The 102,335-nt window shown below is 46.9% G+C and overlaps 6 protein-coding genes, 1 non-coding gene and 1 pseudogene across 10 annotated transcripts; 5 read left to right on the top strand and 3 right to left on the bottom strand.

Annotated features, from left to right (window-relative positions):
• Positions 1-3,029: 3,029 nt before the first annotated feature.
• Positions 3,030-6,865, top strand: GCHFR (GTP cyclohydrolase I feedback regulator). Its single transcript, XM_058738167.1, has 3 exons — positions 3,030-3,218; positions 5,142-5,236; positions 6,359-6,865. The coding sequence occupies exons 1-3, from the start codon at positions 3,183-3,185 to the stop codon at positions 6,480-6,482; spliced, it is 255 nt and encodes an 84-aa protein (XP_058594150.1). The 5' UTR covers positions 3,030-3,182; the 3' UTR covers positions 6,483-6,865.
• Positions 6,866-7,054: 189 nt separating this feature from the next.
• DNAJC17 (DnaJ heat shock protein family (Hsp40) member C17) lies at positions 7,055-49,800 on the bottom strand. 3 transcript variants are annotated; one of them, XR_009264214.1, is made up of 11 exons: positions 49,567-49,799; positions 18,187-18,256; positions 17,829-17,887; positions 17,505-17,592; positions 15,541-15,626; positions 15,218-15,314; positions 14,579-14,622; positions 14,046-14,123; positions 13,446-13,526; positions 12,823-12,955; positions 7,055-7,252 (listed from the first exon to the last, which is right to left on the bottom strand). XR_009264214.1 is itself a non-coding variant. In XM_058738162.1 (11 exons), the coding sequence occupies exons 1-11, from the start codon at positions 49,642-49,644 to the stop codon at positions 7,130-7,132; spliced, it is 915 nt and encodes a 304-aa protein (XP_058594145.1). In that variant the 5' UTR covers positions 49,645-49,790; the 3' UTR covers positions 7,055-7,129. The 3 variants fall into 3 exon arrangements, 2 of the variants coding, with proteins under 2 accessions (XP_058594145.1, XP_058594146.1); XM_058738162.1 differs by having other exon boundaries at positions 12,823-12,933; positions 49,567-49,790; XM_058738163.1 differs by lacking the exon at positions 12,823-12,955 and having other exon boundaries at positions 49,567-49,800.
• Positions 7,247-11,873, top strand: C7H15orf62 (chromosome 7 C15orf62 homolog). The gene has a single exon (XM_058738164.1). It carries the CDS (start codon positions 9,698-9,700, stop codon positions 10,223-10,225), a length of 528 nt encoding a protein of 175 aa, XP_058594147.1. The 5' UTR covers positions 7,247-9,697; the 3' UTR covers positions 10,226-11,873.
• Positions 20,283-20,426, top strand: LOC131518299 (U4 spliceosomal RNA). The gene has a single exon (XR_009264999.1). It is a non-coding gene; the product is annotated as a U4 spliceosomal RNA (small nuclear RNA).
• A 122-nt stretch (positions 49,801-49,922) lies between the features above and the next one.
• Positions 49,923-56,481, top strand: ZFYVE19 (zinc finger FYVE-type containing 19). Its single transcript, XM_058738161.1, has 11 exons — positions 49,923-50,079; positions 51,350-51,471; positions 51,638-51,691; positions 52,077-52,195; positions 52,295-52,440; positions 52,770-52,878; positions 54,611-54,820; positions 55,263-55,342; positions 55,664-55,762; positions 55,871-56,001; positions 56,086-56,481. The coding sequence occupies exons 1-11, from the start codon at positions 50,026-50,028 to the stop codon at positions 56,153-56,155; spliced, it is 1,194 nt and encodes a 397-aa protein (XP_058594144.1). The 5' UTR covers positions 49,923-50,025; the 3' UTR covers positions 56,156-56,481.
• A 914-nt stretch (positions 56,482-57,395) lies between these two features.
• Positions 57,396-84,703, bottom strand: PPP1R14D (protein phosphatase 1 regulatory inhibitor subunit 14D). Of its 2 annotated transcripts, XM_058738166.1 has the most exons (6): positions 84,349-84,703; positions 81,367-81,498; positions 69,070-69,348; positions 58,145-58,228; positions 57,922-57,954; positions 57,396-57,719 (listed from the first exon to the last, which is right to left on the bottom strand). In XM_058738166.1, the coding sequence occupies exons 3-6, from the start codon at positions 69,322-69,324 to the stop codon at positions 57,654-57,656; spliced, it is 438 nt and encodes a 145-aa protein (XP_058594149.1). In that variant the 5' UTR covers positions 69,325-69,348; positions 81,367-81,498; positions 84,349-84,703; the 3' UTR covers positions 57,396-57,653. The 2 variants fall into 2 exon arrangements, with proteins under 2 accessions (XP_058594149.1, XP_058594148.1); XM_058738165.1 differs by lacking the exons at positions 81,367-81,498; positions 84,349-84,703 and having other exon boundaries at positions 69,070-69,467.
• LOC131516736 (heterogeneous nuclear ribonucleoprotein A3-like) lies at positions 71,354-72,767 on the bottom strand (annotated as a pseudogene).
• On the top strand, positions 84,032-98,152 carry SPINT1 (serine peptidase inhibitor, Kunitz type 1). Its single transcript, XM_058740556.1, has 13 exons — positions 84,032-84,163; positions 84,551-84,656; positions 84,703-85,149; positions 85,363-85,902; positions 94,237-94,364; positions 94,593-94,731; positions 94,828-94,998; positions 95,182-95,208; positions 95,532-95,657; positions 95,774-95,824; positions 96,509-96,679; positions 96,868-96,915; positions 97,278-98,152. Exons 1-13 carry the CDS (start codon positions 84,032-84,034, stop codon positions 97,499-97,501), a joined length of 2,310 nt encoding a protein of 769 aa, XP_058596539.1. The 3' UTR covers positions 97,502-98,152.
• The last annotated feature ends 4,183 nt before the right edge of the window (positions 98,153-102,335 follow it).

Genomic DNA, 102,335 nt, shown 5'->3' with positions numbered 1-102,335 from the left:
CTGGCTGAAGTCGGACGCTTAACCGACTGCGCCACCCAGGCGCCCCAAAAATTTAATATTTTAAATTAAATATTTAATGACTATAAAAGAATAGGTATAACACACACGTAAAACAATAAATATTGAGGACATATATAACCCTTAGCACCCGGGTCCTAGTGTGAGAAAGAGAACATCACTTCTGCCTTATAAGACTCCTACATGGCTCTCCCCACCCGATTCCTTTCACTTCTCTCAGAGGTAAACACTGCTCTGAATATTATATTTATCATTCCCTTATCTTTGCAATTTAATCACATATTTTTATTTTTATTATTTTAAAAAAAATTTTTTTTCTTAATTTTTTTTCAACGTTTTTTATTTTTATTTTTGGGACAGAGAGAGACAGAGCATGAACGGGGAGGGGCAGAGAGAGAGGGAGACACAGCATCGGAAACAGGCTCCGAGCCATCAGCCCAGAGCCTGACGCGGGGCTCGAACTCACAGACCGCGAGATCGTGACCTGGCTGAAGTCGGACGCTTAACCGACTGCGCCACCCAGGCGCCCCTAAAAAAAAATTTTTTTTAACGTTTACTTATTTTTGAGACAGAGAGAGACAGAGCATGAACGGGGGAGGGTCAGAGAGAGAGGGAGACACAGAATCTGAAACAGGCTCCAGGCTCTGAGCCACCAGCACAGAGCCCACGCGGGGCTGGAACTCACGGACCATGAGATCATGACCTGAGCCGAAGTCGGACGCTCAACCGACTGAGCCACCCAGGCGCCCCCACATATTTTTAACAGAAGCATAATTTAACCATATATGTTTTTCATCCCCAAACAATATATTGTTTAGTTTTGCAAGTTTAGACCTTTAAGTAGAATTAGCATATGTTTTCCCATGATTTACTTTTTCACTTAGCATTTTTCATTGCTATGCAGTCTCCATTGTATTAATCAACCAGATACTCTACTCTTGATGGACATAAAAACTGTTGCCATTTTTTTGCTAGTTACAAACAGTGCTGTTATAAATATTCTTGCACATGTATCTGACGAGTAAGTTTTCATGAGGTTTATCCAGAAACGGTTTGGCTGGGTCATACAAATGCACAACTTCAGCTTTGCTAGATGATGCCAAATTGTTTTCCAGGGTGATTGTATCAGTCATAACGCTTTGCCATTCCAACAGTAGTGTTTCTGTTAGACCTTTTCGCCAATACTCAGTGTTTACAGATTTATTTATTTAGCAAATCATTAAAGTAGTATCTTATTGGGGCATCTGGGTGGCTCAGTTGGTTGGGCAAAAGCCTGGAGGCTGCTTGGGATTCTGTATCTCCCTCTCTGCCCCTCCCGCACTCGTGCTCTTTCAAAAAATAAATAAACATTAAAAAAAAATAAAGTTATCTTATTGTGGTTTAAAATGTAGCTTGAAGGGCACCTGGGTGGCTCACTCAGTTAAGCATCTGACTCTTTTTTTTTTTTTTATGTTTTATTTATTTTTGAGAGAGAGAAGGTGAGAGACAGAGAGCAAGAACAGGGAAGAGGCAGAAAGAAAGGGAGACAGAGAATCTGACGTGGGCTCCGTGCTGACAGCAGAAAGCCTCAACGGGCTCTTACCCACCAACCATAAGATCATGACCTGAGCCGAATTCAGTTGAGCGTCTGACTCTTGATCTCAGCTCAAGTCTTGCTCTCAGGGTTGTGAGTTCAAGCTCTGAGCGGGGTGTGAAGCTTCCTTTAAAAAGAAAATAAATAAATAAAATGTAGCTGGGATTTCTAATGACATTGAACAACAGGTTATCGGTTTATTAACCACTTCCATTCCTTCTTTTGAAAAGTGCCTATTCAAGTCATTTGCCCAAGTTTTTTTCTACTGATTTATCCTTGATTTGCAGGAGTTCTTTATATATCCTGAGTATTAATCCTTTGTCAGTTTAACAAATCCTTTGTCAGGCATGAGTATCTTATCTCTCCAGCTAAGTTGTTAGTCTTGGAGGTATAGAATAGTGGGTAGAGAGTACGGAATAATAAATTAGACCAGTAAGTATCCTGTAAGATTACAACTGCCTATTTCCCTTACAGCGAGCTTCACGTCTATCAAAGTGCTTGGAGGCACAGAGCACGCCCTCTAAGTGCCCTTTATAGAGGTGAAGATTGTTCAAAGGCCAGGAAAGGTCACAGGCTGTGTCTGTTTGCTTTGTTTTTTAGAGAACCAATCACAAGACAGATAAAGAATCATGAGTTTTCATATTTTGAAACATCTAGATGAGGTCGTGGACACACCGAGGTGCACTTGCTGCTCCCTCATTGGTGGCTTGGTGCCAAGGATGTACTTTGTTTTGCCCCAGGTGTTGCCTTGTGATTTTCTGCGCGTGCGCTACATCTTTCCAGCTTCGCGGGAAGCTCTCCAAAGCATGGGCCAGATTCCGTCGGTTTAAATCCCTCCGGGACTGGCACACAGCCAAGCGCTCAGTTCCTTTACACATTTACCAATGGGGCCACAGAAACGCAAGATTCCGCTGCTGTACTAGGAATTACAGTCAGGGAGGCGGAAATGCGCAGTACACACGAGTATTTTAGCTGCTGCCACAAGCCTCCCACCGCTTTCTCCTGGGCGCGGACGGAGAACGTGTACTGGGGACAGAAAGTGGGGATCCGCTAAAGCCTTTAGAGGTGTGCCTGGGTGGGGTGGGCTGGAGCTTGGGAGGCTTCAACAGGATAGCCAACTGCTCCCGGCTCCGCTTCACAGGGACGGGGGTTGGGGACCAGCAGGACTTTGGAACCTACTACTGGAGGTGTTGCAAGAAAGAGGGCGCACAGTCTACACGCACGCTTGGCACCACGGCTCGCTGCAGCCAGCCGAGCCCCGCGGGTCACCCCCTACTCCAGGCCGCGGGTGCGGGAGCGTCCTCCGCAACCCGCACCCCTACGTCTGCCTGGACCACCCGCAGAAGCAGCTTGGCCCTAAGTGCAGGAGGCGGGCCCCGAATCGCCCCGAGCCGGGGCGCGTCACGAGCGCCCGCTCCTGATTGGCCGGCCGCGGCTGTCACGGGCCGGGCGCACTGGGATTGGTGTCGCCCGAGGCCAGAGCTGGAGTAACTGGACTCCGGGCGGCCGGTCGCAGTCCCGGAGCCTGAGGGGCTGGCGTCGGCGCCGAGCCCAAAGCCCTGGGTGGGAGCCTGGCAGGGACGCGCGCACCATGCCCTACCTGCTCATCAGCACCCAGATCCGCATGGTGAGTACCCGCCGCCCGGCGAGTTGGACAGAGTTGGGGCCGGGCCCGGGCCGAGGGGGCTGCGACTGCACCTTGGCGCCTCCCTCTGAGGCAGCGCCTGCCAGTGACTGGATCCGGAAGCCGCCCGGGACACGCCCCCTCGGGCGGAGGAGCCAAGGCTGCGGAACCGAGTCAACCCAGAGCGCCGGACTCGGGGAGTCCTGGCGGGCCCGGTGCTTCCAGGGCCGCGAAGGGGGCGGGGTGCGTGCATCTCCGCGGCGGAGGGAACTCCGGGGGCTTGCGACTCCTGTCCTACCTGTCCTCCCGAGGAAGCCAGGAACCCCTGGTCTCATGGTGCAGCAACCACGGCCCTACACAGAGCCGCTCCGCAGGGGTTGGAGGTGGGGGTGGTGGGAGTGCAAATACGTGGGGGAAAGAGGTTTGAAAAAGAAAAGGACGTGCTGAGGCGCTAAAACACCTCTGTCAAGTGCCTGGCCCTAAGGCACTTCCAGAAAGAGCTATCCCTGAGCCCTTAGGAAAGACAGAAGGAGACAGGCCCTGTGGTTAGAGGTGGGAAGACCATTCCGGAGTCAGAGTGATGCCCCTTTTTCTGGGTGCAATTTCGTCGTCCAAGGCAGAGTTGGTGCCTCCAGGAATCCCTTTTTAACTTCAGAATAGTTTGACTGGGCACCTCCGCCTCTTCCCACTCCCCAGTGCCTTGGTGATCCATCAGCGGGTGCACAACTCTCTGGAGGTGAAGACAACAGGAGAGAGCTCACCGTGTGACAGGAGGGGTCTTGACCGTGTCCTAGGGCAGTGGCTTGAGAATCAGTTACTTGTGCAGTTGTTAAAATGTGGACTCCTGGGCCCCTCCCCAGAACTCCCCAAATACTAAGCCTGGGGCTTAGGAATTCGGTGCTCTTCAGGTGATTTTTTTTTTTTTTTAATAGAACAGCTTTACTGATGTATAGCATACATATACCACAGAACTCACGAATTTAAAGTGTACAATTCAATGTTTTTTTAAAGCATCCTCAAGAGTTGTGCAGCCATCACCATAATCAATTTTAGAACATTTCCATCACCTTCAAAAATCCTGTATCTATACCATGCATGTTAGCCGTCATTCCTCATTTTCCCCCAAATCCCCCAGCCCTAGATAACCATTGGTTACCATTTCTTTTTTTTTAATTTTTTTTTCAACGTTTTTTATTTATTTTTGGGACAGAGAGAGACAGAGCATGAACGGGGGAGGGGCAGAGAGAGAGGGAGACACAGAATCGGAAACAGGTTCCAGGCTCCGAGCCATCAGCCCAGAGCCTGACGCGGGGCTCGAACTCACGGACCGCGAGATCGTGACCTGGCTGAAGTCGGAGGCTTAACCGACTGCGCCACCCAGGCGCCCCCATTGGTTACCATTTCTATGGCAATATGTCGTCTTTTGTGTCTGGTTTCTGAAAACTTACATGTTTTCAAGGTTCTTCCATATTGTAGCATGTATTTGTTTTTATTCTTTTTTTTTTTTTTCCAAATAAGATCCAGTGCATGTGTAGCTGTATCATTTTATTTATGCATTCATCCGTGAACAAACATTTAGATTGTTTCCACTTTTTAGTTTTTGTAAATAATGCTACGAACATTCCTGTACAAGTTGTATGGACATGTTTTCATTTCTGTTTTCCAGGTGCTTCTGATACACACAGACACGGGTAGTGATGCTTGGCAGGAAGTTGCCAGCAGTTGGGCAATGACCAGCTCAGCTTGGAGGGACTGGGGAGGCCTCACATGGCCTGGCCTGATCACTGAGGGCCAGTGAGTTTCCTCACCACACTCTCCAGCCTTGAACTGAAACTGGCTCAGGGCCAGCAGGCAGGGGAGGAAGGAGAGAGACCTTCCACCTCTCCCAGGCCGCCAGCCAAGCAGCCACTGTGGCTTACCTTGCAGGAGGTGGGCCCTACCATGGTGGGCGATGAGCACTCAGATCCAGAGCTGATGAGGTATCTGGGGGCCTCAAAGAGAAGCGTCTTGGGAAACAACTTGTAAGTAGTGGCATTCTTCAGGATCTCCCTGCCAGCCCCTAGACCTGTCCGTTTCCTTTAACAAAACGAAGCCCAGGGACGATGCCACCGCCCAGCCTGAGGCCGTGCCTGCATCCTGGGGTTCTGTCTTCTATAGGGTCGGTCCCGTCTGCGGCTTTACCGCAGCCCCCAGGCTTGCTCTGAAAGCATTCTCACTGGGCCTCCCTTCACAAGGGAGCCCCAGGGCCCAGTCCAGCTGGGTGTAGGACTCCATAAGTGGACTGTTCTTTACTCTGCCCTCTCATCTTGGAGCTAGACCCCATCAAGGCAAAGATAGGCACAGAAAAGTTTCTCTCTTGAAAAGCTGGCTGAGTTAAGAAAGCTGAACTCTAGAAACAGGCAGCAGGCAGCCTGGGTCCTACTTTCAGCTCAGCTGCTGCCTTGGAGCTCGTGAGAAGGGTTGGCAGAATGAGCCTCAGTTCCAAGAGGGGAAAGGGGAGGCAGGCTGGACCCGGGCCCTTGGGTCAGGGTTGGAGGGCTAAAGCCAGCCCCATTCCTTTACCATGAGCCATTTGTCTCGAGATGCCCAGCTTGGGGCTTGAGCCCTTTATCGGATTGACAACCCTGAAAGAAGGGACAGCAAGCATTCTCCGTGCTAGAGAGCAGCACCCAGAGCCACTATTAGGGGCCAACCTGTTGCTCCAAGACTGCAGGACAGACAGGGCAACAAGAGGGGCAGAGCCCTGGGGGAGGATCCTGGAGAAAACAGGCCATTCCTCCAGAATAGTGCAGTGGCCCAGGGCACATGGGGCTGTCATCAGACTAACATGGGTTCTAGGATCTCAATAACATTTGGAAAGCTCCTTAGCCCTCCAAGTTTTATATTTATAATTATAAAATGGGAATAATAATGGTACCTTCCTTAGGGTATCGGGAAGAAGAAAGAAGATATGCAAGCCAAGTGCTTAGCTGGGGAGGGGGTGGGGAATGTGCACTTAGCCTGGCACCTGGAAGGCACCCAGCAAATGTCAGTCACTACTAGGATTCCTGACAAGGCCTAGTCATCAGCGGATACTAGTTTTACTTGGGGAACCTGTGCTGTATATCCCCTCATGCTGTCCCCTCTTCCCCTTCTCTTCACAGTTGTGAGTACTTTGTTAATGACCCTCCTCGCATAGTCCTGGACAAACTGGAACGCAAGGGCTTCCGTGTGCTGAGCATGACAGGCGTGGGCCAGACGCTGGTGTGGTGCCTGCACAAGGAGTGACCCTCTCACACTGAGGAGCAGACGGCACACCCCTCTTTTGAGCGGTTGCCATGGGCCCCGATCCTGAGTCCCCGTTCACTCACTGCCCGGCCCCTCTCTTCCCAAATTGTCATTTTCCTTAGCCCAGCACCACTGGGCAATGAATGGCCTTTTCTGAAACTTGCCTCAGCCAGTGGGAGAGGGCAGGGCCCCCACCCTGGTGCTCCCAGCAGCCCCTCCAGCTTCTGGGCCTGAGAGCCCTGGAGGAGGCCATGTTCTGTGGGAGCCACGAGAGCCAGGTTGTCCCCAGCCAGAAACTGGGAGCCCATGAGGAGCATGGCCCCAGGACTGGGCGGGAGGGTCCTGTGTAGCTAGTCCAAGCCAATAAAGGACTGTGATGAGTGGTTGCTCCTCTGTGCTGCTGGCCCACTGACTCTGTGTGGAGCACCTCCCTGGGGGTCTGCCCATTCCTGGGAGGGGAGCCAGGCCTGGGTGGAACCCTCTCAGCAGAGCCCAGAAACCAGGGCCATGCTTGGGCAAGCCAGCACCCTACGTCCACACAGGCAATAGAGGTAGACTCTTGGAAAAACAAAAAACAAAAAACCCCAAACTTTATTGGTGCCGTGGAAGACGAGGGCTTTGGAGGGGAGTGGGCTGGAGGCAGGAGGCTATGTGGGCTGCCGCACCTCGTCCTCCTGCTCCATCTGGGCGATCAGCTGTTGCCGCTCAGCGGCCTGGCGCATGCGCATCATGACGAGGCTCTCATAGTCCCTCTCAGACAGCACTGAGCCCTGGCGGACAGAGGGGGACAGGAGATGGTCAGGGCAGCAGGGCACAGCCACACAGAATCTAGACTTGGAGGACTGGGTCTACACAGAGCTAAGGTCTTGAGGCAAGGAGTGAAGATGCCTGGGACTTCTCGGCTGGCTCCCCTCTAAGCCATCTCAAGCAGCTCTCAACCCCCCTCCCCGCAGGCCTTCCATCAACAGTCAGCCCTGCTTCAGCTTCTTGGGCTGAATCACTTCTTCATGCCCCAGCCAGGCCCTGTCTCCCTCCATTTCCTCTCTGGCCATCATGTGACACTCCTTTCCTCTACCCGTGGCTCCTGCTTCTCACAGGTTTGCAGTGAAGGGGTTGTCCCGAGGTGCAGAAATCCACTCCGCTTTGCCAGGTGGAGGCGACAGCACCGCCCCTTCCCAGCTGCCCACCTCCCTGTGGTCTGGCTCCTGTGGGACATGAGAGAAGGGAGCCCTACCCTGGACCCAGCCTCTGTCAGCCCGCCCTAGAAGGAGAGAGAAACAAGCATGAAGCCGTTTGCCTCTTAGAAATACACACCAGGGCTGCTGGAGGGCAGGGCCCGCGCCTTTTTCTTTTATGATCTTGCCAGCACAGTGCGGGGGATAAAAGAGTGCTATATATCAATAATCAAAAGAATAATAAACAAGCAATCCCATGGGCCAAGACTGTGGGGTGGGGAGGCAGCTCTACAGGAGACTTGATCCACCAAGCCCACACCCTGATAAGGTCTGCAGTGGCAATTAAGTCACTTCTTCCGCCAGTACAGCTGGAGTGGTGTGAAGCGGGAAGCCCACCCCAGTTGGCCAGGAAGTGAGCCGGGCTGGGAGGTTGCAAGGCAGAGCACACTGCTTAGCCCTGTTCTTTGGTACACCACTCGAGTTTGCACTCATGGAATTATCCAGGGGGAAAGTTCAGTGGTCAGTGACCTGGGGGATAAGAAGGGAGTGGCTGGGGTTAAGATGCCAGGCCTTGGCCAAGTGGTATGAAGTAAAGGGTGTACAGAACCAGGAAGTGTTACTCAGCCCTGATCCCCCTGCTTCTTGGAATAGTGCCAGCCTTGCTGCTTCCAGCCACAGCAGCTTCCAGGAGAGTTGTCCTCCCAGCCAGGCCCACCCACCTAAGGCTGGCCCAGGGTACTGCTGACAATTCAGGGCAGCCCTATGTGGCCTTTCCACAGAGGAGGGACCGCGAATAAGGCCCAAGAGGCCTGAGGGGAAGGCCTGGAGCATGGTGGGAGAGGAGGCCGCAGGACCCTGGCCCTCAACTGCTCTCTCTGGCCCTGAGGCTACTGGAGGAAATCGAGGAAGATGAGGAACCACCAGACTGGGCGTTAGGCCCAGGAGAGGGCAGTTCTCCCTCCCCAAGGTAATGCTGCACTGCTGAGAAAACTTAAGAGTCACCCTGGCATGCCCTGAGCCCAGCCCTGGGAGGAGCCAGCCCTTTATAGACATGGGGCTGCTTCCCGTTAACACACCCTCTGCCCCACCCCCACCCCCCCATACCTACAGGCTTGGCTAATGAGGGCCTGTCACCAGGCCGCAGGACTGAGTCACCCACACCAGTGACAGGTCTCTCTTCCTTCCCCAACAACTGTTCCACATGCCTGCCTTTCAATTAACTCCCACCCTCCCTGAGCTCCTCCCTCCCAGACACACGAAGGGGCAGCTGGGGAGCAGGCCCACCAGCTAGGGCCCAGGGCACTGGGGCTGTGGGGCAAAAGGAGGCAACGTGGTGACACACAAAGCAGGGCTGCCCCCCAAAAGTCCCCAGGGGAATCCTAAGCTTCCCTGTGCCTTGGGGTGTTGGCCACGGCTGGCCCAATCCCTGCATGCGGATGCCGCAATTACCTAAGAGAATGAAACCCAGCTTCCCACCTGACTGAGTCACCTGAAAACAATAACACGTTCCCCACTGCCACACACCGGCACAAACAGCCAAGCTACTAATCGGAGCCCGGGAGCCGCCGTGGAGAGGCCGGGCCCTGTGCTGCTCTAGAGCCAGGCACAGGGGCCAGGGAGGGAAGGTGAACTCAGGACCACCAGGAGCCAGGCGCTGGGGAAGCAGCACAGGCCACTCTCGCACCACAGAGATCCATCTCTGACACCACAGGCGCTGCCCTCACTCCGGCTCCAGTAAGTGCTGCTTCTTCCTCTTGGGTTTTTTTTTTTTTTTTTTTTTCCATTACCCTATCAAGTAACCAGGCCACTCCTGTCCCTCTGGGAAACTCCTGTCACCGGGAACTCCCGCTTCTCTGCTCTCCTGGACAAAAGTGCCCTCTTCCCAGGACCCCTTCCCACCATCCAAGATGCTTCTAGACCACTAGGGCTGTCTCCCTGATTCTTGCCATTCACTGCTCCAGTGGGGACCTAATGCTCCCTGGCAACTCTTGAACTGGGCTGCTGAGGTACGGAGCTTGTCTGCTGGCTCCCCTGGGTGCCATGGAGACCTGGCGGAAAGGCTCCTTCCGCAATGCCTCCTTCTTCAAGCGGCTGAGCCTGGGGCGGCCGAGACGACTCCAGCGACAGGGTAGCGTGCTCAGCCAGGCCAGCACGGCTGGCGGGGATCACGAGGAGTACAGCAACCGAGAGGTCATCCGGGAGCTTCGAGGGAGGCCAGACGGACGGCGCCTGCCTCTGTGGGGGGACGAGCAGCCCCGGGCCACCCTGCTGGCCCCACCCAAGCCTCCTCGCCTGTACCGAGAGAGCTCCAGCTGCCCCAACATCCTGGAGCCCCCACCTGCCTACACTGCTGCCTACACGGCTACCCTACCCTCGGCGCTCTCCCTGGCGGGCACCCTCCACCACTACTCTGAAGAGGACCTTTTGGACACTCCCCCCTTCCAGAAGACACCTGCCCCAGACCTGAGTGATCCCTTCTTCTCCTTCAAAGTGGACCTGGGGATTTCACTTCTTGAGGAAGTTCTACAGATGCTGAGGGAGCAATTTCCCAATGAACTTAGCTTCTGAATGGAGTGCATGGAAGGCAGAGGTGGGGTAACTGGAAGAGCTGGAAGCCTGGAGGCCCAGGGAAGGAGGATACAGTTGCAGATTAAGAAAAAGGTAGGGACAGAAATCCAGGATCCTGCCTTCCTTCCAGGTCCTGAACAGTCTTCCAGGTTATCCTGGAGCAGAGGGACAGAGGGACAGAGGCAAGCCGGAGGAAATGTCTTGAGGGGGTACTTGCTGGCAGGAGCCCTGAAGGCAGCTGGCTAAGCTGGGGAAGGGAGGCCATGCCTGTAACCACGGGGACAAGGCAGAGGCCAGCAGAGGGGGAGGGGAGCACCAGGGGTGAGTCAGGGAGTGGAGGACTCACACTGAGCAGATCAGATGGGTGCCCTGCAGCAGCTCCTCTGAAGCCACTGTTTATAGAGAGACGTTACAGGGCAGGTCTAGGCAAAAGTGGTCTGACCCAGGCCAAAGAGGAAAGTGGGGAGACCTGAGGGAAGAGCCACTAAGGACATGTGGTTGTTCAGATTGAAATGAAGTAAAATTAAAAATTTAGGGGCGCCTGGGTGGCTCGGTCAGTTAAGCATCCGACTTCGGCTCGGGTCATGATCTCACGGTCCGTGAGTTCGAGCCCCACATCGGGCTCTGTGCTGACCACTCAGAGCCTGGAGCCTGTTTCCGATTCTGTGTCTCCCTCTCTCTCTGCCCCTCCCCTGTTCATGCTCTGTCTCTCTCTGTCTCAAAAATAAATAAATGTTAAAATTAAAAAAAAAAAAAATTAGTTCCCTGGTTACACTGGCCACATTTCAAATATCCAGCAGCCACATGTGATTAACGGCTACCACATTGGACAGCGCCAGTTGCATGTAAACATCACTGGAGGAAGTCCTGTTGGACAGCACTGGCAGAGACCAGGGCCCGGAGCCACCAGTGCCATGGTGGGGGTCGGGGGGAAACATCTGGGGGAGGGAAGGGCTGGCAGAGTAGGAAGAGTGAGGCATATAGAGGTGCAGAGTAGACTCAGGAAAAAGGCCACACAAATAATTTCCAGAAAAGAGACACAAGAGACACACTGCCAACAGAGCTGCCCAGAGCATGCCCTGGTGCCCGAAGAAGGTGTCTGTAGGGAATGCCAGCCAAAGGCACAGACACGGCTTGCAAACGGGTGCTCGGAGAGTTCCCAGAATTACTAGTGATGGGAGCCCTTGGGAAATGTAGCAGAAAGAGTGGCAGATTTCCCTCCTTCTTGCCCTGGGAGCACCAGACTGGATCAGAGGATGGACACGAAACTCGTAGCTGTTACCATAAAGAGGCTCAGCTGGTCTCCAGAACTGTCCATAGGATTGGGGAGCTCTGCCTTGCCCAAACCCCCCGATGATGGGGACTGCTGTGCAGGGCTGAGCCCCATCGGTCAAAGCCATAGGCTCTGCTACTGCCCTGCCCTGTGGCCTGGCCAGAAGACTTGAAACCAGAGCTCAAATTGGCTGGGCCATGTCGTTTTGACACTCCAGGCCTTATCATGCGTGGCAGAGGGGGAGAGGAAGCTTCAACGCACACTGCTTCCATACCCAAACCTGTGGCCCCTCTCTCCCCTCCTGTGTGTGGATGCGCTGAGCTGAAAGGCTCCCCTCCGGACGCAAGATATATGAATAAAGTTCTTTACAACATGGCCTATGGAGTGTCATCTGGGGCTGTGAAATGCTGGGACTTAACAGTGGGGAATGAGGTCTCTACAGAAGGGTTCCGCGTTGGGCTCACACCAGTTCATCTTCCTCCTCTGCCCAGGATCTGGGACGCACTCCTAGGGAGCTTCCCATCCTCACAGCCAGGTGAGGAGCACATAGGAGAGCAGAGGTGGCATGACTGAGGCAATAAGAGCAAAGCCCTTGCGAATCCCTGGGGGCCCCAACCCCCAGAGTGGCCGTGCACACAGCAGCCTGCAGCTCCTGCATAGACCCAAAGGCCATTTCAGAGATGGGAGAGCTCTGGGCCTGAGAGTTTTCTGTCCCATCAAACTGGGGCGGTGTAAACAGGGCCGGTGTCCGGGTGTCCTCGTGCTGAACAAAAGCGCTCATGGAGCTGTGAGGACGACTAAGCCAGACCCCAGGTGCACATCAGCTGAAATCTGCACTTCACCATGAGGCACGCCCCCAGGGCCAGCAGGGTAGCCAGTGTTATTTCTAAGGAGATACTGCCTCTTGACGGTAGGCAGGCGCCTGTGTGCGGCAGCCACAGACACACCTGGAGACCTGGAGCTGGGGAGGAAGCAGCTGCTCACCTTGCCTGCCCCTTCCTTCCCTTCAGTAGCTGGTAATCTAAGCGCCAAATGCTTCACGCCACAACCAAGCAACCCATGGGCCAGGAAAGCCCCTCTGGGCGATGGTGAGAGCCCTGGCAGGAGACCGGGACGTGGAGAGAATCTAAGAATTCTGTGTGGGGCGGGGCCCTGGCACTCAGAGACAGAAAAGAGTCAGAACAGAACCACAGTCCTGCTTAGGTTGGCAAACCTGCCAATCTCACTGCGCTCCTCGGGAGGAAAGGGCCCTGAGATGAACTCACACGGGAAAAGGTCCCTCAGACCCTGAGCAGACCCAGCTAGGGGAGGTTTGGTTCCTTACCTGTGACAGTCCTGGGTGGCTGGGGCCCCGTGTGCCCTGGGGCCGTCCCTCCAACCAGGAAATCTTCAGGGGGTTATCGATCAGGCCCACTTCGTTTTGGACAGCCAGCTCCTGTCAGACAGAGCACCTGGTCCTGGTACCATGGCTCTAATCAGCCATAGAGTGGCTCTCTCTACACCCACACAAAGAACCCACACCAGCACTCTCATCCTCCAGGCAAAACCAAGCAACCTTCACACAATGATGTGCTGAGGTTTTGACCCTCCTCATGGGTGAGTCAGGGGTATGAGCCTTCTAACCGGGGAGTGGGGAAGAGGCAAAGCCTGCCAGGAGGCGTGCCCGCTTCCACAGGAGGACAGAAGGTAGAGGGTGTGGAGCCAGGCAGCAGGAAATGAAGTCGGTGTATGCTCCCCTTCATCCCCAGAGCATTCTCCTGTCTTACCTTCACTCCCTGTGCCTCTACTCCCAGGAATAGGGGGGCCTCTGGGGAGTCTTGGCTCTGAGCTGGCCCAGAGGTCCCTTGGGAGTATGGACATCTAAGCTCAGAGGGCCCACAGTACCGGGTCCATACTCTGGAATGGCGGGGCCGCCAGCGGCCCCCCAAAGCCTCACATGGCACTCACCGCAGCCTTGACGGTCGCAAACTCCACCACAGCGGTGCCAGCCTTCTTGCTGGAAAGCACCAGGTTGAGCACCTCTCCGTACTGTGAGGACAAGGGGGGCTCGGTAAGCATGGCAAGGAGCAAGACAAGCCTGGGTTGCCCTGAGGCCTGCTGGGGCATTTTTGGCTGGGGGATAATGCTTTGTTGCTAAGTTCTCAGAGAGGGATCAGAGATGGGAAAGAAAGGATATTTTTGCCAGGATGAAGAAGGATAGCAAAGGAAACCTGAGCAAAAGGCTGAGAACTCAGACTGGCAGAGCTGCAAAGCAGCCTCAGGGACCAAAGGTGGAGAAGTGGACGGGGCTTCTGTGCAACCTGCCCACCTCATCTCTCCCCACACACTCAAGACGGCAAGGGCTAGAACTAGGTAGGGAAGGTGAGACCAGGCTGGAGGGCATATGGCAACACAGGTGGCTGGGGAAAGCCTCTAGGCTGCTACATGGTCTGTGAGACAGAAGAAAAGGCTGCTAGAGATGTTAAGGGAGTTTTGGCCTGGAGATCCAGGGTTTGGGCTGAGATACAGATGGAGATGATGAGAAAGATGGAAGGCGGCAGGGCAGACCTTCTGGAAAAGCTGTAGGAGGACATCTCTGGAGTAGCTGCCTTTCGACTCATCTTCCTTCTTGCACTTCCATTTTAGCTGAAAGGATGGCAGTGGGCATCACCATTAAACTCTGACCTTGGCCTGAACAGTCCCAGCCCCACACCTGAGCTTTACAGTCTGAGTGACACCCTCATGGTCTTCCAGACACTTGTAATCTAGGGAGCCCCCCATAAAGATGTGTTCCTCTTGAAAACGGACCTGCAGGGTGGCCTGCTCACCCACACAGCCACACGTCCAGACCTATAAGATGCTCTCCTTCCAAGGCTTCTGAGAAGGGCTGCCTGGCAACTGCCAGGGCTAAGAGCGGTCTTGTGTGGCAAGCTCGGAGAGGCCATTCAGATCCCCAGGTAGTGACAGGATGGAAGGAATGGGTAGTTGCGCTGGCTCCCAGAAACCCAGTGTCCCCGCTAGAACCCCCTGAGCCACTGGAAACATCTGTTCTTGCTGACAAGAGGTGGTATGAGGTGGCCCGTGGATCCCGCAGGGCTCACCTTTAGCTTGGGGGTTCCTCTGCCTTCTGGATTTTCTGCCTTTCCTAGAAAATTTGGGAAAATTAGCAAGGTAAATAGGAGGGAACACAAAGTTCTCTAAAGGAGACACAGCCCAGAGTTTGAAGGGCTTGGGAAAGGGCACTCCTGACCAAAGGCATAGCTGGCCCGCCCTGGGGATGAGCCTGGTGGGGAAGGGAGAGGCAATCCCACCCCCATCCTGAGGAGCTGCCCCCTCCAGGGTGGTGCGCCCAGCTGCCTGCTAAAGGCCATGATTAGCACTCTGCTAACGAAGGGTTCTCAATGCCTTGCAGAAGAAGCATGAGGCAAAGGTAAAACCCCCCAGTTCTACTGAAACAAAGTATCCAGAGCCTTTCCCCTACTGATCTCCTCCACAGTAGAGCCAGCCCTGCTTAGGACTAAGATAAACAGGGACAGGAGATCTCAGGGTGAGTGAAAAACAAGTAGGCCCCAAAGAAGTGGTAGGAAGAAGGAACAGGTGGTGTATGTCTGAGTCAGGTGCCCCTAGGGTTCTGAGCAGCTGGAAGCCTCCACAGCAACTCCACCAAGCAGCCAGCGTGGCCGCTCTGGGCATTTGGAGCTGCCTCAGAGGAGAGGCGGGTGGGGGTGATGGATGCCTACCTCTCAACCTCTGCTCCCGTTCCTGGCGTATCTGCTCCTGGATCAGCCTCTGTTGTTCCTCCAGCTGCCGGGAACCCTCTTCTCGAAGGCGTTCGATCTGCAGAGCGGGGTTGGGGGGAGTGACAATTCTGTGCAGATCCAATTCCAGTTTGGCTCACCTTGTGAAGGTCCCTGGGAGGCTCCACCTGCAAGCTAGGGCTCAGCAACCTGCGGGTTGGACAGATTACCCAGATCCACAGAAGAAGACAGCCAGGACAGCCACCTAGGCTCACCCTCCTCCTTCTCCTGCAGATGGCTTTAGGCCAGCATGCCCGGAGGCTCACCTCCTGCTCTAGCGTCCTGGTGCTCCGGCTCTCCTCCTCCTCCTCACTGCCGTGGGCCTGGGCCTGCCGTTCCCGGGCCTCCAGGTCTAGGCACAAGAGTTGAGTGACCCAATGTCTGGTCTAAGCAGTTCTACATGGCCTCAGCCGACCCAAAGTCTCACACAGAACGAAACCATATAGTACCTCTGCCCCCTCCCTCCAAGCCCGTGTGCTCTCAAGTTAATCTTCATTGACAAAAGTCATAGTGTGGAAGAAGTATAGGTTCCAACTGAGTGGCCGGGGTCTGGAAGAGTTAAATCAGCAGCTCGTGCTGACCAAGCTGGTTCTCTGATCAGTGAACAGGGTGTGGGTGGGTGCTTATGTCAGCAGCCCAGGGCCATGTGGCAGGGATGCCAAGGGTGGAGCTGCTGGCCTGTCCCTGTGGTTTGGCACAACAGCCTGACCTCGACCTTGGCGTTGATGCTTTTTCCACCACAGAGCTCGAGTCCCCACTGCCTCCTACACCTCCTTCTTAGTGCACATTTACCAAGCCTCACTTTGGACCAGACTATGGCAGTTCTACAGGGATGGCAGATTCTGTGTGAGGACATCACCCATGTCCTGGAGCCCTTCCTGCCTTCCAAGAGAAACCTGCTTGTGGCCCTATGCCAGGCTAGCTGCTGTGACAAACCCTCCTCTCAGGCCTGGGACTCACTGCTTTTTTCTTGGGTACTATACTTACCTAGAATCTCCAGGGTTTTTTGTTTGTTTGTGATAAAAAGATGGATGTACTGAGATGGTATATATGAATATTAAATGTATGGATATCAAATAGGCAAGAAGAAGGGGAGAAAAATCAGGTAAAGACTGCCTACAACAATTTTTTTTTTAATTAAAAAATTTTTTTTGATGTTTATTTATTTTTGAGAGAGAGAAAGAGAGCATAAGTGTGGGAGGGGCAGAGAGAGAGAGTGGGAGACACAGAATCCAAAGCAGGCTCCAGGCTCTGAGCTGTCAGCACAGAGCCCAACATGGGGCTTGAACTCACGAACTGTGAGATCATGACGTGAGGCCAAAGTCAGACATTTAACTGACTGAGCCATCCAGGTGCCCCAGGACTGCCTGGAACAATCTTCCTGCAGTGATGAAAATGTTCTAAAATTGATTTACAGGCATAGTTGCACCATTTGGTACATTTCCTAAAAATCATTGAATTACACACTTGAAAGGGGTAGATGGGGGGCACCTGGGTGGCTCAGTGGGTTGGGTGTCTGACTTCAGTTCAGGTCATGATCTCACTGCTCGTGAGTTCGAGCCCGGTGTGGGGCTCTGTGCTGACAGCTGGGAGCCTAGAGCCTGCTTCGGATTCTGTGTCTCCCTCTCTCTCTATCCTTTCCCTGCTCATACTGTCTCTCTCTGCCTCTCAAAAAATAAATAAATGCTAAAAAAAAAAAAAAAAAAAAAAATGGGTAGATGGTATGATGATGGTATGATATTCAAAACACACCATAATAAAGCTATTAAAAAAAAATGCCTGGACCTATTTGGATCCTTCTGAGAGGACTCCTCAGAGTGAAAGCTCTGTGCAGAAGTGAGGCTGGGATGAATCAAAAGATCCAGGACAGCATCCTGAATAAGAACAAGACTTTACTCATACTGCGTGGGTTTAAATCTCAGATCCAGCAAGTTCTCATCCTTTTGGTGCCTTAGCTTCTTGTCTATTAAAAAAATGGGTTTAGTAATACCCACTTCCTTAGATAATTAAAGGAGGTTGTAAAGCATTGGTCACAATGCTAGCTAATAGTAAATCTAGTCACTGTTGTCATTCCTAAGAGTATCCTTCAGGACCCACCCCTGGCAGCAGGGTTCTGCCTAGAGCTGGAGCCAAAAAGCTCTGAGGTACAGCTCCAGGAAGAAAAGTGAGGGGGCTGCATGAAAATGGCCCAGGGAAACCACAGGCCACCCAGTACCACAAAGTCACCTACCAAGCTTCACTTTCTTTCTTCTCTCATCAAGTTTCTGGGTTCTCTCTGCTGCCTGCTTCTTGGCTTTCCTGACCTTGTCATATGCAGCCTGGCAGGAGAAAGGAACACCGAGGAGCTGTCAGCTGAAGGACAAGCTCAGAGTATAGCCATCTTCCCGGACCTGCTATGTAGCCCCGGAGTCGTCGGGAGGCAGCCTGGTGACCAGACCTCCAGGCTGGGGCGGCAGGGCCCGTGCTGCATGGCGGAGTATAGGGGACTGAGGCTCAAGTGCCACAGTGGTCTCTAACCACGGGAGACAGTTCAAATAGAGGAGGATGAGCTTACCCTGGCTGCAGCATCGGTCAGTACCTCCAAGGCCTGAGAAAGCTGGTGGAAGAGCTCAGCTACAAATATGGGTCAAAAAAGAGGAGAAAAAGGAAGTCAGGCTTGATATGGTATGCTCTCTCGAAAAAGCACCTCAAAGAAGCCACACACTGGCAGGAAGGCCGACATCCACAGATGACGGACCAACCGGGAAGGGTGAGTGTACAGACAAGTGACCAGACTCCCTCCCCTTGCATGCAAAGTGCAGGCCTGCGGCTGTGCACGTCACACTCCACAGCAGTTACTCGGGAGCGGAGACCGGGAGGATGCCATGCCCAGGTGAGCGGGTCTCACCTCCCCACGTGTAGGACAGTCTCACCTGCTCTGGGATTATCTGGATTTTTGTCTGGGTGGCAGGAGAGGGCCTTCTGCCTATATGCCTTCTTCACCTGGAAGAGTCAGAAGACGTGGGTATTCACTCTCTCACCCCAGGTGGGCAAGAAAATCTCACCAAAGCAATGAAGAAATCCAGGGAGTATTCCCCATGGCTAAAAGAAAGGCTGCTGGCCCCCACACTGTTTCTCCTCCACCCGAGGAGATTTGCACTGGATGAGGCGAAGGCCATGGAGGGAGCCGGCTGCAGCCTTGTAGCAGAGAAGCTGGGCCTACTTTCTACTGAGCACCAGTCTCACCACACAGGATGTAAAAGGGCTCCTGACAGGGGCAGGTTTCTCTACAGCCACATGGAAATAGGCGCTCACACCCTCTTCGTAGGCATGTAAACTGGGGCGCCCTTTCTGAAAGAAAATTTAGCCATCAAGTTTTAAAATGTATTTGCCCATGGGGTGCCTGGGTGGCTCAGTCAGTTAAGCTTCCAACTCTTGGTTTCTGCTCAGGTCATGATGTCATGGTTCATGGGTTCAAGCCTTGCAGTGGGTTCCATGCTGGCAGCGCAAAACCTACTTGAGATTCTGTTTCCCTCTCTCTCTGCCCCTTCCCTGCTTGAGTGCTCTCTCTCACACACACACATAAAATAAATAAACATTTAAAAAATAAATAGAGGTGCCTGGGTGGCTCAGTTGGTTGAGTGACTGAGCATCTGACTTTGGCTCAGGTCATGATTTCACAGTTTGTGAGTTCAAGCTCCACATCAGGTTCTGTGCAAACTGCGTGGAGGCTGCTTGGGATTCTCTCTCTCACCAGCCCCTCTCTGCCCCTCCCCTGCTCGCACTTTCTGTCTCTCTCAAAATAACTAAATAAACTTAAAAAAAAAAGGAATAAAAAATAAATAAACTTAAAAAAATAAAATGTATTTGCCCTTTGATCACTCTTAGGAATTTGGACTTATACAAGTATGCCAAAGCAAATATACAAAGATGTCCACTGCAGCAATGTTTATATTAGCAACCAATGGAACCAACCAAAACCTCCATCAACAGGGAGACCCATTTAAAAAATTATGAAAGACAGAAGTCTATACATGCCAACTAGAAAGATCTTCAAGTCCACATCTCAAGAAGAAAAACTGTAACTATGTATGGTGACAGATGTTAACTAGATTTTTTGTGGTGATTGTTTTGCAATATATACAAATATCAAATCATTATTTTGTACCCCTGAAACTAAGACAATGTTATATGTCAATATATCTCAAGGAAAAAAAAAAAGATCTTCAAGGTATAGTGTATGAAAAAAACAAGACTTAGAGCAGTATATAATATGATCACTTTGGTATTCAAAATAAACAAATAATGGGGTACATGGGTGGCTCAGTTGGTTAAGTGTCCAACTCTTGATTTCTGCTCAAGTCATGATCTCATGGTTCATGGGTTCAAACACTGCATTGGGCTCTGCACTGACAGTGGGGAGTCTGCTTTGGATTCTCTTTCTCTCCCCCTCACTCTGCCCTACCCTCTCCCCAACTCACATGCATGTGCACTCTCTCTCTCTCAAAATAAATAAACTCTAAAACTTAACAGATGAAAGAACTATAAATAGAGATATTTGGACATGTGCATAGCCTTTGAAACTTATGAGGAAAAAAAGTTTCTTATCACATAAAACCTAACAGGGGTTTCCTTTGGAGAGAGGTTAAAGATGGAGGGGGAAGAAACATTTACTTCTTCTTCTTCTTTTTTAAGTTATTTATTTATTTTTGAGGGAGAGAGAGAATCAGCATAGAGCCTGACACAGGGCTCAATCTCACAAACTAAGATCATGACCTGAGCCGAAATCAAGAGTAGGATGCTTAACCAACTAAGCCACCCAGGTGCCCCGACCTCTTTTTTTTTTTTTTTTTTTTTTTAAGTAATCTCTATGCCCAACATGGGGCTTGAACTCACAACTTCGAGATCAAGAGTCCCATGCTCTTCCGACAGAGCCTGCCAGGTGCCCCCATTTACTTCTCATACTTTTCTGTAGTTCAAATTTTCAAACCTTAAACTGGTCTTATTTTATTATCATTTTTTAATTGTCAGCTTTGTGCAGTGGCGGTATCGTAGTCAATGAGGTTTATCCGAGGCACAATTATTGCTAATTGGAAACTTTTTATTGTCAACAGGGGTTATTTTGGTGGGGAGGTTATGGTCTATCTTTAGTTTTTATCTTGTAGCTCTCTGAATTAAAAAGAAAAAAAGTGGGGCGCCTGGGTGGCTCGGTCGGTTAAGCGTCTGACTTCGGCTCAGGTCATGATCTCACGGTCCGTGGGTTCGAGCCCCGCGTCGGGCTCTGTGCTGACAGCTCAGAGCCTGGAGCCTGCTTCAGATCCTGTGTCTCCCTCTCCCTGTGACCCTCCCCCATTCATGCTCTGTCTCTCTCTGTCTCAAAAATAAATAAACGTTAAAAAAAAAAATTAAAAAAAAAAAAGAAAAAAAGTATTACTTCTAATGTAAGTAAAAATAAACACAGCTACCAAGATTCTCTATCATATATTACCCACTCAGCTATTTTAAGGAAAACACAGCACAAATCCCAGAATCAGCCTGTTTCCTGAGGCCCTGTGCTCACTTGCGCCTGCACACCTTACCTGCCATTCAAACCTGCAAGGAGGAGCCTCTGGACCCAGAACTTCTGCAAGCAGCTAAGCAGACTGGCTTTCTAGGCTTCTCAGAGGAAACCATAAATACTTCTACCCAAAGTTGCTAAATAAGGACCTTCAGAGGCACGCAGCCAGCACCACCAAGGGAGGGCATATGGACAGGTGCCTCACTCTACCACCACCTCTAGGGCCAAGGAGGGCGGGCAGCCACCTAGCCCAGGACCTCTGGGATGTGCTGCCATCTCCTGGGCTAGGGCCGGCACTACACCTTCACCGCCAGGGCGACCAAGCCCATCAGGCTCTCGCAGGGCTCTCCTGGTTCAGCCCAGCAAACAGAATCCACTCCCACCCAGGACAGGCCTGGAGCAGCGAGGGTGTAGATGTGCCTCCCTACATCCCCACCTTCCTAATCGTCCATCCGTGCTCACCTGGCCCACCTGCTTGCCTCAAAAACCCAATCGAGCCTTTCACCATTAAAATTTACAACAGGGGCGCCTGGGTGGCTTAGTTAAGCATCTGACGGGCTCAGGTCATGATCTTTCGGTTTATGAGTTCGAGCCCCGCGTAGGGCTCTGTGCTCACAGCTCAGAGCCTGGAGCCTGCTTTGGATTCTGTGTCTCCCTCTCTCTCTGCCCCTCCCCTGCTCACACTCTGTCTCTCTCTTTCTCTCTCTCAAAAATAAATAAACATTTAAAAAAAAATTTTAATTACAACAAAATCTAGCTGTTTCCACTATTAAAAAATTAATAATAAGAGGTGATCGTTTTATATACAGTTTTACATTTGAAACATCATCTTTACTCTTTCAGTCCCTTATCATTAGTCTTTTCTCCCTTTCTTTTGCCTCTTCTATTGTGCCCCAGCCTCATTTCTTTTTTATTTAAAACTAAGCCTTTATTATGTATTCTTTATGTTTTAGGGTCCTCTATGTGTTGTTTTTCCTTCAATAAGTAAAACAATACAAAAAATATATAAAGAGAAAGCCAAAAATCTAATGTTCTTTCCCCACCTCCCCTGCCCTCTCTTCACAGTTCCGATGTTAACTGGATGGTGGGTAGGCTTTTAAAGCTTCCTCCTTGATTATGCCAACAAATATGAGCCTTCTGGGTTTGGTCTCTGTCTCTCTACCCCTCCTCTCTCTGTCTGAGATGGGTGAAAGGCAGAGGCAGGGAGAAGAGGGTGTCTGTCACCTCAATGTGAAAGCTGCCTGCTCTCAGAATGCACTTCTTCAGGACCAGGATTAGGGGTGTGGCTTACCAATGTCTGGGCATTCTGTCGAAGATGTTCTTTTATATTGTGGGGCTCTTTAAAACTATTATATGTTCATTTTTGTAAATCTGGAAGAGACAGTAAAAGGGAGAGGCAAGAAGGATCAGTAAGAAAGAAAGATAAAAGAGCATGGGGAAGCCTGGGTGGTAGTGTATTCATTTTTTTTTTTTTTTTGAGAGAATGCTTTATGGATTTTATTATAAAGGAATGATATTAAGTACTGCTTTGTGTTTTAGAATTCATTTTGGATGTTCTACATCAGAAAACTGGGGGTTTTTACCAAACAGACTTTATAGTCCACGTGCTTGTGAGACCTGAATTGTGTTTAAGTGTTTATTTTAAATGAATCATGTCTCCATTTGTACTTAAGCACTATTCTTTTTTTCACAGCTGAATATTTGCAGTTATGTTTCATGTGGGGCATTCTACTGCAAAACCATAAAAAACAGGACACATAAACAAACAAAAAAACAAAACTTATTTTTTTACTTAAATAGGGAAACATTGTTCAAACAAAAAATTAATTATGTAATAACAGGAAATTAATCAATTAATCTAATACATTAATTTGCTTCTTCATCAATTCTCTTTCCAGAATGTGTTCCTTTGACAAATATCAACAAGAGTCTCATCAGATTTTTTTTGAAGTAACAGTATAACTAGACTTAGTATAACAGTATAACAGTATAACTAGACCAGTATAACTAGGAGGTTACCTCTCTCCTCATCTGCATGGAGCCCATCTTACCCCCACCCTTCCAGCTCCATATTCCTAACATCTACAACTAAACACAACTGCCTTAATCAAACTGATGTATCCTGGACATCCCACTCTCTCAAGGCCTGGCCTGGCCCTCAATTTCCAAACCATCCTTTAAAGGCATAAGGGGCTGATCATTCTATATTTTAAGATCCTATAGGAAAAAGTTAACAGTCTCATGCACTGGCTAGATATTAGCATTATATCAGGCTGGTTATTCATTTCCAAGGAGGGATATCTAATGGTAGGAGGAGAACTCTCTGAGAGCCCTTCAGTACAGCACTGAATCTATCCCACCTCCTGGGTCCACTGATAGAATATCTAGGAATAAACAGGCTGAGCTGGAGTTGGGGATATAGAGAAAAATCAGGTATTTCTTGGACACTGAAGAGGAAGGACAGTATTTAGCAAGGAAGATGGCTGTGAAAACAATGAGCTACATTATTGTGTGTGATGCCGTTAAAAGTGGTCCATGAGAATGGAAACCCAGAAATAAATCCACAATTACATGGTCAATTAATCTTTGACAAAGGAGGAATGAATATGCAATGGAAAAAGACAATCTCTTCAACAAATGGATAGCCACATGTAAAAGAATGAAATTGGACCACTTTCTTTCACTATACCCAAAAATGACTCAAAATGGATTAAAGACCCAAATGTGAGACCTGAAATCATAAAAATCCTTGAAGAGAAAATCCTTGAAGGCAATAATTTCTCAGACACTGGCCATAGGAACATTTTTCTAGATATGTCTCTTGAGGTAATGGAAATAAAGCAAAAATAAACTATGGCAACTACATCAAAATAAAAAGCTTCTACACAGTGAAGGAAACAATAAAACTAAAAGGCAAACTATTGAATGGGAGAAGATATTTGCAAATGACATATCCAGTAAAGGGTTAGTATCCAAAATACATCAAGAGCTTCTAAAACTCAACACTCAACAAACAAATATTCCAATTAAAAAATGGGCAGAAGATGGGGTGCCTGTGTGGCTCAGTCAGTTGAGTGTCCAACTTTGGCTCAGGTCATGATCTCAAGGTTTGTGAGTTTGAGCCGCACCCCCCCCCCCGCCCCCCGCTCCCCCCGTTAGGCTCTGTGCTGACAGCTCAGAGCCTGGAGCCTGCTTCAGATTCTGACTCCCTCTCTCTCTCTGACCCTCCCCTGCTTGTGCTATGCCTCTCTCTCTCTCAAAAATAAACACTAAAAAAAAAAAAAAAAAAAAAAAAAAAAGGCAGAAGACACGAACAGACATTTCTCCAAAGAAGACATCCAGATGGTCAACAGACACATGAAAAGATACTCAACATCACTCATCATCAGGGAAATTCAAATCAAAACTACAATGAGCTATCACCTCACACCTGTCAGAATGGCTAAAATCAAAAACACAAAAAACAGGAGCACCTGGCTGGCTCAGTCTGTAGAGCCTGCAACTCTTGATCTCGGGGTCATGAGTCCAAGCCCCACGTTGGGCATGGAACGCACTTAAAAAACAAAACAAAAACAAACAAATAAACAAAACCCCAAGAAACAACAAGTGTTGATGAGGATGTGGATAAAAAGGTGGAATGCAAATTGGTGCAGCCATTGGAGTGTCTTCAAAAAAATTAAAAATAGAACCCTACAATCTAGGAATCCCACTACTGGGTATTTACCCCCAAAATGCAAAAACACTAATTCAAAGGGATACATGCATTCCTATGTTTATTGCAGCATTATCTACACTAGCCAAACTATGGAAGCAACTCAAGTATCCATCAACTGATGAAAGGATAAAGATGTCATATATAATATATAATGGAATATTTTCCAGCTGTAAAGAAGAATGAAATCTTGCCATTTGCAACAACAAGGATAGAGCTAGTGAGTATAATGCTGAGTGAAATAAGTCAGTCAGAGAAGACAAATACCATATGATTTCATTCATAGATGGGATTTAAGAAACAAAACAAACAAGCAAAGAAAAAAAATGAGCAAAGGAAAAGAGGAAGACAAAACAAGAAACAAACTCTTAACTATAGAGAACAAACTGATGGTTACCAGAGGGGAGGTGGGGGGGGGGGTGGGGGGGATGGGGAAAATAGGGGAGGGGGATTAAAGAGTACATTTATCATGATGAAATAAAATAAAATAAAATAATTTTAAAAAGGGGTGCCTGGGTGGCTCAGTTGATTGAGCATCTGACTCTTGATTTCAGCTCAGGTCATGATCCCAGGGTCATGGGACCAAGCCCCGCATCGGGCTCTGCCCTGAGCATGGAGCCTACTTGGGATTCTCTCTCTCTCTCTCTCTCTCTCTCTCTCTCTCTCTCTCTCTCTCTCTCCCTATCCCTCTCCCTCTCCCCCTCTCCGCCCACCCACACACACACTCTCTCTCTAAAATAAAGAAAAAAAAACTGAAAAAAAAATGGAAACACAGAGAAGGGAGTGACTAATTTTAGCTCTGCAAGCTTCTTAGAGAAGGCAATATCTGGGCTGGGTCTGAAAGGTGAGTAGTTCTGTGAGCAGAGAGCTGGAAAGGACATTTAAGACAGCGGGTGTGAAAGAATTTGACTTCTCTTAGAGCCTCAGGACAGCTTACAGGAGAAATATAAGGGTTCTGCTGTGGGGGCACCTGGCTCAGTCAGTAAAGCATGCAACTCTTGATCTTGGAGTTGTGAGTTTGAGCCCCATGTTGGGTGTGGAGATTACTGAAAAATAAAATTTAGCCCTGGGTGGCTCAGTTGGTTGAGTGTACGACTTCAGCTCAGGTCATGATCTCACACTTCATGAGTTCAAGCTCCACATTAGGCTCTGTGCTGACAGCTCAGAGCCTGGAGCCTGCTTCAGATTCTGGGTCTCCCTCTCTCTTGCCCCCTCCCCTGCTCACACTCTGTCTCTCAAAAATGAATAAATGTTAAAAATAAACAAAAAAACAAACAAAATTTTTAAAAATTGCTTTAATGAGGTAAAGGTCCTGAGAGCAGAAAAGGACATGAAAAAAGAGACATGGTTGCAATAAAGCACAGAAATAAAAATAACTGTTTTTGTCAAAGGATATTTTGGGTTTTAAAAAACTTTAACCAGGGGTGCCTGGCTGGCTCAGTCAGTGGAATATGCAACTCTTGACCTCCAGGTTGTGGGTTCAAGCCCCACATTAGGTGCAGATTGTTCAAAAATAAAATCTTAAAAGAAAAAAAACAAAAACAAAAAACTTCAACCAAAGAAAAGTAATGAAAGAAGAGTAGGAAAAGAATAAATTAATACAAACAGGTTTTAATGCACAGACCTGGGATGAAGAAATGTTGGGGAATGAGAACACACATATAGGCAAAGAAATGCCCACTGGGCCAAGAAACAAAGGTTGAAGAATGATAAAGTTACTCAGTTACTGAAAATATAAGAAAGTTATGTGATTCATAGAACAGAAAGTAGAAGGGAAAACTCCACTGTGTGTCTGAGCAGAGCCAGATGTGTTGAGTCTGCTGAGTTCAAGGGTAGCGAACCTCTATCAAGGATGAATGACTGAGGAGGTTTTGCGGATCTCCAAGCCCAAAGAATTTAAACCTCGACATTCTCTAACAGCTATGGGAGTATATCGTAAAAAGCACAAAAGCAAGATTAATGGAACATATAAGACTGGCCATGAAACAAACACTAATAAATGTAAAAATTCAACATATAGTAAAAAGTATTATTAAGACATATTATACTGAGTGAAGAAAAAGTTAAATCTTCATCTCAAACCATATACCAAAATAACTCCAAATAGATCAAAGCACTAAATAAAACAAAACACTAAGTAAAAAAAAACCAAAAAACAAAACTAAAAGAACCTAAAAGAAAGGAAATGATGAGACTATTAATCTGCCTGTGGGATTGGGAAGAAATTCCTAAGCATTAAAGCAAGGGAAGAAAACACATGCGTGCATGTACAGAATGAATAAATTTACAATGACAAAAATTTAAATGACTCTCAGTTAAAAATCAGAGACAAAATTGATACGGAAATGAAAACTAAGGGAAGTATTTGCATGAAATATGACAGATAACACAATGCTTACTACCTAAAGAACTCATACGAAAAAAAAAAACAGAATAAACCACAATAGAGAAAAAAGATGAAGAGATAATGCATAGAATACAAACAGTTAATAACATGAAAAATATTCATCCTCACACACAAAGATTAAGTCCTTTTCAAAATTCAAAAATTTAAGTCCTATCAATTGACAACAAGTAAAAAAAGGATGGCATTTAATAATGTTGGTGGCTTTGTGGTGAATATGTAAATTGACCTGATGACTCTGGAAAGCAATCTGGCCCTGTATATCAGGAGGCTATAAAAAGTGCAGACCTTTTGATCCAGCAAGCCCTCTACTAAGAGTCTGTCTACAGAAATATTTAGAAATTCATTCAATATTTATAAAAAGTGGTATTCACTTATAGCATTTATATTAGAGAAAGTCAGAAATTATTTACATTCCAAAACAACAACAGCAGTAGCTGGCACTTATATGATAATGCTTATTGCGTGGCAAGCTGTGTCTGAAGTGCTTTACATATAATAACTTATTTAGCCCTTAAAACACCCCTATGAAGTAGAAATTATTGTAAGCCACATTTTACACATGAGAAAACTATGACATAATGAGGGATAATTATGATACTGAAAATCCATTCAATGAAAAAGCATGCAATTATTATAGCAAAGAGTAACTGTTCTATTCCAGCCCAAACACCATAGGAAAAATGTGGCCCCCACCCCACCTCTGCCACCAAGGACCATAGAGGAAGTCTAGACTTCTCCCCTTGCCACCTGTAACAAACCACCTCAAACCTTCACGAGGTTGATGTCAGAAAAGGCCAAGTGGGGAGCTCACCCTCAGCAGATGAAAATATAAAAATATTCCTGGGGTGCGTGGGTGGCTCAGTTGGTTGAGCATCTGACTTCAGGTCAGGTCATAATCTCACTGCTCATGGGTTCGAGCCCTGTGTTGGGCTCTATGCTGACAGCTCAGAGCCTGGAGCCTGTTTCGAATTCTGTCTCCCTCTCTCTCTGCCCTTCCCCCCATTCACGCTCTGTCTCTCTCTCTCAAAAATAAATAAAAGTTTAAAAGTTTTTTGAAGAAAAAAGAAAAATAAAAATATTCCTGAAGGGGCACCTGGTGGCTCAGTCAGGTGAGCATCTGACTCTTGATTTTGGCTTAAGTCATGATCCCACAGTGCTGGGAATGAGCCCCATGTTGGGCTCTGCACTGGGCTTGGAGCCTGCTTGAGATTCTCTCTCCCCCTCTGCCCCTCTCCCTTGCTCACCTGCATACTCTAACTAAAACCCAAAAATAAAATAAAATGTTAGGGGCTACTGGGTGCCTCAGTCAGTTAAGCTTCTGACTCTTGGGTCTCAGCTCAGGTCAAGATCTCACGGTTCATGGGTTCAAGCCGCATGTCAGGCTCTGCACTGGTGGTGTGGAGCCTGCTTGTGATTCTCTCTCTCCCTTTCTCTGTACCTCCCCTGCTCACCCCCACTCTCCCTAAATAAATAAATAAACATCAAAAAAATAAAAATAAAATGTTAAAAATATATATATATGAGAGAGATTATAGCTGATATTTACTTTTTATAATGAGCCTGTATTACTTGTCAAATCAAGAAAAACACTGTTTAAAAAACCAGACAGGTCTAAACACTCCAGTCAAAAAACAGAGTGGCCGAATGGATAAAAAACAAGACCCATCTATATGCTACCTGCAAGAGACTCATTTCAGAGGTAAGGACACACACACACACACACACACACACACACACACACACACACACTGGAAGTAAAAGGATGGAAAAAGATATTCCCTACAAATAGCCAAAAAAAAGCTGAGGTTGGGGCGTCTGGGTGGCTCAGTTGGTTAAGCGACCGACTTCGGCTCAGGTCATGATCTTGCGGTCCGTGAGTTCGAGCCCCGCGTCGGGCTCTGTGCTGACAGCTCAGAGCCTGGAGCATGTTTCAGATTCTGTGTCTCCCTCTCTCTGACCCTCCCCTGTTCATGCTCTGTCTCTCCCTGTCTCAAAAATAAATGAAAAACGTTAAAAAACAAACAAACAAACAAACAAACAAACAAAAAAAGCTGAGGTGGCTATACTTATGACAAAATAGACTTTAAGATAAAGATTGTAATAAGAGGCAACGGTCTTTATATAATGCTAAAGGAGTCAATCCATCAAGAGGATATAATATTTGTAAATATACTATACCCAACATAGGAGTGTATATATATATATATATATACTTATATATAGGTATATATAGGTATATATATATATAGGTATATATATATATACCTAAAGGGAGAAATAGACAACAATATAATAATAGTAGGGGACTTTAATACTCCACTTTCATCAATGGTCAAAATAGATCATCCAGACAGAAAATCAATACGGAAATATTAGCCTTAAACTGCACATTAGACCAGAGGAACTTAAGAGACATATGTAGAACATTCCATCCAAAAGCAAGAGAATGTACACTCTTCTCAAGCACACACAGAACATTCTCTAAGACAGATCATATATTAGGCCAAAAATAAGTTTTTTTAAAAAAGTTATTTATTTTCACACAGAGAAAGAGAGAAAGAGAAAGAGGGCAAGTGGGAGAAGGGCAGAGAGAGAGGGAGACAGAAGGAGAGAGAGAATCCTTCTCACTCAAAGCTCAGAGCCTGACTGCGGGCTTGAACTCCTGAACCATGAGATCATGACCTGAACCAAAATCAAGAGTTGGACGCTTAGTCAACTGAGCTAACCAGGTGCCCCCAAAATAAGTCTTAATACATTTCAAAAGACTGAAATCATATCAAGTATCTTTTCTGACCACAGTGGTATAAAACTAGAAATCAATTACAGGAAGAAAACTGGAAAACTCACAAATATGAGATTAATCAACCACACTATTGAACAACCAATGGGTAAATGGAGAAATCTAGGAGAAATTAAAAAAACTACCTTGAGATAAATGACAGTAGAAATATAACATACCAAAACTAATGGAATACAGCAAAAGCAGTTCTAAGAAGGAACCTCATAGTGATAAGCACCTACTTTAAGAAACAAGAAACTCTAAAGATTCCACCAAAACTGCTAGACCTAATAAATGAATTCAGTAAAGTTGCAGGACACAAAATCAATATACAAAAATTTGTTGTATTTCTATACTCTAATAATGAACTACCAGAAAGAGAAATTAAGAAAACAATTCCATGTACAATTGCATCAAAAAGAATAAAATGCCTAGGAATAAATTTAACTAAAGAGGTGAAAGACCTGTACACTAAATATAAGACACTGATAAAAGAAAACTGAAGACAACACAAATAAATGGAAAGATATTCTGTGCTTATGGATTAGAAGAATTAATACTATTAAAATGTCTTTACTACCCAAAGCAATCTACAGATTCAGTGCTATCCCTATCAAAATTCCAAAGGCATTTTTCATGGAAATAGAAAAAATAAACCTAAAATTTGTATAGAATCACAAAAGACCCCAAATAGCCAAAGCAATATTTAAAAGGAAGAACAAAGCTGGAGGCATCACACTTCCTGATTTCAAACTATATTACAAAGGTATAGTAATCCAAACAGTATGGTATTAGCATAAAAACAGACACATAAATCAATGAAATGGAAGACTAGAGAGCCCACAAATTAACCCACGCATATATGGTAAATTAATTTACAACAGAGGAGCTAAGAATAAATAGTGGGGGAAAAGGCAGTCTCTTCAATAAATGGTGTTGGAAAAACCGTACAGCAACATACAAAAGAATGAAACTGGACTCCTACCTTACACCATACACAAAATATCAACTCAAAATGGATTAAAGACTTAAATGTAAGGCCTTAAACCATAAAACTCCTAGAAGAAAACATAGACAGTAAGTTCCTTGACATCAGTCTTGGTCATGATTTTTTGGATTTGGCACCAAAAGCAAAAATAAATAAGTGGTACTATATCAAATTAAAAATCTTCTGCACAGCAAAGGAGACCATCCACAAAATGAAAAGGCAACCTACAGAATGGGAGGAAGTACTGGTAAATCATATATCTGATAAGGGATTAATATTCAAAATATGAAAAAAAAAAAAAACCTCATATAAGTCAATAGCAAAAAACCCCAAGCAATCTGATTTTTTTCATGGGCAGAGGATATGAAGAGACATTTTTCCAAAGAAGACATACAGATGGCTAAAAGGTAAATAAAAAGGTGCTCAACATCACCAATCAGGGGAATGCAAATCAAAACCACAATGATAGTACCACAAGATAGCACCTCACACCCGTTAGAATGGCTGTTCTCAAAAAGACTAGAAATAACAAGTGTTGGCAAGGGTGTGGAGAAAAGGGAACCCTCATGCACTGTTGGTAGGGATGTAAATTGGTGCAGCTACTGTGGAAGACAGTATGGAGATTCCTCACAAAATTAAAAATAGAACTATCATATGATATAGCGATCCTGCTTCTAGGTATTTATTCAAAGGAAACAAAACACCAACTGGATAAGATATCTGCACCCCCATGTTCATTGCAGCATTATCAATAGCCAAGACATGGAAGCAACCTGATGGATGGACAAAGATGTGCTGGACACACACACACACACACAGTAATATTATTTAGCCATTAAAAAAAGGAAAGTTTGCCATTTGTGACACATGCATTGACCTTGAGGGCATCATGCTAAGTGAGATGAGCCAGACAGAAAGACAAATCCCATGTGATCTCATTTATATATGGAATCGAAAAAAAATTAAAAAACAAAACAAAAACAAAACTCATAGATAAAGAGAACAGACTGGTGGTTGCCAGAAGTGGGGGTGGGGGGGGTGGGGGGTGGGTGAAATGTGTGAAGGGGGTCAAAAGGTGCAAACTCCCAGTTATAAAATAAGTCATGGGAATGTAATGTATAATGTGCTGCTAGATTTAATAATACTATATTGTATATTTGAAAGTTACTAAGTAGATCTGAAAAGTTCTTATCACAAGAAAAAAATGTGTAACTATGTGTGGTGACAGACTTATGTTAACTAGACTTACTGTGGTGTGCATTTTACAATGTACACAATGTATTGTGTCATTATGTTAATAATACAATGTTATGTGGCACTTGAGTGGTTCAGCTGACTGAGTATCCCCAACTCTTGATTTCAGCACAGGTCATGATTCCAGGGTTGTGGAATGGAGTCCTGCATTGGTGGGCTTGGCACTGAGCATGGAGCCTGCTTGGGATTCTCTCTCTCCCTCTCTCCCTCTCCCTCTCTCTCTCTCCCCCCCACCCCCCGGCCTCTGCCCCTCTGCCCTCTGACATACTCTCTCTCTCTAGTAATGATTATACTAAAATCTTATGTCAATTATATCTCAGTCTTGAAAAACAGGGATGGTAACCCCTGGGTGGCTCAGTCGGTTAAGTGTCTGACTCTTAGTCTGTGCTGGCAGTGCAGAACCTACTTGGGATCCTCTCTCTCCACCTCTTTCTGCCCCTCCCCTGCTCAGGTGTGCACTCTCTCTCTCTCAAAATCAAGGTGCGCCTGGGTGGCACAGTTGGTTAAAGGTCCCACTTCAGCTCAGGTCATGCATGATCTCACTGTCTGCAGGTTCAAGCCCCAAGTTGGGCTCTGTGTTGACAGCTCAGAGCCTAGAGCCTATTAAGAATTCTGTGTCTCCCTCTCTGTCTGCCCCTCCCCCACTCACACTCTGGTTTTCAAAAATAAATAAACATTTAAAAAAATTTAAATTCCAAAATTAATAAACTTAAAAAAAAGAATTGTTAAAAAAAAAACCCAGAGATATTCAGTTTCCCTCTACTATTCTAAGCTGGAAGACAGCATGGTTCACTGAAAGAGAGAAAGTTTTGGAATCTAACAGATGTATTTTTATTTTATTTTATTTTATTTTATTTTATTTTATTTATTTTAATTTTTTATTTTTTATTAAACAAATTTTTTTAACATTTATTTATTATTGAGAGACAGAGCGTGAGCATGGGAGGGGCAAAGAGAGGGGGAGACACAGAATCTGAAGCAGGCTCCAGGCTCTGAGCTGTCAGCAAAGAGCCAGAAGCAGGACTTGAACTCAGAAACCAAGAGATCAAGATGTGAGCCGAAGTTGGACACTTAACTGACTGAGCTACCCAGGTGCCCCTATTTATTTTAATTTTTTTAATATTTATTTTGAGAGATAGAGCATGCACGCATGTGCCGAGAAGGAGAGAGAGAATCCCAAGCAGGCTCCATGTTTTCACGGTAGAGCCTGATGCAGGGCTTGATCTCACAACCCTGGGATCATGACCTGAGCCGAAATCAAGAGTTGGACATTCAACCAACTGAGCAATCCAGGCACCCCTATTTTTTTTTATTTTAGAGAGAGAGACAGAGAGAGTGCTCGAGTGGGAGAGAGAGGCACAGGGGGAGAGAGAGAGAGAGAGAGAGAGAGAGAGAGAGAGAGAGAGAGAGAAAGAAAGAAAGAAAGAAAGAAAGAAAGAAAGAAAGAAAGAAAGAAAGAAAGAAAGAAAGAAAGAAAGAAAGAAAGAAAGAAAGAAACAATCTCAAGCAGGCTGTCAGGGTAGAGCCCTAGGTGGGGCCCGATCCCACGACCCTGGGATCATAACCTGTGCTGAAATCAAGAGATGGACATTCAAACGACTAAGCCACCTTGGCACCCCTAACAGATGTGTTTTTAAATTTTGAATCTTCTGCATACTACCAGCATGACTTTGGACAAATTACTGAATCTCACTCAGCCTTAGCTTCTTCAACAACAATGTGAGGAAAGAATCCCCTACACACAGGATAGTTGTGAGGATTAAAGAAAATAATCCATGTGAAGTCCCTGACAAAAACTAGGCACTCAATATAAGTCCCAAACCTCTTGCCTATCCACTTCCAGGAGGGAGGTAAACTGTGTGACACCAGCTGAGGATGATACCAACCTGACAGCAACTCCAGGGATGGGCATGGGTTCACAGTGGGCCCAGGTCAACCCAATTAGAATTCTCGAGACGGAGAGGGCTGATTTCAAGTCTGCTGGGGCTGTAGTTCTAAAATGTAATCCTTGGTTAGCTCCCAGGGGCTCTGAAATACTCTCATTCAAAGAGCAGAGGGAAGGGTAGGGAGCTTGAGATCTTCTAAGAGTGGCCGTGAACTAAAACTCAGGTGGCCTAAGAATGCTGGTGAAGTGTGTCTGTCTTGATTAACTAGTTATTACTATTTTTAGCTGTTACACCTGCCATGGGCAGGGCCCATTCCTGGGTTTTAGCTTGGAAGGCCAGTTTTGTCTTTGAACCAGTTGGCCTGGAGTTTGGTGTTTTGTGCTACAAACTGGATTGCCAGCTTTGTCCAGCCCTCCTGAAGTGACTGCTGCCTAAAGAATTTCTCATCATGTAAACACAACTCTCTTGAAGCAGGTCTTTGAAAAAGCTTCTGGTATCAATATTGTTTACTATGAAATAATGCTGCCTTATTAGCAGCTCAAGAGGCTGGATTCAGGGCAAAAAGATGCAAAATATGTTCTATAACTATGATAAAGTTGGGAAGGAAGAGGGACTTTCAGAATAGAGAAGTAGAGACCCTATTTGTAATGGTATGGGATAAAGCTAAGGACTGTCTAATCCCAGGCACCGGGGATGGCAGCTCCTCCATGAAACTGAGTCTGCAGGTGCTAGATCAGTCAGGCAGGATTGAAGTTGCCTCAAGAAGTTGCCAAAGGCTACTAGATTGTCTTAACACTTGAAGCTTTCTTTCTTTACCTGTGGATTTCCCCTAAATCCTCTGGTCTCCCTAGCACTTGGCAACATTCATTTGCATTTCCTGACACTTCACAGAGAGGAGGAGCCAGGTGACAGTAGAGTAGCTTCCCACCCAATGTCCCCTGCACAGACCATGATTTTTCAGAGGACCAGGTTGTCTCCAAAGCCCAGCCCCGGAAAGACAAAGATCTCAGATGAATAGAAGCTCCACAAGGACGTTAAATTCCAATTTGCCCAGGTGTGGTCTTTCTAACTTGTTGCTGCCTCTAGCTTCCCCTTCTCCATCCTAGGACACTACTGGAATTTAGTCTGACTTCCACGTCTCAGGACTGTCATCCAGAACATAAACTACTGAACAGCGTAACACCTTCAGGCACTACTGAAGGCAAAGAGTCAGGCTTTTCCTAAGCTTCCCTAGGTGGTGAAGACCTTTTTAAAAAAAAAAAAAAAATTTTTTTTTAATGTTTTATTTATTCTTGAGGGAGAGAGAGACAGAGCATGAGCAGGGACGGGGCACAGAGAGAGGGAGACACAGAATCCGAAACAGGCTCCAGGCTCCGAGCTGTCAGCCCAGAGCCCGATGCGGGGCTCGAACTCACGGACCGTGAGATTGTGACCTGAGCCGAAGTCGGATGCTCAACCGACTGAGGCGAAGATCTTAAATCTTACTCTTTCTATACTTTTTCTGTCTCTTCCCTAGTCACTCTCTACTAGTCTGTGCCATATGCCAGCACTTCCTTGGAAGTGCTTCTAATCTGCTGTTTCTTTTCTGGTATGGTCTGGAAAAACAGATAAACTGTTTTGGTTCTTTTAAAATAACTTTACAATTTTTAAAATTAATTATTTAAAAATGAATTTAACGAATTAATTAAATTTTAATTAAATTAAAAAAATTTAAATCTTATAACTGTTATAATTGTGCCTCAAATGAGAGCCCACAGGCATAGGAAAGTATGGGGGTTCCCCTTACAAATAAAGGGAATGTGCTTTATGGGGCAGGGAGTTTTGCTTATGCCCAGGGCCCAGAACAGTGCTCTGAACAGTGCCTGGCATTTAATCTTAGTAGGTACACAGTAAGTACCTATTGAATGAAAGGGGCTCACGTTCACTTGTTCTCAACCAAAACACATTCAGAAAGTCTCAACTATGTCTACTTCAGGCCCAGTGAAGAGTAGAAGTGAGCACTGTCCTGACCCTAGGAGACCTTACTGCTATTTCACAATCTTCCCTTCTACTTGCTAATGCCGTCTCTTGAGAAACCAAGTCTGGAAAAGAGAAAAAATCACTAGGGCAGACCGTCAGAAGAACCATGATGGGAACTAAATGTTATCCCCCAGAGCCCACATCACAGAGGAGAAGGATGAATCATGAATTAGCAGCCACCCAGCCCTTCCTGGAGGCCCCATAACTGGTTCTGCCACTTGTAGCAACCTAAGTCCAGAGCAGGGGAGTGGGTTGGGAAGTGGGTCTCCAGCCATCTCCACTGGGCTTTGTGCCAGCCATGCAGCAGGGCCTCTGACAATTCACCTGCCTCCAATTTCACCTCTTGAGGGAAACGGCATCCTGACTCACTCAAAAAAGGCAAGGCGCTAAGGGGTCCCATAAATATAAAAGTCATCATTAACTTAAAAGAAAGGTGCCCTACAAAGAAGAGATCATTATTTTTTTTAAAGGCTGCTGTCCTTATGATAAAACTTGGGACCAAGTAAGTAAGTGGTACAGGTAATTAAGCCCAGTTCTCAAAAGCCAGACTCATAGGTCAGACTCAGATAGAGGACAGATAAGGAGACCACTCTGTGTGACAACAGGTACTAAACCTTGCCAGTGAATCAGCTAGAAAACCATTATCAGGCCTGGTTCCAGGAATGGGAACAGTCCATAATCACAGCCCAGGCACTCATTTAATTTCTCCCCAAGCCTGGGGGAGGCAGACATCTCATCCCCACACCAGCTAGAACACCAGAGGTTATGTGACTGCCTCACGTCACAGGCAGAAAGTAAACCACAGAGCTCGGGGTACTTATGCAGAAGCTCCTCTTGCCTAACATATTGGTCATTTTCATTCCCGACAGCCTCTGGCCCACACTGCAACAGCACTGCAGAGAAATCCCTAAATGCCTGGTCATTACAAAAACCACACAGCTCCTAAGACTCAGTACAAGCAGGTGCCAGCCAGCCCCCAGACCGGTCCCCTCAGCTCAATGTTTCCAGATGTGGGCCTGCTGTTGATACTGAGACGATACTGGGAGAACATGGACCTCACACCAACATCCTTCTCAGGTTGCTTGCTAACCATGGCCCAAGGCCCCAGACTCGGTGACCTATACAGCCTGGAACAACTGGCACTGTACACAGAGCTTGACCTGCTTCTCCCCAAATGTTGCCCGTATGCACCCTTTGGATCTGGGTCCTTGGACCATCCTTGAGGTCACTCCTATCCCTCAGGCTCTCACCTCTGGGTCCCCCTCCTTCCTTTACCCCTCTCAGCACCACCTCCTGGGCCTAACCCCAGCGCTACCATTCTTAGCCTACTTTCGCAAACCAGCTACCCCAAGGAGCCCTGTCTACAGCCCCACTCCCTCCCTCCCATCCTTACCCTAAGCATCCCTGTATCAGGCTCAGACTCCAAAATCTTTGCCCATCTTCTTGCCTCAGGCAGTAGATTCCCACCCCTCACATCTACCAGATATTTTGAGTCTGACTGCCCCTCACTTCTCCCCCGTGCCTACTGCCACCCTCAACCCCTGCAGACTTGGGTCCCCAGTCCCAAAGCATTCTCTCTGCCCCATCTCTGCCATCTCTCAGGGTACAGAACTTCTCTCTGGGCCTTGGTACTTCCTGCATCTTACTTATTTCCTTTTTTCCTGTAACACAGTGGTTTCCTGTAAAAACAAATTTATATTAGTAAAAAGAAGTGAGTCAATTTAAAGAAAAATAATAATAACTAGATAACAGCAGTCAGGAACAGCAAAAATTGGGAAAGCAACTATTCAAATGGAGAACACTTGCTTTTTTGCTTTTTTTGTTATTTTAAGATTTTATTAAAAAAATTTTTTTTTACATGTATTTATTTTTGAGAAACAGAGTAAGACAAAGCGTGCGTGGGGGAGGGACAGAGAGAGGAGACACAGAATCTGAAGCAGGCTCCAGGCTCTGAGCAAGCAGTCAGCACAGAGCCTGATGCAGGGCTTGAACCCATGAACTGTGAGATCATGACCTGAGCCGAAGTTGGACGTTCAACCGACTGAGCCACCCAGGCGCCCCTTAAGATTTTATATTTAAGTAATCTCTACACCCAAAGTGGGGCTAGAACTTACAACCCTGAGATCAAGAGTCACATGCTCTTCTGACTGAGCCAGCCAGGCACCCCTGGATGGAGAATAGTTTGAATGTTGCTTTAGCTGAAATGGAAACTGCACTGTGATAGTTTCAACATACATTTTAATGCACTTCCTCAAGCTGTTTAGATCAGCTTAATACCTGTCGGGTTCACCCAGGTCTGGCAGCTTTACTCAGAGTCAAAGCTCTGTGTCACAGTTGGAGTCATGAGGCTCTCTGGGGCCCACAGACCTGTCTCTTGTTGCCCTAATTGCGCCTGCAGTGTGGGTCATGGAAAAAGCTCTGAAATAAAAGTAGAAAATTCGGGTTTGGGCAAGCACTCTGCATTTATTAGCCACCTTATGTTGGGCAAATCAATTAAACTCTTGAGTCTTAAGTCTTCTCATCTATAAATTGGACCTAATATTCCTTGCCTATCTCATAGGCCCGTCTTGAAGATCACATCAAATGAGATAATTTATGTGAAAGCACTTTGGTGTCATATAAATGTAAGGTATTAACTTAAACGCTAATGAATAACCTGCAGCTTACAAACACAAATGAATCATTGCTTTTGACTTAACAGGCAGCCAAGTAACTTCAAAAATCCAGAGCTCCGGACAATAAAAACCAGGAATGAGTTAACCATCAGAGGGATGCAGATAGGGCTGAGGCCTGGCTCCCAGAGCCACCCAGTGCTAGTCAGGCCCTTGGTGAATGAAGGACAGTCGTCTAGAGAAACCAGACTTGTGCCCAACCTTGAGTCTTCAAGTAAGAGACTTTGGGAAAGGCTCCTGTGACAGTGAATTGAATCAGGCACACCTCACATTCAGAAATGGCTCCCAGATGTCCATAAAATCAAGTCCAACCACTATAGCACCTAGAGGTCCAAAGATACCACATTTTCAGATTCATCTCCTGTCATATCTTCAACACACCCAAGGCAATGTCCCATTCCTTGTCATGCCAGGCACTTTTACTTCTATACCTACATACTCATGCTGTTCCTTGAAGCCCTTCTCTATTCTCTGTCCTCAAAGACGTATTCTTCTTAATTCTGGAAGAATGTTGGTGTATCACCTTCTAGAATATAATAGAAATATGGAGGGTTTTTTTTTAAATGTTTATTTATTTATTTGGAGAGAGAGAGAGCATGAGCAGAGAATCCCAAGCAGGCTCCACACTGACAGTGCAGAATCTGATGTGCGTCTTGATCCCACAACCCTGGGATCATGACCTGAGCCGAAATCAAGAGTCAGATGCTTAACTGACCGAGCTACCCAGGCTCCAGAAATATGGAGTTTAAATAAAGGTATTAGCTAGCATATAGGTAAAATAGGCTTTTCCTTAAAGTAACTTATATGCTGTAATATAACCTTCCTTCCTGAAAATGTCAACGTTAAGTGTCTTTGGTAGTTTTCCTGGTAAACAGACGTAAAATTTGAGTCTTGAAAGAGTTAATCAAAATGGATTTTCAAGTACCTGGCTTCATCAAGTAATGCTTGCCAAGATACAATGAGTTACATACCCTACAAAGGGCTTCAAATGAAAGGTGAGGCTGCAATAGACAACAGAGACCTGTGCCAACTGTATAGGAGTGGAAAGAATATTATACTGGGGCTCCAGTCTGGGTCTGATGCTCATTATCTGGGTGGTCTGAAGCAAGTTCCATAAGCTCTCTGGACCTCTATCCTCCTGTCTACAAAATGAAGAGAATCAACAACCGTGAAGATCCCTCCTGTGATATATTCTTTTCTCCCCTCAAGGTCTTGCACAAAAACACTTCCTCAGAGAAGTCTTCCCTAATCCTGCCACTCTATGAATCATGCCTTCTTTTTTGTTGTTATTGTTTTGTTTTTGAGAGATGGGGGAGAGGGGCAGAGTGGAGGGAGGCAGAGGATCTGAAGTGGGCCCTGCACTGATAGCAGTGAGACGGCTCTGGGGCTCGAACTCACAAACTGTGAGATCATGACCTGAGCCAAAGTCAGACACTCAACTGACAGAGCCACCCATGTGGCCCCGAATCATGCCTTCTTTATTCCTATAGCATTTTCCTTAAATACTATAAGGAATTTCCTTAAATACTATGAGTATTTTCCTTAAATACTATATATGGAACCTCTTTCATTTTACCTCAAAATTCATTGTTCACTATACTGTGTGAGCTGGCCGAAAGCAGACTGATGTCTTATTCAGCTCTAAAACCCCACCATACCCATATGGTACCTTGTCCTTGGTGATATACTCCACTCATCTGTAGATCTGAACTGAACAGTGAAGTCTGCGGATCCTCAATTTTGCTCTACCTAATTCCCGATCTCCTTTCTACCTTGACTGCTATGACAATCACTGAGTCAACACTGGGCCTGTCAGGGCTGGAATGAGTGAGAAGGGCTAAGGAGTAGAGGGCAACCTTAGACATGAGGTGTGGGAGATGTGTATTTGACATTAGTGCTTACAACGTAAGGGAGGTGGAAGGACAATATTAACAGCAAGAGCTAACACGTAGTCTGCATTCGCTCTGTACCAGGCACCATGCTAAATGCTTTACTTGTATCGAGTTTTACTACAATGCTGGCAGGAAGGGACTGCCATCATTCCCATTTTGCAGACAAGGAAGCCAAGGCACACAGAGGTTAAACATTTGCTCAAGGTCACAAACTAGTTAAGTCATGGAGTCAATGACTTAACAATTACTTTCGAGTCAAAGTCCACTTTCTTAACTATCACTGCTAAGAAGTCAAAGGTGATGATAAAAGCACATTGACAATTCCCAACATTGCTCAATGCTCTGTATTATAATTTTCATCCACTTTTGCCATATGGTAGATGTAATAAACAATAATTCTTTGCCTTATTTGTTAAAGATTAGTTATAAAAATTGTTCTTTTCTCTTTCATTTATTGTGAGAGACAGAATGTTCACATGGACTCATGGGTTGGGGAGAAGCAGAGAAAGCCACAGTCAGTGCAGAGCCCAACATAGGACTCGAACTCACAAATGGAGATCATGACCTGAGCCAAAAGCAAGAGTCAGATGCTTAACCAAATGAGCCACCCAGGTGCCCCTGAAACTGGTATTTTTTATACAAAGCTACACTCTATAGGAAGTGATGATCTGATTAAAAAAGCATTAACTTCTAGGGGTACCTGGGTGGCTCAGTCAGTTGAGCACTCACTCTTGATTGCATCCGACTCGATTTCGGCTCAGGTCATGATCTCTCCGTTCATGAGTTCGAGCCCCCAGTAGGGCTCTACACTGACAGTGTTGAGCCTGCTTGGAATTTCTCTCTGCTCTTCCCCTGCTTTTTTTTTTTTTTCTCTCTCTCTCAACAAATAAACAAACATTTTTTAAAAAGCATCAACTTCTAGAATTATAAACTTTAACCTCTGCATTCTATAATGATGGGACACACACACAAAGATGGGCCACAGGAGCAAGCGATGGAAAAGGTGGAAAAAGGAAACAGGCAAGATGGGGCAACTCTATAGGGACCACTTTTTTCACATTTGTATCCCTAGCACCAACTCTGAGGCTGACACATGCTAGGCACTTAATAAAAGTTTGTGGAATCAGGGCTGCCTGGGTGACTTAGTTGGTTAAGCATCTGACTTTGGCTCAGGTCATGATCTCGCAGTTCCTGAGTTTGAGTCTCTCGTTGGGTGAGCTCGAGCCCCACTTCCAGTGAGACCCGCTTCCATCCCCCCCCCCGTGTGTGTGTGTGTGTGTGTGTGTGTGTGTGTGTGTGTGTGTGTCTCTCTCTCTGTCTCCCCCTTGTGGGATTTTCTCTCTCTCTCTCTCTGTTCTCATTCACTTGCATCCTCTCTCTTTCAATTAAAAAAAAAAAAGTTTGTGGAATCAAATGTTTGTGGGAAATAGTTCTACTCTCCTCTGAAACACACATGGAGAATGGGAAAGGAAACCAAAATGAAACAGGAAGAACACTGTAAAGTTTGATTTAATAAAGGTCCAGTGTGTGCCTGTTCTGGGCAGGGCACTGGGCACACAGTGTGCTGCTTTCAAGAGTCAGGGTGGGGGCTGTGAGCAGAGACATGGGCAATCCTGCCTATTTGGCAAGAGTATAAGTTGGTACTACTTCTCTGAAAGAAAACTTTGAAAAACCTTTTAGTGGGGGGCCTGGCTGGTTCAGTTGGTAGAGCATGGAACTCTTGATCTTGGGGTTGTGAGTTCAAGCCCAATGTTGGGTGTACAGATTACTTTTAAAAATTCTGTTAAAAAGCTTTTAGATATATTTACTTTTGGTCTAGTAATTTTACTTTGTCACAAAGTACTACTGTCTAAGAAAATAATAGTGCATATTCATCCAATCACTCAACAAGGATTCACTGAGCACCTATCAAGGGCTAGGCACTATTCTAGGTGCTAGAGACAGCAATAAACAGAGGAAGTCCCTTCCTTCCTGGATTTTTTACATTCTAATGGGGGATAAGCAGATGGGTATAGTAATATAAAATGGCAGTGAGCGTTAGTAGTGAGAAGCACTACTTAGAAATATATGTAGCAGTGTCAGGGTGTGGAGGTAGCTAATATAAATTGGTGGTCAGGGAAACCCTCCCTGAGGAGGTTATACATGAAAAGAAATCTGAATAAGGGGTGGGAATGAGATATAAAATACACAACTGCCAGAGAAGAATGTTCTAAGCAGAAGGATTAGCAGATATAAAGGCCCTGAAGCAAGAATGTGTTAGGTGAGTTTGAAAAAAATCACCTGAGGCCCATTTCACACCCAGAAGGAAGGTTATTATCCAAAAAAAGAGGAAATAACAAGTGTTGCAAAGGATGTGGAGAAATTGGAACCCTTGTACATTGCTGGTGGGAATGTACAATGGTGTAGCTGCTGCATAAGGCAGTATAACCAAAATATTAAACATAGAGTTATCATATGGTCCAGCAATTCCGTTTATGGGTATATATCCAAAAGAACTGAAAGCAGGACTTTAACAGATATATATACACTTGTGTTCATAGTAGCATTATTCACAACAGTCAAAAGGTGGAAATGATCCAAACATCTGTCAACAGATGAATGGATAAACAAAATATGGTAATGTGGCATATACAGTCAACGAAATATTATTCAAACTTAAAAAGGGGGGCACCTGGCTGGCTCACTTTGACCTTGGGGTTGTGAATTCAAGTCCCGCACTGGGTATACAAATTACTTTTAAAAAATAACATCTTGGGGCGCCTGGGTGGCTCAGTCGGTTGGGCGTCCGACTTCGGCTCAGGTCATGATCTCGTGGTCCGTGAGTTCGAGCCCCGCGTCAGGCTCTGTGCTGACAGCTCAGAGCCTGGAGCCTGTTTCAGATTCTGTGTCTCCCTCTCGCTGACCCTCCCCTGTTCATGCTCTGTCTCTCTCTGTCTCAAAAATAAATAAAACATTTAAAAAAAAAAAAAAAAACATCTTAGGGGCACCTGGGTGGCTCAGTAGGTTAAGTGTTCAACTTTGGCTCAGGTCATGATCTTGCAGTCTGTGGGTCCAAGCCCTACATTGGTCTCTCTGCTGTCAGCTCGGAGCCGGCTTTGGATCCTTGGTCTCCCTCTTTCTCTGCCCCTCCCCCGCTTGCTCTCACTCTTTGTCTTTCAAAAATAAATAGAAAACATTTTTTAAAAAAGGGTTAGGGTTAGGGGCGCCTGGGTGGCTCAGTCGGTTGGACGTCCGACTTTGGCTCAGGTCATGATCTCACAGTTTGTGAGTTCGAGCCCCGTGTCGGGCTCTGTGCTGACAGCTGGGCGCCTGGAGCCTGCTTCGGATTCTGTGTCTCCCTCTCTCTCTCTGTTCCTCCCCCGCTTGCACCCTCTCTTAAAAATAAATAAAGATTTAAAAAAAATTTTTTTTAAGGGTTAAAATAGGGCACCTGGGTGGCTCAGTCAGTTAAGCGTCCAACTTCGGTTCAGGTCATGATCTCACAGTTCATGAGTTCAAGCCCTGCATTGGGCTCTGCTGACAGCTCAGAGCCTGGAGCCTGCTTTGGATTCTGTATCTCCCTCTGTCTCTCTGCCCCTCCCTGGCTTGTGCTCTCTCTCACTCAAAAATAAATAAATAAACAAACATTTTTAAAAAAGAGTTAAAATGGTAAAATTTATGCTATGCATAACATAACATAACATAACATAACATAACATAACATAACATAACATAGGATTGAGATGGCAGGAGCTTAGTGAGCAAGGGGAGAATGGCAGGGAACATGAAGGAAAGGCAACAAGAGCCCCAAGGGCCAGGAAAGGCCTTCAGGTATTACTCTAAGACTGATGAGAAGCCACTGGGAAGTTGGAGCAGAAGTGACACAATCTGATCCACATTCTAAAGGCTTACTCTGGCTGCTGTGTGAAGAGGCTCAAGAGGACAAGAGCAGAACTAGGAAAAAGGCCATAACGCCACTGTAGTCGCCCAGGTTAATTCCTGAGATTATTTCAGATTCTCTCGAGGGCTTGCAAACAGCATGAATTCATGACCTAGTCTTCATTTTGGCAGGCCTTGGGGACTTGCCCCAGCAGACAGTGAGTGAGTGAGTGGGAGATGGGGGGTGTATGCATGAGCACACATAGACACGTGCACATGAGCACGTAAGCATCAGGGGCTTACTGCTTTGGGTTCTAGCAGGGGACTGAATTTCCAGGGCATGATCCTCTTCCCAGGAACGCTTCCACACCAAATCCAGGTCCTTGACTCAAGGCTTTTCTACAAGAAGATTACATCGTGCCCAGCCTATCTCCTCTGAGGCTGGAATGGGAACAAAAATGTCTACCTGGGAATTGCCGAGTCTTTAAATTTCCACCAAAGGCGTTGTTTACCCCATTTCTGAACCTGTGAGGCTTGATGCACTACGAGGTTGACAGAAGGGGTAAGTTCCATGAATAGAAAGGTAGAGCTGAACTTGCCCTTAATTCTAGTATGGGTAGGCAAACTTTTTCTGTAAAAGGCCAAAAATTTTAGGAGGCCACATGTGGTCTTTGTCAAACATTCCTTTTTGTTCTGATTTTGGTTTGGCTTGGTTAGTTGGTTGTTTTCATTATAAAATATATATAACTTACAGGGCGCCTGGGTGGCTCAGTTAGTTGAGTGACCAACTCTTGATTTTGCCTCAGGTTGTGCTCCCAGGGTCCTGGGATTGAGCCCCAAGTCAGGCTCTGTGCTACATGCTCTCTCTCTTTTGGGCACCTGGGTGGCTCAGTCGGTTGAGCGTCCAACTCTTGATTTCAGCTCAGCTCATGATTTCATAGCTCCTGAGATCCAGCCCCACACTGGGCTCTGTGCTGACAGCGTGGAGCCTGCTTGGGATTCTCTCTCTCCCTGCCCCTCTCTCTCTCTCAAAATAAAAATAAATAAACTTAAAATAATAAAAATAGTTATAGCCATCATAATGGGTGTAAAGTAGTATCTCATTGTGTTTTTGACTTATATTTACCTAATGATTAGTGGTATTGGACATCTTTTTTTTTCGCTTTTAATGTTTATTTATTTTTGAAGGAGAGAGACACAGAGAGTGAGCGAGGGAGGAGTAGAGAGAGGGAGACACAGAATAGGAGCTGTCAGCACACAGCCCAAGGTGGGACTCGAACTCACAAACCATGAGATCATGACCTGAGCTGAAGTTGGACGCTCAATCGACTGAGCCATCCAGGTGCCCCTGGACAACTTTTCATGTACTTGTTGGCCATTTATATATTTCTTTAGAGAAATATCTATTCAAGTCCTTTGCCCATTTTTTAACATGTTTGATTTTTTGCTGTTGAGTTGTTTGTTTTTTTTACAATCCTTTAAATATGTAAAAACCATTCTTAGCTCATGGCCTATTACAAAATTTGTAGTAGAGGCCATTTGACCCCTGAAGCCAGAGTTTGCCCAGCTCCCTCATTTTACATTTGAGGAAAGTCAGCCCCGAAGAGAGACAGTGACTGCCTCAAGGTTCCTGATTCTCAAGTCAAGTTGTAGTGGTCTCTATAGCCACTACCTCATTCATTCAACAAATATTTATCGAGAGAGCCTCTTCTGTGTCAGTCACAGAAGGGGCTGCTACAGAAGTGAATGAACCAGATCCACTCCTCGGAGCTAGGAGTACAGAGGGGATTAAGGCACCAAACAAATAATCACACAAATAAATATGTAATTACGAACTGAAATAAGTGCTAGAAAGGAGGAAAGCCAACTGTTATGAAAGAGAATAATAGACAAGGCCTCTCTAAGGATATGCCATTTAAGTTGAGTTCTGGAGGATAAATAAAAGTAACCCAGGTTAGGTTACTTTTAAGTAAGTTAGGTTACCTCAGCTAGGTTACTGAGCCACCTGGGTGGCTCAGTCGGTTAAGCGTCCAACTCGATTTAGGCTCAGCTCATGGTCTCGTGTTTCGTGGGTTCAGGCCCTGTGTGCGGCTCTGCACTGATGTGCGGAGACTGCCTGGGATTCTTTCCCTCCCTCTCTCTGCCCTTCCCCTGCTCACACTCTGTCTCTCTCTCTCTCTCCAAAATAAATAAATAAATAAACAAACAAACATTTAAAAAATCTAAAAAAAAAATTTATAATATGCAATCAGGGGAGGGAAAGAGAGAGGGAGACACAGAATCCGAAGCAGGCTCCAGGCTCTGAGCTGTCAGCACATAGGCCAACCCGGGGCTCAAACCCACAAACCATGAGATCATGACCTGAGCCAAAGTCGGACATTTAACCCCCAAAACTGTTTTTTAAGTAACCCAGGTTAACAGAAGCGGCAGAGGAGTATTCCTGGCAGAAGGAAATACATGCATGAAGGGTTAAGAAATTATATTGAGTGTATTATTAAAAGTGCAATAGGGCTCTTATCAAGATCATTCCATTTTCTGTGAAAAGAATAGAATGTCAGTGTACAACAGGTCAAATGCAATAGATTGAAAGTAAAAAGACAAATTGGAAGACTACTATAATTGTTCAGATGGAAGTTGATAGGGCTTGGGCTGGACTGGCAGCAGTGGAAACAAAGATAAGTGAACAGTTTTGAGAATTATTTGGGAGGGTAACTCATTAGCACCCGGTGATGGACTAGATGGCAGAAGTGAGAAGATGAGGTATCAACAACAACTCCAGGGGCACCTGACTGGCTCAGTCAGTGGAGAATGCGACTCTTGACCCCAGGGTCATGAGTTTGAGCCCCACGTTGGGCAAAGAATGACTCCAGGTTCCTAGTTCAAGTGGATGGATGGTAGTGCCATTTACCATGAGAGAGAAGTGCAAGGAAGGAGAAGGTTTGGAGACAGAAGGTCCAGAATTCAATTTTAGATGTAGTAAGATTTAGACCCCCGTGAAGCATCCAAATGGAGAACTCAAACCAGCAGATGGATATACAGATATACACAGAAAAGTGGTCTGAAGGAAAGTTAAAATTGGTGTTGGTATGAACTGAGCTGTATGGTGCTGGACAAGGGCCAAAGTGACACAGTGGAAGAAACATGACCTGGTCCAGGCATCAGGGAATCTAGGTTCCAGTTCCAATTCTGTCACTAACCACCCTCTCTGAGCTTCAGTTTCACCATCATTAATACAAGGAGATTGGCCTAGATCATGGCTTCTTTAGTCTTTTTTGGGGTAAGAATTAACTCCCCTCCTCAAAAATGAATACACAATATTATACATGATTTCAGGGTTTACTCCATTCATGTCACCTTTCTATGGACACCAAAGGAACAACTCCTAGACTATATGACCAGACAACCAAAGTTTAGAAGGCCTTTTTTTCTACATGCTATATATATATATATATATATATATATATATATATATATATACACACACACACACACACACACACACACACACACACACACATATAAAGGTCCTCCAGGCACTGTTAGAAAATATGACAGGCACTGAACCAAGGAAAGAGGGAACATCAGGGCCTAGGTCTCCCTGGCTCTCTACCAAAAAGTATCCATCACCATGAAACTAGACAGTGTCTCCAAAGTTTCAAGTCTACTTTTCACAGTTTATCTAATTTTACTCTTTCTTCTTGGCCTATGCTCCAGACAAAGTGGACTCCCCTTTCTTGGAGTATCCTTCCTTCCTATCCACATATCCAAACTCTGTCTGTTCTTCAAGGCTTCAAACGACTTATCTATTTTCCCCACCCCTTCTCCCAAACTAGAAACCATCTCAGCCTATGAAAATCCACAGTACTTTGTCTGTATCCCTCTTAAGGAATTTACCATGTTCTTCCTTATATTATAGTTGTGCCTCCCCCTATTAAAAGATAGGAACAGCACCTTTTATCCTGTATAAAGAGCCTTCTCACATATCCCTTATCTCATCTGAGTGAAAAATGGATCCTATCCATACTGACCCACTCAGACATTGGTCTCTTGCTAGACAATAGCCTCACCTGACCCCTTTAATGGCATCTCATCCATCCACGTCCAGCTCTGAGCAATACACACATCAGCGGCTACCCAAATGCCTTCCTCAGAAGTTCCCAACTTCAGGGTTCCAACATACTGGCTGGGTTTGGTGTGAAATGTCCAAAGTAATTTCTCACTATTAATGAAGTGCCAATTAAATAATTTACAAATGTAGAGCACTCAGAATAGAGTCCAGCCCACAGTAAGCACTATATAGGTGTTGGGCATTATTAACACTGAAATTTTAGGATTTATGAGATGGGTGTAGCGGATGCTTTTGGTGCTCTGTACACACCCACGGCCCACTTCTGATTTCAGTGGCAGCTGCGGGAGACAGTGATGTGCAGGCTGATAGCATCTCTCCTCCAGAACCCTGTAGGTCTCCTTGCTTTTCTGCCCCAGAGCCTCCTCTTCTCACAAGCTCACTCAAGCCATGAGCTAGACAGCCAGGAAGTACAGGGACATTCGCGGGCATTAACTTTCATCTGATGAATTATCTGCTTCCCCTTCCTACATTGTTACAACCTCTACCATTATCCAGGGGAAGGTAACAAAACTCCTAATTATAGCTTGATCGGTTAGTATCCCACTCCCTGGCACCTTTATCAACCCTTTCCCGTGGAACTTAAGGCCATCTGCCTTTACTCTTCTGATCTTCCGTCTCTGAGCCCATTAGCACGTTTTCAGAGGGCAACAATGGGCTGGGGTGGAAAAAAATGACAAAGTCATAGGTCACACTGCCAAGAAAGATGAAAAGGGAGTGGAGAAACCTTGAGACTCGGCCTTTTTTCCCGCCCTAGGCTCTAAGCGGAGTTAAATCGGCCTTCATAGGTGACTATGTAGTAGTACCTCAAGCCACCGACACGGCAGAAGCGGACTCAGGGGCTGACACTGCGCAGGCGCAGGGAGGGGGCTAGGGTTTCCTCTCAGTTCACTCAACTACTTCTCTTCTACACAAGGGCCATAGGGAGAGTACAGTACCCTGCGCAAGGAGCCTTATTTCTGTGCACCCCAATTCCTCGTGAGGCCCTCAGACCGGCCAGGAAACTTCTGGGAAACCACCTTCTAAGGCCGTCGGGCCGCCCCTCACTCCGCGCCCAGGGCCCGGCCGAACCTGGAAAGCGGGTGCCAGCTGCTGGCGAGGCGCCAAGACAGGAAGGGCCGCCAGGCCTGGTCGGATTCGGCCCTTCTCACCACCGTTCTCACCTCTTTGTCCGCTGCTTTCTCCTCGATACCTAGTAGGGCGTACAGGTCCATCTGTAAGAGCTCCTTGGTCACCGCCATGGTTCCAATCCTGACTGGATTCGTACTACAACTCCCAAGAGTCTAAGCGTGCGTAGGGATTCCCAGGGACTGTCGTCGCCAGCGAGCTGAATGGCGCTTAGCCCCCTGGGAAATGTCGTGTTCTGGATCAGGCTTGACTGTCTATGAGGGAAGCGAGCAAGTGAATGAACTACGCCTCCCAGCAGCCCCCGCGCCTTCCGCTACCGCTCCCCGGTTGATGTAGGCGATCGCGATTCTCCCGCCGGAGGCCTCAGCTAGCCAGCGCGGGAGGGTGTAGGGGTGGGGGCGGGGGCGGGCCTTAGTGAAGGTCCGAGGGTGTCCGGGACCCGGCAAGCGTGATCTCAGCTCTGTGGACCTTGCGGCGCTGCGCCGGCCACCAGAATGGAGAGTAGGTGCTACGGCTGCGCTGTCAAGTTTACCCTCTTCAAAAAGGAGGCGAGTCTTCTCCCCGCGGGCTAGAATGTCAGGGAGGACGCGGAGTGGAGGAAAAGCCCTGGACTTGAAGTCCGTAGACTTGGTTTTACGGCCCCTTTCCAGCTGTGTTGGTTTTGTTGAAATCACTGAACTTCAGTTTCCATATCTGTGAAATGGGGCTAACTCTCCCTCGCTTTCGGGGTTAGCATGAGGGTCCAGAGAGGTGCTGGAGGTGAAAGTGCCCTGTAACTATACACCACGCTCCTGTCTTTTCTGTCTACCTTTCTAGAAAGGTAGGCTTTTCTGTCCACTAAGTGAATGATACAGCTGGTTCCTTCCCTCCACTTTGCTTCTCTGCAGCCCAGTCTTGGTTAATGCCCTGTGACCACTCTCCATCACACCATGTCCTTTGCTCTGAAACCTTCACCATCATGCAGCCTGCCCTTCCCAGGTTTCTTGAGTTAGATTACCTCTCTTCCTCCTGCTCCCAAGGCACCATGGCAAAGTCTTTTGTCCTCTGCACAAGGCCCCACATTCTTCTGGTAAACTGTAGGCTTCCTCTGATCAGTTGTGACCAGGAGATAGGAACCAGATTGGATAAATGAATAGCTATGGAGGCAGATCCGTGTAGCACTTAGAAACCTGGGTTTTGGAACCCGGGTGCTCAGGGTTCAAATTTGACCTCTGCAGTCTTATTCATGGAATCACCTTGGTTTGGGCAAGTCATGTAACCTCTCTGACCCCATCTAAGATAGGAATAATAATTGTGGTCATCAGGATTAAGTAGAGTAGTGTGTATAAATTGTGAGGATTAAATCACATGACGAATGTTAAGTGCTGAGCTTAGTGCCTGGCACACAGTAAGTGCTTAATAAATGGAGGCTATTGTTATCCCTGAAGCCAAACCACCCTCCATTTCTACTAGAGCACAGAAGACAGGGGCTCTGCACTCTCTCTGGTTCTCCTTTGTTGAAGAGCCCATGACCTGAAGCATGAGGTTTTGCCTATTTGTTTTCTACACCCCAGTGCCATTGAATTGAAGTCAGGATAGAAAGCATGGGAATTTTACGTAAAGCTCTACTTGATTTGAATAAAAGACTGGAGACTGAGGAATCGCTTTACCCTCCACCCCTCTCTCTCCCCAGGCCCTAGGGGCCCCATTTCTCATCCTCCTCCCTGCAGCTGGTCAAAACTTCAGTGTCTTCTCTGTGTGTGTGTGCTTGGAGAGTCCCAGGGAGGAGACTGCAGGGGTGGGTGAGAGATGGATCCCCCTACTTCATGTTTCTTGTAGTACGGCTGTAAGAATTGTGGCCGGGCTTTCTGTTCCGGCTGCCTTAGCTTCAGTGCAGTGGTGCCCCGGACTGGGAATACCCAACAGAAGGTCTGCAAGGAGTGCCACGAAGTCCTGACCAGGTGAGAAGCTGACATGGGCAAGGGTTTAGCCAAGCATGGTACCAGGTAGCTGGCCAGCCCACACAGCTTTGTGCTCTGTGGCTAGAGGTCAGGTCAGGAAGTGTTTGGGGGAGAGGTACTGACTGGCAGATAAGGGGACTTCTGATACCAGATTTCTTCTCTATAGAGGACCGTCTCCTGTCAATGCCTCCAAGTGGTCACCACCTCAGAACTATAAGAAGTAAGTGCTAAAGGGACAGAGACAAATAGGGGTGGGGAAAAGACAAAGGAGTCTTTGAGTAGGACTCTCTTCCCAGCCTCTAGATCAAATGAGCACAGGGTCAGGAGAATATCATCTCTCAGCCTCCTGACTGCCCTCTTGGGCTCACAAAGCAGCTCATCAGCCTCTCCCCAGAAACGGTTCTTGGTAGATCTTGCCCTCTAAGCCAGACCCTCTGTTTGGTCAGCTGGATTGGCCTACAGAGGGATATGAATGAGAACCACAGACTATTGTCTATTGGAGGCCTCCCTGGATGCCTAGAAATGATTTGAATGGGAAATGGTGAGAAGGTGCCTTCACCCCTCCCTTCTACATTCTTCAAGAACCTTATCTCATACCTTGCCAGGCGTGTGGCAGCCTTGGAAGCCAAGCAGAAGCCCAGCACTCCCCAGAGCCGGGGACTGACCCAACAAGACCAAGTCATTGCTGAGCGCCTAGCACGGCTCCGCCAGCAGAACAAGCCCAGTGAGTGGGGGCACACAGGGTGATCTAAAACATACCATCCAGACTTCCTGGGACTAGGATGCCTCTGGATCTTACAAGGCTTTCCCATACCAATTTCAGAGTCAGTGGCCTCACAAGCAGAGATAGAAGCCAGGCTAGCTGCACTGAGGAAGGAAACGCAGGGTTCCATCCCTTCCACCCAAGAAATGGAGGCACGGCTTGCTGCACTGCAGGGCAGAGTTCCGCCGTCTCAGACCTCCCAGGTGGTGAGTGCTCAGGGGTCAGGGGTCCTAGGACAAGGACCTAGATACATGTATGCCTATGTACTTTGCAGGAGTTGGCAAAACCTCCCACCCTCACCTCTTGATTCTCAGGCCTGCTGCCAGGCCAAGGATCCAGGGACAAGCAGCAGGATGGGGTGGGGCAGGAAAGAGTGGCCAGATCTACTCAATTATGTGAGCCCTGGATTAGTCAGTCCCCTTTCCAAGAGCTTTGGAAACTCTTCAGCATCCACCCGTAATCTAGACTGCGTTGAGCCTTACGGTGTTGCTTCCTCTCTACCCTACTCCTCACTGAAGTTCCTTCCTGTGAACAGGCACATCAGCCACCAGACACAAGGACCCAGGCCCAGCAGGCGCAGGATCTGCTGACACAGCTGGCAGCAGAGGTGGCTATTGATGAGAGCTGGGAACGAGGAGACCCAGGTAACTTCTCCACCTGGATCCCCCAGGGACCTGCCCCCCCCCCCGCCCCCGGCTCTTTCCCCAAGTAGGAAGGTCTCTGCTGCCCACCCTCTGGGATGCAAATATGAATCAGAGAACAATCAACTTTATAAGCTTTAGATGGGTTTACCCCAACAGGAGCCAGTGTATTACTAGTGGATAAGTGTGTAGGCTTTAGAATCAGACAGCGATTTCTAATTTTTTTTTTTTTTAATTTGAGAGAGAGAGAGAGCACGTGAGTTGGGGAGAGCAGCTGAGGGGGAGGGAGAGAGAGTGAGAGAGAGAGAGAGAGAGAGAGAGAGAGAGAGAGAATCTTAAGCAGGCTCCACGCTCAGCCTGGAGCCCAACACAGGGCTCAATCCCATTACCCTGGGATTATGATCTGAATAGAAGTCAAGAGTTGGATGTTCAATGGACTGAGCCACCCAGGTGCTCCCAGACAGCAATTTCTTATTCTACCACTTAAACTAGCTATGTGCCCCTGGGAAAGTTACTTAACCTAAGTCTCACTTTCCTCATCTGTAAAATGGAGGTATGATAGAACCCACCTCACGGGGAAGTTACGAGAAGTAAATGAGATTAATAAACGCTTAAGACCCTGCCGGGTTCATAATAAGTGTTCAGTGAATGTTCATTGCAATGATGATGATGATGATAAGGATGAGGAAGTGGCTGTTTAGATTTAATTAAAATGAAATTTAAAATTCAGTTCCTCAGTGGTACCAGTCACATTTCAAGTGCTATTAAACTATAGTCTTACACAAATACAGACCATGATATGGAGCGCTTCCATTATCATAAAAAATTCTATTGGACAGTTCTGTTCAAGTGCTTCAGAGCAATGGTTCTCAATTGGGGATGATTTTTCCATCCGGGGCCCATATGGCAACGTCTGGAGACTCTCAGACTCAGATTCTCACAACTTAGAAGGTACCACTGGCATCTAGTGAGCAGAGGCTAGGGATGCTGCTAAACATCATACAGTGCACAGGGCAGCCCCTACCACAAAGAATTATCCTGTCCAAAATATCAAAATACCAAAATATCAAAAGAACCAAGACTGAGAAGCCCTGCTTCAGAGACATAATCTCATTGAATACCCTCCGTAATCTTATACATACTATTATTATCCATATTTTATAAATGAGGAAACTGAGGCCTGGTGAGCTTAAGGAAATTGACCAAGGTCATATGTATTAAGTGACAGAGCTGGGACTTGAACCCAAAGCTGTCTCATTTTGAACCTCTTGGTCTGAAATGTTTATCTAAAGGGGACCATGTCAGAGCCACAGCCACTCTGGTAGAATTCTTCCTGCCTAGTGCCTTACAAGATCTCAGCTTCTCTCGTGTCCTCTCTGTGCTTCTCCCTGGAAGTAGTAATTCCAGCCTGTAAAGCAGAGAGACTGGTTGAGGCTTAGCTTCCCTATACCTTCACCTTTTGGGGCAGTGATGCTCATACCATGGGACACCTACCCTAAGGGCAACATGTAAAAATATCAGGAGTGGGGATAGATGTAGTTGAAAAAAGCATGTCTAAGATTACTAGTATTTTACATTTGGAAAAATGTAGGAAAGACTCATTTTATTTGTAATATAAACCACAGGAGCTAATGCTGAACAAAAAGCTGATAATTTGTGTTTTTTAAAGAAAGTTGAGAAATAGGCACGAGATCTTGGAATGTCTCTGCCTCCCTAACTGCATCACTCCTTCCAGCTGCCCCTATCCAGAATGACCTCAACCAAGGTGGCCCAGGGGGCCAGAGCACTAATTCCAAGGAACAGGCCACCTGGTCCCTGGAAGAGGAGAAGAGCAGGCTGCTGGCTGAGGCAGCAGTCGAGCTGCGGGAGGAGAACACGAGGCAGGAGAGGATCCTGGCCCTCGCCAAGCGCCTAGCCATGCTGCGGGGACAGGACCCCGATAAAGGTAGAGGCTGGGAAACAGCAGCTCACTTCTGTCCATTGGGAAGGCCCTCTACTCCCAACCCCAGGCCAAGCTCTACAAAACGGCTGTATTCCCTGGCACACTGAGTCAGGTGCTGGGATTGCTATGTCCAGAGGTCTATTGAGCTCTGCCCAGAGCCATGAGGAAGGTACTGGGCCAAAGGAATAGATAGGGAATAAGTAGCAGCCATCAGGGGCCCAGGGACCCTCAGTCCCTTCAGGGACTGCAAATCCTTCTGTTCCTGTCCCCCAGGGTTGGGGAGGGAGGGGCAGGATCTGATGTGATTGTTGACAACAGAGGCTGCCTAGCTCTGGAAGAAGTGCCCGTGGAAAGCAAACCAGCTCCTGTGGGCAAAATTACAGCTACTCAAGAGAACTCTCTCAACCTCACTCCTCCTCCTCTGCTCCTGTCATTCCCTTTCAAGTGACCCTCCAGGACTATCACCTCCCAGACAGTGATGATGATGAGGATGAGGAGACAGCCATCCAGAGAGTCCTGCAGCAGGTGGGCCCTGCCTTACCCACCTGACCACCACCTGTCCTGTCTCTGCCTCACTGCCCCACCACCCACTTGGCCCAGTTCACCCTGCCTCTACTCTCTCACTGAATGGCCACTCTGCAGCTCCTGTTCTACCTGGCATTCCACTGTCCCTATGACCCAGACCTGCCTACTGGCCCCTTGAGATGGGGTATCAGCAGCCATAGGCAATAGATCATGGGAGATGGGTTGAGAAGCTAAGGCCACAGAACACAGAAATTCTCGTGGGGCAGGGGAGCAGAGTCTAGGCCTGGAACAGGAAGCTGAACGTCTTCGCCCTGTCCACAGCTCACTGAAGAAGCTGCCTTGGATGAGGCAAGTGGCTTGAACATCCCCGTGGAGCCAGCTCTCAGAGCCCAGGCCCAGTCCTATAGGGCAGAGTCCCAGGTGAGAAAAACCCCAGGCCACTGCCACGCCTTCCTCCCTTCCCTGGCCAACTGCTCCTGCGGCAGTGTTCCTACACACCTCCCTTCCCCAACTCCTCTCTGCTCCTAGAAGGCGCAGGCCAAGGCCCCCAGGCAGGAGGCAGAGGAAGAGGAGCTCCCCTGGTGCTGCATCTGCAATGAGGATGCCACCCTGCGCTGCGCCGGCTGCGATGGAGACCTCTACTGTGCCCGCTGCTTCCGGTGAGTGCAGATAGAATGTTCTGTGTGGCTGGGAGAAATTGCGGGTCCTCTCTGATCCCTGACTTGTCTCTCTTTGCTCCACAGGGAAGGCCACGATGCCTTTGAACTTAAAGAGCACCAGACGTCTGCCTACTGCCCCCGGCACATAGGCTGAGAACACTGAGGAAACCAGGGAGGCAATCCCATGGGCAGTCGTGCAGGCTGGTGCACAAGTCAGGCTAGATTGCTCATGGACACGCCCCTTCCTGAGCCTCAGTGTCCCTGGAAGGAGGAAAGATTCTCCATTCAGGATGATAACTGGGGGAGCCAGAGGAAAGGCAGAAGTCAGAGCCCTCCAACAGCCAAGCGTGGACTGGGAGTAAGACACGGTGGGGAAAAGACAAGACTGAACCTAAGGGTGATGAGCCTTGGAACTTGCTCAAGGGCCCAGGGCCCTCCCCTGGCACTTAATGGATCTAATAAAGAATGCTGATTCCTTGAGCCCAGCATGTCTTACCTCTAGAACCCTGTGGGCTCTGAGCCTGGGCCCCTGGAGAGGTGGCAAGAGCAGGACCTCCACTAGAAGTCCAGTCCTGTGGAGTGAGGAAAAAAGTCAGGCTATCCTACAGGCTTCTCCAAGGAGGAACAGTCCCATCCACCCTGGAACCTCATATGCAGTAGGCATGGATATTCATTCAACTGATCTGAACTATGTGTCCTGCTCTGGGCAACCCATTGTAGCCTGCAGGCCCCACCATCTTAGATTCCTCAGCCTCCCTAGCACTCAGACAGTGCTTGCACAAACAGTGGATGCATGCCCTGCTTCCTGTCTTACTCCCAAAGGATGCCACCTCTCCAGGCTCCTGTCCCAACCTGCCTGCCATTCAGACCTAGTGTCTGTTTCCAGCCACACCTTCCTGAGCTGACTCCTGGAGTCTCCACCTGTACCCTTTACACACCTCTACTTAGCTCCTGCCTTTTCTCTTTCTGCTGCTGGCCAGAGCCAGCTCATGTTAGTTCTCAGCCTGATGCCTCCTGAATCCTTTAGGGAGAGAGGAGGGTTAGCTATCCCTGATTTCCGCAGACCCAGCTAGGTTTTCCCTATTACCTCCTCTATGGGATTCAGAACTGGTCGTTGCCACTTGGGCTCCTGTTGGTGATGCAGGATGCTGTGTGTCCTAGTCTGGTGCCCTCTGCTTGGCCTCTGGGCCTTGCTATATCATGAGCTCTAAAGTAGAACTGTGACCTTCACCTTTGAATTTTCAAGGCCTATCTAGATGGATGGATGGATGGATGGATGGATAGATGGATGGGTGAATGAAGTATGGATCTGGTGACTCAGGATGCTAGCCTTCTGGTATATCACTTCACCCTCCCCTCCCCTATCCCTCAGGACAGATATGCTCCACACTCCATTCAGCTGGGGCTCCCAAAGGTTTTATCCACTTGGCTGCCAAGGAAAGTACCGGGCAACAGCCATGAATGGCTTCCAGAAAGCCTAGCTAACAGGAACCAGCTGTGACTACACATACACAAGAGGTATCCAAATGTCCCTTCTCATCTTCCACAGTCCTTGTCTTTGTCCCAGGGGACCATTTCCCTCTCAGCCCAGGATTCTGAGGTTCAGGGCAGGCCTGGCAGTGCTAAGGCTGCTGAAGGTAGTCTCCCAAGGCTTATTTCTGAGGCCGACTGAGTCTCCGGAGTTTCTTGAGTTGACTGAGCAGCTCAGAGATAAAAGACTGAAAGAGAAACAGGGATGAGATCAAGGAAAGGGGTCACGCCCACCCACAATGCCCTTCTTAATCTCCCCTGACCCCATGTCTCCAGAGCTGGGGAAGGTGAGAAGGACCTAGTGCTAAGCCTTCCTCTCAAATACTCCTCTTCATTAGCTGCCTCCCCTCTAGGTCCCACTTACCCCCAGAGCAGCAGAGCATCCCTTACCTCTGTGGGGCGGGGGCAGTTTTGGAGAAGAGCCTGGTGGAAAAGAGCCAAGAGTGAGTCCCTGAGCCACAGAACTTTCCCACAAGCCTCCACTCAGCTTCCCAGGAATCCTCTCCTCTGAACTGGTTCTCCCCATGCCACTCAAGGAGGCAAAACCTGAGTTCCTGGGCTCCTCCCTCTCTAAGCTCAGCTTCCATTCCCCAACCCCAGGCCCACATTCTACCTCCAAGTGAGTCTTCTGTTCCTCTGTGGATAGTTCCATGAGAGCTTCCAGGTCAATCTCAGGCTCAGGAGGAGTTGGTTGACCCTGTTTGGGAATCACATGGGGCTCAGAGGGGCCTGGCTAGCTGGTGCTGGAGTGAAAGTTACTGTCGGGCTCACCCATCTCCTACCCTACTTCCATGTTCAGTCTGTCTCCTCACCACACTCCTCAGACCACATGTTCATTCTGCCATTCACCACTTACTGAATACCTACTATCTTCTATCTGAAACAGGGCTAGGGTTCTTTAAAAAGAGTGCCTGTTCGGGACACCTGGGTAGCTCAGTCGGTTGAGCATCCAACTTCGGCTCAGGTCATGATCTCACGGCTCATGAGTTTGAGCCCCACATCGGGCTCTGTGCCGATAGCTCAGAGCCTAGAGCCTGCTTCAGATTCTGTCTCCCCCCATCTCCCCCTGCCCCTACAGTGCTCACGTGCTGTCTCTCTCAAATATAAATAAACATTTTTAAAAATTTTAAAAAAATAAAAAGAGTACCTGTTTAATTTCAAAGGTGTATGCATGTTGTTGGTAAGGATCTAAAATGGTACAGCTGCTTTGGAAAACAGTTTTGCAGTTCTTTTTTATTTGTTTGTTTGTTTGTTTTAAGAGAAAGAGGCAGGGGCAGAGGGAGAGGAGCTGGAAAATCTTTTTTTTTTAATTAAAAAAAATTATTTTTTTAATTTTTGAGAGAGAGACAGAGCATGAGCTGGGAAGGGTCAGAGAGAGAGGGAGACACAGAATCCGAAGCAAGCTCCAGTCTCCAAGCTGTCAGCACAGAGCCCGACATGGGGCTCGAACCCATGGACCGCAAAATCATAACCTGAGCTGAAGTCGGATGTTCAACCAACTGAGCCACCCAGGCACCCCAAGGAGCTAGAAAATCAAGCACGGTTCACACCCACAACTGTGGGATCATGACCTGAGTTGAAATCAAGAGTCAGATATTTAACCAACTGAGCCACCCAGGCTCCCCAGCAGTTCTTTAAAATGTTAAATATAGAGTTGTCACCTGACCCAGCAATCCTACTCCTAGGTCTACTCCCAAGAGAAATGAAAACATGTCGACACAAAAGTTTGCATGAATGTTCATAGCAGTATTATTCATAATAGCCAAAAGGTAAAATAATACACATCTCCATCAACTGATGAATGGATAAATAAAATATAATGTAGCTATACAATATTGCTCAACAATAAAAGGAACACAGCATTGATTCAGACTACAACATGGATGAACCTTGAAAACATTATGCTAGTGAAAGAAACCAGTTACAAAAGGCCACATATTATGATTCAACTTGTATGAAATGTCCAGAATAGATAAATCCATAGAGACACAAAGTAGATTAGTGGTTGCCTAGGGCTGGGAGTGGTGGTGGTAAGGAATGAGGTGTGACTGCTAATTGGCACAGGGTTTCTTTCTGGGGTGATAAAATGTCCTAAAATTAAGTTGTGGTTGTATAACCCCAAAGATACTTAAAACTACTGGAAGTATACACTGCAAGTGAGTGATTGTATGGTATGTGAATCATATCTTAATAAAGCTGTCTTTAAAAGTTACCACAGTCAGGGGCACCTGGGTGGCTCAGTCGATTGAGTGTGTGACACTTGATTTTAGCTCAGGTCATGGTCTCATGGTTCATGGGTTCGAGCCCTACTTGGCATTCTCTCTCCCTCTCTCTCTCTGCCCCTCTCCTGCTGACACATGCATGTGTGCTCTCTCTCTCAAAATAAATAAACTTAAAAAAACAAAAGTTATTATAGTCAGTGAAATAATTTAAACAATACAGAGTTTATAAAATTGAAAATGAAAGAAGCTCAAGGGAATGAGAAGACAAGCTACAGACTGGGAGAAAATATTTGCAAAGGATGTATCTGATAAAGGACTATTGTCCAAAATAGACAAAGAACTCTTGAAACTCAAAAGTAAGAAAGGAACAACCCAACTGAAAAATCAGAAAAGATATGAACAGATACCTCACCAAAGAATATATGCAAATGGCAAATAGGATATGAGATATTCAACATAATATGTGAGTAGGAAATTGCAAATTAAGACAACAGTGAGATACACTACATACCTATCAAATTGGCAAAAAATCCAAAATGCTGACAACACAATGCTGATGAGGATATGGAACAAGGGGAACCTTCATTCATTGCTGGTAAGAATGCTAAATAGTACAGCCACTTGGGAAGACATTTTGGCAGTTTCTTACAAAACTAAACACACTTTTACCATATGATACAGTGATCAAGCTCCTTAGTATTTACCCAAGTGAGCTGGAAACATATCCATATAAAAACCTGCATAAAGATGTTTATAGCAACTTTATTCATAACTGCCAAAATTTGAAAGCAACCAATACATCCTTCAATAGGTAAATGGATAAATCAACAGCACACCCAGCCAATGGAATTATTATTCAGCACTAAAAGAAATGAGCTTCAAGCCATGAAAAGACTAAATGAACTGCAAACACATGGAATAAGTGAAAGAAGCCAATCTGAATTTGGCCAAACATATTGTATGATTTCAACTATACAACCTTCTGGGAAATGCAAAACTATGGAGACAGTAAAAAGATCAGTTGGAATAATGGGGAAAGTGGGATATATAGGTGGAACACAGAAGACTTTTAGGACAGAGAAAATACTCTGTATGATACTATAATAGTGGCTACATATCATTACACATTCGTCCAAACCCTTAGAATGTACAATACCAAGAATGAACCCTAATACAAGCTATGGACTTTGGGTCATTATAATGTGTCAATGTAGGCTCATCAACCATAACATTGTACTGCTCTAGTTGAGGAATGATAATGGGGGAGGCTATGCATGCGTGGGGACAGGGGGAACATGAGAACTCTCTGTTCAGTCTTCCTGTGAACCAAAAACTGCTCTAAAAATTAAGTCTAGGGGCACCTGGGTGGTTCAGTCAATTAAGTGTCTTGACTTCAGCTCAGGTCATGATCCCGCAGTTCATGAGTTCTAGCCCTGCATTGGGCTCTGTGCTGACAGCTCAGAGCCTGCAGCCTGCTTCAGATTCTATGTTTCCCTCTCTCCCCCTTCATACTCTGTCTCTCTCTCTCTCAAAAATAAATAAACATATTTATTTTATAAGTCTATTTTAATAAGTCTATTAAAAAAAAAGAGATGTGGGGCGCCTGGGTGGCTCAGTTGGTTAGGTGTCTGAGTTCAGCTAAGGTCATGATCTTACGGCTTGTGAGTTAGAGCACCGTGTCAGGCTCTGTGGTGACAGCTCAGACAGAGCCTGGATCCTACTTTGGATTCAGTTTCTCCATCTCTCTCTGCCCCTTCCCTCCTCATGGTCTGTCTCTGTCCCTCAAAAATAAATAAATATTAGAGAGAGAGAGAGAGATGTGAACTCAATGGCCAAGGTTTAATAAACTTGTGATTTTTTACTGCTTTATCAAGGACTTTTTTTTTAATACGAAATTTATTGTCAAATTGGTTTCCATACAACACCCAGTGCTCATCCCAACAGGACTTTCTTAAGTGAAAGTGGCATGGTGATAAAGAACATGACTCCTAGCACAGGTTGGTGCCACTTTTTTTTTAAAGTCTGTTTGTTTGTTTGTTTGTTTGTGTGTTTATTCCTCTACACCCAACATGGGACTCGAATTCATGACCCCAAGATCAAGAGTTGCATGCTCCACCAACTGAGCCATCCAGGTGCTCATGGTGCCACTTTCTTGATTCACACTGAGAGTCACCATTGTTTTTGCATTATCAGTACAAACGTCAACATAGTGAAAAAGGCAAATGACATCTCAATATTACTATGAACATAACCAGGAAACCTCTGAAAGGGTCTTGGAAACCCCCAGGGTCACCAGAATACACTTCAACTGCTGCCTCATTAATTTTTTTACTGGGTTCAGTTTTTTCTTACTGATTTAAGAAGCCTTTTTTTTTTTTAAACTAGATTAGCTCTCACGTTCATTCTACATATGATGGAAATTTGTGTGTGAGGAAGGGGTTGGGGAAATATATGTGTTTACATATAGCTAAATGTTTATATATAGCTAAATGTAACTAATCGTCTTTTCCAGTTTGGGGGTTTAATTTTTTTTTAATTTTATTTTAGAGAGAATGCAAGCAGGGAAGAGGGGCAGAGGGAGAGAGAGAATCTCAAGCAGGCTCCACACTTAGCACGGAGTCCAAGGTGGAATTCGATCCCATGACCCTGGGATCATGACCTTACCTGAAGTCAAGAGTGGGACACTTAACCAACTGAGCCACCCAGGCACCCCTTCAGTTTGGGTTTTGCCATTTCTTCTCCTTCTCCTTCTTCTAATGCTTAGCAAGTTCTTCTCATATGGATTTGAATAAATATTTGATATTCACCTTTACATTTTCTAGAGGTTTGATAATTTCACCTTTTCCTTTTGATTATTTAATCCTTTTTGACGTTGTTTATTTATTGATTTTTGAGAAAGAGAGAGACAGAGACAGAGAGAGACAGAAAGAGATCAAGTGGGGAAGAGGCAGAGAGAGGAGAAGAGAGACAGAATTCCAAGCAGGCTCCATGCTGTTAGTGCAGAGCCTGATCACAAGCTGTGAGATCATGATGTAAGCCAAAAGTGAGAGTTGAACACTCAACCGATTGAGCCACCCAGGCGCCCCTGATTATTTAATACTTCAAGATCTATTTACTCAACAAATACATGTTCAGTGACTACTGTTATTAACCTGGCACTATGAACTTGGGAGCTTCAATGAACAAAACAAAAATCTTGTCCTCAAAGAGCCCACATATTAGAGGCAGTCAAGAAGACAAATAGATACATATATAATAAGTACTTAAGCTGTATAATTTGTTTAACATTATTTGGGGGACTTTTTAGATGATGGAAATGTTCCATATCTCGATTGGGGTAGTAGTGGTTACATATGAAAAAGTGCATCCCAATGTACACTTCGAATTTTATTCTCTGTCAGTTATACCTCAATAAAGTTGATATATATATATATTTTTTTAGGTTAAGAAAAAGGAAAAAGAAGCCTCACCTGCCCTCTCCTTCCTCCAACTGCCAACAGGTAACCACTGTTAACAGTTTTAGTCCTCCCATGCCTTTTTATTTATTTATTTATTTTTAAAAAAAATTTTCAACGTTTTATTTTCTTATTTTTGAGACAGGGAGAGACAGAGCATGAACAGGGGAGGGTCAGAGAGAGGGAGACACAGAATCCGAAACAGGCTCCAGGCTCTGAGCTGTCAGCACAGAGCCTGACGCGGGGCTCAAACTCATGGACCACGAGATCATGACCCGAGCCGAAGTCGGCCGCTTAACCAACTGAGCTACCCAGGTGCCCCTATTATTTATTTTTTTAATGTTTATTTATTTATTTCGAGAGACAGAGAGAGAGAGAGACCATGAATGGGGAAGGGGCAGAGAGAGAGAGAGAGAGAGAGAGAGAGAGAGAGAGAGAGAATCCAAAGTAGGCCTGGTGCTCAGTGCAGAGCCCAATGTGGGGCTCCATCTCACAAACCATGAGATCATGACCTGAGCCGAAATCAAGAGTCGGATGCTCAACTGACTGAGCCACCCAGGTACCACTCCATGCCTTTTAAAAAATAAATAATGCTAGGGTTCTAAGTTAGCTCTTTCACCCTAAGCTCTAGGCTTTCCTTTTTGCTTGCTTGGTTTCTAGCTCATCTGGTTCATCCTTCATTCATTTAATGCATATTTGTTGAGGGCATGCTATGCACCAAGTATTGTGATAAGTGCTGGGGCCATAACAGCAAGACAGACAGATATAACCCTGCCCTTGAAAAGCTTATAGTCTCCTGAAGGATATAGACAAGTGAAATGGCAGTTATAATACAGAGTGATAAGCACTCTGATGAGATACTTTGAGAACACAATGGAAAGGGAACATAACCAAGCCTGGGATTTAAGAAGGCTTCCTGGAGGAAGTGACCTCTAATCTGAGAACTGAAGGCTAAGTGGGAGTTAACCAGATATTTATTCTTAGTAACAGGGACTGAATTTATTCTCCCAAAATAAGTAACCAGAAAACTAGGGGTGCCTGGGTGGCTCAGTTGTTAAGCGTCTGGCTCTTGGTTTCTGCTCAGGTTGTGATCTCATAGTCGTGGGTTCAAGTCCCACAATGGGCTCTGTGCTGACAGCACTGAGCCTACTTGGGATTCTGTCTTCCTCTCTCTGCTCCTCTCCGACTCGTGTTGTCTCTCTGTGTCAAGAATAAACATTTTTTAAAAGTAACTAGAAAACTAGAATATATATGAACAATGTTTTCAATCATTGGACAAAGGTTGCTCAGGACTACCTAAGAGAGAAGGGAAACAGATGAGACAAACTCTGTAATTGCCCTGTATTTCTTCCTAGAGGCAGTTTCCAGACCACAGAGCAGAGAGGGAGGTCCCAAGGAGAGCACAGTGGTCTTGCGAAATTGATAGGACAGAGATCAGAGTTCAGGGTTGAGGTGGCTGGAAGTTGCTAGACAAAGTTCTGGAGAGGAGGGTGTTATGAAAAGAGACCTCCAGAAATCTGCATAAAGGTTCTCTTGAGTCTTTGCTGAACACAAGATGCACATTCATAGGATAAAGCCTCACAAGCCCAGGTACTATGAGGCACCAAAGGCACAGAGATGAACAGTTCCCAGACCTCACACATGACTGGGAGACTAATCAAGTTCCATCCAGTCAGAGTGGACAGTCATCACTGATCATTTAGGAATTCAGTAGAGACCTCAGAAGGGCCATACCTGACTGGGGGTTAAATTATTCTCTAGATTAAAGGATACTCTAGACTCAATGTAGCTTAAAAATAAGCTTCAGAAGGATCAAACTGAGCCACAAGTAACTAAACTGCCTATTAAAACAAGGCCCAATGCTTTAAAGGAAGAAAAAAAAAATCCAGTTAGTCAGTAACATGAAACTCATAAAATGTCCAGTATCCAGTCAAAAAAATCACTAGTCATACCAGAAGCAGGAAATATGACCTATAACCAGGAGAAATATCAGTTAATAGAAGTAGACACACACACATGACAGAATTAGCAGATGAAGAAACCATGAACATACTAATGAGAAAAATGAAATCTATGAGAAAAAAAACAAACGTGGAGCAGCCAGAGATGAAAAATACAGTATTTTAAATGAAAAACTTACTGGATGAATGGAGGTAATGGCATATGTGACGTTGCCAAAGTAAAGATCAGTTGAACCTGAAGATACAGAGACAGAAACTAGCCAAAATGAAACACAGAAAGAAAAAAACCTGGGGGCGTGGGTAGGAAGAAGACAAAAGAGTCTTGGTGATCTTGGTATGATATCAAGTGGTCTAACACATGTGCATTTGGAATTCCAGAAGGTGGAGAGTGGGGCAGAATAGTAAAGCTGCACTCCAACTATTAGAATTCTACCTCTAAAAAAAGTATTAGTCTGACTCCCAAAAACCTTTTCATATCACTTATGATATTAACTACACGTATTTTGGATATAAGGTATGTATATATTACTGAGAGTCAGATTACCATTGCAGTCCGGAGCTGAGAATATGGGCTGATATCATAATCCAAATATTCTTTCCTTAAAGTATTTTTTGAATTCTCAGAAATGAGTGGATATATCAAACAACCCCTGCTGAGATGAACAAGTGTGGTAAAACTGTGAGTCGATATTGCATGAAGTGGTTTCCTGCCAGATGCTGCCTGATCTGACTCCTTTCTCACTTTCACTCCACGTTCCATCCCCGTACTCCTGATATCTCTGCCATGGGAACCAGCAATGAAGTAAGTCTCAGGGATGAGCTAACAAGTGTTTGTTTCACATATTTGTTAGCAATACTTTTTTAAAGTTGGAAATCTAATAGATTGTTTCTTAAAATGTCACCAAATCAGAAGGGCTGCCTGCATCAAAATGCCAGCTGCCACCAGGAAAAGATAGTGTCATAGAAGCTATAGGGAAGGAATGTTTCTCTTTGGAGGGGGCGTGGGGAAGAACGTTTCAAAACTCTAGAGTGGTCAACAGTATCCCCTGCTGATGTGTACATTAGATTTGGCCCCAAGGCAGTGATTGGTGACCTTGGCAAGAGCTCCCAATAGAATGGTGGGAACAGAAGCCAGGTCTCAGTGGTTTGAATAGTGAAAGGAAGGGGAAAGGTAAGTAAAGGATGTGAGTGTGGAGGCACATGGGTGGCTCAGTCAGTTAGGCATCTGAGTCTTGATCTCGGCTCAGGTCATGATCTCACAGTTTCTGAGTCCAAGCCCCAAATCTGGCTCTGTACTGACAGCACGAAGCCCACTTGGGATTCTCTCTCTCTCCCTCTCTGCCCCTTCCAGGCTTGTGTGCTCACTTTCTCTCCCTCTCTCTCAAAATAAATAAATAAACATTTTAAAGAAAGGATGTGAGTGTGGACAAACTTTTAAGAAGTCTTGTCGTAAAAGAGACATGGAATCATGGGTGGGATCGGGGGGGTGCATATTGTTGGGCAAGTCTCCTTAAATTTTTTTAATGTTTATTTATTTTTCAGAGAAAGCGGGGGGGGGGAGGAGCAGAGAAAGAGGATGACACAGAATTTGAAGCAGGCTCTAGGCCCCTAGATGTCAGCACAGAGCCCAACATGGGGCTTGAACCCACAAACTGCAAGATCATGACCTCAGCCAAAGTCCGTAACCAACTGAGCCACCCAGGTGCCCCAAGAGTCTCCTTAAAATAGAACAAACTCATGAGTATTTACATCCTTCCTTAGAAGCCAAATCCACACTCCACCTCTGGACAATAGGAGCTCTAGGGCCCCAAGTCTGTTTTGTTGAACCCAGACTTGGTTCCTCTGATGACAACAGAGCTGGTGCATACCCAGTGAGATGAGACGGGGCCCTCCAACAAGGTAAGGTTGGAACCCATTAAACCAAACTAAACAAGTAGTGATGCATCCCTGGAATAATTCCCAGCAGTTCTATCCAAGGTGGGCATGTCGAGGAGAGGCTGGTGGGTGGAGACAGACTCTATATGGGTAGAAGTGGGGCAAGGTAAGCCTGAACACTGTTGCCTCCATCTCTGCCTAAGATGACCAGCCACCTGGGGCTTCCCCAGGCACTTGGATGCTTCCTGCTGAAAAGTGCTGGGATTGTGAGAGGAACTGCCACCTGGCACCTTTGGACAATTGTCATGGCAACTGCAGGCCAGGTATTTTATTTCGGTCATTGCCTGGGAGTGGTCCTCCCACATATCCTGCTTTCAAATGTGATGAGCTCATTATTGTACAGCTTTCACCCCTGCACTGATCTTGCAAAAGCAGGTTCTTTGTCTAGTGTCTTTCTCCAGTGCCTGGAAAAATTTGCTCTGAGGTGTCTGAAATATGAGACTTTTTGTGCAAGTGTACAACAATCTGAAAGTGAAACTGTTCCAGAGCGGGAGGGTGCCAGCAGGATAGAAGGGCAGTAGAGGTGTTCTTCAAGGGCAGAGCAGACGCAGGCCAAGAACGTGTGCCTCTCCTGCTCACAGTTCCAGGGCATCTCCCTACACTGAACAAGTGAGCCCAGAATGCCACAGGGGACATGGTCGACACCTGGGCCAAACTGATACATGACCCAGTGAGTTTCACAAGACAGCCTGGGCCACATGCATCATTCTCCTCCACCCCCACAGGGGCCACTGACACAGCCCTTACCCGGAAGAATGACAAGCCCCTTGCTGCCCCAGAAACAAAAGATAGGAGCTGAGTCAAGAAGCAGAAGAAGAAAGGACCATGGTATGTGGACAAGACTCCTGGTCTCTGGCTTGGTGCAGTGGTTCTCAGCCAGCCACCTGCTAGAATTAACTGTGGGGCTTATTAAAAGACCAGTGCCTGGACCCCACCCTAGCAGATTTAAAGTCAGTTGAGGCACAGTCAAGTCATCTGGTTTTTTCTGAAGTACTTCAGGGCTGGAGAACCACTAAGCTGCCCGAGTGAGCGCCCAGGCTCTGCAGGCAGAGCTCCAGCTGTAGCTCCTGGTCTCCTGGTTTCCTAGTTGTATGACCTTGGACTTGTTACTCAACATCTTTAGGCTTCCATTTCCTTCAAGGTAAAAACATAGCTACCGAAGGGCGTTGTGGGGAGGGCCGAATGGGGTAACGCATGCCAAGTGCTGGGTGCAGTGCCTAACACAGAGTTAAGTGTACAGAATGCTACCCTTGTTGCTGAAGCAGCAGTTGTGACTACTCTAGGATCCCGATTTTTAGTTATCTCAGGAGGAAGGTGCCACTTCTCATGACAAGGGGCAGAAAGCCATCCTTTTCACAGGGTGGAGTTGAGGGGAGTCCATCAGAGCCAGGGCCAAGGACTTATTCTAGTCCATTGCTGTCTGTTCTGAGAGGATGGAAATGTTCTATGTGTGTGCTGACAGTGTGGTAACAATGAGCCACGTGGGGCTACTGGGCACTTGAAATGTGGCTAGTGTGACTGAGAAAATGAACCTTTAATTTTATTTAATTTTTATTAATTGAAAGGCAAATAGCTACACATAGCTATAGTCCTGGACAATGTAGCCCTTGACACGTATGTGTGTTCAGGATGAGAGTAAGTCAAGACATGAAGTAAATAAAAATCGCTCTTGTATCTCATTTGAGCTTCACAAAAGTCCTACAAAGGAGCTATGACAGGCGTTGATAGGCTCATCTTGTGGATTAGGAAACTAAGTCTCAGGGATGTGAAAGGACCTGGCCCAGATTTTGAAGAGAGTTAGAGGTAGAGCCCAGACCAGAGGCAGGCAGGTTTCTGGACTGCAAATCCACGTTCACTTGTTGCGAGCAGCTTTCTCTCACATTGGCCCTCCGGCTCCTCCTGAGGTCTCCCAGCAGGCTCTCTCCCAGGCCCCTGGTGGCCTCCCACCCTGCTGGTAGCACTCACCTGGAAGAGCTCCTGAATCTGCGCGTCCACCCACAGCTCCATCTCCAGCCAGCGCTGGAGCTGCCCCCGGTCATACTTCACCGTCAGCCGGCTAGGTCTCCGGGACCTGGGTACTTTGGAGATGTCGGGGTGGGACTTTGACTCTGAGTCCGTGGATGACGTCCTCCTCCTCCCAGAAGTCCACTGGACCTTCTTACTTGGGTTCTCCCCATCAGCGTTGGGAGATGTGCAGGAAGTAGGGCTTGAAGACAGCATGGAAGGATTGGCGTGAGCAACAACCTGGGAAAAACGGCCAGTCAGAGCAACGGTGTCAGGGAAGTGAGGAGACGGGGAACAGAGGGAGAGGCCAGCAAGGAAGAAAGGAAGGAAGAGGAGGGAGGGCCAAGTCTCCGGGAGGGGCGGAGGGTCAAAGATCAACAGGACTTTCTCTGGTGCTGGGAATGCCAATCTTCTGGCTCTTAGCTGCCAGTGAGTGGCACTCCCGAGCTGTGCCCCAGCCCTCCTCTTGTGCAGCTGCCATAGCCCAAAGTGATATAAATTTCAGATAAGCAAAGGTCAAGAGGGTGCCAATCCTCGGGAGGAAGAAGGGATCCTTGGGTCCTGAGGGGTGCAGGGCTCTGATTCAGTGCTCTATGGCCAGTTCTGGAACAGGACCCGAATCACACTCACCAGAGAGCACTCAGCATCTCATCTTCCTGGGACTAGATCCACCTGGGCCCTGAGGAGCTGGAGTCAGATGGATCCTGCAGGAGCAGGGTCCCAGGCAGGTAGGAGGTCCAGCTCAGAGTGTGGCACTGGTAGGGGCAGAGTCTCACCGCAGATAGTTACAAGGGATGGTTATTTCTGGCCCTCTTAGGGTCAGTACCCTCTTGTGTCTGGGTGTGTCTGAATGCGAGCTGCATTATGAAATATGTGAGGGAAGAGGTGCTCCTCTATCAGCCTGGCCCTGTGCTTGCAAAGGTAAATTTATCAAGCTTCTCTCCCATGCCCGTTCCCCAGAAGCAACTGCTTAGGAAGCCATATTTTCATCACATGACCCTCCCCTGACTCAAGTCCTTCCTGACACAGAGGAAACCCAAAGACCTACCTCCTACCCAGGTGTCAAGACTAACAGTTTTAAACACACAGTACCTGCATTCTAAAGGAAGGGTATGTTTGTTTGTTTAGTCTTTTGCAACAAAATATTCTAAACTTTTTAGAAAAGTTACAGAAGAACACTGTAATTTTTTAAAAAGATGAACAGCTCAGAAGGACAAACAAATGAAAAATGAAAGTTTCGGGGCGCCTGGGTGGCGCAGTCGGTTAAGCGTCCGACTTCAGCCAGGTCACGATCTCACGGTCTGTGAGTTCGAGCCCCGCGTCAGGCTCTGGGCTGATGGCTCAGAGCCTGGAGCCTGTTTCCGATTCTGTGTCTCCCTCTCTCTCTGTCCCTCCCCCGTTCATGCTCTGTCTCTCTCTGTCCCAAAAAATAAAATAAACGTTGAAAAAAAAATTTTTTTAAAAAAAGAAAAATGAAAGTTTCTCTCCTCTCCCCAGCTCTACTCCCCAGAAGCAACCCCATCAACAGCTTCTGTTTTTAATTCTCCTGTAATCACCATTATCCCTTTGTGTAATGTCATATATTTGTCCATTTTAGATAGCATCTCTTGTCTCCTCAATATGAATGATGGGAGATTCATCATCCCCTTTTTACTTTCCACATTCCAATTTTTGTTATATGTATATTTTTCTTTCTTTTTAATTTTGAGATTTTTTTCATTTGAAGGTAAATCTTAATGCTATTAAATTTACAAATATGCTAATTTAAATGCCCAAGTATGTATCTAAAACACACATTGCAAACATACAAATATCTATTCTCTCCACATGTCAGAGTCCATTCATTTCATGGTTTGGAAATGCGGAGAATAGATTCCCCTTAAACTGCAAGTCAGCAGGTGTTTCTTCACAGTTAACATTAGCAAAATTCATTCAAAATAGTAATTAACAATGACCTTCTTCTTTACTTATTAACTCGCAACTAAACACCTTCAAAACTGTATTTTGTTAAAATTTCTGTACTAAAACGTAGAAAAACTGAACTACACAAACATTGAAAGTTAAAAATTCCTTAATTTTTATTCCTGGGATTACTACCCAATTTACAGGGCAATATACCTCAGGTAACAAAAAGAAAAAGAAAAAGGTACAACAGATAGAAGACCTCAGGAATGTACATGTAATTGACACTACATTGCATTCATCAATAGCTGCACTTTTTGCCAACTGTGGCTATGACAGTCCTGAACAAGAAGGGGTTCCTGTTTAAGCTGCAGGAACTTTTCTGACTATGGAGCATCGTTCCTTCTGTGGCAAATTTTTACAGTTCCTCTAATGCACTTGGGACGACTGTCTCAAAGTAACCTGTCAGCTTTCCTGACAACACCTTGCTCGCTCTCCTGCTAAGAACTGTAGCCCTTTTCTTCTGAAAATTTTTAGAACCTTCTGCTACCATATCCACCACTTCCACCACCAGATCCATAACCACCACCATAGGGACTGCCCGAGCTTCTTCCACCAAAACTGCCCCCTTTCATGGGTGCTCAGCTTGGTTGCTGTTGTCCACTATAATTTCCAAAATCATTATAGTTCCCACGACCACCATAGTTACCACCTCCAAAATTTCCTCCTTCATCGTAACCATCATATCCTCCACCATCACCGCCATACCCACCGCCTTGGTTTCCATATCCTGGCCCACCACCACCATAGCCTCCTCTGCTACTTTAACCAGGACCACCACCACAGTTGCCACCATCACCTCCAAATCCATTATATCCACCATCACCTCCTCCATATCTACCTCTGCTGCCACCACCTCCACCGTAGCCTCCTCTTCCACCAAAGTTTCCTCCACAACCCATAAAGTTGCCAGATCCACCTCCACGACCTCTTTGTGATCCAGCAGACTGCATTTCTTGTTTGGAAAGGGCCTTTTCCACTTCACAATTACGCCCATTAATAGTGATGGCATTTCTGAACAATTTTATCAACTGTATCATGATCATCAAAAGTTACAAAAGCAAATCCTCTCTTTTTTCCACTCTGCCTGTCCTCCATAACTTCTATGGTTTCCATCTTGCCATACTTTTCAAAGCAGTCTCTCCAATTGTATTCTTCTGTATCTTCTTTAATACCACCAACGAAATTTTTCTTCATAGTTAGTTGGGCACCAGGCTTTGCAGAATCCTCTCCAGAAACAGCTCTCTTTGGTTCCACTACACGTCCATCACCCTTGTGTGGTCGAGCACACATGGCTGCATCCACCTCTTCCACGCAAGAGTAAGTCACAAAACCAAAACCCCTGGAACGTTTTGTTTGGGGGTCTCTCATCACCACACAATCTGTAAGTGTGTCCCATTTTTCAAAACGTTCTCATAAACTATCATTTGTAGTTTCAAAGCTCAAACCACCAATAAACAGTTTTCTCAACTCCTCTTGTTCCTTTAGATCATGGCCCTCCTCCTGACGGTGGCAGCGACAGCTGGAGTCGGGCTGGGGGCAACCGGGTGGCAGTTTTACCTCCATCCTGAGACCAGACTCGTCTCTTCCAACTCGAGTTCAACACAGGATCTTGTTTATATATTTCTTTTTAGGTCTCACAGTAGTTGCCTTTACAATGTTGAGTTTCTGTTTCCAGTGTATCGATTTCAACCACCATACACTGCGTAAAGAGAGCTATAGATAAAGGCCAATAGATGAGTCTTTAATGATGAAGAACTTTGGGGCTCTAAGATGACAGAGTGGGGGAGGTATTTGAGGGTTGGAGCCCAGGAAAATAGCCTGAAAAAGCCCAGACTTTAGAGGAAGACTGCCAGATGTGAGTTCAAACTCAGTTTTTTGCCCTGCATTGGTTTTATAACCCTCACATTTCACAACCTCTTTGAGTCTATTTTCTCATCTGCAACATGGGGCTTTGGGGGAGGAATAAATGAGTTGATAGATGTAAACATGATGTCCAAAACAAGAGTCCCTTCTTAGTAAACATCCATTCCCTTCCTTTGCCTTGTCACTCTCCCTGCCTTCCTGGTGAGGCTCCAGGCTTCACGTCTGCCAAAGGGTGGCCCAGGGATTTCTTCACAGTGGCTTCCCTCCTGAGCCTCTTTGGAAGAGGGTGGAAATGAGTGGTAGGGAGGCCTCTAATATGCAGCCTGTAGACTCAGCTGTTACTTTGATGACCTGTTACACATAACAATGGCAAGCATTATTATGATAGTTCCTCCATCCTCTCTTCTTGAAGAGTTTGGGAGCCCTTTCAGGAAAAGGAACCAGATCAGAAGACTCAATGAGTTTTGTTCATTAACCTAGTCACTCAATAAGAAAGATTTTATGAGCTCATCTAGCAGGCCAAGTGTTATGCTCAATACTGGAGATTGGTGATCCAAAGAAACACAGTCCCTGCCTTCATGGAACTTAACAGTTTAGAGTAAAAATAAACAAATATTCATCAACTAATCAAACAAATGTAAAGTTGCAACTGTATTTAGTTATCTGGAAAAGAAGGTAAAAGGTGCTATATTGAGGGTGTGACCTAGCAAGTGGTAACAGTTTGAACTGAGTTCTTAAGGATGAATAGGAGTTAACTAGGCACAGGGACCAGCAGGAATGGATCTGGCAGAAGGTAGGGCAAATGCAAAGGTTCTGTGGCAGGAGGGAGATGTTGAGTACAAGGACTAAAAGGCCAATGGGGCTAGAACAGAGAGAGGAGGGAGGAAATCGTGAGTCATGAGGCAGAGTGGGTAGAGGTATCTACACAGGGCTCTGTAATCCACATTAAGGAATTTTGTCTCTATCCTAAGAGTACTGGAAGTCACAACAAAATCCTATGTAATAGTGGTGGGGTAGGCTGACATGTTCAAATTTAAATTTCCAAAAGACAGAGAATCAGAGAGTGCAAAAAGCCTGAAGGAGATCAGTTAGGAGGCCACTGCTGTAGGGCTTAACTGGAGGAGGTAGTGTTGTTGGTAGTGAAAAGGGTATAAAGGGACAGATTGGAAAGCTATTTAGGGGATCCTAGTTAATAGAACTTGGTGATGGATTGGGGACACAAAATATGCAAACTTCATAGACACCTACACTGCGACACAGACAGGTTCATGCATGGAGCCTCTGTGAGCCTATTTCCTCATCTGTAAACTGGAGGTTCTGGAGATTTTGCAAGAGCATGCGGCATGGCTCCTGTGAGGCTCAATGGCATACAAATGAGTTATGCCCATTATTTATGTGTAAGGCTCCTTACTGACATTCTTCCGTTTTTGCATTCACACACAGCTCACTGCCCTACGAGCATCACCATTCATCAGTTTGCCTGAGATAAGGGAATCATGCCCCAAGATAACATGGAAAGAAAAAACCACAAGGACAGCAGGGCCACATCAGGGTGGGTAAACAAAGAGGGTGCTGCCCTGGGCAGAGGTGAGGGTGTCTGCCTTGCTCCCCTGGCCTGCCCTAAATCCAGTGGGGGGTATAAAATGGGCAACAGGAAGATATCATCAGAACTATGGTCTTCTTGGGGCTCCTGGGTGGCTCAGTCAGTTAAGCAGCTGACTTGGTTTTGGCTCAGATCACGATTTCATGGTTCCTAGGATTGAGCCCTATGTTGGGCTATGTGTTGAGAAAACGGAGAGTGCTTGGGATTCTGTCTCTCCCCCTCTCTCTGCCTGTCCCCCACACTCACTCTCTGCCTCCTCAAAATAAATAAACTTAAAAAACAAAAAGAACTAGGCTGTTTTTAAATGTCTCTTCTCTTCCTCCTCTTATTAAACATTTTTATTTATAGGGGGACCTGGCTGCTTAGTCAGTATAACACATGACTCTTGATCTCAGGGTCATGAATTTGAGTCCCATGCTGGGTGTAGAGATTACTTAACTAAAAAAAAAAATTATTATGGAAGAAAAACATGTTCATTTTAGAAACGTTTCTAAATTCTCTTTTCTTTTCTTTTTTTTTTTAGATTTTATTTTTAAATAACCCCTACACCTAACATTGGGCTCAAACTCACAACATTGAGATTGAGAGTTGCATGGTCCTCTGACTGAGCCAGCCAAGTGCCCCAACATTTCCAAATTTTCTAAAATATTAAAAATTGCTCACAATCCCACCATATAAAACCATGACTGCTAACTTCTGGCAAACTTTGAAAGTTTGACATTCTGGCAAACTTCTTCTAGTCTTTTTTCTGTGCATATGTAACATAGTTAAGAAAATACTAATATGGCACAAAAACAGACACATAGACCAATGGAATAGAATAGAAACCCCAGAACTAGACCCACAAACGTATGGCCAACTCATTTTTGACAAAGCAGGAAAGAACATCCAATGGAAAAAAGACAGTCTCTTTAACAAATGGTGCTGGGAGAACTGGACAGCAACATGCAGAAGGTTGAAACTAGACCACTTTCTCACACCATTCACAAAAATAAACTCAAAATGGATAAAGGACCTGAATGTGAGACAGGAAACCATCAAAACCTTAGAGGAGAAAGCAGGAAAAGACCTCTCTGACCTCAGCCGTAGCAATCTCTTACTCGACACATCCCCAAAGGCAAGGGAATTAAAAGCAAAAGTGAATTACTGGGACCTTATGAAGATAAAAAGCTTCTGCACAGCAAAGGAAACAACCAATAAAACTAAAAGGCAACCAACGGAATGGGAAAAGATATTTGCAAATGACATATCGGACAAAGGGCTAGTATCCAAAATCTATAAAGAGCTCACCAAACTCCACACCCGAAAAACAAATAACCCAGTGAAGAAATGGGCAGAAAACATGAATAGACACTTCTCTAAAGAAGACATCCGGATAGCCAACAGGCACATGAAAAGATGTTCAACGACGCTCCTTATCAGGGAAATACAAATCAAAACCACACTCAGATATCACCTCACGCCAGTCAGAGTGGCCAAAATGAACAAATCAGGAGACTATAGATGCTGGAGAGGATGTGGAGAAATGGGAACCCTCTTGCACTGTTGGTGGGAATGCAAATTGGTGCAGCTGTTCTGGAAAGCAGTGTGGAGGTTCCTCAGAAAATTAAAAATAGACCTACCCTCTGACCCAGCAATAGCACTGCTAGGAATTTACCCAAGGGATACAGGAGTACTGATGCATAGGGGCACTTGTACCCCAATGTTTATAGCAGCACTCTCAACAATAGCCAAATTATGGAAAGAGCCTACATGTCCATCAACTGATGAATGGATAAAGAAATTGTGGTTTATATACACAATGGAATACTACGTGGCAATGAGAAAGAATGAAATATGGCCTTTTGTAGCAACGTGGATGGAACTGGAGAGTGTGATGCTAAGTGAAATAAGCCATACAGAGAAAGACAGATACCATATGGTTTCACTCTTATGTGGATCCTGAGAAACTTAACAGAAACCCATGGAGGAGGGGAAGGAAAAAAAAAAAAAAAAGAGGTTAGAGTGGGAGAGAGCCAAAGCATAAGAGACTGTTAAAAATTGAGAACAAACTGAGGGTTGATGGGGGATGGGAGGGAGGGGAGGGTGGGTGATGGGTATTGAGGAGGGCATCTTTTGGGATGAGCACTGGGTGTTGTATGGAAACCAATTTGACAATAAATTTCATATATTAAAAAATAAATAAATAAATAAATAAATAAATAAAAGAAAATACTAATATACAATATATAATTATTTGGGAAACTTTAAAAACTATTATTATTCAAGAAATATGTTTAAAGATGACATGTTCATTGTAGAAAATTTTTAAATATAGATAAAGAAGAAAAGTATAAATGATCTGTTTGGTATGTTTATTTTTCCTTTTTCATAGAGCTTTGCTTGTTTTGGATTTCCATGAAATTAGATCATTTTGTAACATATGCAAGCCATTTTATAATTTTATATCTTTTGAATACTTTTATTAAGTAGTTTTGTACATATCTTTTTTTAAATCTGCAGAGTTTTTCAAAATTTGGGCCATAAAAAAAATTGTAGACGATGACTCAAAGTAAGAAATTCATTTAATATCATAATGCATACATAAACATGAAATGAAAATTTTCTTTTTATTATTATTATTTTTTAAATTTACATCCAAGTTAGTTAACATACAGTGTAATAATGATTTCAGGAATAGAATTTAGTGATTCATCACTTACAAATAACACTCAATGCTCATTCCCACAAGTGTCCTCCTTAATGCTACTTGCCTATTTAGCCTATCCCCCCACTCACAACCCCTCCAGCAATCCTCTGTTTGTTCTCTGTATTTATTTTTTTTTTTTAATGTTTATTTATTTTTGAGACAGAGAGAGACAGAGCATGAACGGGGGAGGGGCAGAGAGAGAGGGAGACACAGAATCGGAAGCAGGCTCCAGGCTCCGAGCCATCAGCCCAGAGCCCGTCGCGGGGCTTGAACTCACGGACCGCGAGATCGTGACCTGAGCTGAAGTCAGACGCTTAACCGACTGAGCCACCCAGGCGCCCCTGGTTCTCTGTATTTAAGAGTCTCTTATGGTTTGTGCCCCTCCCTGTTTTTATATTATTGCTTCCCTTCCCTTTATGTTCATCTGTTTTGTATCTTAAGTTCCACATGAGTGAAGTCATATGATATTTGTCTTTCTCTGATTTATTTCACTTAGCGTAATACCCACTAGTTCCATCCACATAGCTGTAAATGGCAAATTTTCATTCTTTTTGATTGCCGAGTAATACTCCCTTGTATATATATGCCACATCTTCTTTATCCATTCATCCATCAATGGACATTTGGGCTCTTTCCATACTTTGGCTACCACTGATTGTGCTGCTATAAACATTGGGGTGCATGTGCCCCATCAAAACAGCATTCCTGTATCCTTTGGATAAGTACCTAGTAGTGCAATTGCTGGGTCATAGGGTAGTTTTATTTTAAATTTTTGAGGAACTGCCATACTGTTTTCCAGAGTGGCTGCACCAGTTTGCATTCCCACCAACGATGCAAAAGAGATCCTCTTTCTCCACATCCTCGCCAACATCTGTTGTTGCCTGAGTTGTTAATATTAGCCATTCTGACAGGCGTAAGGTGGTATCTCCTTGTGGTTTTGATTTGTATTTCCCTGATGGTGAGCGATGTTGAGCATTTTTTCATGTGTCTGTTAGCCATCTGGATGTCTTCTTTGGAGAAGTGTCTATTCATATCTTCTGCCCATTTCTTCACTGGACGATTTGTTTTTAGGGTGTTGAGTTTGATAAGTTCTTGATAGATTTTGGATACTAACCCTTTATCTGATATTTCATGTGCAAATATCTTCTCCCATTCTGTAGGTTGTCTTTTAGTTTTGTTGATTGTTTCCTTCACTGTGAAGATTTTTATGTTGATTAGGTCCCAATAGTTCATTTTGCTTTTGTTTCCCTTCCCTCTGGAGACATGTCAAGTAAGAAGTTGCTGCAGCTGAGGTCAGGGAGGTTGTTGCCTGTTTTCTCCTCTAGGATTTTTGATGGCTTCCTGTCTTCGGTTTAGGTCTTTTGTCCATTTTGAGTTTATTTTTGTGTATGTTGTAAGAAAGTGGTCCAGGTTCATTCTTCTGCAGGTCACTCTCCAGTTTTCCCAACACCATTTGCTGAAGAAACTGTCTTTTTTCCATTGGATATTCTTTCCTGCTTTGTCAAAGATTAGTTGGGCATACATTTGTGGGTCCATTTCTGGGTTTTCTATTCTGTTCTATTGAACTATGTGTCTGTTTTTGTGCCAGTACAATACTGTCTTGATGATTACAGCTTTGTAATAGAGCTTGAAGTTCGGAATTATGATGCCTCCAGCTTTGGTTTTCTTTTTCAGGATTGCTTTGCTATTCACGGTCTTTTCCCGTTCCATGCAAATTTTAGGATTCTTTGTTCTAGCTCTGTGAAGAATTCTGGTGTTATTTTGATAGGGATTGCTGAAATGAAAATTTTCTTATGAAGAAAAACTTACCTTTATTTTGATATTTTTAACTCTATTTCATTTTATTTTTTCAAATGCTAACAGCAAGTCAGTTTGTTTTCAAGACTCACTATGGGGCGCCTGGGTGGCTCAGTCAGTTGAGTGTCCGACTTTGGCTCAGGTCATGATCTCACAGTCTGTAAGTTCAAGCCCTGCATCCGGCTCTATGCTGACAACTCAGAGCCTGGAGCCTGCTTCGGATTCTGTGTCTCCCTCTCTCTCTGCCCCTTCCCCGCTCATGCTCTGTCTCTCTCTGTCTCAAAAATAAATAAAAACATTAAAAAAAAAAAAGACACACTAATGGATTCCAACCTCTTCTATTAGCAACAATTCCATGATACAGTTACTCAATCCCCTATCATTAGATATATGGATTGCTACCAGTTTTTTGCCATTATAAATAGTACTGTTCTGAACATCCCTGTAACTATTCCTTTGTTAGCATTCCATGATTTTTCTTTTCCCTTAAGAGAAATTTCTAGAGGTGGGGCTACAAGGGTGTGTAAAATTTTAGGGGAGTTTGACATTTATGGTCATATTAGCTCTCTAAAAAGTTGTACCAAAGAAACTGTTTATAGTTTGATATCCTATTTTTTTCTGTTAACGAATACATTAGTCATATAAGCTGCATAACAAATTATCCCAAAATTTTACAGCTTAAAACATTAAGTATTTATTTATTTTATTTTATTTTTTAAATTTTTTAATGTTTTTTTATTTATTTTTGAGACAGAGAGAGACAGAGCATGAACGGGGGAGAGTCAGAGACAGAGGGAGACACAGAATCTGAAACAGGCTCCAGGCTCTGAGCTGTCAGCACAGAGCCCAACGCGGGGCTCGAACTCACAGACCGTGAGATCATGACCTGAGCTGAAGTCGGACGCTCAACCGACTGAGCCACCCAGGCACCCCAAAACATTAAGTTTTATTATATCACTGTTTCAGCAGGTGGCTTGGCTGGCTCCTCTGGGTAAGGGATTCTCAGAAGGCTGCAAGTCAGGTGCTGGCAAGGGCTGTTGCTCAGAGACATTAATCCCTTGCCACAAGGACCTCTCTAGAGGACTCCTCGCCACATGGCAGCTACCTTCTGCTAGAGCCAGGGCATGAGAGGAAGGTGGTAGGCAAGCAAGGTAGAAGTCACAGTCTTTTTGTACCCTAATCTAGGAAGTGACATGCCATGACTTTTGCTGTTTTCTATTCATCAGAAGTCAGTTACTAGGCCCAGCCACCCTCAAGGGGAAAACATGACACAGGGCATGAAAATCAGAAGGGCTAGACAACTGGTGGCAATTTAGAAGTCACCTACCACACTGGAATACCGTGTGGGCATTTTTGCATTAGTATAATTCTTTTTAAATGCCCCTTTAAGAGGCGTCTGGGTGGCTCAGTCGGTTAAGCATCTAACTCCGGCTCAGGTCATGATCTCACGGTTCGTGAGTTCAAGCCCCGCATCAGGCTCTGTGCTGACAGCTCAGAGCCTGGAGCCTGCTTTGGATTCTGTGTCTACCTCTCTCTCTGCACACCCACCCCACCAGCTTGTGCTCTGTCTCTATCTCTCAGAAATGAATAAACATTAAAAAAAATTAAAATGCCTCTTTAAGGCTGTAGTAATATCCAAGAAGATCTGTCTCCCTTAAATAAAGATTGAACCGGGGCGCCTGGGTGGCTCAGTCGGTTGGGCGTCCGACTTCGGCTCAGGTCATGATCTCGCGGTCCGTGAGTTCAAGCCCCGCATCTGGCTCTGTGCTGATGGTTCAGAGCCTGAAGCCTGCTTTGGATTCTGTGTCTCCCTCTCTCTCTGACCCTCCCCTGTTCATGCTCTGTCTCTCTCTGTCTCAAAAATAAATAAACGTTAAAAAAAAATTAAAAAAAAAAAAAAAGATTGAACCAATCACAGTGGCCTCACCCTGAAAAGTATTGCATTACTTTCCCCAAAATTCCTTACCAAAAATTATTGGTTCTACATTATCAAGAGAATTCATGGGCTTTGACTTAGATAATTAAAATGGAAATTTATTTCTAAAATTTATTGTTTATTCGTTCCTGGGTTTTGTCACCAAAAAATAAAATAAAATAAAATGTATTGTTTATGATCACTAAATAATTAAAACTAAAATTTAATCTGTAAATATATTATCCTTCCATTTCAGTTATTATTGCCACATAACAAACCACCCCAAAATACAAAGACGTAAAGCAAACACAGCCATTTATTTACTCCCAGTTCTGCATCTTGGGCAGGGCTTGGCAGGCACAGCCAGTCTCTGAGGGGAGCTGGACTGAGGCTAAGGATAGAAGATGGCTTCACACAGCTACTCACCTGGGGTGGCTTCAAGATAGCTGTACTCCTCTCTCTCTTCCTTCATTGTCTCACATCCTCCAGGGGCTTGCTCTCTTCAGGTGGCCTCTCGCTCCTGCAGGGGAGTCAAGCTTCTTTGTGTCACAACTGGCTCTAAGGGGGAAAAATGCAAGCCATGTGGCTACAGCCCGGAAGTCACAGGGTACCACTTCTGCAGGTCCTGTTGGTCAAAGCAAGTTACAGATTCAAAGGGAAGGGAACACAGATGCCGCCTCTTGGTGGGAGGAGCAGTGTGCATATACGGGAAGGTGAAGTAGGGTCTACCACCTTTGCTGGCCATCATTGTAGACGACCCACCACACCTACTGATTAGAAACCACCAGATCACCATCTGAGACAAGGTAGTCAGCGTTCCTTTTCTAGCAGTGGTGTTAAGGACTGAATATTCTCACCAAAGCACCCAATCCTAAGAGTAATGGTTGGTACCGGTGATATGGCACATAAGAATGAAGTCAGTAGCATAAACCCAGGCCTACTCTTCTCCAAGCTCACAGAGGGAGGGTGAGCCACATGGTCTAACAAAAGAGCTAACTTACCCAGACAGCTCCTCTTGGGCCTGCAATAAACAATTAGAAAACCATATCATCTGGAAATGCTTTGCAGGAAGGCATGGCAGAATCATGGAAAGGGCACAAGGTTGGCAGTCAGGAGACCTTAAGTCTGCATGTGGCCCTCTGCTACACATTAGCTCTGTGTCTCTGAACAAATCAAGGACAAGTCTCTGAGCTCAGTTTCCTATATGTAAGGGGAACACCTTTAGCTAAGCCCCTCAACAGGTTTAACACTCTTTGCTTCTCTACAAAGCGTACTTTATGAATCCATCCAGGGGACAGCTGGCTCTGTGCACACTGCCAGAGAGGCTATGGGGAGGGGGGGGGGGGCGGTCACTAAGGGTCTAAACAGGTAAAGGGCAGATGAAGGCAAGGCTGGAGGAGGCAACCTCACGCAGCATGCAAGGTGGCCTGGAGTTCATCTGGAAGCTGGCACAGAGCTCAGAGCAAGGACAGCAATGGCAGTAGACAGAAGGGATAGGTGTGACCCAATACCAGGGAAGACTGTCAGTACCCAGGAGCCAGCTAGATGTTTGCAGGGAAAGCCCAAGGAAAGGCAGAGGGCAAAGATAACTCCGAAGTGGCAGGGACAATGAGACCAGGAGAGAAAGGGGAGAGAAGAGCAATGTGGCGCTAAATATGACGAATGTGGAGACTGTCAGGATATATTTCTGGTCTTCATTGTGGAAACTCACTAAAGGGAACTTGGAAGATAACTTAAAAACTAGAAAGAAGAAAATGTTACCCCATATTCCCGCCATTCAAATGCCATTGCTTTCACCACTTGGGTGGACTATCTTAGTCTTTTTTCCTCTCATGTGTAGTTTTTCTTCTCAGTATGTAGGAAGCAGTATAAAGTAGTAGGAAAAGTGTAGTTTTTGACGGCAGAGAGACTTGGAATAAAATTCTAGCTCTGTTACTTTTGGGCACTCATGGTATCAAATGTTTTATCTGCATTAACTCATTTAATCTTCATAATAACCTATGAGGCCCCACTTCATACACAAGGAGACCAAGGCACAGAGAGGCTAAATAACTTGCCAAAGGCCACACAGATAGTAAGTGGCAGGTGAGAGTTAAACCCAGAAGCCTGAGTCTAAAGTCCCATACTCAAGCCCTATCCAGCCCTGCCTCCCACTCTTCACTGTGAGCTCAATGGAGTTAGTGAACTTCTCTGCAGAGTGGAAACTATTCTCAGAGTAGCTGTGAGCATTAGCAATTATGTCAAGTTGTGCCAGCATCTTAACTAAAGGGGGCTGCCCACCACGTGAAAATGAGTTTTTGTTTCTGGCGAGCTAAATCTGTGGGCAGGGTGGAAGGTCCAGCTGAAGTCAGAGTTGCAAGTGTAGTAAAGCCCAGGGTTTAGGCGCTAAAGCAATGGAATTGGTCTGCCTAGACTCTGATCCTCCCTCTGCTACCTGCTACATTACCTGTCTGAGCCTGTCCACCTGTAAAATGGGGATAAAAATAGTACCTACTTTCTTGGTTTGTTTTCAGTATATAGGGCAACGTGTGGCAAGTACTTAAAAACAGCATTTGGGCATTGTCAGTGCTTGATAAATACAGATTTTTGTAATGGTGTAGATGGATGTAATGATAAATCTATGGTTATGTCACGTCACTATAAGGTCATAGTCTCCTGTGTTAGGATTCTTGTATGTATAAGGTATTGGGGGAGGCAGAAATATGCTCACAACAAAACCTTTTTTCCCCAGTAACTGCACAATCTTTTGCTGCATTCTCAGCATAATATCATTGTCCTGTGTCCACCAGTGTGCGAGGGGCAATGAGAAAAAAAGCAGAAAATCCAGAGGGGGACAGACCCCAGATTCCCACCCCTAACACTCATAATGTAGGCAGTTGAGGAGTGTTGCAGGTCATCCAGGAAAATGATCAAAGGGTGGCTACAGGACCTAGTAGGTAAAGCTGCTCTAGATGAGAAATTAGGAAGAACGTTCTCACTGGGCGGGATTTGTTAGATCATCATGAGAAGGTGTGGAATCTCTTTTTGGGGAGAGCATTAACAAGGCCAATCTTGCTCTGTAAGAATGGTCTTTAAGAGGAGTTCTTCACTCATGGTTTCAAGGAACCCACAGATCTGTGAAGGTCATTATCTCAATTACTTTGGTGAGCTGGAGCTTCTAGCTTCCAAGGATGGCATTCTACTGGAAGAGGACGACCAGCTCTTGACCAGGAGCACCCTCTTAGTGGGAGAGAAGAGGGACCCTATACTCCAGGGAAGGAGGCGGCAGACCAATGAGAGCTAACAGGGACTCAGCTCTGAAAGAGACCTGAATGTAAACCTCAGTACAAGGGAGGGCCTCAAACAAAATGGAACCACTGCAGGTCTAGCAGGGAAACCTGGAAGGAGGAAATCGCCTCAACTGCTCACTCTGGCAGAAAGGAGGGCTTCCCGGAGCTGGCAAGGGCGGTGACCCTGGCAGGCATCCGGGATTCCAGTTACCAAAGGTGCAGCCCCACAGCTTCTGGGATCTCTTCCCGCCACGAGATGAAAATGATTTCCCGAGGGCTGACGACGGCGGCAAGATCGTTTGCTGTTGGCGTCGGGCTTTGCCCCATTTCTCCTCCCCCAGCTCCTTCTCAAGCGCCTCAGGCCAGGAGCTGGGAATGCTGGCCCCGACCGGAAAGGGAGGCGGGAGTGCTGGACCCCCGAATGGACAACTCCGCTGCGGCGTCCAGGCCAGAGAACCGGCTGCACTTCTGGGGTGCGGGGCCCTGCCGTGAGGCTGGCCTCGGCGGAGCCTACGTAGAGCAGCGTCGAGGGGCGCCGCCCGGGGCCGGGACCCAGAGACGGTGCCGGGAGCAGTCCGCGGGGAAGGGGTCCGGAGACATGGGGTGGCGGTGGCGGAGCGCGGCGGGGCAGGGCGGTCAGGTGGCGGCCCAACGGCAGTAGGCGGGGCCGGCGGCGCTGGGGTTAATGTCCGCCCCGCCCCGGCCGCACTGACTCAGTTTCACCAGAAACCCGGGGAGGAAGTGGCCGAGCCTCAGTGCACCCGGCACCGGGGCGGAAGCGGGGGCCCGAGCCGCGCAGGAAGCCGGGACCGGAACCTCGGCAGGGGCAGCCCCACCCCACTCACCTGCGCAGGTAACCCGGGCCCCGGAGCGCGAGGCGGGGACGGAGCGGGCTCGGAGCATGTGTGGCCCTTTGTTCTGCGCTGCTGCGTGTGCCCGGGTACGTGAGCTCCTTAGCCGTCCATCTGGGGGTGCGAGAGCGGCCGGGTCACTGGAGTGGGAGTGGGAGGGCTGGGCCCGCGTACCCTTCCTCACTCCCGGGGCCTGGGGTGCTCCCCAGCCCTCTTCTCGACTTCCTCCTGGCCTGCCCGCCTCCCTGGAAGTCTCCGGCTGATCCGATGTGTCTCCTCCTCCGTCTCCTCCCCTCTTTCAGGTCTCAAGCACCCTCGGAGCCCAGAGGGCCGCACAGTGAAGGTGACCCCCGTGGGGAGGAGGGCAACGGCCCCGGGAAGGATGATGGCCCGTGCCCGCCTCTCCCAGGCCAGCGTCCCAGCAGTCACCGTGTGGCTCCTGTGCGCCCTCGATCTCTTGGGCACCGAGGCCGGGCCGCCGCCCGCGCCCCCCGGCCTGCCCGCGGGAGGCGCCTGCCTGGACCGCTTTACCGCCGGGGTGCCTGCCTTCGTGCTCGACACCGAGGCCTCGGTCGGCAACGGGGCCACCTTCCTGGGCTCCCCGACCGTGCGCCGCGGCTGGGACTGCGTGCGCGCCTGCTGCACCACCCAGAACTGCAACCTGGCGCTGGTGGAGCTGCAGCCCGACGGCGGGGAGGACGCCATTGCCGCTTGCTTCCTAATGAACTGCCTCTACGAGCAGAACTTCGTGTGCAAGTTCGCACCCAGGGAGGGCTTCATCAACTACCTCACGCGGGAGGTTTACCGCTCCTACCGCGAGCTTCGGACCCAGGGCTTTGGAGGTAAGTACGAGGGGACCCGGTTGGATGGATGTGGGGAGTCTCAGAAAAGGGACTGGTAATGGAATCCTGGGGGAGGCGAGCATCAGAAAGAGTGAGGAGGACAGTCCCATTCAGCCCTGACTCCTCCTTAGAAGTGGGCAGTATAAACAGTAAACACAGGACAGGCTACTAGAGTGGGGAGGGGTGACATCCTAAAATCCAGACTCTGGCTCCCTAATTCAGGATGTTGAGTGGGCTGGTGCTCTGGGATGTGTGTTTGTGAGAGAGGAGGCAGCTCCTCCGGATTCCCGGATTCCCGATTGCTGGCCCTCATATGCTAAGTCAGGGAGTGAGTCGTCTGGAGGCCACCTGGTGACCAGCTAGACACCCCCGGCCAAGCACTGTGCTAGGTGCCTTGAGGCCCTGTCAAGTGAGCCTGGGGAAGGATAGTCTGCTTCTCTACTGCTGGGCTTGGGACTGGTTAGCATCTCTCTGCACCCCCTCTTCCCACCTATTGGCCTTTTGGTGGTATGGGGACAACTCCAAGACCCCAGATGCTAAAGAACAAGCCCAGTCTGAGGTTGACCCAAAAGAGGAAGGGGTGGTGTTGTGGGCACAGTAGCCAGAGGCTCTGGGTGGGGGTGAGCAGGGTTGCTGAGTGAGTCAGCCCACTGGTATGTATACCTGGTAGGGGAGGGATGTCAGCTGTCCAGGCAGGTGTGTGTGTACGCGGGTGAGCCAGGCAGGGCTCTCCCAGCTTAGGATTTGATAGCCAAGCTACAAGGTCTGCTCACCTTGTTTACTTCCACGGATAAGGGCAAAGTGGGGGCTCCTCCTCCTCCTTGCTGGGACTGAGCAGTCAGCTGGGATTGGGGCCCCTCCAGAGACCTTCGTTCCCCATTTTCTCTGTCTGATGTTCTGGCCAGGTGGGGCTCCAGGGCAGGGATGGGTCACAACTGATAACCTCTGTTAGCACTTTATAGTTTACTGATTGCTGTGCCACTTAGACTCTGACTTAGGCCTCATGATAACCACTTCTGAAAAGGGTGCTATTAGTTGTCATCCCACTTTTTAGATTAGGAAACCGACTCCCATGTTAAATAATTTTCCCAGCATTGAGGAGGGCACCTGTTGGGATGAGCACTGGGTGTTGTATGGAAACCAATTTGACAATAAATTAATTAAATAATAATAATAATAATAATAATAATAATTTGCCCAGGATAGCACTGCCCATAAATCGGAGACGTGGGACTCAATCCAGGCAGGATCTCCAAAAGTTCTATGCTGATTTTCACACAAGACCACGTTTTTGGTAGAAACCTAGCACTCTGACCCATGATAGCCCAGCAGATAATAGAACCAGAGACTGGGAGCTCAGGGGCCAGGACTGGGCTGGTACTCAATCTGGGGGTGGTCTCAATTCTGGAAAGAGGAAAAGGGACTTTCCAGCTTTTTCCTGGGCCAAACTCTCTCTCACGTTAGGGACCCACTCTTCTCCCCCTCCTTCTTCCAGTAGCTCTCTTGGGTCTCTGAGGAGAGATGGGGTGGGGATTCTGGGTGGGGGAGGGGGGAGAGTAGGCACCATCTCTGGGGCAGGCTGGGCCACCTGAGTCCCACTGGGCCAGGGCCTGAGCCTGTTCCACAAGGAAGTAGCAGAGAGTGTAGGTGGTGATGACTCTAATTGACCTGAGCTGCTTGTGCCTTCCTGATCTGACAGAGAGTCCATGGGAGTTCTACTCCAGGGCCAGCACCTGAAACTCTGGGGTCTGGTCGGGGAGATGAGGTGGATGGGGCCACAGGGTCTTGCGACCAGCCTTCCTCATTTGGAAATGCCCCTACCCTGGCTGGCTTGTTTGGCACAACACAGGGTGGAGTGGGGATTTCCTGGGTTATTTAGGGAGCTGGGTAGGGCGTGAACTGAGTGCGAGCTCCAGGCCATTTTAAGGGTGCTGCAGTGCTTTGGGGGTTGGGGGGAGCTGTTTGGTATCAAGGAGTCTGTTCTCAGCTGAGCCTGGCTAGAGGTTGGAGATGGGAAAGAGCAGGATAAAGTCATCTTGGAGGCTAGGGTGGACCAAGGCAGGCAAGGTGGGCACCTAGGTGTTCAGGGCATTTAAACCTTTGATTCACTTGATTCACTCATTGGGTATAGAAATCAGGGTGGGTTGGCTTGTTCCCCTTTCCCTGTTTGTGGCCAATCTAGTCTAGATTCTTGTGGCCTCCCGAATACCCTGCTCCTTCCTTCTCTCCCCTTACTTGCCCTCCCCCTCTTTCTGTTGGAAGAGTGGCTTAGGAGGTGGAGTCTGTTTCCTGGAGATGTCCTGAGGCCTGGCAGCTGGGGAAGGGCTTCCTTTATTGCCACTCTGGCCCTTTGCTCTCTTGAGGGTGGGAAGTAGGGAGTGGTAGGGTGGGGCATCTGCCCCTTGCTCCTGGGGCCTGGGGCTGGGTGGATGTTGCTGGTTTGGCCCAAGGTGCATCACTCTGCTGTCCACTTCCACCCTGGGGGCTGGTGGGGCTAGCCTATCTGCCAGGTAGGTAGACTCCCAAGTAGTCTTGTCTTCAGCTGATTACTTTCTGAAAAATGCAAGGAGAGAGGCATGGGCGCCCCCCAGCTCACTGCCTCCATGGCTTTGTCTCTCAGAGGTCACCTCAGGACCTGCCCCTATTGGACCCTCTACTGAATGCCAGCCAAGCCCCCTAGGTACAGTTCGTCCCAGACAGGCACTTTTCTTTCCTGCTCTTCCGGTTTTATTTCCTCTCAACCCTTGCAACCCAGGTCCTCCTTTTCTCCTCCTTCTAGGCCTCTGCACCTGCATCTGACATGTTTGTGGAAGCTCTCTCCTCCCATCCCTTTGCCGTCACTGTTTGTCCTGGTCTTCGCCCGTTGGGTCTCCCCTCCCCTCTGCGAGTCCCCCAGTGGCTCGCTTTCTCTGCCTCATCAAAGAGGAATCTCTGTGACTCAGCCTCCTACCAGCTGCTCTTATCTCTTACCTTCTCTTCTTCCTTTCAACTCACTTACGCTTGACATAACCGTCTGTAGAGCCTCGGTGGAGGACAGTTTGGCAATGTCCATCAAAACTGTAAATGGGGGGGGGGGGCGCCTGGGTGGCGCAGTCGGTTAAGCGTCCGACTTCAGCCAGGTCACGATCTCGCGGTCCGTGAGTTCGAGCCCCGCGTCAGGCTCTGGGCTGATGGCTCGGAGCCTGGAGCCTGTTTCCGATTCTGTGTCTCCCTCTCTCTCTGCCCCTCCCCCGTTCATGCTCTGTCTCTCTCTGTCCCAAAAATAAAATAAAACAAACAAACAAACAAACAAACAACTGTAAATGAGGGCGCCTGGCTGGCTCAGTCGGGGGATCATGCAACTCTTGATATCGGTGTTGAGTTCAGGCTCCACATTGGGTGAAGAGATTACTTAAATAAATAAATAAATAAATAAATACTAAAAAAAAAAATACAAACTTGTAAATGCACATAATCCTCAACACAGTTCCACTCGTAGGAATTCATCTTGTGGCTATACTTATATGTGTGTAAACCCACTTACCAGCCAATTACTCCTTGTAGCGCTGTTTATAACAGCAAAGAATTGGAAACAATCTCAATGTCTGTCAACACATCCTATAATTGTATATGGCAGTGCTGTTTTAATAATAATAGTAATAATAATAATAATAATAATAATAATAATAAGCCCTGAGGCAATATGGTTTGGTTTTTAGTAGGGAAGGAAGAAGAAAAGAAAGAATCTAAGTCAAGAGGAGACTGGTGTACTGGTTAAATAAGTTGTAAGTTATGATGCATTCACATGAGTACTGTGCAGCCAAGAAAGGGGGAAACTCCATGTTGCTATGGAAGGATTTCCAAAATACATTGTGAGAAAAACAGGAAGAAGAACTTGCATTCTTATAAATTCAATACTGTCTCTTGATAGTCACACACGCACATATAAAATAGAATGGTTGCCTCTAGTGAGAGGACCCTGGGAGGTTAAGGGGAAAAGGTTAAGAAAGGACAAGACTTAATACTACTCTTTTGTACTTGTTTCAGGGGGAGTGGGGCAGTAGTAAGGTTTTTGGTTTTATTTATTTTTAACTTTTTTTTTCTTTTTTTAATTTTCAGAGAGAGATAGAGAGTGGGGAGGGGCAGAGAGAGAGAGGGAGACAGAGAATCCCAAGCAGGCTCCACGCCATCAGCATGGAGCCCAACGTGGAGCTCAAACTCATGAGCCATGAGATCATGGCCTGAGGTGAGGTCAGACACTTAACCAGTTGAGCCACCTAGGTGCCTCAAAATTTTATTTAAAGAAAAAATTAAAAATAATTTTAAATAAATAAATTAAAAAATTATTAAAAATTATTAAAAAAATATATTTATATATATATAATATATATTATATATAAAATATAAAAAATTATTTAAAAAAATAAATTTAAAAAAATAAATAAAAATAAAAAAATAAAGAAAAAAAATTTTTTAATGTCTATTTATTTTTGAGAGAGACAGAGTATGAGCAGGAGAGGGGCAGAGAGAGGGAGACACAGAATGGGAAGCAGGCTCCAGGCTCCGAGCTGTCAGCACAGAGCCCGACGCGGGGCTTGAACTCACGGAACGCGGGATCATGACCTGAGCCGAAGTCGGCTGCTTAACCGACTGAGCTACCCAGGTGCCCCTCAAGATTTTATTTTTTAAGTAATTCTACACCCAACCAAACTTACAACCCCGAAATCAAGTCTCATGCTCCACCAACTGAGCCGTACAGGTGCCCCAAGTCTTTTGTACTTTTTGAATTTTATATAATATATATGTATTACCTAAGTCAAAAACAACCCTAAGATAATGAAAAGCAATCAAAATCACTCCTCTGAGTAGGTGAGTGGACTGCAGCATGGTGTTTTATAAAGACCATGAGCTATGGAGTCAGATAGACCAGAGTTCAGATCCCTGCTCTGCTGTTCAGAAAATGAGTGACCCTGGGCAGGTTATTTAACCTCTCTAATGTGGGGCGCCTGGGTGGCGCAGTCGGTTAAGCGTCCGACTTCAGCCAGGTCACGATCTCACGATCCGTGAGTTCGAGCCCCGCGTCAGGCTCTGGGCTGATGGCTCGGAGCCTGGAGCCTGCTTCCGGTTCTGTGTCTCCCTCTCTCTCTGCCCCTCCCCCGTTCATGCTCTGTCTCTCTCTGTCCCAAAAATAAATAAAAAACGTTGAAAAAAAAAAATTTTAACCTCTCTAATGTCAATTTTTTCATCTGGAGAGGGGCAAGAATGCAGCTGTGATAGGATGGTTAGGAAGGTAGGTGATGGAGATTCGTGGTCAGTAAACTTTCTGTAAAGGTTCAAATAGGAAATATTTTACACTTTGTGGCCCATATAGTCTCTGTTCCAGCTGCTCCGCTCTCCTGTTGTAAGGTGAAAGCAGCTGTCAACAATATGTAAATGAGTAGATGAAGCTGTATTCCAATTTATGAACACAAAAATTTGAATTTTAGGTACTTTGCTATGTCACAAAATAAACTATTGGCAGCTTTGTTAATAAAGACAACTCCATACCTGTCTCCAGCTCTGGCCTGTCAGAAGTCCCCATGCACACTTCCACTGCTTGCTGGTTACTTCCTCAGTGGTCTTCCCTGCTCAAGTTCAACTTCTCTATAATCGAACTCTAGGTTCCCTCTAGATCTGGTTTCCCTTTTCTCTGTGCCCTACTCTTCTCAGTTCCCAATGCCTGTCAGACACGGAAAGCTTCTCACATCCTCCCTTCCATTTCTTTAGCTACCCCTTGAATTCAGACGACTCCCTTCACATATTCTGAACTGTGGCTCTGATCCACTCACCGGCCTCCTCTCTCCTTAGACATTATTCCAAACAGAGGGATAGATAGCTGCTGCCCTGTGCTCAGGAGTACCCCTGCTGCCTGGGCCCTTGGCCCCTCCCTGTAGACTCCTGAACCTCGATCATACATCTAGGAGGTCAATGTCTGGTACAGCTGTGGTCTCTAGAACTCTGTGCCACTGCTCATGGCCATGTCTGTCCCCTTCCTGTACCACTAGTTGTTAAATATTTAAATATATTTCTGCTGTGTCCACATGCTCTGGCCCTGCATTGAGGGCCCTTTATGGTCTGTCTCACCCAGGCTGGTCTCTTCAGTGTCTGCCAGACTGGCCATGCAAATTCCCAACTCCTTGCTTTGGCTCATGTTTCCTGCTGTTATCAACAACACCGCACGCTTCTCTACAACCAAATAAAAACAAAAACAAAAGAATTAAAAAATCCTTTCTCGCAGTGCCGGGTGGCTCAGTCAGTTAAGTATCTGACTTCAACTAAGGTCATGATCTCGTGGTTCCTGAGTTCGAGCCCTGCATTGGGCTCTCTGCTGTCAGCACAGAGCCTGCTTCGGATCCTCTGTCCCCCCTTCCCTCCCACCCCCCCCCCCACCCCCTCACTGCTCACCCTATCTCTGTCTCTCTCATTAAATACACATTAAAAAATAATAAAATTGGGGCACCTGGGTGGCTCAGTCAGTTAAGCATCTGACTTCGGCTCAGGTCATGATCTCACAGTTCATGAGTTCAAGCCCCATGTTGGGCTGTCCACTCTCAGCACAGAGCCTGCTTCAGATCCTCTGCCTCACTCTCTCTTAAAAATAAACTTTTAAAATAATAATAATAATAATAAAATTAATTTTTAAAAAGGTTAAAAAAAAAAGTCCTTTCTCCCTTCTCAAGAAAGCCTTCCCTATTCCTCTGACTTGCTGTGACCTCTCCCTTCTCTGTATGCCCACTTCCTTGTCTTGTACACGCACCACATATTGCTTCATCTTGTTGGGTCTCTTCTCCCAAGTTGCTTCCTGGTGTTGGGTCTTATCTGCCTGGAATCCCCTCCATCGCAGTGTGTAATTTCCTATGGCTGCTGAAACAAATTACTACAAATTGGGTGATTCAAAACAACAGAAATTTACTGTCTTACAGTTCTGGAGGCCAAAAGTCCAAAATCCAGGTGTTGCCAGGGCCATACTCCCTCTGAAGACCCTAAGGGAGAATCCTTCCTTGCCCTTTCCAGCTCCTGGTGGCGCCAGGCAGTCAGTCCTTGGCTTGTGGCTACATCACACTCCAGTTTCTGCCTGTCTTCACTTGGCCTTCCTTCTTTCTGTTTTCTCCTCTTCTGTCTTTTATAAAGACAATATATCATTGGATGGGGCCTACCCAACTAATCCAGAATGATCTCATAGGGAGATGCTTAGCTTCATTACTTCTCCTAACACTCTTTTTCCAGTTAAGGTCACATTCAAAAATTCTGGAGATTAGACACAACCATATTTTCTGGGTCTACCCGTTTCAACCTGCCACAGACAGGAATTCTGCTTTGTGCTTATTTCTCTCCAGTCCCTAACTTGAGACCGGAGGAAGCCTCAGGCACAGGCATTGTCAGGTTGAGGGAGGGTGTGATTCCCTCAAGACCCCTTATAATGGGAGGCAGAGTCTGTCTGAGGTGGCAGAGGCACCCTCCTCCTGTGGCTACATACTCTAGGACACCAAGTCTTGCCACGTTGCTGCCCAGGGACTCTGTGCTTACGGTTCTACCAGGATGGGCTTCTCAGCAGCAATCCAGAAGAGCAGAATGAGGGGTAATAGTGTTAATTACACATTTACTTATTTGGCTTTTCAAAAATAGTGTTACTTTAATTTTTTAAAGCAATTAGCACAAGTACTTGCGTATTATAGAAAATGGGGGAGGGCACACCTAGGTGGCTCAGCCAATTAAGTGTCTGACTCTTGATCTCAGCATCCTGAGTCCAAGCCCCATGTTGGGCTCTGCACTGGGTATGAAGCCTACTTAAAATAAAATAAAATAAATAGGGGCACCAGGGTGGCTCAGTCAGTTAAGAGTCCGACTCTTGATTTCGACTCAGGTCATGAGCCCGAGTCATGGTTCATGGGATGAAGCCCCAATTCAGGCTCTTGCACTGACAGCAAGGAGTCTGCTTGGGATGCTCTCTGCCCCTCCCCCATGCATGTGTGTGCACTCTCACTGTCTCTCCAAATAAGTAAACTTAAATAAATAAAAAGAAAATGAGAATAAGCTCCTCTCCTATATATATTTTTCCCCTAAATGGGATCAAATGACACATGCTGTTCAGAACTTTTCTTCAAAAGTAGGTTTTACAACATTAAAAATATCTTCAGTGTAACAAAGACTATCTAAATAGAGAGCAAGATGATGATTTAGTTGTGAGCTCTTGCCTGTACCCCATGCAGGCTGCTGAGTCCTAGGTTGGTTTAGGTGTGGCCCGTATTGCTCCCCACTTCAGGAGAGCTCTGGCCCATTCAGTGAGAATTGATCTTACCTTACCTTCCCCTTCAGGGTCCCGGATCCCCAAGACCTGGGCAGGCATAGACTTGAAGGTGCAGCCCCAGGAACCGCTGGTGCTGAAGGGTGTGGAGAACACAGATTGGTCCCTACTGCAGGGTGACACAGATGTCAGAGTAGAGGTGAGACACTAGGCTGGCTCCCTGACCCCCACCTCAGCTCTCCAGGGTTCCCTTTCCAGGACCATTGGCCAGCCTGAGGTTCCAGATGGTTGGGGTGGATAGAAGCTGAGGATACATTTAATACCAAGTTCCTCTGCTCTCCCTATGGAGGTGGGGGTGTGGCTGGGAGGACTGGGACAGCTGAGGGACATCGGGGGGTCCCAGCCTGATGGCTACTCCTGTGTATAGAAGAATGAGGCGGACCAGGTGAAGCTCTGGGGACTCAAGGAAGGCACCTACCTGTTCCAGCTGACAGTGGCCGACTCAGACCAGCCAGAGAGCACGGCCAATGTCACAGTTACTGTGTTGTCTGCCAAGCAGACAGAAGGTAAGGGAGGGGACAGGGAGGCAGTACCTGGAGCCGGCCCCCTCTGATGATGGGGCCCCACAGGGCCCCCTCACAAGCTTTCCTCCCCTCCCCCAGAATATTGCCTTGCATCCAACAAGGTGGGCCGCTGCCGCGGTTCCTTCCCCCGCTGGTACTACGACCCCACGGAACAGATTTGCAAGAGTTTCATTTATGGAGGTTGCTTGGGCAATAAGAACAACTACCTTCGGGAAGAAGAGTGCAAGCTAGCCTGCCGGGATGTGCAAGGTGGGCCTTTACCAGGTAGCTTGGGGACCCTGACTTTCCCCCAGGGTATGTGGTCTCTCCATCGTCAAGACAGTGGGCTTGGGAATCCTGCATTCCCAGCCCCCACCCCCCTACCCCCAATCAGCTCATCCCTGCTGGGACCTGGCCCTGACTCCTCTCACTTGTCTGTTTTCTCTCTCCCAGGCCCCTCAATGGACAGGCACCGTCCAGGTGGGCTTTGCTCCTTTCTCTCTTCCCCTCACCCCTGCCAGGTCATGTCTTTGCCCCTGTCTGAACTCCTTTGCCCAACCCATTCCTGCCCTCGTAGGATATGGAAGGACCACAGGCACCCCACCCACTACAACCCAGCACCCTATCAGGAGCTCCCCAGTTTGTGTGTAGGAGGGTTCGGGTGGGGGGTGCTAGAAGGGGAGCAGGGGACATGTCACAATGCTCTGCTGGGGTAGAGAAGGCCAGGTAGATGATGGATTCTGGTACTTGGTGACCTCTGCTGGAGCCTGACCTCACCCTCAACACCATCCCGCCCCACCCAGTGTGCTCTGGCACCTGTCACCCCACCGAGTTCCGCTGCAGCAATGGCTGCTGCATCGACCGCTTCCTGGAGTGTGACGACACTCCCGACTGCCCCGACGCCTCTGATGAGGCCACCTGTGAAAAATGTGAGGCCTGGGAGAGGGAGGGGCGGTGGACAACGGAGGGGGAGGGCCTGGCCATTCATCCTGCACCCCTGCACGACCCTTGTTTGGCCTGGGCCTCTGATCTTTCATCTTTGCAGACACCAGTGGCTTCGAGGAGCTCCAGAACATCCATTTCCCCAGTGACAAAGGTGAGGTCCTCCTCAGGTACCCTGGGTCAGGAGAGAGGCTGGCACTGCCATCCTTATTCACCCCTCCAGGATGCCAAAGGGGCCTGCTGTGTGTGCCAGGTTGCGGGTAGAAACCTGGCGGGCTCCTAGGCTCTCTTCGGCCTCACGCTTCTCATGCATCGGTTCTCCTCTTACCACCATGCCCGCATATCACTGAGGTGTTATTTACTTACCACTTTTCCTATAAATCAAATACATTTCTACCTTAATGTGTTAAAGGAAGTTTCACATCAGTAGCGTACATGGGAAGCCACTGTTACGTGCTACAGATTGATATTAACTATTACCATAACTATAATAAAACAACATTAATTAATTTCCACTAGACATTTGCCTGCCAGGGTCAGACCCTGAGCCTTCTTTGTTAAAAAGATAGACCATCCAGTGCTGGAGAGAAAACCGAGATCTTGACACAATCGGAAAAGCTGAAAGAAAATTGAAAAAAACGGTTACATGAGTCCATGTGGGGTATTTCTGTGCCTAAGAGTGTTGTCCAGGATATGTGTGTTTCTGGGGCCCCGGAGGCCCTCACTGACTCTCAGCCTTCCTCAGCATGAGGTTGGTCAGGAGGTGGAGCCTGGTGGAGGTGGCAGGGTGGCCCCCCATGGACTCACTCATCCTTTGGCCCATTCCTTACCCCCCCAGGGCACTGTGTGGACCTGCCAGACACAGGCCTCTGCCTGGAGAACATCCCACGCTGGTACTACAACCCCTTAAGTGAACGCTGTGCCCGCTTCACCTATGGTGGTTGTTATGGCAACAAGAACAATTTTGAGGAGGAGCAGCAATGTCTCGAGTCCTGTCGTGGCATCTCCAGTGAGCTGGGCAGTGGGGGAGGGGACGGAAGATGGGGAGGGGAAAGGCTGAGCTAGAGCACTCAGCGCATCAGCAGAGTGCTGCAGTGGGGGTGGGGGAGGATGGCAGTGGGCCGTCTGGGGCACCGAGGAGCAACTGAGTCTCAGAGCCTTTAGTACTGATTTGTCTCTCTCCTCATTATTTTGTAGAGAAGGATGTTTTTGATCTGCAGCAGGAAAACCCCATTCCTAATGCAGGTAAGCCCCGTCTGCCCTCTCACCAGTGAGTAGGTATCATCTCAAGGATCAACTCCATGTGATCCCCTAAACCTGTGTTCAGAAGGATCCTGAGGTTGGCTCAAGGGACCGAGAGCTACAGTCAGTAGTGATACCTGCCATGGGCAGAGGAGGGAGGCACCGGAAAGCGCGTGTCCTATGTTTGCCGTCAGAGTCCCAGGCCTTTCCTTGAGCTCCTAATGGAGCCCAGCTGCTCGTACGCTGGAGGTCTTTCTACACCTGGCATCCATTTGACTTGGTCCCCTCTGCACAGAGTGGGAGGTTGGGCATCAGAGCTGAGCAGGCCCCAGGAGCTTCTCCATTAGGCCTCTTTTTCCCCCCAGGCTCCGTGGAGGTGGCCATTGCAGTACTCCTGGCCACCTGCATCGTGGTGGTGCTCACCATACTGGGTTACTGCTTCTTCAAGAACCAGAGAAAGGGCTTCCACAGACACCACCACCACCACCACCACTGCCACCCCCAACCCCCTACCCCTGCCAGCTCCACAGTCTCGACCACAGAGGACACGGAGCACCTGGTCTATAACCACACAACCCGGCCCCTCTGAGCCTGGGGCTACCTTGGCCTTTCACTCTAGAACTCTCGCAGACGCTTTCCAGCTCTCACCTGGCCCTGCTTCCTTTGTGCCAAGATGGAAGCCTGAGCTGGGGAAGACTTTGGGGCCAGACCGCTCTAGCCTGTTTCCCAGGCCCACTCCTGAGGCCAGGCTCCAGCCCCTCTGGGATATGTCTCAGCTAAGCTTAGGCCTCTGGTTCCTGAGAAAGCTCCAGGGCCTGGGAGGAGCAGAAAACCTTTGAACCCAGAGTCCCACACACAGATGGACCTGTCTGCCTGGGATTTCAAAGAAGTTGGAGTTTTGTTTCCTGTTCAAAGCTGCAATGTCAGAAGCTGGAGGTCCCAGCCCTGCCCTTCAGACCTGGCCCTGTCACTATGCACAGTTGAGGGCTGGGGGGTAGGACCTCCCTGTATATTTTGTGCTGTATAGAGTTCCTTTTTGTTTATTTAATGCCATGGGGATGGGTGAGAGGAGTGGGAAGGGGCTGCCTCTTCCCTGCCCCGAAGAGTGCACCCTGCAGAGCCTGATGTTCTGTATCCTCCCCACATGCCCCAGGGCTCTCAGGCATCACACCCCACCCATCCCCCTGCCCTCCACAGGCCCCAGTCCACCCACAGTGTAATAAAATAGTTGGTTCTGTGAGGCTGCTACCTCTGCTCTGTGGGCCAAGAGAAGGACAGGGCTGCTGGGGGGAGATGGGACTGCCCCGTACAACCGGTTCAGGCTTTGGCCACCCTGTTCAGCAGGTTTCCCCACCCTTCCCGAAACTGCCCCAGCCCCCGAGGGTGGAAAGAACTGCCAAGTTTGACCACCAGAGGGGAGGGGTGAGAGGCTGTGCAAGAAGGGGGCCCAGGGAAGCTGCGGTGCTGCTGTGTAGCATTATTTCTTCCTGGTTTGAGCCTGTCAACAAGCCTGCTCAGTGGCTGGGGCAGATCCTAACTGCGGTATATAGTGGAGGACCCAGGGGAGGGAGGGAGCAAAGGTTTGAACCCTGGTTCTTCTCCCTGTTCCCTCTGGTGTGGGGGCCCAGGTCACCCATCTCTCCTGCTCACCCACGGAAGCTTTGGCTTCTTCGCAGGAGTATAGCTGCTCCCCAAGCTCTGAGTTCCTGCCCAGGAGCCTTTAGTTGAGGTATCCCACTCCAGCCCACACCCCTCCACTTGTGTCAGCCAACTTTTGTTTGGTGCAAAAAAAAAAAAAAAAAAATCCTTTAATTCATCTTTTTTAAGTTTATTTGAAAGAAAGAGAACTTGTGCACGTGAGTGGGGGAGGGGCAGAGAATGAGGAAGAGAAAGAATCCCAAGCAGGCTCTGTGCTGTCAGTGCAGAGCCAGAGAGGGGGTTCAATCTCATGAACTGTGAGATCATGACCTGAGCCAAAACCACAAGTCAGATGCTCAACCAACTGGGCCACCCAGGCACCCCCTTTAATTCATTTCTTCAACAAATTACATACTGAGCTTCTGTGTGCCAGGTACCGCCAATCTGATATTTGTCAAGATAAGCCCATAGGAAGCACCTATGTATCTCAAGTCATTGCCTCAGCACACAGCCCTATGATGAAGGTTCTATTATCCCCGGTTTACAGGAAGCTGATTCAGCAAAGCTGAGTTCCCAGGGTCCTGGAGCTGGTACTGGAGGGCCAGATTCAAACCCTAACATGAATGTGGCTCCTGAGTCTAGTGTTACCAAAGAGATACTTTTAGATTGTAATAATTACTACACAGGAAAATAACACAGGAATGTGAGAGGTTGGAGGCTACCTTTAAATGATTGAGGGTGAATGTACATACTTGACTCATACAAGTGTCCAGCTCAATTGATTTCCATCACTGCACACACCCAGAAGGCAAGACCCAGATCAAGAAGCAGGACCTTTCTAGCATCCTTTTGATGGCTAACTCTCACACTTCTGTGTTTTTGTACCTGTTGTACTCAGCCTGGACCACATCCTCCTTTCTCATCTTTCAGTCTAATCCTTACTCCCCAAATGCTCCCACACACATCCAGGGAGGGGAGAAAATGCCCTGGCATCTGCTAACAGAACCCTGAGCATGGAGTGCCCCTTTCGCCTGTTTACTTAGCTGTCTTCCCTGGAGACAACAGATGGTATCGTAATCTTCTCTGGGTCTCCATCACCCCACATCCCCTCCATGACCTTAGTAAATGGTAATGGATAGATGACAGGGGCGGGGCTGATCCCATTTCATAGGCCATTCATCCATCCTTCGAGCCTCTAAATGGATTTGGTCCTTCTAGTCCCCCTAGCACTGGGGACAACCCCCATTTTCTCTTGGATCTCCGAAGCACTTCCAAAGCTGAGGTGATTAATGACTCATTAAATGCTGTATCCCAATGCCTAGAACAGTGATCAACCCTTATAAATGCTTATAAGTGTTGGACAGAAAGGAACGTCCTCCTCTGAGGGAGGAATGGAGATGAAGTGAGAAAATGCTAAGCAAAGCGCCATCCCCAGTCAGATCTGGGATGGAGGGAGGAGTCAGCCAGGTCAGCTACGGTGCTGGGAGGAAGGATTGCACAGGGGCCGCTAGGGGGCACTTTCACCACCCAGCTGGTACTGTGTTTCGCTGCAAAGGTTTGAGAAAAGGGTACTCAATCCCAGGCAGGTGGCAGGTGTGAAGCAATGAAAGCGGAGACGCAGTCCCTGCTCTTTTGGAGCTAACACTGTAGAGTGCCGGCAGAAGGAATGCAAATACTGTTAAAAAAAAAAAAAATTGGTCCCTAAGCTGCTGCTTTCTGTGACTTTCCCAGCCATCCTCACCCAAGTGACTCCCTTTCTTAGAACTTTCACACCTCCATTCCTTTGTACAGGCAGTAGTATCTACCTCAAATGCCTCTTTGCCCCCAGGAAACCTCTACACACCCTGTGATGAAGCTCAAAAAGCCTTCCTTCTTTCTTCAGCCAAAGCCCATTGCTGTTCTTTCTGCTGCACACACATGGCCCATGGTAGTGTATGCCTGCCCTCATCTGGAGGAGGCTCCTCAGGGCAGGGATGGGGATGTTTTTTTCCTTTTTTTCTTTTTTTAAATTTATTTAAATAATCTCTACACCTAATATGGGTCTCGAACCCACGACCCTGAGATCAAGAATTGCATCCTCCTTGGACTGAGCCAGCCAGGCACCCTGGGGATGGGGTCTTATTTATCTTGCACTCCCCATGCCAGGCCCTGCTTGTGGATACAAGGTGTCCAACAAATGGCTGTTGAATAAAGCAGAGGTTGGTCAAGCCGTGGAAATCAAGAGGGAGGTTGAGAAATGGCTTCATGGAGGAGGTAAAAAAAGAGATGAGCAGGTGGGTGTGGGTGTTCCAGGCATAACAAAGTCATAGTGAGTAAAAACCAGGCAGTGAAGATCACGGGTCTTGTTTTCATTGAGGATCAACAAGTTGCTCAGTTTGGCTGAAGCACTGAGAGGGAAAGCCGGGAACTTGGTGGGTAGAGACTACATTGATGAACACATCGGTGAAGACAGATTTGAGCAGGGGAAGGAGCAATTCAGACTCCGCTTTAAAGAATGGTTAGGTAAACAGGCCGTATCACTGGAGGTTGGACCACAGGAGAGGGAAAGAGGGAGGAAGCCACACTAAGTAAATTGGGACAACCTGTGTAAAGGATAAGAGTAGATGTGCAGTAAAGTCTAGTCAAAAAGTTGCATGCCGGCAGGGCACCTTGGTGTCTCAGTCACTTGAGCGTCCGACTTCGGCTCAGGCCATGGTGTTGTTGGTGGTGAGTTTGAGTCCCGTGTCAGGTTTTGGGCTGACAGCTCAGAGCCTGGAGCCTGCTTCAGATCCTGTGTCTTCCTCTCTCTCTGCCCCCTCGCTCTCTCTCTCAAAAATAAATAAACATTAAAAAAAAAAAAAGTTGCACGCTGGCAGCCAACCATACTTTGACACAGTGGTTTAATTTTTTTTATTATTTACTAACATTAAAAAAAAAATCCACTTTTCTAGCTTTTGGGGAAAGCGTGGGAGACTGGCAATCTGGGACCCACATTCCTGCAGCAATCCAGGCACTGAGTTTGGGTTCTCATGAGCTGGGCAGGCACCAACCCATCCAGAGCCCCCACCCAGGCTGCCGCTCCAGGCAGTCAACCTTGGGACCCCCGTCGTCTTGTCCCTTATAACCCAACCTCTCTTCCCATATTGGGAAGTTTTCTCCAAAACCTATTGGGCCCAACAATTCAAATAAACACTGACAAAAACTGGGTTTTCTCCCAAACTCAACCCTGCCCACTTAAACAAACAGCCCTGAATGAGGAGTGGTTTTCTCTATTGCACAAGACCACTCCCTTTCCCACCCCACCCCTAGACTAAAGCCTGGGAAGGTACTTTTCAAGTCTCCTTGGGAGAGGTTGTTGTCAATAACACCACCTGATAGCCCCCAAATCCAGAAGGCCAGCCTCAGTGTGGGGTGGAGGAGAGGTGGCCCAAACTCTCCCACAGGCTCTCCCAGAGTGCCTGCCTTTTTTTCCCCCAAACTGCAGTGGCTCCTGGGGGGAATTCTATCAGGGGAGCCTGGAGCCAGGAGGACCAAGAAAATAAACCAGGAAAGAAGTGGAGAAGCTCCTCGTTGCGGGGTTAAAAAAAAAAAAGAAAAAGAAAAAGAAAAAAAAGGCTATATGTTAAAAACACCAAAACAGGGTGGCTCAGTCTGTTAAGCGTCCGACTCTTCGGCTCAGGTCATGATCTTGTGATTCATGAGTTCGAGTCCCATGTGGGACTCAGTGCTGACAGCTCGGAGTCTGGAGCCTGCTTCAGATTCTGTGTCTCCCTCTCTGCCCCTACCCTGCTTGTACTCTATCTCTT

The sequence above is a fragment of the Neofelis nebulosa genome, chromosome 7, assembly GCF_028018385.1.
Source record: "Neofelis nebulosa isolate mNeoNeb1 chromosome 7, mNeoNeb1.pri, whole genome shotgun sequence".
NCBI lineage: Eukaryota > Metazoa > Chordata > Mammalia > Carnivora > Felidae > Neofelis > Neofelis nebulosa.
The sequence above is the reverse complement of the archived record's forward strand: the minus strand, read 5'-3'. Positions and strand labels throughout refer to the sequence as shown.

Coding starts and splice junctions, on each gene's coding strand:
- GCHFR (XM_058738167.1), top strand. CDS start 3,183: ATGCCCTACCTGCTCATCAGCACCCAGATCCGCATG. Junction 3,219..5,141: donor TCAGCACCCAGATCCGCATG/GTGAGTACCCGC, acceptor CTTACCTTGCAG/GAGGTGGGCCCTACCATGGT. Junction 5,237..6,358: donor AGCGTCTTGGGAAACAACTT/GTAAGTAGTGGC, acceptor TTCTCTTCACAG/TTGTGAGTACTTTGTTAATG.
- C7H15orf62 (XM_058738164.1), top strand. CDS start 9,698: ATGGAGACCTGGCGGAAAGGCTCCTTCCGCAATGCCTCCTTCTTCAAG.
- DNAJC17 (XM_058738162.1), bottom strand. CDS start 49,644: ATGGCGGTGACCAAGGAGCTCTTACAGATGGACCTGTACGCCCTACTA. Junction 15,627..17,504: donor AAGAAAGAAAGTGAAGCTTG/GTAGGTGACTTT, acceptor TCTTGTGCCTAG/ACCTGGAGGCCCGGGAACGG. Junction 12,934..13,445: donor TTGCGACCGTCAAGGCTGCG/GTGAGTGCCATG, acceptor TCTGTCTGACAG/GAGCTGGCTGTCCAAAACGA.
- ZFYVE19 (XM_058738161.1), top strand. CDS start 50,026: ATGGAGAGTAGGTGCTACGGCTGCGCTGTCAAGTTTACCCTCTTCAAA. Junction 51,472..51,637: donor TGCCACGAAGTCCTGACCAG/GTGAGAAGCTGA, acceptor TCTTCTCTATAG/AGGACCGTCTCCTGTCAATG. Junction 54,821..55,262: donor GGGACAGGACCCCGATAAAG/GTAGAGGCTGGG, acceptor TTCCCTTTCAAG/TGACCCTCCAGGACTATCAC.
- PPP1R14D (XM_058738166.1), bottom strand. CDS start 69,324: ATGCTGTCTTCAAGCCCTACTTCCTGCACATCTCCCAACGCTGATGGG. Junction 57,955..58,144: donor AACAGAAGACTCACTTGGAG/GTAGAATGTGGG, acceptor CTTTTCCACCAG/GCTCTTCTCCAAAACTGCCC. Junction 57,720..57,921: donor ACTGCCCCCGCCCCACAGAG/GTAAGGGATGCT, acceptor TTTCTCTTTCAG/TCTTTTATCTCTGAGCTGCT.
- SPINT1 (XM_058740556.1), top strand. CDS start 84,032: ATGGTTTCAAGGAACCCACAGATCTGTGAAGGTCATTATCTCAATTAC. Junction 94,732..94,827: donor GTCTGCCAAGCAGACAGAAG/GTAAGGGAGGGG, acceptor CCCCTCCCCCAG/AATATTGCCTTGCATCCAAC. Junction 96,916..97,277: donor AAACCCCATTCCTAATGCAG/GTAAGCCCCGTC, acceptor TTTTCCCCCCAG/GCTCCGTGGAGGTGGCCATT.